The sequence below is a fragment of the Gambusia affinis genome, linkage group LG16 (assembly GCF_019740435.1).
Source record: "Gambusia affinis linkage group LG16, SWU_Gaff_1.0, whole genome shotgun sequence".
NCBI classification, from domain to species: domain Eukaryota; kingdom Metazoa; phylum Chordata; class Actinopteri; order Cyprinodontiformes; family Poeciliidae; genus Gambusia; species Gambusia affinis.
This window is the reverse complement of record NC_057883.1, coordinates 6424837-6543879: the sequence shown is the minus strand read 5'-3', so window position 1 is coordinate 6543879 and position 119043 is coordinate 6424837. Positions and strand designations below refer to the sequence as shown.

Genomic DNA, 119043 nt, shown 5'->3' with positions numbered 1-119043 from the left:
TTAGCTTAGACTCTGATAATTTTAAGTTGGTGAAATTTAGTAGCATAAATTTTGTTAGATCTTTTGCTGAAATTTTAGTGATTGTAGATTTTCTTCTAGTTATGCTAGTTATTCCCTCTATTTGCTCACCAACCATAAACAAAGGTCCTATACCCCTTTTAAATCAAATTTCTTCCTGTCGACCTCGTCTGCCATGCCTGGAGCAAGAATCACCTCTTCTCTCCTCCCTGCCTTTTTTTTTTTTTTGTTATAATTTATTACTCACACACACGGCGGAGGTCTCTGTTTTTATTTTTATTTTGTTCTTCCCTTTATTTTGAAATTCATCTTGCTCCGCCAGATAAGTTATTAGTCCGTCTATTTGTTCCCCGAGAGTCACCCAAGGGCCTGTGCCCCACTTTGAGTCGTAACCCTCATCCCTGGAGTCACTCTCCATTTTGCAAATTCAGAAATCACCTTATGTTTTGTTTAGTGGGCATGGCGGCACCTGCTCGTACGGCGACGAGACAACACCACAGACAAAGTCAAACCTCTTTAACTGTCCGCACGGCGGCGGGACGACACACACTTGATAACTTAAACACGGTTTGTTTTGTCGTGTTTAACCGTGTTTAAATTACAGTTCACCAGCACCAGAACACATGAGAGCAAAAACGTCTGCAGCTCTCACACACCCACAGTTGACACACACGCACAGCTCAAACAGACAGAGAACACCTAAAAGGATCCCCGCTTTGAGCCCTGGACGTTCTCTCTTCCCACAAAGAAAACGTCTTTATTTTCTTCCCACACAGAAGAAATCTCTTATTCTCTTTTCAGTTATACTTCGTCCCAGGCTCAGATCGCGATCAGCTTTGTCGCAATCAACTTTTCGTCCCAGGCACGGGTCGCGATCAACTTTATCGCAATCAACTTTTTTGTCCCAGGCACAGGTCGCGATCAACTTTATCGCAATCAACTTTTTTGTCCCAGGCCGTCCCAGGCACAGATCACGATCGATTCTATCGCAATCAATTTTTGTCCCAGGCCGTCCCAGGCACAGATCGCGATCAATTCTATCGCAATCAACTTTTGTCCCAGGCTGTCCTAGGCACAGATCACGATCAACTCTATCGTAATCAACTTTTGTCCCAGGCTGTCCTAGGCACAGATCACGATCAACTCTATCGTAATCAACTTTTGTCCCAGGCTGTCCTAGGCACAGATCACGATCAACTCTATCGTAATCAACTTTTGTCCCAGGCTGTCCTAGGCACAGATCACGATCAACTCTATCGTAATCAACTTTTTCTTTTACTCTGCGGTCAGCTCTCTTGAGCTGGCTCGGATTGGCTACGCGTTTATTTTTGGAGCTTAGTCACTTCTCCGGGATCTAAAAACCGACAAAAACCCAGCCAAAACCTTGGTCATCGACGACTCACACACCTGTGTGAGTGGCACAAGGGGGAGACGGCCACCTCTCACTAATAAGCCAATCCAGCAAACATCTCTTTTTATTTCTATTTCATCTCTTTTTATTTCTATTTCATCTCTTTTTATTTCTATTTCATTACTTTGCACGCACACATGAACGTACACACAGCTGACAATTCAAATCAGCTTGCTCTATTGACTCTTCCTAAACTATTACGGCTGATATTTTAACTTTTAGGCAGCCCCACAACAGACAGTGCAAATGCGTTCAAGGAAAAAACTTCCTTACTAGATTTTTTGGGCCCAACGCTGTTACACTGTCCGGTCAGGCCGCAGCAGCCCAAACGGCTGGCCAAATCTGCACAACTCTGCACGTGTGTCAACATGTAACCATCCTCTGCTACCAAGTTGCTGAACCAAATATACTATCGATGAATCGGAAGCATGTGATCACACGTGCAGAAAATCAGTCAAACACAAATAATCAGACTTTACTTATTTTATTCTTTTTAGCGCTAAAAAGAAAGAGACGCTTACCCTCACAGGCTAATTGGTTGTGACGTGAATACACCGGGACTAAACAGCATCTGATCATAAACGGACGATCCATTCTTTATATCTAAGACACGCCTTATTGGTAGTCTGATGAACTACGTCAGCTAAGGAATGCCATGATATCATGGTGTCAGCTTAAGTTTCACTTCTACTGAAAGCCTTTTGTTTGAAAGTGAAACATGCAAGGTCAAGTTCCATTCCTCCAAAAGCTCTCTGTGCATAAATGAAACATACTATGTGTGAAATACAGCTGTATGTGCATGAGTACACGTGCAACCCTGGATAAGCGTCTCAACAACATCTAGACACAGATATGTTTGTCGGTTTTCTCTGTAGAATTAGCTCAGACTCAAGTCAGGTTAGATGCAGAGAACACTAAAAGTCTTGTTGCCACTGATTCTCAACTGGATTCATATCCCTTTATCCACGGAGTGGGAGTTGTATGGAGCAAAATGGATAGATTGGTTCAAGAGGATGGAAAGGCAATGGTAGCTTCAATAACTCCTCATAATAACCGAGGTATGCAAAATATCATCTCCAAAAATTGTTCAACTTATGGAGAAAATTAAGATATATTTAACCAACTATGAGTGGGAGTTTTTAGGCTTTAGCTACAGAATTGTGCATACTCCAAAACCTCAAAATCTCAACCTAACATTCTGAGCTTTTCCCGTTGAAGAGAGGCGATAATGAAGTTCTCAATATCATCCAGATACTTCGATTTGTGCTCTGCAGTAAACCTCCTTGCCTGTTTTATTTCTGTCCCAGGTCTGCTCAGGACCTTTTGGCAGTGCCAGCAGTGGACCCTCGATGTTGGCAGCAAAACAAACTCAACAACACTTCATGAGTTTTCAGCACTGCCAAGAACCCAGAGAGCAGAAACAGCAAGCGGCGGGCTACATCCCAGAACAGACAGACCGAACGGACTCTTGGCAATGTGTGTCCTTAAAGATTTTGTCTGTTTTTGTTTCACTTAAATATTCCAAAATGATGACTTCATTTATAAGGGACCCTATTAAGGAACCCCATAATCTAATAAGCATTTGTGACACCTACATATTGCTGTCTTTTCCTTTACTTCGGAGGAACTGTGGTCTGTTATTCTTTAGAAAATGATTTTATTTGAACCACATTGGTTGGTTTTTGAACATGAACAACCTGTTTAAAGTTATTCTACAACATCCTACTCAGATTTAAGTCCAGACTCCAAAATCTCCATTAATCTCCAAAATGAGAATTCTCTTTTACACCACTTTTGGTTGGTCAATCACATAAAACCCAATAGGATCGGGTTTTATGACCCAATCCTATTATAACCACGATCAAGATTGTGGTTATAATGTAAAAAAAAAAAAAAAGACAGAAAAAGGTCATGAATTATTTTGTAAGGCACTGTACAAAGATTTTACTTTCATTTCATTGCTCATTTTCAGGCTACATCTTTCTTTGTATTTGTTTTTGCTTCTATACATTTTTACAGCATCACTATTTTTCTATGAAGACTTTCGTGTTGTCTTTCAAATCACATCCGATTATTTCTTACAAATAAAGATTTTTTCATACAAGAGTTTTGCTCTCTTGAGTTCTACCATTGTATTCTTTAGTTTATCTGTTAGTTGCATGTTTACAACTGAGACAATGACAGCGTCTGCATATTAATGAGCAAACCAAGAACAAGCCCTTGACAGTATTTTCAAATGAGAACAAAATGAATCCCTTTAACTTTTAAAACAACTGCATAATCACAACTTTAAAGAATAAAAAGAAAATACTTAGGATCATTAGCCAAATCGATCATTTCATTTTCTATCCAGACTGTTGGGGAAGTAGGTCAAATGATACAAAGCTTATTAATAATACAGGATTTCTGCAGATTTCACCAACTCACATTTAAGACTTTTAAAGACATTTTTAAAACCATTATGAATGGAATGTAAGACTTGATTCAAGACAGAAATGTACAAATTAAAAATACAAATAAATAAACAATATCGGTTAGGAACAGAAGTGAGTCAATGGCTAAGATGAACATCGTCCAGCACTTCCCCACGATGGATGTTAAAAACCTCGATAGCTTCACCCTTCCTCGCTAGCTAGGAACTGGTAGCTAACTAGCAATCCCTTGACAATGGGGATCCTGTACTGACACTACAGCTAGCTAGCTAGCAACATAGTAGCTAGCAAGAGTATATTAACAGCTAGACTGAGTCACAGAATGCAATGAAATGTCTACAAGACTCATCTTTACGCAACAATAAAGTGCAAGCAGAAAAAAAATAAACCCCACGGTATATATGAGATAAATTGTTCTGCCACCATAAAATTTCGACGTGCTAAACAGGTAAAATGTTTTGTTTTATGCTTAAAATCCTCCAATTTGTTTTTGTTCTGAGTACTGGCCAACTTTCTGATCCGTCTCCATCCACAACGACAAACACGACAGCAGCATCGGTTTGGTGTCAGCAACTTCACATCTTAGTTTGCAGGATGCATTCCTCTGAGCCGTCCTGGGGAAGCCCGGTGGTGTACAGGTACGACACGGTTCCCGCCTGGATCTGGAACGTCTGCCCCTGGATGTGGTGGCTGGAGATCTGCTCGCTGGTCTGGCTGATGGAGATCGGCTGGCTGACCTGGCTGCTGATGTGGATGGCCTGGCTGTGAACCTGCGAGCTCTCCTGCGCCACGGCCAGCTGCTGCGGCTGCTGCATCACCTGGAGAGGGCGCGCTATCTGCAGAGGATGCGGCGGGCCGTGGTGGGCCTGCAGCTGGTCCATGGCTTCTTTACTCAGGGTGATGACGTGCATCTGCTTCGGCTGGTGGGTCTCCAACACGCCAATGGAGTGAACCTGCGGGGCGTGGGCCGCCGCGTTTCCCTGAGCGACCAGCGCCAGGTCCTGGATCTGCCCCGCCGGCTGGGCGAGGAGGGTGACCTTGGAGTGGGCCGACTGCGCCGTTTCTCCGTCGGCGGCGACCAGGTTGATCTCCTGATTCTGACCTGGAATGAAGTTGATGTTGTTCACCCCGCCAGCCACCACCAGCTGGATCTCCTGCTCAGAGCTGAGCGCCGGCTGGTACGGCTGCAGATGGAGGACGTTGCGCGGCTCCTCTGGCGGCGGCAAGGCCTCGGTCGCCTCGGCGGCGGGTCTCTCCTTGTTGTGAGACTTTGTGTGCGTTTTCAGGTTGTCCGGCCGGGTAAAGGAAAGGCCACAGAAGGAGCAGGTGAAGGGTTTCTTCCCAGAGTGGGAGGCGATGTGGCGTCGCCTCGCGCTGGGGTCTGAGAAAGACTTCTCACAGATGCTGCATTTATATGGCTTCTCACCTCTCAACAGGAACGCAACAGAAAGGCTTTAATCAATTAACATGAAGCATTGATTGTTTATGCCAGCATTACAGCTGGTGTAATATTAGGGGTAGGTGATATGAACCGAAAGTTTTTCCACAATATTTTACAGTACTACTCTGATAACGATAAAAGTGACGATAAGAAACTATTAATTAGGTTTTTTGGCCACACTTTATTTGTAGGGCTGACATGACACCGTCATGAACATAAAGAAAACTTCATGAATGTTTAAGTGTCATTATTTACTGAATGACACTTCATGACTACAATCATAAACATGACGCCTCCTTCAGGTTTATGGCAGTTTCACATCAGTCTTATGCACACCACTTCAAATAAAGTGTTACTGATTTGTCTTTCTTAGTTTTTACCTCATCGCCATGGGAATGACTGAGACTTTATGATTTATTCTTTTATTTATCTATTTATAGCTGCAGGTACCACTGCAATTTTGTTATGTTCTAGAAACATAACGACAAATAAAAAGTCATGTCTTATATCAGATTTTTAACACTATCCTGATATAAAAACCCTTTTTACGTCATTTCCACACTAAACCACTGAGCTAGCAGATGAACAGAACAATGCAGCTGAACAGTCGGGGTAAACAGAGCCCAGTGGGTAAGTTGTCGCAGTCTGCGTTAATATAACTGGAGATGTAATTGTTGGATATCGGTGTATCTAAACCGTCAGTAAATCAGGAACAGCTTCTATCCCTCACCTGTGAATCCTGATGTGTGTCTGCAGCGTGCTCTTGGCTGTGAAACATTTGCCACAGATTTCACAAGTGAAAGGTTTCTCACCTGTGGAAAACAAAGTTTCCGCACGCTGTGAAAACATCACTTGGTTTCTGGACAGAAAGGTGAAGAAATTGTTTGGATATATATATATTTTTTTAACCTGTGTGAGTCCTAATGTGCTTCTTCAGCTGAGCTGCATCCATAAACTTGTGTTGACACAGATCACATTCTGGTAATGATTTGCCTTCAGAGCAAAAATAAAGGGGAAATACACGGTCATGTGAAAAGCAATAACACCAAGCGTGAGTGAGCTTAGCGGGGGTTTTCTGACCTGTGTGAACTCTATAGTGGCTTTTCAGTTGTTTCTTTTGAGTGAAGGTCTTTTCACATTTATCGCAGTCGTAGGATTTCTCCCCTGTGGAAACAAGAAGATTGTTTAAAATGGGGAACAAAATGCTAACACTTTAACTGAACACAGAGTGGAGAAAATAGTAAAACTAATAATCCCAGCAATATGGACACTTTTAAGGTTATATTTTAAACGTCATTAATTGGAATTCATTTTGATAAATCAAATTATAAAATTTATTATGATAAATGATAAACGATACGATAAATGCCCACCTCGAGATGCAGCTATTATAAAGTGGAAGTTGTTTTGTATTTTTAAAAACCTGACTTTCAGAGTATAGTTCACAGAAAACCATAAGGCTCGTAGTTTTTATGAAAACGTGAAACTCGGGTGAAGCCGGAGCAAAGCGATGTGGGTCTACCTTCGTGGAGGTTCATGTGCTCCTGCAGGGAGTGTTTGGTGGAGAGCGGTTTTGAGCAGACGCCGCAAACAAACGGCTTCTCCCCCGTGTGAACGCGCTGGTGAGCCAGCAAGGTGTGCTTCTGAGTGAAGCTCCTCCCACAGACCGAGCAGTGGAATGGTTTCTCTCCTGAATGGGGAGCGGGATGGGACAGAAACAGGAGAAAGTTCAGTGGCGACAAACGTCAGGACTGTTTGGTCACAGACTTGTTGAATGGAATCTGTAACGACCGGTGTGAGTTCTTTGGTGGATCTTTAAAAACAGATGGTGCTTGAAGACTTTCCCGCAGTCGTCGCATCGCGCCTCAGTGTTGGGGTACTTCCTCTTGTAGCCCCTCCTCCCCGGCTCTTTGCTTCCTGCTCCGTCGCCGCTGATCCTGTAGCCCTTGTATTTAACCGGCGTCCTTATCTTGCGTTTGCTTTGACGCCTCTGGCCAGATCCGGTGTCGTGGTCTTCGGCAGGGTCGCCCTCTGCGGCCTGGACATCATCTGAGCCGTCACGGAATCCACATGGGTTTTTCTTTGGCCGCCCTCGTTTTCGTTTCAACAGGTCCGCTGCCTCGGTTCTGTCTGACGTCTTCTCGTCCTTCGTGCCCGTGGAGTCCGCGAGCTCAGCGAGAACGTGGACGAGCTCGCTGACCTTTACCCTCTGAGCCGTGGCCAGGAGCTCCTCCGTGGAGCTCTCCTCCACACACACCTGGGCGCTGTAGATGAACTCCAGCACCGCGCCGAACGTCTTCGCCGCCATGCCGTCCAGCCTGTAGGTGGACGGCGGGACCGGCTGCTCCGCGGTGAACATGAGGGAGAAGTACTCGCTGCTGGCTGCCAGCAGAGCCTTGTGAGCCTTGAAGTGTACGTCCTCTACCACTAGAGTTATGTCGCAAAGCAGGCCTTTTTTTCGTAATTTGTCGAATTTGCTCAGAATACTCTGCTGATGTTCGTCAGAGCGCAGGGGGATGATGGAGGAAGACGGAGCCGTTTCTTTCAGAGACATCTTCTCTCTCAGAAGAAACTCTTTTAGCAAACGATCCTGTAAAAACAATAAAGATTATTAGGAACATAGATAATAGAGCACATCTTCCTTTGTTACACTTCTTTAACTTCCCAATATGCAGGCTGGTTAGCTACATGTACTCAATTATATTTGCTTAAGTAGCTTTTTGGGGGAAAAAAAAGTACTTTCAGGAGAACTTTTACTACATTGTACGTTTTACTTGAGTAATTTTACTAGGACGAATCGCAGCACTTATTGAGTAAAATTTCTAGAAACTTTTACCTACTGTGAGTAACTTTACTGAATGAAGAACAAGCTTCATTTAACCAAAAATTCAGCAGACAAACACTTGTAGTTTTTGTTAAAGTTTCATAAGTTTTATATTAAAAGAATTTGATTTGAAAAAAAAAAAGATATTTTGTGTGACTTATCTTTTCTTACTTTGTAGTTATGTTATTTAAATAAATTATTTTCATTTTTATCTTTAAATACCATAAAATAATGTTTTATGGTATTTAATATTGATGTTTTGCTCAGTTATTCAGTCCTTGAATAGCCTTTTTTTATTTTTACCAAATAATTGATTACTTTTCTTTTAGTAATAGCTACTTTATTACCTTTGCTTAAGTAAAATATGTTAAAGTAGTGCTATTCTTACTTAAGTATAATTTTAGGCTACTCTACCTACCTATGTAAAAAACATTTTTACTTGTTTTCTTTAACAGCAAAGAAATACGTCAGATATAAATATACAATTTTAGAATGTTCAAACATTTTAATAAGTCATCTTAAAAGCTTTCTTGCAATTCAACACGTTCAACAGTTTTCTACATGAAGCACTTTCCTTTAAATGTCATAAATCTTACTATCCACTGTTAAAGACTCACTTCATTTTAACATTTTTATTCTGTTCAGCTGTGTTGCCTTATTCTAGTCAAACGTGTTTTCAGGTTTGACCAAACTGCAGGCTTCTTGACAGGCAAAAAAAAAAAAAAGTACTGGAGTATCAGCACATTTATCAATTTATACACAGATAATCAACACAAGATGTTAACGACCTCAGATCTGTAAGGTTGTTGTAATATTCAAAAATAGGATTTAGCAAATGTCGAGAAAAATTGCTCTTAAGTCTCTTCTGCGCTCTGTTGCCATGGTGATTTAACTAGCTTAAAATTTTCTCCTTCAGGATAGAAAAAAAATAAATTATCCTTGTTTCAGACCAACTTCTCTCCGTAGTAGACTCCTCTGAGGTTGGTAGAACAAAGCCGAACTGGTACAACAAACAAGTCACTGCTTGGTTTCAATGCTTATTGTATTAGCAGTGTTCATACGTTTGGTGTAATAAATGTTTAAGAGATAAATTGAAGCCCTGACAGTTAGCAGTCAAGCTAGCCTTTTCAACCAATGAATCCCAGACTGACACGAATGAAGCTGCAACCGGCTAACAGGGCCACGGATACGGTTGTGTTAATGTTTTATAATGTATGGCTGCTAGTAACGCTTCATTCAGCAGGCGTCTGAGAGCCGCAACGTAACCAAAACTAGTGAGCTTTAAGGACCTTACCTTCGCTGAACTGAGAGCGTCAAAGCGACTCGTTTATCGCGAGATGTAACGCGTGATCTGCGGTGCCCTGATCTGCACATGCTCAGGATTGGCTTCGCACAAACGCTATGAATGGACAGCAAAACGATGTATGATTTGTAGATTCACGAGAAACATTTGTCCGTATTCTAAGGAGTTGAATAACTTGTGGTTAAGGCTGCATTTGTTTACTTTAAAAAGAACGTATAGAACAGGGATTTTTTTTTTCCAAATTACTTTCTTTGTATCTTTCAAATGTTGCATTTTAACCAATGTGTTCGCCGGGCATACCGCCTTTAGGACCTGCACGTTCGCGATTCCCGACCGAAGGACGGTCATCCCGGGTGGAAGATGGGAAAGTTTGGTGAAGTTAGCCTCGGATTCGCAGCATCCGAATGGGCACTTCACTGACTTTAATAAAAGTGTTCGTGATTTGTTCTATTTAAAAAAACAAACAAACAAACAAATAAATAATTTTTTTAAATGGGTGAATTATTTATTTGTTTATTTTAACAAAACAGAGATCAAACATTTTTACATTTGTTAATTGAGAATAAAATTTAATTTGACTTGTAAAGGCCAAGCTATTAGTTACCTTTGTGTATTGTATGTTAGATGCTTTTATTTTGGTGAATTTCTTTTGAAAGTAGCTATGGTAACAGTGTAAAGTGTATGTGAAAAGTTTTATAGCATTACAGAAAAAGTCTGAAAAGCCACTCAAGTTTAGCTTCAATCGATAAAGGAACAAAGTGAGAAACTGTGATTGAAGTATTTTTGAGTAACTAGAAATGTTTATGGAAAAATCTGTTTATGGGAATAATTTATGAAATGGGTTATGCATAAAAACGGATGGTGAAAATGATCGTAATTATTGTTACTTGTTCTTACTTAGCTCTTATACTGACTGATGAGTTTTATTAAATCATAATTTAGACATTTGGCCATTCTGACTGGATGCTCTGGATGTTAAATTAGGGACTGACAAGTTTATAAAAGTGCAAATAATAATTTTCATTGTTTGATCAATGTGATAGAATTTGAAGCTATGATTATAATCGGTTTTATGTTTGAGCTGTTTGTTCCCAAGTACATCTCTTCTTCTTCATCACAGTCTTACAATTGAACAAACTACTACTTTTCAATTCGTTCATAAATTGTGATTAAGGAAGTTTTCAAAGTTACAATTTTTCGCCTTATATTTGAAACTGTGCCATGAGCGTAGAATCATATTTAACTTTCATTTTTTTAGTTACAAATGCGGCAAAAAGAAAAAAAAAAGTGGAGAAGCCCGATGGGTGAGGGCGTTCAGTGAGTTGAATGAAGGTTTACAAAACCCAAACTGTGTTTTCTATAATCTTTTATTGTTAAATCATAATTCTGTCAAGGTTTGCTCTATTTAGATGTTGTATTTTTGAACCTCTTTTAGTGCCATATTGTACGGTTTTACAAATAGAATAAATTAAACATAACCTCCTCTGGTCCAGATTGAATGAAGCGGAATAGCCCTTTTCAAAAATCGGAAGCTACGAATCAGAGGCCAACTTCTATCTATCTTCTTCCGCTTATCCGGGGTCGGGTCGCGGGTGTAGCAGCTTCAGAAGGGAGGCCCAGACTTCCCTCTCCCCAGCCACTTCCACCAGCTCCTCCGGAAGAATCCCAAGGCGTTCCCAGGCCAGCCGAGAGACATAGTCCCTCCAGCGTGTCCTGGGTCTTCCCCGGGGCCTCCTCCCGATAAATATATCAAAGCAGAAAATCTGTGGATTGTTTTCGCTCCCTTCTGTATTAGGTATCTGTCTGAAACACACATTTCTCTTGTCGTGGAAGCATTTTTTTGTGCTTAACGTGTCAGCACAGTAGATGTATGCCGGCAGGTGACGTTTAATAAAATGACCCAAGCGACACTGCCTTTCATTGGCCGCGCTGTCGGTGATTCTTATCACGGAGAACTTTGCTTAACAGCAGGGGTGTCAAACTCCAGTCCTTGAGGGCCGCTGTCCTGATACTTTTATATGTGCCTCTGCTGCACCACACCTGAATAGAATAATTAGTTCATTAGCAAGGCTCTGGAGAACTGATCTACTCAAGAAGGAGGTAATTAAGACATTTCATTCCAGTGTTTCTGTGGTACATCTATAAACTGCAGGCCACCGGCCTTTAAAGACTGGAGTTTGACACCTGTGCTTTACAGTGACGTTTTGGTTGTTGGTTCTTGAATGGGATCTGTTACAACGCAACTCCTGGTTGAGAATTAACTTGGGCCGGTAAAAAAAAAAAAAAAAAAAAAAGAAGAAAGGGTCAAAGCAAAGGTCTGTGTTTCAGCAGTCCGGGACGCCTCTGCTGCCGTGAGAGATGACAGGAGACCGGGTGGTCGTGGTGGGGGCCGGGGTGGTCGGGCTCTCCACCGCCGTCTGCATCGCGGAGTCGCTGCCTCTCTGCTCAGTGACGCTGCTGGCGGAGAAGTTCAGCCCGGACACCACCAGTGACGGAGCTGCCGGCATCGCGTTTGCTGCTCCATTTCCTGGTGCGATTTGACGTCAACTTTTTCCACATTTTGTCACATTGCAAAATTTACTCTTTTTTGGGGGGGCGGAAAGCAAGATCATTAAATATATTTTATGTCAGTATGTCCCCCGTAACTCTGCTAGCCATAAAGAAACAATTTACAAAAAAATAATAACTTACTCTAGAGAGGAAAAACAAACCCCAAAAGACACAATGTTCCACAAAGCATCGACTCGGGGGCCGAATAAGATATTTTTCCTTCCGCCATCACTCCGTGAATTTTGATGTTGTGCCGTGTTAAAATGGGTAAACGTTGAAACTCAGGTGATTTTACTGATGGATTGTTTTCGCTCCCTTCTCTCTCTTTCTCTCAGATATTCCTCTGGGAAGACAACGGCGCTGGTTCAAGGACAGCTTTGACCACCTTCTGGCTATCGCACAATCTCAGCACTCTCCGGATGCTGGCGTAATACTCAGCTCTGGGTAACATTATAGCTATAGATCTGTCAGAACAGAAAAAAGAATAATCACCAGTCATTTTTCACTCATTCGTTTTGCTTATGTTTCTTTCACAGCTGGCAGATTTTTAAGGAGGTCCCAGCCACCAAGGAGCCATACTGGTCAGACTTAGTGATTGGCTTCAGAGCCATGACTGACCGTGAACTGAAACGTTTTCCGGACCACAAGTTCGGACAAGCGTTCACTACTGTAAAATGTGAATGCTCCAGCTACCTCCCTTGGCTTGAGGAAAGGTTTGTCCTCTTTATGTTTTTAACGGGCTTAAGGGGAATCTTTAAATCCACATTTTACACATTATTGTACATATATTTGGATTTCTACTGCTTCTAAAAAAAATAAATAAAAAAAAGCACAAACCCTCAAAAGAGCATAACTGTTGGTTTTTGGCAACAAGTTGAAGTTTTTTGGTGTCTGGAAAATGGGCCGCTTCAACAACCTTCCAAGTGTAACATCACAACTCAGCAGGCCTCACCAAGCAACCCCAGGCCATTGCCTAGCAACCTAAGCTGAGCTCCAGCACGTTTGGTCAGCTAGTTTTACTGCTGTATGCGCTGTACGATGGCTGCTGGAAAACACAAGTTTTGTTGTCGACTTGCCATCTAGGAACCACTTACTGCATTCTAGTCGGACATGCAGGAGGCGCCACTTTTGCTTTTCAAAGATGTACGGTTTGGAGCTCTGCCCATATCAATCCTGAGCACTTCCAATCCAGAACCTGAATCAGAGTGAATAACATTCCTCTTTCCCATCCCTGAATGTTTGCTTTATCTATGTTATATTGTTACCTGAAATATTACTACTACTACTGCTAATAATAATAATAATAATGATAATAATAATAAAAATGTAGGGTTGTTTAATTGCACATTTGTTGCAGCCTTTTTCATGTGCTGGATGTTGAGTTGGGGGGTGTGGCCAGCAGCAGATTATTTGGATTTAAAGTGACAGGAGGCCCTAAAACAGCTCAATCTGAAAGGAGATTTAAGCAGGCAGAACTGACCAGACTAAAATCTCATTATCTAAAAATTATTTTGTGCAAAAGGAACAAACATTTTCTGTACAGATCTAGGGTAAAGTGTTCAAGGAATAGGTCACTTTTAAAATCTTACAGACTTGCTATAACGTAAGCTTCATGAAATGTTTGTTTTTCCTAAAGGTTTAGAAAAGCTGGAGGCCGGGTGGAGCAGAGGAGAGTCAGCAGTCTCCAGGAGTTAGGCGACGGTTTTGACCTCATCGTCAACTGCTCCGGTCTCGGCTCCAGAGCGCTGGTGGGAGACGCAGGGGTGTACCCGGTCAGGGGCCAGGTCCTCAAGGTGGAGGCCCCCTGGTTGACGCACTTCATCAGGGACGGGGACGGGAAGACCTACATCTACCCCGGCGTCCACAGCGTCACCATAGGCGGGACGAGACAGGAGGGAGACTGGCGCCTCCATGTGGACGGAGGAGACACCGCCAGCATCCTGGAGCGCTGCGGCAGGCTGGAGCCGTCCCTGAAGAAAGCGAAGGTTCTGGCCGAGTGGGTCGGGTTGAGGCCAAGCAGGAGGAACCCCAGGGTGGAGAGGGAGAAGGTGCTCCTGCAGGGCCGCGGCGTGCCGGTCGTTCACAACTACGGCCACGGGGGCTGGGGGGTCACCATCGCCTGGGGTACGGCTTTGGACGCCCTGGGGCTGGTCAGACAGAGCCTGAAAGAAATGCCTCAGGCTAAGCTGTAGGCTAAACTAGTATGGCACTAAAACACGTCTTTACTAGAGACAGAACATCCTGGCATCATGTTTATCACCACATAATATCACCATCCATCCATCCATCCATCCATCTTCTTCCGCTTATCCGGGGTCGGGTCGCAGGGGTAGCAGCTTCAGAAGGGAGGCCCAGACTTCCCTCTCCCCAGCCACTTCCACCAGCTCCTCCGGAGGAATCCCAAGGCGTTCCCAGGCCAGCCGAGAGACATGGTCCCTCCAGCCTGTCCTGGGTCTTCCTCCTCCCGGTGGGACGTGCCCGGAACACCTCACCAGGGAGGCGTCCAGGAGGCATCCTGACCAGATGCCCGAGCCACCTCAACTGGCCCCTCTCGACGTGAAGGAGCAGCGGCTCTACTCTGAGTCCCTCCCGGATGACTGAGCTTCTCACCCTATCTCTAAGGGAGAGCCCAGCCACCCCACGAAGAAAACCCATTTCGGCCGCTTGTATCCGCGATCTCGTTCTTTCGGTCATGACCCAAAGCTCATGACCATAGATGAGGGTGGGAACGTAGATCGACCGGTAAATCGAGAGCTTCGCTTTTTGGCTCAGCTCTCTCTTCACCACGACGGACCGGTACAGCGCCCGCTTGACGGCAGGCGCTGCACCAATCCGCCTGTCGATCTCCCGCTCCCTTCTTCCCCCATTCGTGAACAAGATCCCGAGATACTTGAACTCCTCCACTTGGGGCAGGACACCCCCCCTGACCCGGAGAAGGCACTCTACCCTTTTCCGGCTCAAGACCATGGCCTCGGATTTGGAGGCACTGATCGCCATCCCAGCCGCTTCACACTCGGCTGCGAACCGCTCCAGCGAGAGCTGCAGATCACGTCCTGATGAAGCCAAAAGGACCACATCATCCGCAAAAAGCAGAGATGCAATCCTAAGGCCACCAAAACGGATCCCCTCAACACCCTGGCTGCGCCTAGAGATTCTGTCCATAAAAGTAATGAACAGAATCGGTGACAAAGGGCAGCCCTGGCGGAGTCCAACTCTCACCGGAAACGAGCCCGACTTACTGCCGGCAATGCGGACCAGACTCTGACACCGGTCATACAGGGACCTGACAGCCCGTATCAAAGAGCCCGGTACCCCATACTCCCGGAGAACCCCCCACAGGGCTCCCCGAGGGACACGGTCGAACGCCTTCTCCAAGTCCACAAAACACATGTAGACTGGTTGGGCGAACTCCCATGCACCCTCCAGGACCCTGCTGAGGGTGTAGAGCTGGTCCAGTGTTCCACGACCAGGACGAAAACCACACTGCTCTTCCTGAATCCGAGGTTCGACAATCCGACGGACCCTCCTCTCCAGAACCCCCGAATAGACCTTGCCAGGGAGGCTTAAGAGTGTGACCCCCCTATAATTGGAGCACACCCTCCGGTCCCCCTTTTTGAACAGGGGGAGCACCACCCCGGTCTGCCAATCCAGGGGAACTGCCCCCGATGTCCATGCGATATTGCAGAGTCGTGTTAGCCAACACAACCCTACAACATCCAGAGCCTTGAGGAACTCCGGGCGGATCTCATCCACCCCCGGGGCCCTGCCACCGAGGAGCTTTTTAACCACCTCGGCGACCTCGACCCCAGAGATTGGAGAGCCCAACCCAGAGTCCCCAGGCTCAGCTTCCAAAATAGAAGGCATGTCGGTGGGATTGAGGAGGTCTTCGAAGTATTCTGCCCACCGGCCCACAACATCCCGAGTTGAGGTCAGCAGCACACCATCCCCACTGTAGACAGTGTTGGTGCTGCACTGTTTCCCCCTCCTGAGACGCCGGATGGTGGACCAGAATCGCCTCGAAGCCGTACGGAAGTCTTTCTCCATGGCCTCTCCAAACTCCTCCCACACCCGAGTTTTTGCCTCAGCAACCACCCAAGCCGCATGCCGCTTCGCCCGCCGGTACCCATCAGCTGCTTCCGGAGTCCCACAGGCCAAAAAGGCCCGATAGGACTCCTTCTTCAGCCTGTCGGCTTCCCTCACCGAAGGTGTCCACCAACGGGTCCGAGGGTTGCCGCCGCGACAGGCACCGACAACGTTGTGGCCACAGCTCAGATGAGCCGCCTCGACAATGGAGGCATGGAACACGGTCCACTCGGACTCCATGTCCCCCACCTCCCCTGGGACGTGTTCGAAGTTCTGCCGGAGGTGGGAGTTAAAGCTCCGTTTCACAGGGGATTCCGCCAGACGTTCCCAGCAGACCCTCACAACACGTTTGGGCCTGCCAGGTCTGACCGGCATCCTCCCCCACCAGCGGAGCCAACTCACTACCAGGTAGTGGTCAGTGGACAGCGCCGCACCTCTCTTCACCCGAGTGTCCAAGACATACGGCCGCAAGTCTGATGAAACGATGACAAAGTCGATCATCGAACTGCGGCCTAGGGTGTCCTGGTGCCAAGTGCACATATGGACATCCTTATGCCTGAACCTGGTGTTTGTTATGGACAATCCATGACGAGCACAGAAGTCCAACAACAGAACACCACTCGAGTTCAGATCGGGGGTGCCGTTCCTCCCAACCACGCCCCTCCAGGCCTCACTGTCATTGCCCACGTGAGCGTTGAAGTCCCCCAGAACAAGGGAGTCCCCAGGTGGAGCACTCTCCAGTACCCCCTCTAGGGACTCCAAAAAGGGTGGGTAACCTGAACTGTCATTCGGCCCGTAAGCACAAACGACAGACAGGACCCGTCCCCCCACCTGTAGGCGGAGGGAGACTACCCTCTCGTTCACCGGGGTAAACCCCAACATACAGACGCCGAGATGGGGAGCAACAAGTATGCCCACTCCTGCCCGACGCCTCTCACCTTGGGCAACTCCAGAGTGGAAGTATGTCCAGCCCCTCTCAAGGAGACTGGTTCCAGAACCAGAGCCATGCGTCGAGGTGAGACCGACTATTTCTAGCCGGAACCTCTCAGCCTCACACACTAGCTCCGGCTCCTTCCCCACCAGAGAGGTGACATTCCACGTCCCAAGAGCTAGCTTCCGCAACCGAGGATCGGACCGCCAGGGCCCCCTCCCTTGGCTGCCACCCATAACACAATGCACCCGACCCCGTTGGCCCCTCTCACAGGTGGTGGGCCCATGGGAGGGGGGACCCATGTTTCCTCTTCGGGCTGTGCCCGGCCGGGCTCCATGGGTGAAAGCCCGGCCACCAGACGCTCGCCGTCGTGCCCCCCCTCCAGGCCTGGCTCCAGAGTGGGGCCCCGGTGACCCGCGTCCGGGCGAGGGAATGTATCACCATACATTAAAAAAATAAAATAAAATTCAGAAATTTAGCAGCACCACCCGTCTCTTGTTAAGGTAGCTGACTAACCAGCTTTTAAAAAAATATAAAGCGAAGGACAGCGAAGGGGTGTAACAGTGTGCAATAAAACAACCGAGAAATACTTTTTCCTTCCACTAAACCATCACCGACCTTTCGCCAAACTGTCAACTCACCTTAATTATGTGGGCCTTTGTGTCGCATTATTATTGTATTAAAACGTCTTTAAAAAAAAAAAAAAAAAGATTTTATGCAAGATTCCAATTTAAACAAAATATATAAAAATGAGGCAAAATTAATGCTTGAAACATCTGGAATGAATATATGCCATTTATCAGTTCAACTTTTTTGATAATGTACTAATTTACTGGGAAATCAAAACAATAATTACTTGGATAACTTTGTTAAACTGTTGCACAATGAATAGTTCTTGCCTCTCTGTTTCCAATAAAAGCATTTAGATTCTGTCATGTGTTTTTGTTCCAATCTTGCATATTAATACCATAATGGAGCAGAATTACACTTTTTTTTCCATGACTATTCTATGAAATTCTCACACCGGCTTATTTAGCTGTAAACAGAACATCGTTGTAGCAATAAAGTACGGAAAGAATATTTTAAATTGTTTTCTAGAGATTTTACAGAATGTCAAACACTTAGCAGCGTGCTTGTGCTTTTATATAGCACATATTTAATAAAGCAAACTTTATTAATTAAATTAATGACGTTAATTTCGCCATGAAGTTAATCAGGCCATTTACAATAAAACACTAATTGTGGCAAACAGACAGGAAATGAGTCATGTGATGCTACAGCGAACATCTGAAATCTGTGAGGATCATTAATTTCTTATAAAACATTCATGCACAAGGACACACTGTAAACATTTCATTCATCTCATCTGGGAAGATACATTTACATGAATACAACAAGCGTTCTCTAAGTTTGAAGCTTGTGTCAGACAGGATGGATTTAGGTGCAATGATACCGAAGGTTTTGCTCAGATGAAATGCTGCTGAGCTGCAGCTGGACTCTGATTCCATTTTCCTAAACGATCAAAGAAAAGCCACGTCCAGACGCAGCTGCAGTAAAGCCAAAAAAATAAAACTAAAAATAAAAGTTTTCTTATTGCACATCTGAAATCTCAGCATTAGCACAAACTGGTTCCAGTTTTAGGAAAACTCTTTGGAACTGGAATATTTTTTTTCTCCCACTTTAAGCTCCTAATTTACTGAATGCGTGGAAATCTTTGCATTTCTTTTCATTTTCAGGCGTCGAGCTTCCGAAGCGGCAGAAACGGAGATCTGATCGGTGCATCCGCGCCTGCAGGCGGTTTCTGTTGGGAGGAAGTCTCTGAATGATTCTGGCTGACTGAACTTCTCTGGAGCTTGGTGAAACTGAATGCTGCTCCCCGTTTTTTCTTCCTGTTTAGGGGCCGACTCATGACGTTCGTCCGAGTTAGACTCTCTGCACGCAGGCAGAGGGTCTGCGGTGCGCTGTGGGGGCCGGGCGGGGTTGGCGGCCGTCAGATCCCAGTCTTCAGGGTTGGGGGGTTTCCTCTCTAGATCTTTCTGGAGAGCTCTTAGGGAGACGCAGCGTCGCAACTGAACGGGTGCCGAGTTTCTTCTAAGCTCTGTGCAGCTGTGACTTCTAGAGTTCAGGAGGCCGAAGCAGTTCGTCTGGCGTCTGACAGGCGGTCGAACGGAGGGCAGCAAAGCTTTGGTTTGGAGAGGAGACAGGGAAGGGGAGACTAGGATGGAATCGGGGGGCGAGATGTGACTGGTGTCAAATCCAGACGGCGACCTGTTGATGGATGCGGCAGACTTTCTGAGCCGTCCTGGAATAACAAGGGAAGTGTGTGTGGATCATGTAGGTGCAACCCGGTTCTTTTACACATTGCACCAACAGTGTCTTGCAACTTTTCCAACCATTTCCCAACATTTTGTCATGTTGAAGCCACAACTTTTACATGTTTTACTTTGACTTTGTGCAACCGACCAACACAGGGTAGGTGGATGAAAACAAACATTTGTTTGCAAATAAAAATCTGAAAAACATGACTTGGATTTGTAGTCAGCCACCTTTAATTTGATAACCCTAAAATAAAATAAATAAATAAATAAATAATAAAAGAGCAAGCATGTCTACACCTCACTCAGTAACATAGTGGCGGCAGCATCATGCTGTGGAGACAGGAAAACCGGTTAAAAATAGAAAGATGGATGGGGCTTTTCCCCCCTCGGCATTCTGACTTTAATTCTCCAAGATCAAAAGTCAGAATTCTGAAAAAACAGTTAATTTAGTAAAAAAAATAGAAAATCAGAATTCAGAGAAAAAAAAGAACCCAAATTCTGAGGGGGAGAAAAAAATTCGAATTCTAAGAAAAAGTCAAAATCTTGAGAAAAACTACTAAATTCTGAATAAAGTCAAAATTTTAAGAACAAATAAAAACTGAATTTAGAGAAAGAAAAAGTCTGGATTCTTTTTTTTTCCTCAGTGGCCGTACTCCTCTATCAGACCATCCAACCTCAGAGTTTGACCTGGAACCTGGAGGTGATTCTACAAAGTCCGAGTACTGCTGCATGTCGCACTATTAGATAGCCAAAAAAATTCACTTTGTGTTGGTCCATCACATACAACACATAGAAACACGTGGCCGTAACACGACAAAATGTGAAGAACTTCAAGAAGCGAATGTTTTTGCGAGACAAAGCAGAAGAACGCCACAGCTGGAACACGGAGAAGCTGCGAAAGGACGGCCAAGCGGTGAGAGCCGGAATGAACCATGCGTGAAAGAAAAGGCGAGAAGTCCGGTGTGGTGAAGAATGGAGCCGTTTATTCCTCACGCTCAACCATGACAGAAGCCCACTTCAGAACCAGAGCTGCTTCTGGAAGAACCGTCCAACTTTCACCCAAAACGTCACATCAGCTCTGCGTTCTAGTGCATTTTACAGTTAGTTATACAAAAATGCCACATTTCGACAGGTAGGCTATGAAGTAAAATACTTTAATTTCACTGCACCCAGCAGCTTTCAGGCACATGATAAAATATTGTGCAAGGTGACATTTCACCAAACTAGAAAAAAAATACACACACACACACACACAAAAAAAAAGAGCAGAACCTCAACAGAACGCGGCTGAGGCCGAGCCGACACGCTGACATTCAGAGCGTTTCATCTTTTCCTTTTTTACAATAAATAGAAGCGTTTGTGTTTTAACAGTTAGCAAACTCCACAGTAAGCATGATGTACAGTTCAGAGGTTTACACACAGTCACGGCACAAGAAACTCAGTCATTTGAGGCTCTTAATTCTACATCAAAATGACATCTGAATGACTGTACAACTTTAATTAACGTTGCTAATATGAATTGACGGCGGTTCTGATGTTATTGTGAGTTTTTTCCTGATCTGCAAGTTCAATCTCACAATAAAATTTTTATTTTCTTATAAAAAAATGCATTTATTTTGTCATCTTAATATTTTAATGTTTATCCATAAAAAACGGTTTACGTGGAAAATCTTAAACGTCTCAAACTATTTTTATCCGATTAATCGTCAGAATAATAACGAAAATAATCCGTTTGCTCCAGCCCTACGTCTCTCGTTTTAAAAAATCGTGAACATGTAGTTGTTATGTTTGAGTTAGTAAATAATTTCCACCTGAAATTATTAAAAAGGAGCAGTCCAACTACTTAAAGTCCGAAACAACAAGATTCATGTCAGCGACGACTGTATGTAAACTTCTGACCTGCCCCGTAGCTTCAAATAGGCCAAGCACTCACGGTAAGTATGTACTGCAATTACGAGAAGAGTTAAAAGAAAGTACAACAAAACAAGAACAAAAGCTGGATTATTAAACACTCTCCTCACACGGCGGTTGAAATGTCTCTGCAGCGAAAGCAGAAAAAAAAGAGCTCAGAACCCGCAAGCTGCTCCACGTTTAGACCGCTTGCGGGTTTTCAAGGTTGAGGTTGAACGTCTCATGAAAACAGAAACCCGTCATCGCCGTGGAGTCTTTAGTTTAGCTCTGCGCGATAAAGTGGCGCAGTGGCAGGAAACCGGGGTGTTAGGGTGTGGGAAGAAGAGCATCAGCGGTAAATGATGATAAAGTCTTTCAGGAAGAGCGTGAAAGCTGAAGCTGGTGGGTCGGAGTGCCGGAGCGTCGAGGAGGAAGAGAAGCCTCTGGAGTGTTTCTAGACCGAGGAAGAGGAGGGCTGAAGGAGAGAGGACAGGGCTCAGAGACGGGTCAGGCTGTCGTTACCGTTCTCCAGGTTCTCGTTGCTCTCGTAGCAGCCAGAGTCCCGCGGCGAGTCACCCAGGGCGCCGCGCCGGTCCAGGAGCAGCTTCTCCTGGGATGGTCCGGACTGGGCGCTCCGCTCGGGGTCGCTGCTTCCTGCAGCCACCAGCAGGGGGCAGACAGTCACATTAGTGTCACATTTATATCTGAGCGTCTGCTATACATACACAATTTCCACACTTTTTCACGAGGAAATTTTCCAAATTCAGTTATTTGCTTCGATAACTTTTTCTTAAAGAAACAGAGCTTTACTATAATTACCACATGAAGGAAAGAATGAAACTTAAGACATAAAGGAAGTATAGAAAGATATCAAAGGCATGAAGGATGGAAGGAAGGAAGGATACCAAAGGAAGGGAGGAAGGAAAGAAAGAAGGAATGATACAGGAGACATGAAGAAAGGAAGCAAGGAAATATTCCAGAAAGGAAAGAAGGAAGGAATGAATGACAAAATGAAGGAAGAAATGAAGGACATGAAAGAAGGAAGCAAGGAAGGATATCAAAGACATGAAGGAAGAAAGGAGGAAATGTGAAAGGAATGAAGGAAGGAAAGAGAAAAGGAAGAAAAAAGAAATGTAGGACTGAAGGAAGGAAGGAAGAAAAAAGTAAGGAAGGTAGGAAGGATACCAAAGACATTTGGTGAGAGCTGGAAAATGACTCAAGCGTGGGTTGAGTATTTTTTCTACCGTTTTGTTTTTCCAGATTTATTCAGAGTTGGACATCACTGTTTTTTCTCCCGTCTTTGCAGGGCTCCTGTCTGCGCCGTTTCAGACCCACCTTCGTACTCCTGCAGCAGCTCCACGGCAGTGAGCAGCACCGCTCTGTGTTGGGGGTCTGTGATGTTCAGCTCGTCCAGGTCCTCCTCCTCCAGCAGCTGGAACGTGTCCAGATCCTCGTAGCCGTTAAACAGGAAGGTGGGGAGATGCTCCTGTGGAGACGAGAGAGGAGAGGACGAGATGTTTTTATAAACTTTGACAAGTCAGACATGAAACTAAATTAATCCAGATTTCAAAGAGCTCCAAATACAGTTTGGAAGATTTCTCATGCATTTGATTGTGTTATCTGGATTTATTATACTCATTTCTGAGCAAGAAGTATAACAAACACAGGAAATGAGAGAAGTAGAAAAGTTTTTCTTGACAATTTGAAGGCAGAAAGGTAAACACTGTGAGCCGAATGAGCCTAAACTCAAAATAACGATCTTTTTCGATCAATAAACACACCATCCGGAGGCGCTACCAGATCGCATTGGGGTGTGTTGGTATTTAGCTGCATTCATTCTCACGCTCGGATAAAATCCAATGAAACAGCAACACTCTTTGGTGAGGAAGTTGTTATTGGAGGAAACAAAATCTTAAAGTTATTTCCAGATTCAGTTAGCCGCTTAAAAATGAAGTTAGTTGAAGAGCAAAAGCTTCAACCTCCAGTCTCCAAAAAAGTTCTTTAAGCCTTGCGTAAACTCATCGGCTGCACGTTCTTCCTGTGTGTAGTCACGTTCTTCCTGTGTGTAGTCATGTTCTTCCTGTGTGTAGTCATGTTCTTCCTGTGTGTAGTCATGTTCTTCCTGTGTGTAGTCACGTTCTTCCTGTGTGTAGTCACGTTCTTCCTGTGTGTAGTCACGTTCTTCCTGTGTGTAGTCATGTTCTTCCTGTGTGTAGTCACGTTCTTCCTGTGTGTAGTCATGTTCTTCCTGTGTGTAGTCATGTTCTTCCTGTGTGTAGTCACGTTCTTCCTGTGTGTAGTCGCGTTCTTCCTGTGTTTCCCATTTTGAATTGTGGTTACAATGTGGTTGGTTTTGTGGTTCCTTCCTCTTGAGATCTTTACTTCAGTACCAAAAACTCCTGCATGTTTCTGTTTGTGTGGCTGATTGTCGTCATGTTTACCTTCAGATTAATGCGCTCCAGCAGCTCCTCCACGGATGTGGGTTTGGGATGCCGGGCCTTTCTCCTCCTGCGCGTCTTCTTGGGCTTCACCTCCTTGTTCAGAACATCCACGTAGATGAACTTGAAGGTGCCGACTTTCCCGTTGAGCATTCCCATCCAGGTGCCCATCGGAGGCTTACTGATGATGTCGATCACGTCTCCACACTGCAAAAAGAGCTTTGGAGTGAGTTTCTTTCTATATATAAGGTGTTCTCCATGTATTGTGTGATTTAGGGTGTTTTCACACCTTTTGTTACATTTTCATGCTGATGCGGTTCACTTTCGTACAGCACTGTGTCAAAAATCCAAACTAATTGAAAACCTGTCCCCACAACCATGGCCTGTGGTGGCGCTGCAACAAGAACTACTGAAGAAAATGTCACACAAACCTCAGAAGAAGACACTGAATGAAACATTTAGTAGATGAAACTGGAGTGGTTTAAGATTTGAGGCTGCAGGATTTCTCTTTTGTTGCTGGTAAAAGACCACAAGGCATTTATCCCATTAGCACTAGATTCTTGAGTTTGTTTTGGTTGTATTTACCCAGAATACCCTGCATTATAGTCCACTTCCTGCTTTTGTTGCGGTCTCTGTTCTGCTTGGCATTCACTTAAACCGCACCAGAGTTCACTTCAACTGAACTGAGACCGTGGTTCTTAAACAGACTAGAGTTCAATCCTTTGGTCTGCATCAGAGTACGATTGCACCTTCACACCTCCCCAAACGAACCGGAGTATGATTGAAGTGGACCAAACAGGGCTGGTATGAATGTGACCTTATTGCAGCGCACCTTCAGTTTCAGGGAGTCCGTGTCGTAGGGACTCGGGATGAAGTCGGTGTGAACCAGCGCACGTCCGCAGAAAGGTCCACGGTAAGGCAGCTCGTCTTCTTCTCCTTCCTCCGACTTCACACTTTCTCTGTTGCTGTTGGACGAGTCGGTGGTGCCGACCGTCTGGCCGCCTACGCAAATCACAAAACAAAGAAAATACATACATCGATTTCACGAGCCCCAATGGGTCAATCAGCAATTTTTCATCTGCTTTCTAACAGATGAAAAATGCTTGGACGATAAACACAACACATCTGGTCAAAGACAAACGTACCCAACCCCACAACAGCGAACCAGCCGACTTACTCATGGAGCTCTGGCCGCTGAGGGAGCTCCTCAGGCTCTCCACGGAGCCTCCTGGCTTCAGTTTGGGTTTCTCCAAAGAGTCCGAGTCGGTCTGAGGCGAGTGGGGGCAGCTGGCTACTCGGTCCGGACTCGACTGTGGCAAAGTAGGGCAAAAATAAAGAGGTTTTTACCAGAGTTGTTAATAGGTTTGATGACCAACAGGTTTGATGACCAAGCCTCAACACACTGTACCTGCTCAGAGAGAGAACAATGGTATCTCTTGGATATGTGTTTTCTCATGGTTTCCCTCACTGACTTGACTTTTTTACCCAGAGAAATCCGTGACAGTGAAGGAGACTTGACTTCGCCTCTCAAGCCACTCTCTCCATCTTTTGTCTAATTTAAAAATGAAAATAAGGAGAAAGGTTCAATGCCTTGGAAAAGTACTCGCACATCACTCTGCTGCATTCCAACCACATACTCTAATATATTACAATGGGATGTTTTAACCACATATTCAACCTCGTTTACCTCTTAACAAACTCAAGTGCAGTATAAATCACTAACTATTGTAACAGAAAATGCTAAGGAAAAGTTTTGAAATATTTAGAAGGCATTAGAGGTTAACAGTTGGTTAGCATAGTGTTGAAGTTAGCCCATTTTAAATTTCAGTAACATACAGTGCTGTCGACGTCAGAAGTGACCGTTTGAACGGAGCGACTGGTCAGGTCAAATCCTCCAAAGCTGCAAGCTCTCTGCGAGAAACCACAGAACAAAACAGCGAAAGTTAAGAATTCGGAAATAAATACGAGAACCGATGGTCTGCACTGTATTTGTTCACTGTGCAGCATTTTACCATACAAGCAGAAACTAATAGACTACACAAGACAACCAAGTCCCATGTCACATAACTGGTCTGGACTGAAACAGGAAGGAAGTAAAAAAAAAAAAAAAAACTGGTGAACAACCAGACACAAGCTCAAAAGTACAATATTTTTAAGACCAGTGAACGTCCGTAAGTCCTATCAAGTGGTGTGAATCTGATACCCCTTGAATCACAGAAACACTATTCGGTCTAGAAGCTGTTACTGAGGAAAGGAAACAAGGTGAGCGCACATCCTTAAGAAGTCTTAATGTATCTAAATGAAGGCCTTAAAATATCTTAAATTCATACATCTAAAATTGAAACAGTTGAAGCTACCGCTAACTAGCTGCTAACATATTTTTGCCAGCTAGTCAGCTAGCTTTACCGTGTCTATCATGGGTAAGTGCAAATTTATCACCACTTGGCTGGACGAAGTTACATTTCTATGGAGATATAGGTTTAAAATTTCTTTAACAGTGGTCTTAAAAAGTCTTAAATTCGAGTTGTTTCATACTGATGTCTACAGTTAGCGATGCTAACTGTGCTGCTTGAAATATTACAACCCAGTTTTACATCTGCATTGTTTTGCATTGGTCACTCTCACACAGTGTGACATAGCCTCTCTTTTTAATATAAATCAGCACCTTTCACTCATGGCTGGAAGCATCGCTAGCAACGTTTAGTTTCCAAAATTGATGCCGGCACATCAGAACATTACAATTACCGTATATTAGAAATCAATCAGAACATTCTAACCAACATGATGCAGTTCTCCAGTACCACCAGTACTCACTCCATGATGGCCAAGCGAGCCCAGAGTCCGATGACGGAGCTCTCCGTCGGTCACCGATCGCGCCATTTTGGGCTCCTCTTCGCTGCACCCCTCCGTTTCAGAGAAGGAGGAGCCCTCGCCGGCCTCCCTCACGTCCTCCGCCACACCGGCCTCCTGGTGAGCGGGGCTCCCGCTGCACTTCCCATAGCTCTGCGCTACCTTCTGGCTGCTGCACGTGTCCAGGCTGCTGGAGGACGGGGACGTGGTCAGGCTGTCGGAGTCAAGCTGCTTCTGCAGAGCCGAAGCCAAGGAGTCCAGGGGACAAACCAAGGGCTTCCTCTGCACACCTGAATGCTGGGAGACGCTGCCATCGCCACAGGGCAGACCATCTACGCTCAGGCTCTCTGGGAGGGTAAAGAAACACGTAAATCCCATGACAACCAGTCAGATTCTTAGTAGAACAGGACTTTATGTAGAGATTGCACAATTACAAACGACTACAGTCTGTTAGCTCAACTGCACAGATGCTAAACTACAAAGAAACGACGCTCATCTAATCTGACCAGAGGTTTAACCAGAGGAGCAACCAAGAGGTCTAGTGGTAACTGAGGAGGAGCTGCAGAGATCTTCAGCTCAGGTGGGGGATGATCTTAACAGGACAGCCATTAGCTTTCACTCCACAAATCTGGATTTTTTTTTTTGAGACGAAAGCCATTGTTGAAAGAAAGCTAGGAGAGCCATGAGAGCAGCATCCTGCTTTGGGGATGCATTTCATCACCGGGACAGAGAAACTGGACCTGAGAAGTTGTTTGTGTGGCAAAAATGTCTGTTTGTGCCGCTGTCATTTTAATAAATGTTTCCAGAGGTCATCAAAAGGTCAACCAGCCAGTCCAAATTTACAAAATCGAATGAAACATGGCGTCAATTTCACAGCAAAAATGTGTTATTTGCACTGCTGTAATTTTTAACAGAAAAAATACAGTTTCCAGAGGTCACCTCTGCCCTCGCATTAACAAAATCAAAAATTTTTACAAATGTATTTTGCTATGTTTGTGCAACTAAAATTTTAGAACTAAATTTTATAAATGTGGCGGGGAGCTGGTTGACCTTTGACGACCTCTGGAAACATGTCCTAATATCCTTAAACAAACTTTTTGCTGCACACATGTTTCGTTTGATTTGAAGAAGGCAACTTCACTCAGATGGAAGCTGGTCCAAAAGTGACGGGAAGATGGATGATGTGAAATACAAAGAAACGCTGGGAAAAAACAGAGAACCGAAACCAGAGAATTGATGCAGAGGTTCATCTTCCAATGAACTGGTTTAGAGCAAACCATATTTATTTATCTATAAGAATCCCCTACTCAGATTTCAAAACTAAATTCAATTCAGAGTTGAAAGTTGTCGACAGACATCTGTACTGATGGATAAACAACAAAGTTCAGACTGTAGCTGAGGCAAACCCCAACAGAAATGCAGCTGTATGTGTGGTTTTCACACTGAGGACGGAGAGAGGGCAAGGTGAACACTTTCACATCACATTTTCAGTTGTGGGGGGAAAAAAAAAACGTTCCATGGTTAGTAATACTTTCATGTGTGTGTAAAGAGACAGAGGCTTCAGTACCGTCCGCTGCGGGCCTTTTGGACTCATCTATTCTGATCAGCTTCTTCTTCACTTTTCGAGTGGAGTTGACCAGTTTGTGGAGCCTTTTGAACGCCGGAGATTCCTCTTCGTTGTCCGACTGCTCAACAGGCTACAAAAAAAGAAAAAGTTTATTGTAACACTGCTGGATATTTCCATCTTAATTTAATTGAACATTTTCTATTTTCACAAACAGTAACACAGCCTGCCTCCGCTTCTCGTTACAGAACATGGTTGCGAGTAAATACGTTGCAGGAAACCACAGAAGTATTACTGTGCATCAGGCAGATGGCAAACCATTAAGCTACGTGTGAAAGCAAGACTAAAATACGGTGTGTGAAAAGGCACGGCTGTGTGCTCGGAAATAACGCGAGCCACCGTCTGAACTGGAAAACCAGCGGTGCATCTAAGTTCTGACCAGAACGAAGGCGGAGCATGTAACCCATCTGGAGACAAAAACGACAGCTGGTTATAAACAGAAAGTTCAGTATGAGGGGAAATTAGAGAGAAAACAACAAATAAAGTTCATCAGAAGCAGAATGGACGTTCCGATGAATCTGAAAAATGTGCACTAATCGCCCCGCTGGTGCATAAAAGAGCTGCGGCGTGCATAACAGTGGCCCAGTGCTGAATCCAGCCGCCCGCTGCAGCACAATGGGGGGTTAGCGCTTTGACAGCAATGAATAGGAGTCCAGCCGGAGCCCTGCGGTTGGGAAAGGGCCCCGAGCTGCAGAGCTTTAGAGGGGCCTCGGTTCATCGCCGGGACACGGGGAGAGCCAAAGAGGGGAAGTGCTGTCAACAGCTCAGCGGCCTTGGCAACAGCAAACCAGAGGCGCCGCTGCGTGAGTTAGCGATTCAGAGGTAAACAACGACCGAGGGGCCTGGAGAGCGGAGAGACTCACGGTGCAGCTGAACGAGTCGTTTGTGCCGGGCCCCGAGGGGTCCGGGGACTCGCACTGGCTCGTCTGTCTGCTCTGGGTCTCAAACTCCTTCAGCTGCAAAGAGAAACAGAAGCTTTTCGGTTGGTTCAGTGAGACAAGGGAAGGTTGTTGTAATAAGCATTTAATTAATTAGGCTCAATAATTTCCAATTGCTTGATTTAGCATTTTTCTCTATCAAAAATTTTACTGTAAAGGTCTGGTGCTTTTATCTAAACTAGCTCCTGTTTTTGAAGGAGAATTTTGTTTACAGAAACTTCATAATCCCTTTTATTTGTCATTTCTATTGTTTTGTTTATTTACTTTGGATGTTTAAAATGTCTTCCAGCTCCAGTGTTAAAGGTTCGTTAGAATTTAAAGTTTATTGATCTGTGAGAATATGCAAGAGCATATTCTCACAGATCAATAAACTTTACTTCAACATGGCCACAAAACAAGAATATTATTGTTTATCGCAATAACTTCAAGGGCAATTTATCACTCAGAGAGTCATGCAGGTAAATATGGTTTACAGTTCAACAGTGGTACATATTTCATTTGTCTTTTTTAGGTTAAATAAAACACGGCTCGACTATTCAGATGCATCTCAATCAATTAGATCTTCAGTAAATTCAACATGGGAAACATTTTTCACACAGACATATTCAAAACATTTATTTTTCTTAATTTTGATGATTATTATAACATCATGAAATGTGAATATAAATTAACTTAAAAAGGATTTTTTTCCCCCCCAGATACCCAAAGTTATGGCTATGCTAACACTACTGAGCTAACGGTTGTCAGTCCTACAGTAAAAAGTTTAAGTCAAAATGGGCTGGAAAAGCTGGTTGTTTACAGAATACTGTATTAACCTTTTTGTATAGAAAAGTTGTGTGGAAGGAAAAAATGTGGTAGCATATGTTTACAAATGACTCCAAGAAAAGTATCCAGAAAATGTGCGATTGTTAAAGTAGGATGAGCTTCCCTAACACCTGAGCAAGTTGATAATCTTGACAGAATGCTGCATGGATGCAGTAATTAATGCAAAAACAACCCAGATCTGGAGCTAACACACTGCTTTTTATTGATATTATGGAACATTAAACTTATTTGAGAAACAGAATCTGGAGTTTTGCTCTGCTGCATTCGTCTAAATTTATATAAAGACATGAAATAAATCCCCCCGTCTTTATTGAAGCTACATAACGAGTTTCAGTTCTGTGTTTGAATTCAACGTTAGGTATTTATCTCCACCTGTTTGCTCATTAAAATGTTTTTTTAAAATAAACTTTTTCTAACAGGTCTTGGTTGATTGTACTAGCTTGGCTCAATTCACTGTGAATTCTCTGTTTTGATAAATAAAATATTTAGAACTCCATACCCGTGCGAGGGCTTCCTCTATCGAGATCATATTCTCCTTCACCATCATCATCAGCTGAATACGTTCTTCGTCGCTCATCGTGATCTCGCTGGCAACGAACCCAACATCATCGCCTGAAACAAACAAGCACACCAGTTTAAACAACAATAAGAACTGAGCCAAAAGTTTGGACACAGAGCTGTGTCCAAACTTTTGGTCTGTACTGTATATTGTTCAATAATTTGTATTAATCACGTTATTATTCTGTTTTTACCTTTTGAAGTCTGGCGCATCACTCCCTTCTGTGACTTGCGGAAACTCTGCCATAAAGACTTGCTCTTTTTCCTCGCATCCCATTTTCCTGAAGAGAAACACGCAAGGAGCTTTTCTAGTTTGACATTAACAATGAAAACCTGATTATGGTATTTAAAGGAAGAGTCGGGGAATATGAGAACTCAGGTAAAAAGTTCTTCGTACCTCCTGATCCATCGTCCGAGCTGGATTTGTGGACAGGAAACCTGAAAACATTAAATCTACATTTAACTTTTGAATCGTTTGGATGTAAAGTCAAACCCCTGACCAGAGCCAGTACCTTCCATCCAAAACTGTTCTCTTCATCCTCAATCCCTTTTCACCATTTTCCACCCCCTTATCAAGAAGTCTTGCCTAACTTCTCCACGTGCGCCACAGTCACAAAGAACAAGCTCATGAAAACCCAAAAGGGATCACAAAAGCGCACTGTGCCTCATGACAACAGCAGGGCAAATTAAAGCGGTGGAAGCAGACGAAGCAGACTCTGTGCTGCTCCGCGTTGATGAACAGAGGTCAGCGCTCTGCGGCCATCGCTGGAACAATGGAGGCTTTTTCTCGTCTGGTTGAGGTTTTGTGGCAGCAGCAGCAGTGTGGCCTCTGAATTCCCCACACACTTTCACACTCCCTCTCTCTGTCTCTCTGTCTTTGTTGTGCATGACTGTCAGTCCCTCCCTCCGCTGACTCCTGTTGTTGTTTCTGTGCATTTGTCTTCAAACACACCAGACCTGCTTCGTGGTGAATCGAGCATTCAGATCAACCATTCTCTTCACAGGATGCATGCAGGTAGAGCAACTACCAGGTACAGCAATAAAGAATTGACTTATTGTATTACTATTTTATAGAAGCCAAATACAATTTAAGCCCTTCTTATAGTTGCCGAGCAGCTGGTTGCATGTTGGACCATCACCCTAATCTTTAACTCCACATGCAGGTAATAAGCTGGGCGGCTCCGAAACGACATTATCAAAATATTATTTTAGGCCCAAATCGTTTGGATTAACTTTACATTCGAGTCTTGTTGCCACAGCAACAGTTTCCACATTAAAGAGGACTGATATCAGTGCATCAATGCCTGGCTGTGTTGTGTTCACTGACCCAAACTGGATTGGATTTCTGAGTTTTTGACAGGCCAGATAATTTGGTACATTTCTAATTCATCATAGTCAACTTGGTTTTGCATTTGAGATTTTTAATGTTATTTTAATTAATCTAGGCTTTTGTTCTCATAACCTTTTAGCTTTCAGATCTTTTAGTTTGAAAGCTAAAAGATTTCCTTTAAAACAGGCAGTTTAGATTATATAAAAGCTACACTACAGCATTCCTCATCGCTACTCCTAAAAAAGTGATTTTACGTTCTGCTGTGCATGATTACATTATAAAAGTGGACTAACTATTATTTTAGCCTCAAATAAATTCAGCAGGCAGTGGAGACCGACAACAGATGTAATTCTACTGTTTCACACTTCCTGAGGTAAATCCCGCCAAAGAACTTAGGAATAAAAATAGATTTTTAATTGTAACTCTGGGATTCTAAGAAGAAAATGTGAGGAATAAGAATATTTTTGATTTGATACACATTTTTCAGGCCTGTGAGGTTATTTGCAACAATATGCTTTCAGCCCACTAGGGGGCAGTATGCGCGTCTTCTGAGTGGATGTGAAAGTTGAGCAACACAAATCCATTCTTTTGTTTCCTACAGCTGCATCCAGATTTATGATAATACTGGCAGTTCGAAAAAAAATGTCTGAACTTTCAGACTCGCTTCCTCTCTCAAACAATCCTAATCGATTAATCACGACTCTTTGGCATTAGTCATCAACTATGTCCGTTTTTATAAACCTGATTCAGCTTTTCGATGACAAAAACCGTGAATAATCCTTATAAACCTTCGGAAGAGACAATGCAGGGAAGGAAGGAAGTGCGGAGGTTACGCAGAAACGCTTCATAAGTGTGACTGCGGGGTCAGCAGGAATGGGAGGAAACGCACGTGGCCTCAGGCCTGACGGAGATAATGCAGGAGGCCTAATCAGGCCGCAGCCCACAGACGTAGATCCAGACTGCAGGTCCTAGATCTGACCCTCCCTTTACTGAGAGAACCGGTCGTTATCGGTTTTCTTTGTACCTTTTCTCAGTCTCTGGAGTCGATGTGCTGCTGCTGAGTCCAAGAGATTCCTGAAAAGATGAGAATCAATCGATGAGCGTTGACAGAGTTTCAAATCTGGATCACTGAAGATCACAAAGCTATTGCTTCACATCTTGTGCTAATGCGAACCAGCAGCAAATAAACTCCCCATGTTCCGCCTCGTGTTTACATCTGTAACAACGCGAAAGCCGCGGCTTCAAGGACAAGCTTGTCCGCCTCCCCAGCGAGTCAGATGCTACTTTTTGGCTTCTCACGTTGCTTTACCCGGAGATTATCATGACCTGGCGACCCCTCCCGGCCGGCTACCCAGCAGTCTGGTCTTGCTGACGCACGGAACAGGAAGCGGCAGCGTCCTCCTGGGGTCTGACACTCACCTGGATCTGAGAGCGGAGGTGTGGCGATGCGGCCGCTGAGTCAACCTTTCCCTGAAACGCAGAGGAGTAAATCACAGTGTCATCGTAATGAAACACTTGGCTTGAGGTTCGTCTGGTTTATATGGTCAGTAAACATTTTCAAAGTGTTACTTTAACGGTTGTTTAGCCACGTCTGAGCCCAAACAGGGCAGCACACCAACACCTACAGGAAGTTAGTTTAGAAAGTGCAGTTTTTTTTCCCCCTCGACGCTTAAATTATAGTGGATGTAAAAATATCCACTATTTTTACATCTGACTCTGATAAAATGTCAGATTTTTGTCCTTTTTTCCACCTTTGGTAACACAAGCAATAACAGCAAGGTCTGTCATAATAAGCAATAAATCAATTTACCGCAATTAAATTGAAAAGATTTTAAATTTATTGTTTTTCTCTTCTCCTTCCCAAAGCTGACTAAATCTTCAGTCTGGTCTTTTGGTCTCAAATAGCTCTTATTTTGAAGGACGGTTTTGTTTTACAGAGACTATTTGTTGTTTCTGTTTATTTAATTTTAATATTTTAAATGTCTTCCATTTCCTGTGTTAAATGTTCATTACAATTCAAACTTTATTGATCTGTGAGGATGTGCTCTTGCATTATTTTGCCATTATATTACTTAAAAATGGTCTCAAAACAACAATGCTGTCATTTATCACAATAACTTCTGGGACAATTTATCATCCAGCAAATCTGTTATCGCGACAAGCCTAAATCCGCATTCAGACTCACTGAAAAAGAGAATATAAAATACATATAAACACAGAATAAAGGATATAAATGTTGTACAGTAAGGGCAACATCACTGAAAAAATAAAACAATACATTTAAATCTTTTAAGGGGGAAAATGTATAAAAGGAAAAAAAATCCTCTGCAATAACAACAACAACAACCCTGAAACATGGTGGGGGCAGCATCATGCTGTGGGGCCACAGAGTCAAAATTGTTCAAATCTTCCACCTTATTCAAAATAATGGGATGAAAACTAACATTTTGGAATGGCCTAGTCAAAGTTCTGAACTAAATGCAAAAGAAAATCTGTGGGGCTACATGGAGAGATTAATAGATGAATATTATTTTAATCTAATAGATTTGGCAGATACAGTAAAGCTGAGGCATTAGGAATGATTCCTACTGACAGACTGAAATAATTAAAAGATGCTTTAAAAAAGTATTATTTTGTTCATTTACTTAAATATGTATGTATTAATGTATCTTAATGAAAATGTCAGCAGTCAGCATCAGTGCAATGTTGGAGTTTTATTTCATTTCAAATATAAGATGTTGTATAAAATAGGCAAATTAGTATTAAATCAATGTTTCAAAGAGTTTTTAAAGCTGGAAAAGGTGCCACAGAAAAGTTAAGAGTATCAGTTAATTAAGTTAACATTAGTTTAAAATGGTCAAAATATTGCAACTTTTTTATTTATTTTTTTTACGCGTGCCTCTCTGAAAGATTTGGCTTAAAATGTGCAAATTAAATGTCACTTTAAAGATAGAAAATTGATGTAAACTGTTTTATTGTGATTTAATTCGACCTAAAAAACCCCACAAAAACTGACAGGAGCGCAAACACATCTGTGTGAGAGGAAAATAAATAACCGTCTTTTGTAGCTTGTAGGAGAAAATAGCACCCTGGAAAGACAAATCCCGTTATTGAGGCTTCTGGTGTTTACAACGAGCTGCACACCTCCACTGCAGGCTGCATATTTATCCCGAGGAAGACATTTATTCTTCTCTGCTACTTGAACCAAGCAGATTTTTCCAGTGACGTCAAACTCGGGGAAAAAAAAGAAAAGAAAAGAAAACAAAACAAAACAAGTAAAAGATTCCTCACCATCTCCATCTCTTGCACTAATTTGCGTTTCCGAAGCTCCTCCATCCGTTCGCACACGTCGCTGAGGGAAGTGCCGTAGTACTGCGAGTACTCCTGGGCCAGGTCATCAAGGTTCCCCACAGAGCCATCCTGCCACACACACACACAGGTGTCACCAAACAGAGGAACAAAACGAATCCCTCTCAGCAGCAGCCACCGTCGAGATAAGCCATTGTTTGAAACTTTTGCCGTCGTCGGTGGCAACACAGACAAGCAGGAAGTGGGAGAGATAAAGCACCAGGAGGGCAGAAGCTGTGATAAAGCCAGTATCTTCACCAGAGCCGTCATGTTCCTGCTCAGATGTGACCCCTGCGGGGGAAGGAGAGGCTCCGTCTGACGCAACTCCCACACTCACCGTCCTCGAAGCCATGGAGACTCGACCCAAGAGGCCGCGGATCAGCCTACCGTGAACCACAAGGAGTCGGTCACTTAACTCCGCTTCAGGCTCCTCCAAATGTGAAACTCAGAGGTTTTGGAGGTTTTTGACTGTGTGATAGGTTCATTTTTCAGAACACACTCTTTCCGGTTAATGTGTAAAAAAATAAAAATAAGTATCTAGTTTTAAAAAAAAAGAAAAAAAAAAAAGAAGAAAATGTCTCGCTGGTTGACACCGATTACCAGTTTCCTCTGATATCTGATCTGTTTCACAGTTCAGGTGTTCTTCCTGTGTGATTGGGTTCTGTTCAACTTCATCACGAGTTTATCCTGGTACTTTATGGAACTATTGCAATGATGATAAAAAAAAAACAACCTACTTACCGTCTTCTTTAGGGTAACTGTGTGGCTGTGAATGCATACGGCACAAAAACAACTTCACCCATGTTTACAAATCTACTGACATTTACCGATGCTCTTGTGGAACAAACTGGACAAAATGATGAACAGAACATTTTTAATAATGTCAGTTTGCTTTTTAACATCTTCAAGGGAAATTGAAATTTTCAAGATAAACGATACAATATGGAAGGAAATTACTAAAGAGGAATGAGGAAGAAAGGAAGGAAGGAAACAAGGAAAAAAAGAACAAAATAGAGACAGGAAGGAGAAAAAGAGGACAAGAGAGACAGAAGAAACAAGAACACAATTGAGGAAGCAAAAAGATAGAAAGGAAGAAGATTGGAATGAGGACGGGGTCATAAGAAAGAAAGGAGACAAGGAGGAAAGAAAAGGTTTGATGGAAGGAGGGAGGAGGAAGATAAATGGGGGCAATAAAGTGAAGCAGAAAGGAGACAGAAGGAAAGAAGGAACTAAAGGTGAAGGAAGAATGAAGAGCATAAATGGGAAGACTGGAAGGATGCAAGGAAAGGAAGAACAGAGAAGGAAGGAAGAAAGGATATTTGGATCAAAAAATAACCAAAAAAATCAGGAATAAAGGGTGGAAGAAGGAAACTTTTAGGGTCAAGTAAAACATTTTGGATCCTTATTCACACCTGGAAAATGTTTAAATCAAATCCACACTTTACATTTTTAAATGAAATTCAAACAAGGTGCATCAAAGTGTGTGGAGTTAGTCGATGAGCTTATAGTCTGAAAAATAAACAAACAAACAAACAAAAAACAAAGCAGCTCCTTTGATCCATATAATGAACAAGACAAAAATCTGACTTTCTTGATAAGAAGTCTTTTGACCTCTTATCCGTCTTCAGAAACCAAAACATTAAAAAAATTTTTTGGTTTCCAGGAAAACCAAACCAAACGGCAGACTATAAGCTCCAAAAACCTGGGAGGCTTCAGGACTGAGCTCACAAGCACACGCTGCGTCTGTAATAAGCAGGTACTACGCTCATAAACCGCCGCACAGATCATCATCATCATCATCATCATGCCTCACCCTGACCTTATGCAAATGCTCCGACTGCAGTGGAAAGCGATACTCTGGACTCCGTCGCCTTGTGTCAAGACAATCCGTGACTGGTCCGACTGTCCAGAAAAGAGAGGCCCATTCATGGCGACCCCGGTTCCGAACGGCGTTGAGAAATCCTGCCTGCTGTTCATACGCTCAGTAAATAAGAGGAAGAGCGGGTCTGAGGAGCTGCGCGCTGTGCCTGGCAGCAGCCACTCTTCTGCCTCCAAATGCCACCGCTTCACATAAGCAGCTCTTTGTACCGGCAGCCACATGATATCGCAGCAGCCTCAGCGTTTAAATCAGCTCTTATATTGTGCTTAAAAGCTACTTTTACTATGGTTATTTCAAGTGTACCAAGATATCTGCTCTAGTACGAATTAGTTGTTGGTTTTTTTGCAGTGTTTTCACAGCCGTCCGCAAATGCTCGGTGTTCAGGCCGAAGCTGCAGGGTGACACTTCAGCCACAGAGGTTTTAAAAAGAAGAGTGCGGTGTCACGTTTCTCAGCATCACACAGCGAAACAAAAGATCTGCATTGCCCTGGGGGTCCAGGGTGTGAGTGTTTGTACAGCTCATCTGACTTGTCTTCAGGAAACCAGGCCAGTCGTGTACTTCAGGATGTTAGGAGACTTTGTTCCTGGGTTTGCTTTCAAAAGAACTTTTCACAATAAATGATTGACTGAACGTGAATGAAAAGGTGGACTAAAACTAGAGATTTGTCTGAAAAAGAAATATAAGGAAGGCCACATCTGGATAGATGCAGGACCGGCTTTATGGATTTTGCTTCAAGGATGTTTGAAAGTTACAGAGTTACAGTTTTGTGTGTGTGTGTGTGTGTGTGTGTGTGAGGGGGGTATGTTTTAAAGGTTCCCCGAGTCGTCAAAGTGAAATAATGACCTAAAACAGAATCAAATCCACACGTCAAACGGTCAAAAAGCACGCACAACGTCTCACTCTGTAGCAAGAAAACTGATTTCTTCAATGAATCTCTAGAGGAAGAACCACATTTACAGGATCACATTCCAGCGCAAAACATAAAAAAAAACATATAAAAACCCCCCAAAAAAACAAAAAAAACACTCACCACAAACAGGCATCTGGCTGCCAACAACAGCTATCCAGCAGAAGCGGCAGCGTTTAGTCCTCCCACAGCTCTGTTTAGCGAAACACTCGGTTCAGAAACTTAACTCAGTTTAGAGAGCGGAGGACAATACATCCTGCAGCGAGAGGAGGAGTGGAGAGGGGAGCCCAATGCGCATAAATTAGACAGTCTGGCTGCGGGGAGGTTGGGGAATTTGCAACCACATATGACGCTGGTTGCAGCTGGGTGGAGCCGTCGACTCGCTCCAGCTGCGGCCCACAGAGAGAACTGGCTGACTCATGGATCTGCTCCTCAAATAAACCACCACCTCGAAGTGCTGCTCTGCAACTGCAGGGAGCGCTCCTCTGTTCGCCTCAACGCACGACTCGGCACACAATGATGAGGCGAATTATATGTCAAAAGGCAGGTTTTGACTTCTGGTGTTTTACATACTAATATAGGTAAAAGTAATCATTTTATTTAAAAAGAAGGTTAAATTTAAAGAGCGGCGATTCAAAACAAACGAGATAAAACCTATAAATCATCAAACTGAGTCAGGACTAAATCACAATCAGATTTCCCACAGTCTCTCTGAGGAGGCAAGTCATTTCAAAACAATTTTGGATACAGAATGAGTCTTTGGATCCTTGCCTCGCTAAAACCGATGGCACTACCAAATACGGATGAATCCAACCAACAAGATTCTTTAAATATTTTCCCCCAGTTTATAAAAAAATTTGGTACTTTGGTTCAATGTTAGAAAGATCCCAGGATGAAAGGGACAAGGAAACGTTCCACTTAACGCCACAGAGTTAAGTGGACTCTGTGGCCCAGAGGCAAACTGTGGAGGCAGATATGGCTGTTGTTTGTGAGCATAAAGTTTTCCAACTATGGTTCTTCCTTTTCATGTTCTGATGCCGTCTGTGATTCGCATTAATACAAAAACACAATCAAAACCACTTTCTTCAAACATTATTCCCAATGACGACCATATTTTGTTATCCATAACATGTTTATCCATCCATCCATTTTCTGTTCACCCTTTGTCCCTAATGGGGTCGGGAGGGTTGCTGGTTCCTCTCCAGCTACGTTCCGGGTGAGAGGCGGGTTCACCCTGGACAGGTTGCCAGTCTGTCGCAGGGCAACACAGAGACATACAAGACAAACAACCATTCACACACACACTCACACCTAGGGAGAATTTAGAGAGCCCAATTAACCTGACAGTCATGTTTTTGGACTGTGGGAGGAAGCCGGAGAACCCGGAGAGAACCCACCATGCACAGGGAGAACATGCAAACTACATGCAGAAAGACCCCGGGCCGGGAATCGAACCCAGGACCTTCTTGCTACCAACTGCACCACCGTGCAGCCACCATTACATGTTTATCATTAGATTCAATTTTATTTTTAAGGTTAAATTGCATATTATTGTAAGAAAACTGTAGATGGACTTAGAGTTTGTGTGGCATGACAGACTGTGACAACAAAATTATGCATTGGCAGCTACATTTCTGTGGTGAATTGAAATTGTTGCAAAGTGAGACTTTTGGCTACTTCCATTCACTACTGTTACATTTCATACAACCATGGTTCACCAATTTACAGTAGTTTGGTGACATAGTTGCTAAAAGAAAATGCACCTGCAGGTTACAATGCAGGTTTGAAGTGGTGAATTACAAACAGATTGGACTCACAATGCAATTTTAAACCTGCGTGGTTTGCCGGTCTGCTAGGTCTCTCAGACATTTCTACTGCCTTCCTCGTCCTCACTGGGCAAATCATCTTCATTTTATGAACTCAAACTGAAGCCAGAGATTATAGTAAGAGTCTTGAATGACCATTGTGTCATGCATTAACGTCCAAATTTAGAGTTTCAAATGTAACATTAAAATGCTTCAGCAACATTTGGCCACAACCACAGCTGGCTGAAACGGCCTTTTTCACACCTTTTCCTAACTCAAGACATAAAAGTGAATGTGACTATCAACAGCAAGAAGCCAGTACTGCAAAAAAAAAAAAACCAACAAAATATTACCAAGTATCTGTGGTCTAACTTCTAGCTTAAACATCTTACTGCAGGGGTGTCAAACTCTTTTTTGTTTTGGGCCAAATCAAGATCCCCAACGCTCTTAAAGGGCCGGTTGTGCCAGAATGTATCGATGAAACCCGTTCACCAACATTTACAATATCAATGAATCCTTAAAATTAAATATTATTGAACATCTCTTTAGTCCCTCCAGAATTTTGTGATTCTATTTGCAATAAAAATCAGTGCTTGTGGTGCTAACTTGAAAATATTTGTGATATCTGCGCTTGTTTATCACGGTAAAAGCAACTGTTTATTATTCGCTGTGTAGATCATGGACTATAATCTGACATCAATTAAGGCTGAGGCAGCTGTTTAATTCAACAGTTTTTGACAATTTTTGCGAAATATCTGCACTAAACTCCCAATTATGTATTAGCGTTAAAAAGTGCAGGGGATTTGTTGATTTTGTGTGAATCTTGACAATATTTCTCAAGAAACTGAAGGGACTAATTGATATAATTTGGCAGGCCACAGATAAAAACTACATTGATTTGATTTCTAACATAATATTTAAGACTAAGTTAATGTTTAGTCAAGAATGCAGAGGGCCACATAAAACGTTATGGCGGGCCACATGTGGCCCACGGGCCTTGAGTTTGACACATGTGTCTTACTGCATTTGAATCAAGACAAAACTAACTTTTTTCACAAGAAACAGGAGCTTGTTTTAGTGGGGAAAGTGTCTTGTTATAATTGAAATAATCTGCCAGTGAAACTAGTATTTTTTTTCTTAATATTATTAAGGAATTCCTTACTTAAACAAGCTCCTATTATTTGCTGAAAAGTTGCTTTCAGGGTTAGTTTCTCCTACATCAAGTTTAATAAGATGTTTGCGCTTGAAACTAGACCAAAAACGCTTGGTAATATTTTGTGTTTTTGCAGTGAGTAGACAACTGAAAAGAGACAATTTATAAAAATAACGATATATTTGTTCTTCCGATGTGCATGACTTTACTGTTCTATTGTAGTTTTAAATGTCTTCCACCATCCATGTAGTTTTAAAGTTTCTAGCAAAGCCTTAAACTGTGAACTCTGTACCAAGACAAAAACCTAGATTCTGTTGTAGATTTTTTTTCTGTACTTGCCACCAATGTTCAGCTGGCAGACAGGCGGCCTCACATTTTACCCAAGAAAATCTCAGCATAAAGAGGAGCTTGTGGTCAACTGGCTGACTGAAGGCTTCCCAGTTACAAGTGCTTTTAAAGCAGTCCAAAGAACAACCATTCCCCACCATCGCTCTCAATTATAAAACATGATCACAAGCCATTCGTTTTTGTTGTTTTTTTTGTTTTTTTCCAAATGTGTGTCTCATCTGTCTAACAGATGTTCCTCAAAGTTGGTTTCAGATTAAGCTGCCTACATCTCATTAGGGAGAAACGGCTCGCTAACTTAACTGTCTAAAATGTTTAGCCTTGTTGTAATTTAGTCAGTTTTCTCATTCAAAACTGAACTAGCATCTGAGACTTCTGTTTCTATGTTCAGGATGAGCGACACCACATTGCGTTGACATGACCACACTTAGAAAAACTGTCAGCTCTATTGTACTGCAAAAACACAAAATATTACCAAACATTTCTGTCTAGTTTATAGTGCAAATTCCCCAATAAACTTGAAATAACACCAAAGTAACTTTGCAGCAAGATACAGGAGCTTGTATTAAGTCAATAATACTTGAATATGGATAAAAAGTACTGGTTCAATTGGCAGATTCTTATTTTCTACACTTAACTTGTTTTGAGAGGGGTATTCTTTTTTGCAGTGTGATCACTTTTAGCATAGCATGATACACTCTAAAAACCTAAAGATTTCTTTACGCTTAAATGACGGGCAGCAACGATGGCTTCATCATCAGAGGTCTTTCCCGCTTGATGTTGTGGAAACAGGAACACAGGAAAACAGCCACCAGCTTATCAATTATGACATGATTTATGTGCTCTTTTAAAGAATAAGAAACCTTATGTTTTCAGTTTAAGGTTATTCATTTAATTTTAAAATGAATTAAACGATTGATAGTGGTAGTAGTAGTATCTGTATTACTACTAGGTGATAAATAAAATGTTATAAAGTATATAATTTGTACTTTCTATAATATCCTGATTCCATAAAACACATTTAACACATCTCTGGAGAGAGATGTGAAAAATAATTACTGTTATTACTGCTATTGTCAACACAAGACGTGTGCAACAGCTACCAAGCAACCCCCACCTCAGAGGAAACGAGCATAAATAAAAGACACAGTTTCAAAGAAACAGGCCAGCAGTATGTAATCCGCATTAATGTGTGGATGCTGAGCACAGACCCGTATACATTTGTGTTCACGCAACACACCAGTAGGGGGCAGCAAATGGTTACTTACGTGCCCCTTTCCCAGGTCACAAGAGTGCAGAGGCATGAGGGCAGGAGGTGACGACTGTGAGGTGAAAATAAAGCAGACACTTTGGATTGAGGTGAAAGTGAATGATTCATGAGAGCACAGCCGTAGGATTTTCTCCCTCTGTTAAAAGCTGTCGAGAGAGTTCAAATGAAAAAAAAAAAGAGAGAGGCGCCTTTACAGATCCTTAAAGCATACATTATACATTTGCTTGCGGTATTACTCAGTGATGTAACCGGGGTCAGCGTCTTATGTTAAATTGTTCCGCTTTAGCGCGCGGACCCTCGACTCCAGAGGGAGGAGCAGGAGGCCGGAAGCAGGAGTCCGACCTCCCGCTGCAGATTAGGTTGAGCTGCAGATGGATGGAGGAGACGGTGAAGGGCCCGGTTCAGCGCGCGGTGCCAAAGGGCCGAGGGAGCGCGTGCCAGAAAGGTCAGTTTTCCGCCTGGCTACACAGCAGCGGGGCGGCTCGCCACCTCCACGCGCGCAGCGGAGGTTGGAGACGGACGCCATTCCTCCGTGTCAGCCAGCCAGCTCCGCTTTCTGTCACAGCCGGGTCTCCTGACTCTGTGTGCGCCAACCTGAGCGCTCATCCGGGCTTTGATCGCAGAGGGCGCCGCTCTGCACTCGAGGGACGAGGAGGAAGTCGACCGGCACTCAGTCCCTGAATAGTTATAGAGCCTGACCCGCAGTAACACTGCTGGAGATGTGACTTCATGTTACAAAGAGCTGGTATTAAGTTTTTATTAAGTAAGTGGAATTTAAAATTGCTCAAATTATGTTTAAGGCATCAAGTAAACGGCTGGCTGACCTCTTATGTTTTATGAAAGAGAAGGAAGATTTTACTTAAACTCAAACTTAAGGATTCATAGTTTATGAACAACAAGAAAGAGCTTTTGTATTTCGATTCATGATGTAAAATTAAGTTAAATGAGGAGTTAAAATACAATTTAAAAGGAAATGTAAGGATTTTTTTAACAAGTTATAGAAATATTGGTGAGAAATATTGATAATATTAGTATTAGCCATACTAATTCTAAGCTATTAGTATGGCTTCACTTTCCATAGTGAAGCTATTAGTATGTGTGGGTATGGATGCATTTAGACATATGTAAACCCAGATAAAAAGGAAAATGAAGTAATCTATGTCTTTTTTACTTTTTTTATTTAATAATGAGGTTTCTTCTGAAAACATGGTGTGAGATTATGGGGTGGGAGTTCATAAGTTTCTTACTTTTCCTACTCCTTTTTGATAATGTTAAGATTATTGTAGTACAAAAATAAGAGTCCGTTGCACTCCTTGTTCATGTGAGTTCATACTTCCATCATGTTCAAATAAAACAAATAAAAAAATAGGTTCTGTAAATATGCAACATATTTTCCTCTGGGGAAGAAGTTAGAGTCGCCCTCTGCAATCTGGCACCAACAACAGTTTACAGACGACTGGTCAGCGGTCTGCAACCTGCGGCTCTGGATACAACTTGGTGAAAAATTTGGACGTCACTGACAGGCCGTGCAGGCAGGAAGAGTCTGGAGAGATCCAGAACTCAGAATCTGGAGATGTTATGACAAGAAAAACACCATCCATCATGCAAATCCACAAGTGTGGCTTTTATGGTAAAGTAGCACAAGAATTCCCCATTTGCTGTTTGCCAGAGACCAGGAGCACACAAGCTGGAAGAAAGAGACACCACTGCATGTGTTGGCCTGCGTGCAGAAAGAAAAACAGCAGCGTGATTTCTGCGTGTGGAAGAAATCACAATGAACCCACTGACTCCATGGTGAAACATAGTGGTGGCAATATCATGCTGTGGGGGTAGCTTTTTCTTTCAGGAAAGCTGGTCAAAATTGATGAGAACATGGATGGAGGTAATAGCAGAGCAATCCTGGAAGAAAACGTCCAAAAGGCTTCAAAAACGGTTGGTAAAAACTCTGCAGAAACTACTGCATATCATTCACTTCTTTTAGGAAGGAGCAGCTCCTCCAACTGCTCCTTCCTAAAGAATCACTTCACCTTCAAGTGAAAAGTGACTCTTGAAAGAGTCAACTGAAATGCAGAATGCTACAAATGCACGCCACACTTTTCAGAAGTGAAAACCTTTTATTCCTTTCCTTGCACTTCGCAATTACACATAACTTTGGGTGGTGCCACAAAGAACCCCATAAAACACGCTAACGTGACTCATAGGGCTGCACAAACATGATTAACCCTAGCAGTCAAGCTTTAAAAAAAAAAAGAAAAGTAAAAGTCTACACATAAATGCAGTCATTATGCAATCAATCGGCAGCTTTACATGGACACGGTAAGATTTTACTTCCATACCGAAGCACCGAGAGCCGAGAGCGACAGGATCCCCTGGAGGGGAAGAAAGAGGATCAGTGGAGGAGCTTAACCATTCATGTCTGAGTGGTTAAGTGGATTCTGACAAGCCCCAAATGCAGGTTTGATGAGAGAGGTCGCGCTGTAACATAAAAGATGCAGAGATGGCACAGAGAGCAACCGGTCTTGTTTGAACTGCATTAGCGAGGTCCGTATCAATCACTCGTGATCCCGTTGTCGCCGAAAATTTCTCTCATCCAGAAAAAAATAAAAATAATAATAAAAAATAAAAAATTACAGGACTCAAGCTATAGAAATGAAGAAAAAAACATATCGGAAGAAATGAAATAAAATTATCTTTTTTAGCTAAAAGATACACAAAACTAATGTTCAAACGATTAATCTCGATTAACTGATTATTGAAATAATCAATTTCAAAACTCGGCTTTAGCTTCACCTGGTTCAAAATCACTAAATGAAAGCTATGTGATTGCAGTTAAGCAATGAAATGTTTATTTTCTTATTTTACAAAATAATGTCTTTCTAATATTGTATAAAAAATGCTAAACTGGTTAAATGACAAATCTGTAGATTGTGCCCGATTAATCAATTAATCGTCAGAATAATCGATTTCTAAAATAATCGGTAGTAGCAGTCCTACACATAACAAATCAGTACCCAAAAAAACCCGAATAGTCTCATTGTTTTCTGGCATGCAGCAAAAATATAAAGATCATACCACCAGCAGAGACCAGCCTGGGAGCAGATTAACAACAGACGGGAGTGAAACTCCAAAGAAGATTAAAAGGGCAGACAGGAGGCAGATTAAAAACAAAAAAAGCCTTTTGTCTCTAAAATGTAATCATTGGGCTTGTTGGAGATTTTACACATTAGCTGGAAATGAAGCTCTCTCTTGTTAATAAGAACTTTTCAGCTGAGAAGTGTAACACACCCCTGTTAAAATGCTGTAAATAAAAACATGGAGATAAACGATTTCAGACTTTTCACCCCTATAATGTATCGTATACAATTCAATTGAAATCTAAACAAACATCTGAGGAGAAAAATATTTTTAAAAACCTGGTTGAATTAATGCTTTGACATCGTTTTGATTTCAGCATTCGGTTCTCTCCGTCAGCATTTTAACTTGGTGATATTTGCCATATAAAGTTGATTTAGTCCTGAACTCTGAACAGTTTCTTGTTGAGTTTGAGACCAACTTGTATTGACTGCCATACTGATAAAATAAAAACCACTGTGGACGCTGGCTCAACACTGACTGGCCATCGGGAACTGTTCAGAACTTTATTAACTCAGTTCAATATAAGCCCAGAGAATGACTCTGCCACCACCATGTTTTAGTGTAAATATGTTGGGGGAGTTTGTGTTGCACCAGGTTGTTTGTGCCAATTATGACTTTTGGGATCAAGTTAATCAGACTTACTATTAGTATGTAGCACCAGGGCCAAAACATGTCTTTTGAAATACCATTTGTCCTGTATTTTGGCTAAATTGTGCGTATTTTGTCTCATATTTATGAGTTGCATTGAATGTCACTTGGTCATCCCTCCAAACAAGAGAATGAGCGCTAAAACTGAATTAAATTATTCATTTAAAGGTGACAAAGCGTTATTTAAACTTTTGTCCTCTGTAAATTTTTCATCCTGAAAGATATTTGCTCGGTTGTCCAGGATAAACGCTGCATTGAAAGAAAGGCAGAAACGTTTTTTAAATGAATTACGATGTACCGCTGCTGTATAAAAATCAAGAAGCTCTCGGCTTTAAAGTGCATCGCGATCCGTAGCTGAATAATTTGTGTGAGCCCGTCGCTTCTGAAATGGGCCCGCGATTGTTTTCGGAGTAGCTTTGAAATTTCTCCAAAGCCTTGGAGCGTGCTTAATTCAAAGATCAAATGGTAAATTTTATTCAAATGGCAGCGACTGAAATCCTGTGTAAGCTAAATCCCCTCTGGATGGCGACGTGTTTGCAGTCTGGGTGGCATGCAGATTGTTCTGATTCTTCGGAGCATGTTTAATGTAGCAGGGCTGAAAACAAACACAGGACCCCCCCCGGCCCCCCACAGCTCCCAAACTTTCCCCTTCCCTTCAAAATTCAACACAATTCACACCTGGAAACTGCACAGGGCCTTCACTTCACTAAAAAGGCTCTATGAACAGCGCGGGGCTTGATGCGGAGCAGCCTGTGGATTGTTCACAGTCCGTGGACCGTGTTTAATTCGGAGGTGCTGAAATCGCTCCATGTGCCCCTCACCCTAGTGCTCGGGTAATTACCCTTGTGTGACTGTGCCGCGATCCCCCCCGAGACACGGCTGCCGGCGCGCTGCCTTCCCGGCTGCATCGGAGTGGCAGCCAAGGCCGCAGCATCTAGAGATCCTCGGCCGAGTCGAGGGGGAGCTGCCAATCATGATATGAAAGGTGGGGGCAGTGGGGAAAGGGTCATTCTGGGAAGTGGGGAAAAAAAAACAAAAAAAAACACGTGAAGCGGCCCAATCAGGAGGAGAAGCGCAAACTGAATGAGTGGCAAGAAGCGAAGTCACTAAACCATAAAGGAGGATGCTTTAAAGTAGAAATAAACAACATCAAACTAGGGGTGGACTGATTTATCCTCAACTTTGGGAAATCGGTGAATGACCGATACTTTGATGTGAAGCCGATCTTATCCAGCTCAGTAAAGGTCTAAAAATCAACCGCTGTCCTCTTCTGCTCTCCCCTGAGAGGTTTGACTGCTGGACCGGCCCACCAGCTCATGTCCGAGCGTTTACAGTTTACAACAGACAGCCCACTACTAATAAACCAGCCACTTCCTTGCTTCTATATTTATCAACAAAGAAATTATGTCAGCAGTAGAGATGCTCCGATATGACAATTTGAACCGACATCAATATGAGTTGATAATATTGCAGCTATGGCAAATAACTGATATTTACCAGTACATGTATACAATTCACCATCCTTTCCACACTTTGACAAAAATGACCACAGCGCTAACTTCTTCAGTTAGTGTCGACAGGAGCTTGGATATCCAAATCAGGGTTTTGTGTTTACATGAATCCAAGGGAGGCGGTTGCCATGGCATCCAACAGTTGCTCGGGATATGCGAGGACACTCTTTGCAACAAAGTGCAGACTAACATCAGACTGCTGCAACATCTGTGGGCCATAAACGGCTACAACAGAACATTGATTTCTTAAAAACGTGGCCACACCTTCACTGTGAGGCGTCGACTGCATGCGACCCAGACAGTGAGGTTGGTGGAAACCACAAAGAGCTGGTTGCTCTTTCACCCAGCAGCGACCCCTTTACTTTTACTCAAAGATCCATTTCTCACCTTCACACGGCGGTGACGAACTCTGAACGTCCACAGACGTCCCAAAAGAGCTGCCGACATGACTTCCTGTCCGATTCAATTTCCTCCCCTCTATGAACCTTCATTTCATCTCCTGTAATGTCACTTTTAGGGCGATCGCCTTACAGCCACTGCGTTTTCTGATGGAGTCCATCTGCAGCGCCACTTTAGGGATTTTTATCCATAAAAAACATTTGTTAACTTCTTCTTGACAATTCTGCACAACGTTTGCATTGGTTCATCGTAAAATAACCCCAATAAAATACATGAAACTTTATATCATTACGGTTACAACACAATCATTTTTGAATCACTTTTTGCCTAAACATTTAATTAATTTTTTTTTTACTTTGAACCGGGTAAAAGATGATTGAGAAAACGTCTTATGGTCCAAGTCATGGATCTATAGTTTAAGTCTTACATTGTTAATCTGCAGTTCATTTTCCAATCCTCACTGATAAATAATAATAGTGAATGTCTGAGAGAAAATAAATTATGATTAAATATTGAGCGATTTCTGAGGATTTTGCGTTTCTTTTCTGGTTCAGTTGCAGGAAGTTTGTTCAGGAAAACAACATGGCAGCAAAGGGGAAGCAAAGAAACGAAAAATACACATCATGTAGCAATTTAAGAGTTTTCTCTGCTTACAATGCGCAAAACAGGAGGGATGTGTTTATCAGTGACTTTCTGAGTGTTTTTCCATCTTTATGCCTCTGCCACAGCTGAATTTGAGGTAATCCAATCAAGAGCTCCTAGCGTACAAAATCCACTTAAAGCATTTATGATTACCTCCGGAGACTTCAATCGCGCTTCTTCCAAAAGCTCCACAGAGAAAAATGTTTGCATACAGAGCAACTGCAAACGTTTCGTTAAACAGTTATAAAATATTAACTTAAATAAATTAAGGAAAACACTGGAAATGATCAGGCAAAAATAATTCAAAGAAATAAGATGACAGTGTGTTTTGAAACCTTAGATTGAATTTCACGAGTTATGATTTATCCAACTGGACTGGTTTGCTGAATTATTTAATGTTTGTGACATACTGAAAAAAACAGGATATAATTCAACTTAAGTGATAGTATTCAAGTTTATCACTTATCAATTGGTAAAATAATCCAGTATAACATATTCACGAGTGGCTGAATTTTGTGAATCCAACCAACGATACAGGATTTAACGTTGAGCTAAAGAATAGCACACAACTCTGACTAAACCTTTTAAAAACAGTTTGTCAAATTTTAAGTGCTCAAAGAAAGAAATTACAGTTTTATGACCTGATTCATATGTTCTGACTTTCTGAAATCAGTCAGAACCAGATGTCACAAAGCATATTGATTGTTGCGCGGTGTAATGAGAGTAAAAATCTCATTTTGTAATTCTTTGAAGTTAATGGTCCAAACACTGCGACGTGCTTAACTGGAATCAAAGCATCAGGCAGCAGAACTGGGATTCAACAACTTTACATTTCCTAATGAAAACCTCTCAGAGGTTGTTCAGTTTCTCTCCATATTCATCCACAAAAGCAGTTAGATTACTTAAAGATTATTTAAAGCCAACATGTTGGACAGACTCACAAGTATCACTTCAGAAAACATGTTTATATAATATACATATAAATGCTTTTTCTAGTTCAGTTGGAACACGTTTTTGTTTAAAAAGGCAGCTGTGGGAATATATATTAGCTTAAAATGAAAACAACATGTTTTTATCTTGATTATGTACATACCAACTCGCTACTGAACCTGTTCAGTTGCAGCCTCACCTGCAAAACAGCTGAAACACTGAGTGGCTAAAAACCCACCAGTTTACAACTGGTTTTGAACCAAAATAAATTTAACATTGACCAACTTATTTGTCGTGTAACGATGATTTTGGTGACGACACTCACCAAAACGAAATGCTTGTTACTAGTTTTCTCAATTGTTGATGGTGTTATTAGGAGTTTGTAATTTTGAGTTTTTAAGATGTAAAGCAATTGAAACTGCCTTGTTGCTGAAATGTGCTACACAAACAAACTTTATTGATGGATTGCAAAAAGTGCAAGCAACAATGGACAGACGGTAAATGCTTTAAAAAGGGCATCTTTAATTCACATATTCTGGAAACGGATCGATATATAAATTATAAATCCTTCCCAGATAAAACGCTGCAGGAAGGTCATAGTTGTTCTGTACTTTGTCATTTCTCACAGAAACGCAGCGCCTGGATTTCTCTGGAGTTTCCCCATCACAGCTATCAGAGCACCTACACCCTCTTTCTCATGTTTGCCATGTTCCAACAGCAGAGTTAACATAAAACAGCAGCAGCATGTGTCCCACAGCGCACATGCTGCTCGTCACGCACAAAAGGCATCGCCGTTATTTCTAGTGGGAAATCCTTTTTCTTTTAGGTTTAAAATAGAACTGCACTGGTTTGGTTTTGTTACGCGGAGCCGAGAGGCTTTCAAACAACAGTTAGTCAGAGTTGTGTCAACGTGTTACTCTCAGAAAGTGTTTGTTTTATTCAAACAGAGAAAGAAAATGTTTTTCAGTTTACGTGTCAGAACGGAGAAATATGGGGTTTGTCAATACAGGGGGGGGGGGGGGGTGTCAATATTTGCCGTGAAAATAGCTAATAAAGCCTCCAAGTAGTTGTGAAGGGTTTTTGCGCTTACGTCACTATGACGTCACCGCGACTAGTCGACATCGACTCGACTATTATCATGATGTAGTCGACCTTAAAAAATATGTAGTCGTTCAACCCCTATTTAACGCTAATACATAATTGGGAGTTTAGTGCAGATACTTCTCAAAAACTGTTGAATTAAACAGCTGCCTCAGCCTTAATTGATGTCAGATTATAGTCCATGATCTACACAGCGAGTAATAAATAGTTGCTTTTACCGTGATAAACAAGCGCAGATATCGCAAATATTTCCAAGTTAGCACCACAAGCACTGATTTTTATTGCAAATAGAATCACAAAATTCTGGAGGGACTAAAGAGATGTTCAATAATATTTAATTTTAAGGATTCATTGATATTGTAAATGGTGGTGAACGGGTTTCATCGATACATTCTGGCACAACCGGCCCTTTAAGAGCGTTGGGGATCTTGATTTGGCCCAAAACAAAAAAGAGTTCGACACCCCTGTCATACTATTTTAATTTGCACAGCTTGCAAATCTGTATGGAAGCCCATGCACATAATTTCACGGCTAAAACTAAAATTACTATCAAAACTGCAAAAGGAAAGCAGCTGGGAAATCTCATTTGACCATGTCTGAATTATTTCTGGAAAAATATTAGGAAAAAAATTACACGTAGGAGAAATTTTCATGTTTTTTCTTGAAAATGTTATAAATTATTCTCAAAATTTGTGGGGTTTTTTTTTTTGAAAATGTACTTCTTTTTTTTTTTCTCTATAGTTGAAGCATCGTAACAATCAGCCTTCCTGTTATCTGGTAAGAGTCTCTCTAACAGACTGAATTAATTGCAGACATGTCTTCACACAGTTTCCTTTTCATCAGCCTCCTCTAAACAAAAAAACAATTTTTACAACAAAACTAGCCAAAAGTCTTCAGTCAGTGTTTGCAAACACTAAGATTTGTGCAAGAAACGACTGAAGAAGTTGATTAGATTAAATACATCAATAAGGAAACATTTAGGGGAAAAACATGCACTTTGTCAAATATTAAAAAGATTACCAATCAGATATATACATAGATACAATTTCTGTATCTGCTGTGCTTTAACTTGTAGTCAGAATAAACAGCTCTGACGTCCTTCTTTGCCATCATTAGTAACTCAATATATGAAATGTTAAAGTGTGCGACGAATAATGGCAGATGAAAAAAATTTGGCAGTGAATCTGAGCGTGCAACACGCTTTGTCCACTGGGGCTTCATTAGCTCATAGACTACAGGAGATTAGCGCAGATGTTGTTCAGATGTTTACCTCAAAGCTGCGCTGCCTGTGGCTGATTATATCAGTTGAACAGTCAGCGACTGTCGCACTGGGAGCACAGATTTAGTCACTGCACATAAAAGGGGGCTTAGACCTCAAGTATTTTTCTTGCCGACTGTGGATTTTGAAGAGAACAAACAATTGAGAATAAACAGAGAGTTATCAGGAGGTGGCGTTCTTCTGGACACGACAATGTGAAAGTCTACGATCAATATCTGCAAACACGCCGTTTATTCAAATAAATAAAAGCTTTAAAGCTGGGCTTGCAGTGCATGTATTCTACCAGTTGTTTTTTGTAGTTAAGACACCAGATTTTTCGTTTTAGTGCATTTTCAGCAGCTTTGGAGAGCCTGACCTCTGACGCTGAAAGCCGGCTACTCTCAAAGAGCTCCAGTTTATTTACATCGGCTTAAACTCTTTTCCTCCAGACAGTAAAAGAAGAAAGCATGATGGACGTGAGGTAGATTTTTTTTTTTTTTTTACAAAGCAAAACAAACAGGGTTCTTCCCTGGAAGTTAAATGTCAGCACAGATCTACTGCGCTCCGTCAGGTGCGATCACACGGAAAAGAGTACAAGTGAAGAGGCACCTTCTGCTTTCAAAAGGGCAAAAAGGGAGACGGGAGAAGTCATGCTTAAGATCAGCTCTGTGCGCAGCGGCAACCACTCTGTCTGTCGGAGATCTTTTATCCTCGTCACACTGAACAGAAACATACAAACCAGACCCGATCCTCTGCTGCTCGGCTGAATGCAGACTTGATTTGTACCAGATTTCCTCCCTACAGATGTGGAATGACAGACATGAAAGGACCTAAAAAAAACAACAAAAAAAACCCACTGGTCTGAAGTGCTGACCCTACGATAAACAGCAGAAAAATCAGCAGTCTGTGATTTATATGGAACATGTTTAATAAAAAAAAAAAATTCAAATTAAAGCCATTCGACCTGTTAAAGCTGTTAAAAGATGCTGATAATCAGGAAGAAAGCAATTTCTACACATTTTAATGCCTCTTCCATGTTAATATCCAATATAAGAGAATGAATAATAAATGTGTAGTTTTATAGAGCTCCCGTGAGGGTTTGTGCTGTTAAGTTTTCTCATGATAAAATCTTTATTCACCATCAAGGAGTCCATTATGAGATTAATAACCAACAGTGATCAGAGATGACTTCATCACACCTGGCTGCATCCTTGACTAGGACGAAGCAGACGCTGCAGCTTCTGCAGCCTGAAGCGCATATGATGGAAATTAAATATCTTTACAAGACACTTTGATTTTAATTGCAGGAGCATCATCAGAAACATTTACTCTAATTTCCACTCAAGGATTGTTTTTAAGCATAAAACCACCATTTGCATAATCACTCCCACGTTTACCATCAACAACCGCATTTTGACAGCAAGGACTAAAAATTTCTCTTTGTACCATTTCTCTGAAACATTTGGGCCGAATCAGGTTTATGACTCTTTTTGTGATTTTTTTTTTTTTTTTTTGCAATAAAAATCAAAGTGTTTGTGGTACTCATTTGGAAATATTTGCACTTATTTAAAGTAAATGTGACTTTTTATTACTCGCTGTAAGGATCATGGACTATAATCTGTTACTAATGAAGGCAGCTGTTTAGTACAAGTAAGAAAGTTTCTGACAATTTTTGAGAAAAATCCACAAACTCCCAATTATGTATGGGCACAAAAACGTTTGGTGGTTTTGTGTGAATTTCCACAATAATTCTCAAGAAACTAGAGGGACTGGTGGATGTAGTTTGGCAGTAAACGGATCAAAACTGCACTGATTTTATTGATAACATAATATCTAAGCACACTTAGTGTGTCGGTCTTGTGCACAACCCTTCAAATAAAGTGTTGTCGAAAACATTTTTTTTTTTTAAAGTAAAAAAGGGTTCTTTAAAAGCTGGGTGAGACCAGTACACTGCAAAAAAAAAAAAAAAAATCAAAATCCTACCAAGTTTTTTGGTCTAATTTCTAGTGCAAATATCTTTACACACTTGAAATAAGACTAACTTAAAAAAGAAACTTTTCAGAAAGACATAGCAACTTGTTTTAAGGAAATAATTCCTTAATATTGGCAGAGAAACATGGGAAAAATGTCTTGTTAAAGTTAAATAATCTGCCAATAGGACAAATCCTTTCGCATCAAAATTAAGGAGTTATTTACTTAAAACAAGCTCCTATATTTTGCTGAAAAGTTAATTGTGAGTTAGTTTTGTCTTATTTCAAGTTTACCAAGACATTTGCATTAGAAACCAAACTTGGTAGGATTTTGTGTTTGTGGTAATACTCAAGATAGACAGTGAAATTCAAACACCGGTCTGCCTTCAGCTACACCTAAAGAGGTCACAAAGGTCCAACCTGGCAACGTTCTCTTCCATCTATAGAACAAGTCCTTCTGTGTTAAAATCAACTACAAGAAGATGAAATAATAAAGTCCTCCCAAAATCCAAGAAGCTTTCCCCTCACTTCATTATTTACGTCCATGGTTGAACCTGTCCGGCTCTGGCTGTGTGCAAAATGTCTTGCACTTTCAATCAATGTTTCTGCAAGGATGGCTCCAGGAAGGAACTTTGAAGAGCTGCAAGTTAAATGTCAGCAGCGATGAGCAATCTCCCGGTTCGTCTACTGCAAAAGGCTTTTCATGAACTGAACCCAGCTGCAAGAAAAACGCAAAGAAAACTCGGTTTTAACTGGAACAACAAACTGAGTGATGCGCTCGCAGACACGTCGGCGCATTAAAACGAAAGGAGAGAGCGTGATAAATACTCAGCGCCGTGGATTTTGAGCCACGAGGCGACGTCGCTTCCCTCTGGGCAAGCAGTCGCACAAACAAGACTTTTCTTAGGGATCACTGCTGGGTCAGGTCATGCGAGAGATTTGATGAGTCGCGCACGGCGTAGCGAGGGGGGCAGCTCGAAGGCATCGGACTGAACACCGAGCTTAAACGCGTGCTGTCAAAACCGACGATTCAAACTGCAACGCCAGACGTGTTTTAGTCCAGCGTCTCCTGGGGGTTTCGAATCAAAACTGAGATGAACGGGAGGAAAAACTTATAAATGTCAGGCAAATTAAGTGTGTAGTAAAACACAGGCAGGTCCATTCTCACCCTCAATCCAAAGTACTTCCGTTTTGTACCTCTAATCAAAATATTCAAAGTATTTTTGATGAATAAGTCTTGCAAAGAATCTGATTATGTGTTATTGGATGAAGACCGCTGACCCGGATCTGACCCCCATTCGGGCCAGGTGACCCTTAATGAAATACGACAGATTATGACCTCTGACTGAAACAAAATAGCAGAGCATCCTCCTGCTGCTAGATGATATTTCATTAATGATCCATGAGCAGGTCAAAGAAAATTCCTTCAACTCACTGCTTGCCAAAGCAGGTATGAAACTGAAACGTCCCCCCAGGTGAGTGGAAACCATTTCCCCAAAAACGTCCAGCAAGTGTTACAGCTGTTGTAATGTCATTAAAATATTAAAACCTGCTTAATTAAGCAGTAGTTTTCCATTACGTTTACTAGCTGTGTGGAATATTACACCTTTTTTCTGCCTTTCAATGCAGCAGCGAAGTGATGAGTTAATTTAAACTTTAGTTTTTAAAAGCGGTTCATGTGTTCAGAGACATTTCCACACGTCTCCAATTATTTGTCTTGTAAGATTGTTGGAGTCAAGGAGCCATAAAATTATTTGAATTTCTATGTCGTTTTTAATAACCGGATTTGTTTTGACTGAAGTTAGTCAAAAACATTTTAAATGCATTTTATTGCCACTTTTATCACCATCAAAATGAGGGTTTGTTGCAAAGTTAATGACAATGTAAGCAACAGTATCCTATTGTTGCAGGCTTTACATTTAAAAACATTTAAACCAGTTGGTGTAACAAACCAATCCTGACTGCATCATGACGACTGTCCAGTTGGAATGAATGTAATAGATACTAAATCTCTGGATATGAACTGCATCTGTTCGTCTAGAGCCATTAGTCGTCAGCGCTACATAAACATCCATCCATCCATCCATTATTTTTTTTTTTTTTACACCCTTCTTCCCTTAGTGGGGTCGGGAGGGTTGCTGCGTCCCGGGCGAGAGGCGGGGTTCACCCTGGACAGGTCACCAGTCTGTCGCAGGGCAACACAGAGACATACAAGACAAACAACCATTCACACACACTCACACACACCTAGGGAGAATTTAGAGAAACCAATTAACCTGACAGTCATGTTTTTGGACTGTGGGAGGAAGCCAGAGAGAACCCGGAGTTCACCCCCCATGCACAGGGAGAACATGCAAACTCCATGCAGAAAGACCCCGGACCGGGAATCGAACCCAGGACCTTCTTGGTGCAAGGCAACAGCTCTACCAACTGCGCCACTGTGCAGCCCGCTATATAAACAATTGAACTGAATTATTCCTGGAATCTTTAACTAAAGAAACTAAAGTCACTTCTGAAAATGATTAATTACAAATGAAACTTATTGGGTTAAGAGCATGAACATAATTCAACTATCGCTCTTAATCTTCTCTGGTGGTGTCGACGTGGAGGCGACTGAAACCAAAGTGACATTTTACCGGCTTGCAGAGGACAGTTTGTTTACCTCCAGACCATGCCACCATCCACACCCCCTGACTGAACTTAAAGTCTAAATGCCAACAAATCTTGATGGCATGAATCATTAGAGTGACGTAATATTTATGTGACATTTAGAAAACTTTCATTCCCCCCCTCCCCCCAACATGTAAACTGTCGACTTGGATAAAAATCAACAAGTGGTACAAAAAGAAAAGACCTCGACGTGTCTCCAATTCTGAATCCATCCTTTTAATATTCATTAGATTCATGGCTGGCGGGACCACCGCTCTTATTTGTGATCCCCCCCCTACAAGAATACGCGAGACATCGGGGCCAGAGGTCCAGGTTCGTTGAGCTGGCCTCATTGTGCCATATGGAATCGCAGTGAGAGCCAAACACACACCAACAGACACGCCATCCACAGTGACCTGCCGCGGCAAAGGTGAACCACGGGGCCTCGGCGTCTCACACAGCTGTCACATCCGGGGGCATGATGGAGAGAGCCCCTGGCAGAGTCGACATCAAGTCAGGCTGAGGTCAGTCGGGGACGCATTAGTTAATGACGTGCTGGCAGTCGGAAAGACCCGACTTCGCGCGGCGTGGCCCCTACACTCACAGCCTCCCACCGGCTTACGGAGCCGATCGACTGCAGCAATAGAAGTGAAAGGAAAACGGAAGTATCAACCAGAGACTGTATATGTTGTTAATGTTGGTGTGATGTTTATTTATAACCTCTCTGACCCAAATGGCTGCATGATCCCAATTATACCCCTCAACGCTTTTTAAAATCCCTCAGGGGCTTTTTATTATTAGTAAGAGGTCAGGCGGAGGCCAGAGTGGATTTAACCTACTTCGACAGAATCGATTTTGGTATAACACTCATGACATTTCCAGTTTCTAATAGCAGATGAAAATGGTCAAAACACAGCTTTAATTACAAGGTTTTGGTTTATCTGATGCAGGCTTTGGTTAATCTAGATGCAGCACATGCTGAGCGTAAAGCTGTGTTTGTGCTATAAGGTGCTGCAGGCCCCGAGTGATGCACCTCATGACCCAGTCATTGGAGCATAAACCAAACACACAGAGTGTACATGAATGGAAGCACTTCTCAACCATTGGATCCCACCATGGCGTTAGCAGAACAAACGTCTCATTGCGATGCACACTCTCACCACTTCCCCACCTCCCCGCCGCCGCCGTGATGCAGCCACACCCACTTCCTGATGACCCGAAGATCGACCGAACTCTGATGTTCTCCTCTAGAACGAGCCAAGTTCTTCCTAGCATTAAGATATTACATACTCAACCTAACAGAACCAGCTTATTTTTACATTTTTTATGTCCTATGATTTGCAAAGTGGAGCATCCAAGGGAGGGTTTAATTCCCACCATCTCTGCTCCACATGCCAACGTGCCCTCAGGCAGGGTGCTGAACCTTTGACCCCGATGCGCTCATCAGTGTGAGTGTATATGACACAGAAATCTGCTTGGTTTGGTTTATTATACACCGATTATATAAATGGATGGATGGATGAGCGGAGTTTGATATTTATGAAAGCTGTTTTTGGAAAACATCTAAAAAAAAAAATAAAATAATTTTTGTCGTCTTTTCCCCACAAATGTTGCAAAACCTTTGTCTCCTCTTGTTCTCATGAACTCTGCATCTCATCTTGGGAGCAAAATCAGCATAATTTTTCCATGCATTATTAAGACGTAGTAAAGAACAGCTACGTATCATGAAAAAACTAATTTTTAATGACAAAAGGAAGCTTGTGAGAGAAAGACACGTAAGCAAATAGGCCTAAAGACAAAGGGAAATGGCACGTTTACTATGTACTACACTATCGATAGCTAAAGTGGCTAATGATTATGTTAAAATGTACGTCAATAAAAAAAGGGGGAGGAAGTCATTGTGGAAAAAGCACATGCACAGATGTCACTACATTTGTCGATTTGTTTTGCATTTCATTAGATTAGTTCCTCCTCTAAATGAAAAGCAGTAAAAAACGCGCACAGAAATAAGTGTAACATCCAGAAGTACTTAATTGGTTTCACATAACTTCACTTATTAATCACTTGTAAGGATTGAATCCATTCAGGTAAATCCACCTTTAGCGCCAAAACAAAGCTCCGAAATCAAAAACATTTCTGGATCTTCTACAAAATGCCTACAAAATGTAAATAAACCCCAAATTATGCTTCCTTCATCAGGTTTCTCCATTTAGAGAAAAGAACGTCCTCTGTATGCAGAGATCAGCTGTATTATATCACCCTGTTGGCAGTGGAGAATGGGGTTTTATCCAAGCTGCCATGTTTGGCCTACTTGAGTGCCAAGCAGAATGGGTCTATTCCACCATAATATATCTCATTTAACGTTTCACTAAACCACTTGGCAGAAACACCAGAGGATGTTTATGACACAGCCAGTCTGACTCTTTGGGTTTATTAAAAACACAAGTCCAGCACATGGCCTGTGAGGCAGCTGGAATCGAGATGCAGATTAACAACGAGTTCAGACCAGATAAGGCAAACTTTAAGCTTGTTAAAAAGTGGAATAACGTGCACATGCAGACAAATTTAGGGAAGAACACCAAAGGCAAATTTACTATTAGATGTGCTACAGTTGGATGTCCGTTTACATAACTGCATCTATGTGGAATCATGAGTCAATTATAGCTGCGTTTCATATAGAAATACACGCAAAACTTTGTTCAATAATGAAAAAAAAAAAAAAAAAAAAGAGGATTTCACAATTGCGGCGTATCAATTAAAGAAGAAAAGCAATGAAAATCGCACCTAAATAAGCCTGTTATTTTGATAAATCGCTAAAAAAAATAAAAAATAAATAAAAAAAAGTCATTCCATTGTCTTCCTACCACTTCCTGTTGTCTTCTTCGTTTTTCCGGCAGTAGTAACATCTGGCTGTTTATCACATGACTCATGATGCGAAAAAAGTGTTTCCATTGCAGCTTGTGCAAAATACACCTGGGGCGTGCTCCGGTGGCGTAGAGGGCAGCGCGCCCCACGTTTGGAGGCCCTCAGTCCTCGACGCGGCCGTCGCGGGTTCGATAATAAAGCCTCCAAGTAGTTGTGAAGGGTTTTTGCGCTTACGTCACCGCGACTAGTCGACATCGACCTTAAAAAATATGTAGTCGTTCAACCCCTATAATGGAGGAATGTTTTTTTTTTCCCAAATGCCTCACTGTCATGTCAACAATTTCTACAAAAAGAGTTGAAATCAAAAAACTGAGAAGTTGCAGAGCTGCATTTTTCGTGGTAGCTTCACCAAGACGAATATAAAAATTGCCAACTAGTACAAAGATACCACAACAATTACAAAAAACAAACAAACAAACAAACAAAAAAAACAGAGGTCAGATGGTTCATAGCTCTGGAGAGATACTGCAACTGAAATAGTTAAGTACATCAATAATGCCTACATGTGAATGTAAATAAAGGGGCATAAAGAGGATTAGATGGCAGCCAGGACTTAAGGGGTCGTTACTGTAGCCAGTGTTGACATGTTACCTGATCGTTGCCTAGTATTTATTTCTAACAGGAACATTCTGACAGACAGCTGCAGAAACGGGTCACCTTAAATAAAGCAACAGAACCTCGACTTCTGCTCCGAGTGCACGAGTCAAACATGGCGACCGTCAACCTAATGAATCACTTCACCACTTTCACCTCCAGGAACTTAAGATCCAATCATCTGGTTTGTGATAATAGTAATTACATTCTCAACCTTGTAAGCATGCTGCCTACTTCTTCTTAAATGGACGGATGCCACTCCGGCCACAGTCTCAAACTGGATAAAAGACATGCTACTAAACTTAAAACTAAAGAAAATCAGGCATGCAATGAGAGGCTCTGAAAATAGATTTTATAAAACCTGGAAATCTTTTATGATTTTTTTCAATAAACCCTCAACAGAGGAATAGCAGACCCTTGACATTTTGGCTGAGCAGCGGTTCCATAAATCGTGACTTTGGTTTTTGTATGGTCTTCATTTTTAATCTTTCTTTTTGCTACACACCTTGTTGTAGGTGACAGTACTTACAGGAATGTTGGCTGTTTATTGTCTCTATTCTTCCTTGTTGGAATTGTGATATTTTTGACATTTGTTTTGCATACAACGTGAAATCTGTAATAAATATATTAACCACAGAAGTACATGAAAGTAGCAAATGAAGCAGTTCTTTGAGGCCATTTTGGTACTAATGCCATCTATATAAATTTCATAGCTTTAGCCAAAAGATACAATTTATTAAACATTTGTTAACATTTCACAACAGGTACAGGCTATGGTTTGTGTTTTCTTATCAAGAGTGACAATTCTTCTTCTTCTTCTCATCTTTCAGCATTTATGAAACTTATATTAACACAGCAGACCTATTTTCAGCTTGGGGATTGTAATCCTTTCTCCAGCACAGACAGTTGGTAAACCCACTGACACACACACACACACACACGCACACACCAGGATTAAACACTAACCCCATAAACAGAAACACTCCTTTCACCAACACAGGACTCTGCAATAATATGATTCTAATAGACAATGCAATGTTAGACTGAAGGTCTCAGAAAGGCTGCTTTTAAAAAGCAGCCTTTCTGAAAATTAAGTAATTTTTCAGACCAGATGCATCTCTGCAGTCCTGTGTTCTCTCTCTGTTGATTTCATTTCTGCTTCTTTTTCAGATGGTGCTTTTCTGTCAAACATGTGGCTGCTATTGCTCTTACAAAAAAAAAAAACAACAACAAAAAAAAAAAAGCTCGTCAATTTCCTTGAATCTTTTAAATGATGTAGTACACACAAAACCCTACATGACAACTCCACGTCTTCTGGGTTTGTCTCTGCAAGTCTACAGACGAAAACTTCTTTGCCGAATAGCTCAAGCTCAGTAACAACATGATACTGTGGCTCAGTTTAGGGCTGAGATGGTTCAATGGATTAATTGTGATGAATCGAATATCAAAATAATTGTCAGTCAATTTAGAAATCAATTAATCATTAACCGGAGCATTCAGACTCAAAAAAGGCAATTTGATGAAACAACAACCTCAGAAATAAAGCCAAAACTGTATGATATAAATTTACATTTAAGATCATAAAAATAAACACACACACACACATATATATATAGATATGTCTATATATACACATCTGGCTCAAATTCTGAAAAAAAAAAATTAAATGTCTTAAATTTGAAGATCTGGTGGAATTTAAAGAAGCTCAAATGATGTTTAAGGCATCAAATAAACGGCTCTCTGAGCTCAAACAGAGCATGAAAGAGAAGGAAGATGTAACTGAAACTCAATTTGTAGTTTACACACAACAAGAAAGAGCTTTTGCATTTCAGTTCATGGTGCAAAATTAAGTTAAATGATGAGTTAAAACAAAGTCAGAATTTAATACAATTTGAAAGGAAATATAAGGAGGTAATTTTCACAAGATATAGAAATATGGACGAGCGTTAGCACTAATGTGTGTATGTAAATTGAGGCTAACGCATACGAGTGTGTGTGTGGATATGGATGTATGCAGACATACACTGCCTGGCCAAAATAAAAGTCGCCACCTGGATTTAACTAAGCAAATAGGTCCACGCCTCCTATTGGATAAGTACTGCATAGGCGATTATCTTTCAGCTGGCAACAAGTTATTTAACCCCAGCTGATGCAATGAGTAACTCCTCATTTCTTTAACAACCATGGCAAAAGACACATCCTGTGGTCGTGGAAAAGACGTTAGTCTGTTTAAGAAGGGTCAAATTATTGGCATGCATCAAGCAGAGAAAACATCTAAGGAGATTGCAGAAAGTACTAGAATTGGGTTAAAACCTGTCCAACGCATCATTAAAAACTGGAAGGATGGTGGGGAACCATCGTCTTCCAGGAGGAAACGTGGTCGGAAAAAAATCTTGAATGATTGTGATCGGCGATTAGTTAAACATTTGGTCAAATCAAATCAAAGAAAAACAACAGTAGAACTCATGAGTATGTTTAATTGTGAAGGCAAAAGCATTTCTACATGCACAATGCGAAGGGAACTCAAGGGGTTGGGATTGAACAGCTGTGTAGCCGTAAGAAAACCTCTAATCAGTAAGGCTAACCAGAAAAAAATGCTTCAGTTTGCTAGGGAGCATAAAGATTGACCAGTTTATTCCATCAATGGATTTTGTCTTCCCAAATGGAACGGGCATATTCCAAGATGACAATGCCAGGATTCATCGGGCTCAAATTGTGACAGAGTGGTTCAGGGAGCATGAGACAGCTTTTTCACACATGGACTGGCCACCACAGAGTCCAGACCTTAACCCCATTGAGAATCTTTGGGATGTGCTGGAGAAGGCTTTGCGCAGAGGTCAGACTCTCCCATCATCAATACAAGATCTTGGTGAAAAATTTATGCAACACTGGATGGAAATCAATCTTGTGACACTGCAGAAGCTTATTGAAACAATGCCACAGCGAATGTGGGCTGTAATCAAAGCTAAAGGCGGTCCAACAAAATATTAGAAAGTGTGACCATTTTTTGGTGGCGACTTTTTTTTGGCCAGGCAGTGTATGTAAACATAGTTAATTAACAAAAACCAATTGAGCTATGTCTTCTCTTATGTTTTTATTTAATAATGAGGATCCATCTGAAAATATTGCATGAGTTTATGGGGTGGGAGTTCATTAGTCTCTTACTTCTTCCTACTCCTTTTCAAACATGTTAAGATTATTGTGGTACAGAAATCTGTCTTTTGCATTCCTTTTTCATGCGAGTGATTTTATTCTTTTATCATGTTCAAAATAAATAAGTCTAAAAAAATAGTCAACAGATTAACTTTACCTAGTATTGATGCCAAGCCAAGCAGGAAGGCCTGAACATTTCACGTGTTGATGTCAGAGGTACGTTTTTATCCGTAGGTGCATCCTTTACTACAAAGGGTCAAAATATTTTCTTACTTAAAGAAACCTGATTTTTTGGTTATTTTATTGCATTTCTAATATTGCATAAAAATTAAGTCCTGATTTGTCTTTAAAAAAAATAAATAAAAATCTTAGATGAGTTGTAGCAAACTGGGTTCAGCAGGAGGTCAAGTCTGAAAACACCAAAAACTGACAGTACCATGTCAGTGACTTAAGTAGTTAAATAAAAAAATAAAAGAATCTGGAGAATATTCCATTTTTTATCCAATTAACTGCCAGAATAAATCAGTAGGATAATAAATTACTAAAATAATCATTAGTTGCATTAGTTCGGTTTTCTTTTCAGTTATAGAACGACTCGCTCAGTTAGGCGTTTCCGAGAGAAAGGCGACCCAAAATGGGTAAAATCACGACCTCGTCAATCAAATAGTCTGAAAGATGATTACATGAAAGTCAGGCTTCCTATGAGCAAAAGCTGGAAGGTACAAACAGCCTCAAGAACTTCAAAGAAAAGTGAACGTAGCTTCCACAACCGATCTCCATCACAGATCTGTACCTTATAAGAAGTGAGAATCAATATTTCACAACAGCCATTACTTTTCACGTGGGTATGCACAGCTGCACAGAGTGCACCTATTTGGTTTGCCCCAATTCTTTCAGCTGATAACACAACACCCACTCTAATGGTTTCCGAAACGTACTTTTCCACAGCTATCGCTTTCTCTCGGCTTCCCAGGAAGAACCTGGGGGAACGTCAAACTCATTCGGTGAACATGATTCATGTCATCGACCGTCCCAGGGAACCCCGCCTGCTTCGTCAAAACTTCTTTAAAGAGGAACGGGTCTCCACACAGTCACTGAAGTAGGACAAACATTCAAAGAGCTGTCAGAAACACCCAGGTAAGATTTTAAAAAGGCACAGTGCATGTGCGCCTTTTTGTGAGACGAGGATGAAGAAGGTGGCTTCAAAACCTGAACTTAGGTCTAATTAAAGGAAAGAAGTAACTTCAGTCTGAATGAATTCAGTACTTTGGCAACTTCCTGGAAGTATTGACAGCCTTCCACACATCAGATTTACCGTAACGTATATTAAAACAAAATAAAGTGAGCGTAAAGCTTAGACACCTTTGGAAAAATAAGTATGTGTAACGTACATTTTACTTTGATGAACAAATAAAGTTACCAGTGTAGCTCAGGACGACTGGTTTCACCCGCTTCACAAAAAGCTCAGTTTACAACACACTGTTACTTGGTCCAGTTCTTTTCCTTTCGACCTATTTTGAAGCCCAAAGAAATAAATTTTTTATGAGGGGAAGCAGAGGTGAAATAGAATGCATTGGCACTTCACAGCACTTTTCTATTTAGACCATTCGAGCACTTACCTTAAAAAATGTTTCCCAGGCTTCATTGAGTTTCCAGTAATTTAGAAATGTTCTATAAAAAAAAAACAGCAAAAAACAACAAAGTCTTTGCGCAGGCAAATTTTCTTGCAATGATTTAGAGTTGCGTTCCACAGAAAAATGTGCAAATAGGTGAATCTGTGAATACTGAGCCACAAAAAGGCGAGGCTCTACTATAATGCTTATACTGATGAATTTAACAAAACTCTCCCAATACTGATCTCCGTCATGATAAAAAATGTATTAGGGCTGGACAATATGAAAAACATATCACACTATAAAGGTTCAATATCAGTCGATGGATAATTATTGATTAGTTTTTGTTTTAAATATCTGAAATACCGGCGTAACTTTTCCTGTTTTATCCTCTGTTTCCCGTCACCATTCAGCAAGTTACTCAACAGGCTGTTGCTAGGTAACCAGAAAATGAGTGAGGATTTTTTATTTTACTTTATTTCAACCAAACATTAACATACATAGAGGCTGTTGGTGTTAAAGTCTTGCAACCTTCAAAGTAGAATGAATAGAGCAAACAACAAAAGTTGAATAATAAAGCAAAGTGTATTTTTTTATTTATACAATTTTTTTTTGAATAAAAAGTGTCAAAAATATATTCGAATACATAAAGAGTCTAATACAGCAAAAGAAAAGTAAAATATATATAACAGAGGGATCTGCTTATGAGATAAAGTTATATTTCTTTAGAATAATTAATGTTTTAACAAGTTTTCTATTATTAAAGTGAAGTTTTTCAACAGCATGCGTTTTTAAATCAGGTCCTTTAAAATTATTAAAAGAGTGGATTTTTTCCACTCCATTTCATCTTGTGGACATAATATTTTGCTAGGATTATAACGATATTTGCTACATATATTTGATCTAAAGAAAAAGGTTGAAAGAATAAGTGAGTAACTTGATGCTGCTAGCTTAGCTTAGCTTAGCTTAGCGCGCCGTGAGAAGTTGAGCAGCTAAAGACTTTTCCTCTGCCTACATCCCCCAAAATGCTGTGCGGTTCTGGGTCGGAGTTTAGTGAAATTAGTGAATATTCTACCGGACGCATTTATTGTGATATATATAGTTATTGATTTACTGTCCAGCCCTACTTTACATCCATTTAGCTGATCTGAGGAACTTTGACATGAGTCAGGTTTTTCCAATCGCTGAGAGGAAAAGTTGAGAGGATCTTCAGCTTACTGACTGATTTACAGCTAAACAAATCTGAAACCTGAAGGAAGTGGATCAAATTTCCTCTAAGAGGTTCGTCTAAGATCATAACGTCCCATGCTTTCACTCAGACTACTACATAAGCAGTAATGCACACAGTTTGATGGGATATCGCTTACATCCAACCTTTACCTTCTTACCTTCTTCCAGTAATCAAACCTTGACCTAAATATACAGGGTTTCTCTATCAAAGACATTATTTGGCAGATCATTTTTCTTAGATTGTCAACATTTGAAAATTCTTGCTTGTATTGTTTTTACGCGTTTCTTTTTACTCTCTGTAAAAAAGCACCACCGTTTTCACATTCATCGAGCTACCTTTGTACATTTCTCATCCCAGAATAAGCAATGACTTAAGCTTGTACATTTCCCCTAAAAGTGAAAAAGAGCTTAATGGGTGAACCCGAGGCAATACTGAGAGTAAAGGGCAGCTGCATCCATTTTTCAAGAATTTCTATAAGTGGATGCATTACGTATGCTGGCAGTGGGGTACTTGGTACATTAAATAGGCTGGGAAAACTAAATGCATGGTAATGTGGATATATGTAGGAACCGCTGTCATCCCAATTTAGCACGACACCGATCACTAGACTTGAGAAAATTGGATGTAAATGGATCAGAGGGAAAGTAGCTCAGCTTACGGTTTGTTACGGTTGGATCTATGGCAATGCGTCGCATTGATTGTCATTTGAATTTCATAAGGGGAGGAAGGTCTTAGACGCTGCAGAAAATGGGTCACAATCAGAACGGATAGCATTCACTGTTGGACAGAAGTGTGTCCCCCTGGCTTGTTTCTGCTTCGAACAGCCAAAGCTTCCCTAAAAGGTCAAGTACAATGTTGCCTGTGTGGTCTGAAGGCTCACTTGCACAGACAGGCCGTAGATGCAGGGCAGGTCGTGAACTCTTCAACTGCAGAGTGGCTGTACACGAAGGGCCACGTTAAGGATCCGAGGGGAAAGTTTCACCGCTCTGCGTTCAGTGGACAGACATGCAAACTAGACCTTGAACGGCCTGAGGGATTATCCAACGAGCCTCTGTGCAGCAGGGCTGACCCCACGAAAAGGTCTCAAACAGAGCGACTGATTTAGGACGTTATCTGTGATTTTCCCGACTGCTCTTATTGGCCGGACCCACGTAAACAGCATAAGAAAAGCAGTAAAACTTAAAGCAAATATGTAAACATTAAAAATCTGTTTTAAATCTACGAATCCGACGCAAAAATAGGCATTTAAAGACAAAGACAAGCCTTTAGACTTTAGCTCTGCTTTTACCAATAGAGTATTAACGCCAGTATACAATCAGATGCACATACATTTATATCTTTAAAGTAGATGAATTATTAATATCAGTGTGCACTAGGCAGCAATAAGTGTAATTCTTTAGCTTTGGAGGGCAAAGATGAGCCAAAACAAACCAGAGAGGTCAAAACCGGGACTTAATTTTGATTCATTAATCCCATAGATTTTAACACGTTAAAAGCTTTAACATATTTAAATCTGCAGTCTGTAACTTTTACTAAAAGGAGTTGTTTTTTACATATTTGTTAAAAACTGATTGACAGCGCCAAGACCCTCCCCCTGGCTCTGATTGGTTGCTTCTGACTGAGAGCTGCATTGCTGCACTGGGATAAGTTAGACGAGCTTGATTTCTTTTTTCCTCGGATCATTTCTTTTGCTATATTGTCACAACGTAGTAAGAGTTATAACAAACATGTAAAGAAAACTTTTTTTTATTTTTTATAAAAGTTATAGGCTGCACCTTAAATCACTTTATTTTCCAAAGTATTTTTTCAAAGATGTTCCTGAAACACTTGAAAGCTGAATGACTATAACAACAATCTGATGGCAGAATAACGTAAACAGCAGATTAAAACAATAAATATCTTTGTTGTTGAGCTCACATATCTATTTATTCGATAATTTAGCAGCAAAACGGGGTTTTGAATTGAAAATACTGCTTGTTTTGTCTGTACATGGGTTTCAGTGAAATTCTGATTGACTACAATAAATGAATTATAAAACCCTACAATTAACTTGATTAAAAATTTTAACTACTAGTGAAAACGTCAGACAATATCTGCAGGATCCTTTCAGAAAGAAGAGGCTTTGAAAACGTGTATTTACATTTCAGGAAACCAACCGAGAGTTGGGCCTCAACATAATTTATGACTTCACAAATATCAAAGCACGATTGTTTTTCTAACCAATACCGAATTAGCAGCTATTTATAATCCTGAATGCATTAAATCAATCAATTGTGGTGAATTTATTTATTGATAAACCATTTGAGCTCCAGTCAGTTCTATGTCGAGTCCTTAATCTGCAGCGTTGTTGCCACTGACATTTTTGAAGTCATCACAGGTCGGATTGCACAGTTGAGCGTTTAACTAGATCCACTTCATCTGAATGCTTTGTTAGTATTTCCCTCATTCCTGTACACTCCCCCTCCCCCTTTCATCCCTCTTTCCAGGTGAATTATGGAACACAACGAGGTCAAGCTGAAGCCAAATGAGTCAGAGAGTAAAGCACACTCTGACCTTTCATTGACCCCAGAACAAAAGGCAGATATTAAAACTAAAACTGAACAGACAGTAGAAAGGTGTGAAAAAAAATGCCAGATTGGATTCAATTTCTGCAGCTAAATCTAAGACAAAAAAACAGGAAAAGTCTCTTCTGGTTGTTAGTCTGCTGGTTGTTTCTGCTGTAAACCAGAGAAGTGGGATTAATAAGAAATGACATGAACAAAATGGATGTTCCTTTTTAAAATGGTCTTGGTGTGAACTGTAAAATGGAACAAGTGATTTACATTTCAACAGCACTAAAATAATAAAAGGGAAGCATTATTCTGAATGTGAATAAAGCTGTTAAAGAGCTGGACCTTTAACAGCTTAAATCAATTAATCTCATATTCAGTCGTTTCTCTGTGTGACAAAAATCAAGAGACACTCATTACTAATATATGACATGTTGAATTACTATTAATGTGCAAAGCGCCTGAGCATGTAAACAAACCGTAAGCTTCAACATATGACCTATATTTTAAAATCCAACAGGCTATAAAATCTCTGGCTGTTTATGGAAAAAGCCACATTTCTCCCTCTGGTGTCCAGATTATGATCAAATCATCTCACTGTCGGTCTCATTAAGCTTAATAAGTGCTTTGCTCAGAAATAATAAAAAAAACAAAAAAAAAAACATTTTACATAATTTTTTCACGAATTAAAACTCCAAATTGAAGCATGACTTCATATTCTTGTAAATGAGAATTCAATAAAAACGCTGATTTACTGAATACAGTCATGAGAAACAAACATGATGCATAACAATAAAAGTTTGTTAAAATATAGCTGCACTTCTAAAATAGAAAAGTAACTATAACCTTCTTTTCCACTCAATGTTGGCAGGACTTATACAGTTGGCATAAAAAGAAAGTCGAGGCTTTTGATGCATAACTGATCCGGCCTTTACCAGGTTATAAGATTGCTGAAATCGAACGTGTGTAAAAAGATATTATGTCTCAAGTGACATACTTTGAAATGCCTTGCTGCTGAAATGTGCTATACAAATAAAGTTTGATTGATTGATACGTCTCATAAAGAGAATCTCATTTTGAAGTAAAGAAACAGTTCTTGAGTTGCCTTTTATTCCTCTAAAACCAGAAAGTATATTTTCACAAACCAAGTCAAAAATACAAACCAGTACAATAAACTTGCTGCTCTCCCGTTTTATGCCACGTTTCTGCCGAGGAGACATGAAATGCTGTGATAATACAGTTAATAACGCCGACCATGCGAGTCGTTTCTCATCCTGAATTAACATCTGTGACTTCTGGTGAAACAACCAGCTTAACTTGGCCAATATTTGTCAGGAATGTGAATTTTGACCTCTACTGAAGACAGACGGCATATAATCACTAAATCTGTGGTAACGTTTGGAGCCGACGTAGAGCCTCATTAGGTTTCAGACAAATCCGGATTGCACCACCTGTCAAAGGCCTCGGCGCCGCAGACTGATGTTGCATCCAGCTCTTGTACATCCATTGACCTTGGAAGAGGAAAGTAAAGAATCCCAAAAGCATGAGCCTCGTTTGGAAGGCGGCAAGATGAGATGCAGCTTTCTGGCTAACTGGTTAATAGCTCACGTTAGCTAACTAAAATTTTAAGTACATGAAAGAAAAGAGTTGGATTTTTATTCTCTCGGTCTGGAGTTGTAAACATGCCAGAGTCATGGCTTGTTTTGGCCAAAGTTCTCATCCTCAAGTCATGTTACAGAAATTATTCCGGGGTTAGAAGATAATCCAAGTCGAAGGGTAAGAGAAAGAACTCGTCATCGAGGCTTCAACATCTTCAACGTCTAGGGCTGTAACGATTCCTCGAATGATTCCACCACCTAGATTATTAAAATCACTCAAGCAAAATTTAGCTTCATTAAACTATGTTTTGTTATTTAACGTATCATGTTCCGTCGGATCATTACTTGTGTTGGGCAGCGCTCTCACTTCCGCCTACGAGTTGTTGCTAAGTGCTGGCTAGCAGCACAACATGGAATTGTCTGAGTTTTATCATTTTTTGAGAGAGAGACAGAGAGAGACAGAGAGAAAGAGAGAAAGAGAGAAGGAAAGAGAGAGAGACAGAAAAAGAGAGAGAAAGAGAGGCAGAGAGAAAGAGAAAGAGAGAGAGAGACAGAGAGAAAGAGAGAGAGAGACAGAGAGAAAGAGAGACAGAGAGAGAGAGACAGAGAGAAAGAGAGAGAGAGACAGAGAGAAAGAGAGACAAAGAGAAAGAGAGAGAAAGAGAGAGAGATCCCACTGAGTACCTGATTAATCCCAACAATAATCGATAGAGTGCTCAATAACTAAAATATTCCTCATGCCCTAATGGAATCCATTTCTTTTTCCTACAAATCCAGTCAGTGGTTTCATTTAATTCATCATTGTTGTAATTTCTCATTTTTACTTGGCTTTTATTTTTGACGGTTTTACTTGCATATAATTTTCTTGTTATTTTAAGTCAAACTTTGTGTTATCATCTAGGTATTTATTGTTAAGCAAATTAGTTAAATTAATTCATTTTAAAATTGCTCAAATAAAGTGGATTTACTTTGATCCCAAACATACGGCTAAGAACTGTTTCAAGAACGCCAGTATTGATGGTTATGTCTCCTTCAACATGCTGCGATTTCAGTTTGTAAAGGCGAAGACAACAGAAAAACAAAAGTCAAAACATCACAGGTAAAAAGAAGGAGGCTGTTCAGAGAAATCCAAGAACAGTGGAGTCCACCACTTCTTGAACTACATCATGAATCCTAGCCAGGCTTGATAAATAGTGTTGCTAGTCAGACTAAGTATGTAATGAACTTCGCACGGTTTGCTATATGCTCCTCTGAATAATTTCCACTTGAAGGAAAAGACATCAGATCCTTTTACAAGGAAAATTAGCTGGAAAGATGCACAGAAGAAGCGACTCTGGACATTTCTAATCTTAAATTCACAAATATAGGTCAGCAATTGAGCCTCGCTTTACACAGTGGTGTACATTATGCATCAGACTGCGTGAAAAACACATGCTGTCCTAAAAGAGCTGGGCAGGATTGCTCCAAGTAGCAGAGATCCATATACAGACGTGCGCGATTTGTTTTAAAAGGGAGAGCATTCGGACACGAGTTTTCCTGAAACCCAAAGCATTTATGACAAGCAGGTTCGTAGCTAGTTAAGCTTTTAAGTGCTGCCCCCCCTCAGCACCATCAGAGCAATAATCCAGCCACATTCCTGCAATTGTCTACCGGTTTGACCTAATCCACCCTGACATAACATCAATAAAGTCCATAAGTAGGCCCACCCTACACTGCACTGCCAGGCAGAGATAACAGATACAGAGCATGCATACAGAGGGTTAAAGCATGACCAGGTTTGCTTATTTATGAAATTACAGCGTACTGCACTGTATGTGACAAGTCAGTCTTTAAAAAAAAATCACTGATTCTGGGTGATACAAAGCCAAATCAAAGAAATCAGCAAAACTTTATGTATAATTGGCAATTTTTTTAAGTGATCTAAAACGTTTGAGGTTACATTTTAAATTTTTCCTTTTGGTATGACTTGGATCGAGCAATTTTAGGAGTCATCTGCCATCAATATCAAAAATATCTTTCTCTGAACAGGAAACAGATAGTACATGCTACCGGGTCATGGTGAAACAACGTTCTGCATTATGAATGCAGAGGAAATCTCCATTATTTGTAAGATGTTTAAAATACAGTTTGTACAAGGTTTCCCCCAGAAAACCTGCTAAGCCGAGTGGTTGGGCACTAAGGCAGTCATTCGTCCAGCGGTCCGCCGTGTGTCTGAGCTAAGAAATGTTCAAAGTTGACAGGAAATTTGAAAATATCAGTTGATATTATGTGCAATTGACAACTGGAAGATTAACACCTGATCACCAACGATAAAGTCTTAAAAATACAAATATTTTAAAAAGACCAACACAAAATAAAAAAAGCAATGCCAAGCCTGGTAGGGGAAGCAAAGCCTGGTGGCCCACCAGGCTGATAATACACTGAGGGAAACCCTGTTATGTTTGAAACCAACTCTCCTGGTTTATCACTGTAAATGATTCTCGTCAAACCGGTTTTGACCTGGATGAATCGTCACCCTCCTGATTTTATGTTTAAACAGCACAAATAACAGACGTTTTGAAAACTCTTAGCGGTTTTCACTGGGTCATGTTTTTTGTTTTTCCCCTCCAGGGTGTCTTTTTGTGGCCTCTAGTGTCCCTTATATGACAGGAGGCTGACAGGAAGGGGGAGGGACAGGGGGAAAGACATGCGGCAAACGTCGGCCGGGTCCGGGAATCGAACCTGCGACCGCCGCGTCGAGGACTGAAGGCCTCCAAATGTGGGTCATGCTATCCCCTACGCCCCACCGTGTCATGTTTGTGTCCACGTTGGCATCGTGTAATTCATGAAAACCAAGTTCATTCCTCAGCTGTTTAAAGTCTAAGTTTTACCGTTTACCCTGCAGGGTATTAATGCGCTACAAAAGACTTTGTAAGTAGTTTCAAAGGCCTTTCCTTTCATTCATTTACATTTTTCCTGTTTCTTTTGTGTCACACAACATACATGTTCACGGTTGGTATTTTAAAACGTTCAACAAGCGCCGCCTCCCTCAGGCTCCGGTTGACAAAGGCGGCTGCTGGCTGCAGACCCTGTGTTTTGTCAGGTCCTATTCAGATCCTCGTTTCTTGTATCAATAGGGGCCTGCTGCTCCTTCTTGTCCTCTGATGCTTTGGCAAAGCGAAAAACACAAAAGACCCTCCAAACAACGAAGATGTAGTCACCATTCTGGGGAATTTGTTTAGGCAAAGCAATGGACAGAGGCCTCTGAGGTTTTGAGGCTTATTGAGGTACTGATAGAACATGTTACAAACAAAACAATTGAATTTTATTGAAGTTGATCACCAGATTACCAACTACAGAGGAAAGAATCCCATTCTGGATGTTCCCAAAGGAACTGAAGAATCACGAATTAGCAACAAGAATCTGCTGCCTGTTTTTAAAGTACATGTGTTCACATTTGACTGCATAGGAAATCTAACGTTCAGCAATTAGTTAACAGCAGACAACAGCTGAGGACAAGACAGCCTGGCAAATGTAAGACGGGTTTTGTCACGATGGAAAATCTTTGAATTCAATATATTAAAAAAAAAAAAAGTACATTTTGTGAATATTCAAATTTAGTTTTTCACCCTTTACGCTGATCCTCCAGGTGAAAAAACAGAAAGAGAGAATGTATTGCCTGCTGCAGCTTCCTGTTTCTGTGTGATGTGAACTGCTCAATAACTAGAGATCATGGTCAAAATCGCATTAGAAATAAATGGCAGAGCCACATGTTTAGTGCAACTTAATCCTGTTACATTTTTCTATTTAATGGAATTTATGACGCTTTGAATATTAACCATAAAATTCAATTCATTTTAGGTTAAAATTGTGCTTACTTTGTAAATAGAAAAGCAGAAAAAAAGTATTTTGAAGAAAAGCTAAATGGGTTTAGAAGGACGTTATATTAGGAAGATTTTATTCACTGGTGTCATATGTACTATTATATGAGCTTTGTTTTTCTTCAGCTTTATAAAAAAATAACTTATGAAGAAAGATTACACTTTACATAATTGCTGTTTAATTTTTTAAATAAAAAAAAAATGGAGTTTGGCTCAACAGTCTTCCACCAAGTTTACAGCAAGTCTTGCATCTTATTGATTATATTTAAATTGATTTCAAACCTTTTCAGACATTTTATTTGGCCAAAATGTTAATTTTTCTTTAAATAAAAACAGGAAAATTGTCAGAAAACTTCTAAGTATATATTATTATCCAAACATTACATAATTAGTACAATGGCATAATAATTATAATAATCATGTCATGAATTATTTTAGGAGTAGTAGGTAAAAAAAATGCCTGCTTCTCTGTTTTATACAAAAACCATCATGTTGTTTATTTTCTTTTTCTTGAGTTTAAAAACACCTTGGTGTATTTTTCCCTCAAGGTGATCAGACAGTGAAAACCTCGTAAAATTCAAAGTAAAAATATTATCCCAGCACAGCCTGAAGCTACTGTACTTATACTGGGAGGGGGGAAAGAAAATAGCAGTGGTGGCCTACATACCTGCAGTCGTTTTAATGGACTCAATCTGGTGAACCTGAAAGGCCAAACTGCTTCAAAACGCTGTTCACGTGCAGCCAACCAATCCCAGCTGATGGCTTCAAATCCCTCTTCGCTGACGACTGACTCCAGAGTCCAACGGCGACACTCAGTCACAATGAAAACGAATGAAACGTTTTCATCTCGTCGTCTCGGCGGACGCGCTAAAGGGGGTCAATTTAGTGTGTCGAAAAGGTTGGCCCGCGTCCCACTGAAAGGAAGCACGAGTGACGACCTGACACTCTAAACGCCAAGAGCGGAGGTGAAGGCAAGAGTACCAAAGCTGCACATCAATAATTTGTTAGTGATGATCACTCAGTGGAAAAAAATCTCAGAAAATTAGAAGAGAAGCGCTTAAATCTAACAATGCATTTACTCGCTGCAGCCGCTCCAAAAAGGTCAAAAGTCAACTAGAAAGTTCCTCTGCTCTTAGTCGTCAGTAACCCCTGAATCTTTCATCAGCTGCACGCACCCGTTACTGAGAAATTGGCCACAGCTATTCGGCGATGGGAGAAAACAGAAAACGCTTTAAAGCCTCACGCGCAGCAGATTGAAATTAAATTTTTATTATCAAAATAAGGCCAATACGCCAAAGTGGGTAATCTTTACCAAAGGCAAACAAGAGCATTTGGCAGATGACTAAGGATTGTTTTTGCAGGCATTCAAAATACTCTTTATTATTAGCAGACATACGACACACCACTTCAGTCAGACAGGAACCAACATCTGGCCCGACTGGTCTGAAATGCACAAACAACTGAAACCTGATATTTTTCTTGTCTCAGTGACATTAAGCAGACTAAACATTCCCAGTTTAAGGTCGCAGGATTACCAAAGTTACTTCTATTTGGTACATACCAGAATAACGACATCATCTTTTTACTTTTACCCTCTTCAAACTGAGCGGTTTCCATACATTTGTTTAGTTTATGGTAGAATTAACTCTTAAGCTTCACGATGCAGTTAAACGTTATGTTTGTCCTCCCACATGCGTCACGACTGTATGCTGTCAGTTTGGTCCATTTGGTCCATTCCTCCGGACAGAACTGGTGAAACCGAGTCGGGTTTGCAGACCGCGTTGCTCACACACATCTTTCATGCAAACTAATCTTACCTCTGTTGAAATGGCTTCTTCCATGCTGAGCAGCTTTTCAAACATGTTAGATTTTGACTCAACACTCACTTATCAGCTGCACAACGACTTCTGCTTTTGTAGGGGTTCAGATGTTTAACTTTTAGTATTTTTAGATTTCATTGTACTTTTTTTTTTTTTTAATTGGGTCTTTTTAATGGAGCACTGATTTATTGTATTTATTTGTTGTATCTTGTAAAACACTTTGGGTCAATGCAAGGCATTGTTGCAAGATGCTACATAAATAAAGTGTGTTATCATTTTGATCTGGGGCCGATATGAACACTTTTCATCAAAACATGTCTTGATTTCTTCTGTCGTCACACAAGAAAAGAGTGAGTTCAGGTTGTAACCTCGAAATAGGCTCACTGGTTTGCATCCATTTAGCTCAAATGTTGCCGACTAGGCTATTCGTAGCGTACAAAGCATTATCGCCAAGTGGGTTTTCCTAAATATTTAAATTCATATTGTCTTTTTGTTTTTGCACTCTTAAAAAAAAAAAAAAAAAAAAAAATCTGACAAATTTTTAATTTTGGTAAGACTGACCTAAAACAGGAAACGTTTCGCATGATTTAATGTCAAACAGCAGGAGCAAAACGGGTTATGCGTTTTATTCTGGTAAAAACTGCGCTAAGGCATTACAGTCTGATTGCAAACAAAACCTGTTTTGTGTTCAGCCCAGTCGTAAAGTCTGAAAATGTAGAGAGATTCTTCAGTCACAGTTGACGGGGCTAGTTGGTAAAGATTCATTCTGACAGTCAGGTACGGCACGGCCAAAACATACACACTTTGGACAGACTACAACGATCGTCATCCACTTTCTCCGATGAAACATCCAGAGTTTAATCGGTGCTTCCTTCCTCAGAGTCCCAGACACTCTGCTGAAAACGAGCCAGAGCTGTCGCTCCTCTTTTCACCTGGATGACCACAGACTGTCCTCTGAGTATATCACAACCTGAGTGCAATAAACTATCCTCTGCATCTACACAAACCCACCGGTCCTGCAGGGAGTGGATCATGACACAAGAAACACTTTCAGTAGATGGTCCACATAAAGCAAACATCTGGCATTTTCAACAAAATTGTAAATTGCTGCTGGTTATGCTTTAAGTATAGTGTAAAGCCTTCAGTGGATTATAGTATTTTTCCTCACACTAAGCTGTCTATGCATTTTTCTATACCAGATGCAACCTGTTTGAGGTCACAGGGGATAAAACCTATGGCAGCTGTCAAGAGGGGGAAGCAGGCCGTGAACAGGTCAACAGTTCATCAGAGGCCCAAACACAGAAAAAAAAAAAAAAAAAAAAAACGCACTCTGACACTTTCACAGTGCCTGGGTTTAGCTCTGCAGGGGATGGTTGATGGAAGAACGATCAACAGCACACATACAGGCCTGGACTACAAACCTCCTGGTCCTGCTGACCCATCTGCAATGGCTACTGAACAACAGTAGATGCGTTTCCATGACAAATGTGCGCAAAAAAACTTTGTTGGTGCCCCGCTAATGTCCAGAAAAACAATTTCAAAATTGCGGTACTTCCACTAAATTTGAGACGCAAATTAAAAAAATAAATAAATAAAATCACTCAAGAGTGGAAAGAAGGAAACTTTAAGTATAGTATATTTAGAGTGTTGACTAAAAACTTGCCCGTAATCAACCACACCACATCGGCTTATGTTCAACAACACCATCAATGTTCTGCATGCGCACAGAATGCAACAAGTCAAACCTTTTCAAGATTTTAATAGTTACTAAACCGCTTCTTGCACAAAATGAGGCACAAATAAAACCCCCAAGAGGGTTGTCATTGTAGGAAGTGGGTTTACTACCATCAAAAAAAATTTGCAGCAAAGATCAGAAGGAAGAGGAAATTTGCAAATAAATCAAGTCAGTAAAGCCTAATTTAAAAAGACTGAGTACATTAGAGTGCGGCGAATCCCTGCAGAGCTCTGCCTAAGACAGCAACACATCCCCAAGAGCCCTAAAGAGGAATCAATGGACGTCAGCAGCATCAGAGGAATTTGTCACACTCCTCATCACACACACAGCAAAGTGAGCATATTAAACTCAAAGAGACAGCTTCAGACGAGCCAGCATCCAGTCTGAACAAAGAGCGAAACACACGGGGTGACAGTTCCCTACCTTGTGGGTGTAAGGTGCTTGTCCCAGGTTGATTCCATCTTTTGCCAGCTTGTCTCTTATCAGCACCTTCAGCTTCAGCTTGGGGTAAGTCACAAAGTCGTTGCAGTCTGTGAATCTCGGGTTGTGGTTTCCGGGACAGGAGGCCTGGTGTACGGCTGTGGGCTGCACGTGTGACCCCAGTGACCCTGGGTCACGCACTCTTTGGGAGTGGTGACAAGCAGAAGCCTCCAGAGGCTCCAAGGTGAAATAGTAGCCAGGTGCTCTCCTTCTGTCCTCCTCTACGAGTTCCTGCACGGCTGTGAGGAGTCGGTGCCTGTGGTACTGGACTTGGACGCCGATCGCGTCCAGATCCGGCTCTCCGATCTGCTTGCAGACTTCTAGGTCGTCGTAGCCGTTGTCAAGGAAAGACTCGACGTACTGGGCCAGGTGGAGCTTCGAGAGCCACTGGAGGACGAGGTTTGCCCCCTGGCTCATCTTAGGACGGAATTAACAAGGGCTAATTTAATTCATACTCCTCATCATCATCTCCACCTTGGCAGTGCAGCTGAGTGGTCCATGCAACAAAACAGAACCAGGTTCAGCTCTCCAAATTAGGAACATCTGCTGGTAAGTTTCAGAAAGCACGGGTAATTCATGTTTGAAGCATTCAGAGAATAAAAAAAAAAAAAAAAGGCGCTACCTCAAATTATCCGGTAGCCAGCTGAAGGTTCAGGCTTTAATGACCTCCACCTGTGACGTCACGTAAAAGTGTACAAATGAGGTAAATTCACTGTAAGAACAAGCGCGAGACCGCATCTTGGGCAACACAGCGAAGTTCTTTTACTTTCAGACTTTTTCCAATTACAACTATTGAGTTACCTCAAAGTTGATACTTTCTCTCAATCCGGGAACAACCCGCGTTAACGTTTCCCCAGGACTGCGTCCATCCTCTTTGTTTCATTCACCGCACCGGGGAAAGACACGGAGCTCCATCAAACATTTATCCGGGGCAGAGTGCGAAGACAGCAGCCGAAACAAGTCGCTACCGTCACAAACGGAGCGTTAAAGAACAAAGAAGAGAAGAAAAACCTCCAGACGAGCAGAGCGCACTTAGCTCAGTCTGTTCTCCACATACGCCGCGTTTTAAGTTTCCTGTCCCTCCGCTTGTGCGGACAGTTCAGAGTGAAGATGCTGCTGCTGCTGCCCCGGCTACCGACAGATGAGGCTCCCTGCCCGCCGGCCGGATGACGAGAGCACGGCGAGCGCTGCTGCCACCTGCAGGGCTGTTTGAGAAGCGCATCCAATAAAATAAAATAAAATGCTAAAATTAAATCAAAGGGTCGAAAATTAAAATGATTTAAAAATAAATTTAGCACTTAGTTTCAAGAAGTGGTTAAATATTCAGCCAGAACTTGACTAGAAAGTTGCCAATGACAGCACAAAGTGTGGTTTCTCTCCAATTAATGAGGGGAATTATTTTGAGCCCAAATTAGTCCCAGGCAGATAGGAAAAGAAGCAGAAAATCCAATGATTAGAGTTCTTAAAAATGGATGAAGCTGTTTGATGAGTTGTGGATAAAAGAAGGTTTGAAATAATTTAATAGGAGCCCAAACGTCTAACTGGACCAGATACATATCAAACCTGACAGTTCTTAAAAGGTGACATGAAGTCTTAAAACTATCAGTGGGCGTGAATGTTTAATATCTAACCACAGAAGAAGTGAGGCAAATAAACGTAATTTCTTTGAAATTGAGAAGTTTTGTAGTATTTGATTTATTTAGGACAAAACAGCCCACAACTGGAACTGTGACCCGAAGAGTGTCAAAAACGTCTCAATCAATAAAATGACTGGCTACATAAGAACAGAAACCACAGGACAAATGTTACGTTGGGTTTTACATTTATTTATTTTTTTTTACATCGCACAATAATATCTATATATACTGTATCTACAGTCTAAATTGTTTGTGGCAGCAGATTAAGTCAGACATCCATGTGAAATTGATTTTAATAAAACTGTACAAAATTGTATTTTTTATTTTTGCCAAACAAAATACTGCAACTCCACAGATGTTCATCATCCCAGAAGACGGATGGTTGGATGGAAGTATGGCGAGGGCTCTCCGGCACGATACTCGACTGCGGGACGCGTTTCTACAGCGCAAAGGGGCGAAAGCGAGAGGTTCTCTGAAGCAAACAGTGACCTTAACAGATATGCCCCTCCCTCCACTCCTCGTACGTCTACGACTGGCATGACCGGATGAGGGAGACGAAACTGGAAACGTTTGTTCAACGTGGTGCTAAATACAAATGCCAGAACAGATGATCTCTAAGAGGGATAATACATGGTCGTTTCAAGTTTGTAAACACGTAATATCATGCATCCTTCAATGTGCAATAAGAGACCATTTGGGACGTACAAGTTGCAAACTGAAGCACTTTTAAAGTCGAGGCCACACTTTTTGTAGAAAGGACCCAGCAGCCCAGCAGCAGGAGGTGAACCAGCTGCAGTAGTACAGGAAAATGGTTTCTGAATGACGACGAGTTATGAAGAGCCATTGGTTGGACATAAACGTCACTTCCTCCATCTCAAAATTACATAAAGGTACTTGTCTTAATAGATTGTTGAAATAAAAGTATATATTCATTTAGATATATATATATAGATATGTGTTTTTTGTTTTAAAATATAAATATTTTATAGTTTATTTAATTGGACATGAACAAAATCTGAGAATGAAAAAAAATCATTATCAGCGAATGTTTACGATGTTATGGTTCTTCCAAAAAAAGAAAAAAAAAAGGAAAATGGGGCATATTAAAAATCATAGCAAAATTTTACAGAGTACAAAAAATAGTGCAAAACCCACATATTTTGCCCTTCCACATGGGTTTATCTCAGTAGTATAAAGCGAAGTAGATTAAAATCAGCTGTCTGACAAGTGAAGGGTTTCTTTGAAAACTGCTGCGTAATCCACCGCAGGTTTGAGACTTTTCAGTCTTTTCCAGCCGACGGTTCGGGATTTTTCTCTCCGGTGGATCAATCAGTTTGAAAAGAAACTCTTCCAGCTACTGGTGCTCACCTTTCTGAACAATAAAATAAAATAAAATAAAATAAATAAAAGCAGGTCGAGACGGTGAGAAAAGTGTCGTGCTTATACGAAAAAAACAAAACAAAAAAAAAAAAAAAAAAAAAAACAATTTAAAAAAAAAAGTCAGTCTGCTCTCCTTCATGTACACAATAGACTTCGACGAGTGTCAAAATATGCTCTTAGTATTCCGGAGGGGAAAAATACATAAATAAAGACAACTCTGTGAAATAAAGGTAACTCTTTGGTGTCGGAAAACAACATGGCCGCAAGCGTAAAGTGTTGCCGAAGCTCGCGCGCTCAGATTCGCGTCAAACCGTCGCGCTATTTACAACATTTGGCAGCAATTTGGCCTGACGAAGTCTTGCTTTTCCTATGTTAGCGTACAACAGCAGCAGATCCTTGCAGCGTGTGAAAGGAAAGATTGAATCTTTTTCGACAAAACACTCCAGCAAAAATGAATTAAACATGTAGAGATCTGATGTAATGCACTGCATCAATATAGCGGCCATACTACACATATTCCTTCGTACACGCATTTTCACAAACACAAACCTGTACAACGCTTAGCAAAAGTATTCATACCCCTTGGAACTTTTTTTAATACTTCACTGTCACAAACTTCATTGTCCTTAATTAAAATCTACAACAATTGTAGCATTTATTGTCTGTTCAGCCTCCCTTTTATACGATACCACCAAATAAAAAGTGCAACCAAAGTCACCTAATTAGCAAATGGAGTGGAACTGTGTGTTAAAAATCACACACCAAAAAAAATCATAATAAAGACAGGGCTGAAAACCAAACCATACCACAATTTACAGATTTGAATTTGTGAACACAAAAACCATCCAGAATACTCCTAAACCTCCACGACTACGCACTTCTTTGACGAGGAAAAGCTCACGAGGGACGAATACTTTTGCAAGTCACAGTAGCGTACACATAGCTAGAGGTTAGCGTTTACTCTTCATGAGGCAAAGGCAAACAAAAAAAAAAAAAAAAAGAGAGAGACAGTGTTTAAAAGAGCAGCTCATAGAGAGACGAGCTGTGGCACTGTGAGCACGTCACTGTGCTCGGTCATATCTACCAACACAAACAGCATCACCACTTCCATTGTGCTGTGAGAGAAACACTTTTTCTTCCATATGCATAAAAAAAAAAAAAAAAAAAAGACAAAAATCATCTTCAGCCACACGAGGATGGAAAAAAAAAGGTTGATTTTTATCCCAGAAAACCTCTAAAAAAACTCCCACAAACATTTATCCTTGTTAAACTACCGACAATCTTTGTTTAGCCCGTCACAATTTCTGACTTCAGCACTCCGGGGTTTTCCAGTGTCTCAACTCATTTATTAGAGAACGATGTAAACTCTTCATTGGGGGTAAACATTTTTAGCACTTTTTTTTTTTTTTTTTTTTTGCTCACTTAACTTTTAATGCCCAACACACAATCTTCAATGCCAAAATATTTTTCTAACTTAAATGAAAACCAAAGTGACTCAGAAAACATTCTCGCCCAAACAGCGACTCGGTAGATGTGAAAAGGTCGATGGCAAACTACTGAACTACCAGCCCTTGTTCAGTTAAGAGGCAACAGATCCAGCATCTGTTTGTCCAATTTATCTACTCTACTACTCTAAGTGCTTCAAGGCTCTTTCAAGATGGAGAAAACAGAGAAAAAGGATGACTCAGGACAGAAAAACTCCTTCCCAGTCACTCCTGTGGAACCTCACGTGTTCACTCGATTCGTTTCGAAGGATCAGACTTTTCTCCTCGTTTTAGTTCGCTGTGTTTGGCAGACACAATAAAGGGCTTAGAAAGAAAAAAAAAAGGGGGGCTGGGAAAGTGCAGCCAGGCCACCCAGAGTACATTATATTTGCAGAATTGTCCCTCCTCCCTTTCCTGTCTTCGCTCGACAAGCAGCAGGTGTGGATATACGTCGATCTTCTAGCGCTGTCGGGTGAAACGGAGGAAGAGAAGCCAAGGAGTTCGCTTCTCGTCTCTGTCGACTGGAGTAATGGAGAGTGAAGATTATTGTGCTGAGAGAGAGAGCATGATTCTGTTGAGCAGAGCACCCCCAGCCCAACCGCCCGACCGCTCGCCTGCGCGGACAAAAAAACAGGAAAAAAAACAACAAAAAAAAGAGAAGAGGAGGAGCCCCAGCTCCCCAGAGATACTGGTGTGCATGATAACAGAGTCTAGCGCTCCGCTCGCTGTCATCAGAGCTGGTACCACTTTTTATCTTTGTACTTCACCATCATCTGGGGAGAGAAACAATAAGAACCACAGATTGATTTCAGAGGGGGAGCAACAAGAAAACAAACCGGGTGAAACAGAGGTCGTTCCGTACGTTGTGGGCGTGTTTCGAGAAGGACTCCGCGCTGGCCATCATGGCTGCCGTCCTCTCCTCCAGCTCTCCCAGTTTCTGCCCTCTCTCGTCCAGCGCCACCCGGGCCCGGGCGAGGTCGCCCACCACCCCAGACGCCGCGCCCTTCATGCCCTCCATGCTGCCCGGGCCCGGGATGTGCTGGGCCAGGCTACGCGAGGCCTTGCCGGCCGCCGTTTCGCCGACTAGCAAACAACGACAAAAAAATGGCTTACGATTATTTGATTAATCAGATATGTAAAAAAAAAAAAAAAAAAAAAAAAAAAAAAAAAAAAAAAAATTGGCACATTCTGCAGATTGTTCATTCACCCACTTAAGACTTTTTACATGCAATATTAGAAATACACTAAAAGATGAAAATGAGCAAATAATGAAATGTCTTTTTTAATTAAAAAAGACATTTCATTGCCTAAAATGCAATAGCATAGCACTCCTTTAGTGAGTTTGGACCATTTTCACTGTCAGGTGTTCTCATCTAAAATGTATTTGGTACAGATTTGGTACCGAGGTGTGAATATATTGGGGTTTTTTTTCAGCAGATCGTCTTCTTTTTAAGTCTTTATGCTCCAGTTAACGACTAATCGATTACTAGATTAATGGACGATTATTTCAGTAATCAATTCATCGCGATTAATTTGATTAATCGTTTCAGTCCCAGTTCAAACCATAAAAATAAATAAAAAGAGTTGATCCTAGCTTATAGGTCATGGGCGAGTTTTAATTTTTGAAAACAAATATACACTGAGAATAAAACCCTCTAAGATTACAAATAGGCATACTCAAAAAAATATATATAGTTAAATAAATAAAAAAAACTGAACTGCCTTAAGTGATGTTACCAGATGCATCCAAACATGGAAGCTTATTTCTGAGAGGGTTGGTTTTATCTTCATTAAATAAAAAAGCAAAGTGTATAAAAAAACAGAATGATATGTTCTCTAGACAAACTTTAGTAAAGTGACTTTGATTGCGCTTAAGGTAACGTCTTGGTAGCAGCTTTAAGCAACGAGCCAACTCTCACTGGTCTATTGAGAAATCAAAGGGCAGCGAAAGCATCACTGATGGGAAAACTGCTGAGACCGGAGTGGAGGTATTATGTAAATGTGATGTAAAAGGTCAGAGCGGCCTTATGTAACGCCGAAGGACGCTGCGCACTCACAGAGGTCTTCCCTGTCCAAAGACTGAGCTCCTCCGCCAAAAAGGCCTTTGAAGAAGCCTCTGTTCGGAGCCTCCGGCGTCTCCACGGGGGTAAATAACTCGCTGAGCATTTCCTGAGGACGACAAAAGCATCAGCATGTCCGTTTCAATATACTCTCCCCTAGGACGTTCAGTCCGAGCAATAAACGTCAGCTTTAAAAACAAAAAACCCAAAAAAAACAAACAACCCAGGATCTGAAATAATGCAATTTCCTACCAAAACGTCAATAACTCCCTTCAACAGTTAACAATTTAACTTTACAGAAGCGATTTTCACTGAGATTTTACGAGACAGACAAACACAAAGTGCGAAATGGAAGAAAAAACAAAACAAAAAAGAGAGTATTTATTCTTAGCCGTCGGAACAAAAAATAAAATCCAGTGCAATTATTGGCCATCAGAATTCATTGCAGGTTTCCTACGCTCTTTTGAAGCATCCCCACAGCATGATACTACCACCACTGTGCTTCACAGAGGCGCTGAAGTGGACTCAGGTACAGAGTAGCAGATGAAAACATTAATCATTTGATATTTTAAAATTACATCTGACAGACCAAAATATAGATATGTGGAAATTTTGGTATTCTGAAAACCAAAATGAAAATAATTCATCCAAATAACAAAGCAAAAAAAAAAATAAAAATAAAAAATCTAAATCAAATTCTTTCAGCATAAAACTTCTGAAGCTTTAACAAAAAGTTACTCAGTTGACAGAGTATCAACTTTATACTTTATGATGAAATTACTCAAGTAAAAGTAAAATGTAAACATACTGTTAAAAATACGTCTAAAAGTAAATTCTTTCCCAGAAGTTACTTGAATAAATGGAACTAGTTACTATCCAAACCTGCACATACAAAGCAGGTGACCTCTGATTGCTCTGGAATTTATTTTAGGTGTTAAAATAAAGGGAGTTGAATGCAAAAATGACCCACTTTTATTTAGAAAACTAAGCATCATTTTTCACTAATTATGCCACGTTAAACGGCATGAATACGATTTTGAAGGAACAGATCTTTCTGATCTCGCTCTTCATAAAAATTGCCTACACAAATCAATCAGTTGTTTGCCAAAAATTGCAATCCTATGAACCGATTCCCTTGCTGCCTGACCTGAAGGTTGTCGCACGTCTCCTGGCTGTAGGTGATCCTCTGGATCTCGGTGGGTGAGGTCATGTACAGAGCCTGGCCCAAGTTAGAGAAGCAAAACGTTCTGGCTATCCGCATATCTGTCAGCGGCAAGTAGTTGAAGTCCAGCAGAGGCCGCAGACTGGGCAAGCTATAGCCAGCAAACGGAAAGATGTCAGAGGGATGTGGTGCTTTACTGCACTTTTGGCAGGAGATTCAAAGAGAGGTGAGGCGTTTTGATCAGAGGTATCAAAACTGCAAAGCACCAGCGCATACCTCAGGGTCATAATGTGGCCGTTGGCACAGAAACAGGCGATGCAGTAAGCCCCGGTCATCTGCACCACGTCGGCGCGCAGCACAAACGAGGTCTCGGTGATGTTGTGTTTGTAGATGCTGGTTTGGGACGGCATGGCCACCACCTTGGCCTGCTTGTCCGAACACAGCACGGCAAACTGGGAGTCCTGGCCTTCCTGTGAGGATGGAGGCGTGGCCGGCCTGCGCCTCCGGGTCTTCTCTTTCTCTTTCTCCTCGTCTGAGGCGTTGGGGTCGTACCACGCTTCGCAGGAAGGGGGCAGCAGAGTTCCAGCAGCATCCAGCAGGGCCATGGTCAGGATGCCTCCTTTGAGTTGGACCAAGGTTCCTGGAAATGCGAGTTTGGATTATAAAACAACAAAACACGGCACAGAGAGGAATTGAGAGGGTTTCTGCAGGTTTCAACAGCTCAGATTTGAGATGTTTTATGGCCTTTAAGAGTAACATTTAAGACTTGTAATGCAAAATGTACAAAGGTAAATTACAAATTTTATACACATATAGTTTCTATAAATTATAGATCTTATCCTATTCTCACTTTAGTTGAAGACAATTTGTTATCATAGGTGCACCTGTGGCTCATTCTCAATTTTATTTTCCTCCAAATGTATTTTCCTCCACACCGGCAACTTTGTTGAAATCAAATTCTTCAATAGGTAAGACTGATCGTTCTGTTCGACCACCGTGTTTAAAATCCCCCACATCTCCGACTTCAGAGTTTGTGTCGCACCAAATGCCGCTCTGAGATCAGTGCTAGTAGCCGCAGCGCAGATCGTTCTCTGGGGAGCTTTAGCCATGCCAGGGGATCAAAACGGTGACATTTCTAGGGTCTGTTTGTGGCACTGGGGAGCGGCGTTGTGCTTCTCACAGTACATATGGCTCTCTGCGGTCCGAACCCTCATAGTGCCAGGATTTTTTGCACTGAATTTATGTGGCATCCTACGGGTTGGCCAAAAAAAAGTGAGCCAGTGGCAAAGATGAACCTCTAGCTAGCCAGGCGAATATAAAATAACATAGTATATATATAAATATAAAACTATTGAGGAACAAATAATACACCCAGGCTAGCTCTCTAGGGTATATTACTATTAAATTAATATACCGTAGCTATTAATGTGCCCTAGCAAGCTACCTAACTGGTATGGCTGGACGATGTTTGTCCTCTAACTAGCTGCTAACATACCCAGCTAGGTATGTTAGCAGCTAGTTAGATGTAGTCACAGGATGCAAAAAGAAGTCTGCCTCAAATTCTTGCCTGACCAAAAAGTCACAAAAATACAAACTGCATGAATATATAAGATTAAACGGTCCTGCCACGTCAAAATGTAAGACCTGTAATTAATGTATTTAAGGCCAAATCTGATTTTTTTTTTGTTTTTTTATTAATTCCAGACATTTTAAAGCCTTAATTTTAGACACATGAATTTAAGACTTTTTCTGTTATTTATTTGTAGAAATGTTTGGGAATGATGACGTCTTTACACTTCACAAATGCACACCAACTTTACCTTACCCAGATCTAATCGCTTCAAATCCCATTTGAACAAGGGCTGGAACTAACAATTATATTGGTTATTGATTAATCTGTTAACTAATCTGATAATTAATCAATTAGTCACAAGGAAAAATTTTCACATTCTGTAAATTTTTCATTTAGGCTTTATTTTTATAACACGGACATTTATTTAAAGATGCAAATGAACCAATAAATCAATTCCTTTTTTAAACATTTTATTGCCTATAATGCAATGACACAGTGTGCAAACAAACATCTGATCATTTGTAGCACAGGATGCATCTGCAGCTAAAAAAATACTTCAACCTCTACATGTCAGATAGCAAAAGGTGCTTAACAGGAGATTTATTTTACACTAATTTTGACTGGGTGAAGCTTAAAACTATGACATTTAAAAAGTTTTGGTAGACCATATTTGCAGACACAGGGGTTTCATTTTATGTTAAATGAAAAATGCATATATTTTCTATATAACTTTGGTTCAGTTACTGCTCTGAATATATTGTTCCTTCAGCAAATGGCTTTTGGTTAAGTCTATACACTCCAGTTAACGATTAATCGATTGCTAATTTAGTTGACAATAATTTTAAGAATTGATTAATCACTAGTAACCCGATTAATTGTTTCAGGCCTAATTGAAACATATTAAAATATGAGGCTTTTTCCTGATAAAAATAAAGCTCAGGAGGTATGAATACTTTTGAATGGCACCCCATGTCGGGCTTCTCACCGCAGGAGGCAAAGCTGAGCGGCTGCTGCAGCTTCTGGTCGCCGCCCGGCTGCAGGCTGAGGGCCACCACCGTCACGGAGCCCTGCGTGGTCCCCACCAGCAGGCAGGGGCTGGCCAGGCTGCCTGACTTCCTGGGGAAACTCTCGCAGAAGTAAAAGGAGGAGATGGCCTCTCGGGATTCTCTGTCTATGCTGGTCACGCTTGAGCTACGCGAGCGGGTGAATGCGTTATCCTTCCCATCTAGACGGCAGGTTTGCGGATGGACAAAAAAAGAAAAACCAAACAGGGATAAAGAAAATCAGGAAATGATTTCAGTTGGAGGCCAAGAGAAAGCTGGGTCACATGTTACCAAGCAAAAACAGGAAACCAGGTTAGATGTTCTGTAAAAACACACCTCTCGACTCTTTTGTAAATTACCAGCCAGACAACACGAAGGAAACCCTTTGTTAAGGACAGACCAGAGGGCTTTTGGACATTGAGATGCGTTTCTTTTGTCCCAATTTGCTTTTGTTCGTTTAAAATCTGACAATCTCAATGTGAAAAGCTCCAGCCGAAGCACATGTTTGATCATCTTCTTAACAAAAAAATAAATAAATAAAAAAATCACTGAAAGGGATCTCCACAGAAACACTAAGTGAGGGGGGAAAGCTAATACGTCGCCCTTCACCCGAGTTCTTCTCGAGGGAGAAACTGGAAACAGGAAAAGCAAGATTCCGGACGCCACGTGCGCTCAAGCAATACGAACTTCCTCCAAAAGAAACAGGACAGGATCACCGTGAGAGGATTAGTGTCACGTGTTATCCATTTTCACAATGAAAAGAGCCTCGTTTGTGGGGATTAGTACGAGTTATCCCACTCCGGCCGAAGTCCAGCCGTGACCGGTCCACTCACATCGGTGCGGGTCTGACTTAGTTCTATGAACATTCAACTTCTGGGTCATCCTGGCCGCCAGCTTGCCATTTTTCATACTACCAGCGGGCCATTTACACAACCAAGGGGACCCCCGGCGGGAGCGGTCCTCTGCGTCCGGAGCAGACACAGACAGGGTTCATCTCAAGTTACGGTGCAAAACACAGCATCACTTTTAAATTCACACAAACACTCTGCAATGCTCTCATATAAAAAACAATAATTCCTGTTAAGATAAGGGGGGAGAAGAAGTTAAAACATCAAAATTGATCAATTCATTTGTTAGCTTACCCAGATCTGGCTTTTGCTCACCAGACGAGCTAATTTTCCGCGACATCTTGGCTGGAAAAAAGGAGAAACAAATAGCCCTAATTTTTAAAAGGAGAGACGTTTTGTGCACCTGCTTAGATAAATCACAGCGATCAGGAATTAGAGGCACTTGTCCAACAGTTGCAGCATCAAACATTCGGGAAAAACTGCAGGACAACTGTTGAGGCTCGGTTCTCCGAGAGGCACTCGTGGACCCTTCAGCTTTTTCACATTTCAAACTGGGATCATATGAAACCAACATATAACGGTGCGTAGTTGCAGGAAGAAATAAAGGAGCTGGATGCGTGGATCTAAAAATCTGAAAAGTGCGGCAACAATAGGTCAACCTTTTGCAGATTTACGATGAGCACAACTAGGTGCTGTCTAGGTGACAGATGGATCTCTGCAGCTCCCCCAGAGTCACCACGCTGAGGCGGGTTTTCAGGAGAGGAGCTGAACCGTGCACTGAGAAATGTTCACGCAATTAGGCCTGTCAAACTAACTAATTTTGTTAGGAGATAAATCCTCCAAGAGGTTATTGCGATAAACGACAACATTATTGATTTGAGATCATTTTCAAGTAATTTAATAGTCAGGGCATAATAATGCAAGACCACTTTCTAAAAGATCAATAAACTTTAAGTCCTACTGAAGATTTAACACAGGAACTGGAAGACATTTTAGATATCCAAAATAAATGAGAAATTAAGGCAACACTTTATTTCAAGACTGACATGACACTGTAATAAACATAACACCTGTTATGAACATGAAGGAGTCTTTATGAATGTTTACGACTGTCGTCATTCGGTAAATATGCTTTTAATGCAAAGCTGAAGCTTTTAATTAACTTTTCGTGCAAGTTTTAAAGGAATTTTGCATTAAAAGTGGCATTATTTACTGAATATTGCAAAGTTTACACTCTTAAAGAACTTTTAATGCAACTTTGAATCAAAAGTGTCATTATTTGCCGAATGACACTTCATGACAGCAGTCATAAACATTCATAAAGACTCCTTCATATCCGATCTTATGTCATGCTTATGACAGTCTTCTTCAAATAGAGTGTTACCAAAATTAATTTATAAAGTCTCTAAAACAAAATAGTTCTTCAAAAAAAAAGAAAAAAGGCTGGTTTACACCAAAGCATCAACTCCACCGAGTTTATGGTAGAAAGAGATGGAGAAAAGAGAAAAAACAATAAATCATGCAAATGGGAATTATTGAGTGTGTTTGAATTTATTGTGCCATTGATTGATTTATCTCTTATTGTGACAGGCCTAGATGCAATCTTGTTTTACAATCTCCTACTTCTTCGCATGTGGACTCAATTTCAATCAAGACGACATCTGAAGGCGCATGGCTGCAAAAAGATGCCACACTGTTTAGATTTTTTTTGGAAAATAGCATTTGTAAAGCCATTTTTTTTAACTTCCTAAATCACAATCATGCACCGCACCAGGTTGGTTTTTCATGAAGCCCAAATAAGTTTTTATACTAAATCTTATCCTAAACTGTGCATACAGCTTATGCCAAATTGTCTTGATTGTAACAAGACTCTGAATACAAACCAAAAATGTGTTTATATTCCAAATAAAAAAAGCACAAAAAAAAAAGCAACTAATTTTTTATTTTTTTCTGCTCCCAGGAGTGTTGCCATTCCCAAACACGGATCCCCCAAAAGTTGCCTTAGGAGTCCACAACCACCCTCAGAACCGCCATCAGAATACAGATGAAGCAGAAAAGCATCGCAGAGGAGCCGGCACTGTCAAAACAAAGCAAGAAGCAGTTGAGAAATAAGATAATTATAATTCAGTGAACACTGTTATGCACAGAGAGTAGGTGGAAAGCGGATAGCCAAAAGATCACACTGAATCGAAACCCTGGAATGGGAAATGCAGCGAGCATCGACGATCGAAGAGAACTCAAAATCCAAGTGGTTAGTGACACAAATATTGAGGCAGATTTTCGACAGCTTTCCTTCGGCGACGGGAAGTAAAAAGCATCAGCTGTTACATCCCCAAGCAATAATCCGTAGAGTGTGAAGAGAATTTGATTAGGAAATCTGAAAGAAAGGCTGCAATCTGAAAGGCACCCTGTCATGCAAACAATAAAAGCAACAGGATTATTTTTTTGTGATCAGTAAAAAAGCAAAAAAAAAAAAAAAAAAAGCCACGTCTCCACTGAAAAATCTGTCTTTCATTGGCACGCTACGCACAGACCGGCAGAGGGTCAAGGCAGAGTTTGGTTAGAGCGCCGTCATTCATGGAGAGAGAAACAGTGAGCGAAGGAAGAACGCACGTGAAAGATACAGTACCAAAGTCATTGGCAACCGTCTTGGAAAAGCGTCTGCTTTTTAACTTCACTGGAAATGAGGGTTTGGGGGGGGAGGGAAGAGGACAAATCAGACGTCTTCAGCCATTTATGATTTCCTGGAGTTAAGAGGGCACATGCACTGAAAGATACGGTACCCTTCTCTATGAAGTTCTGTTTTCGTTCGTCGTCTGAATTGCAGGGTGAGGTAGATCCTGGGTGATAGATGGAAGCATTTGGGCAAAAATGCTTCTTAAAAAAAAACAAAACAAAAAAAAAACACTTTTCGAGATGGTTTTAGGTAAGTGGCTTACCTGACGTGGGAGATTTGCATCGGTCCTCTGAGTTGTTAGACCCGTCGTTGGAGTCGCAAAATCCTGCAGAAATTATTGATTGGAAAGAAAAAAATTAGCCCAATTTACTCCTTAGAAATCCCCAAACAATCCTTTGTCTGATGCAACTGATAGGAGGGGTCAACTATTAGAAAAGCTGCAGGGATGGCAACTATTACAATGCACCAAATATGGACCAAATGCTAATAATTCAACCAGGTTGGTATTGTTTGCCTGCTAATACTGAAAGCTAGGTTTAAAGATACACGACCTGATTTTGGTTAAATGACCTCCAAGCCTAAGAAAACTCCTCCTCCCCAACACCTTGTTTCAATGCCGAGGACTCAAATCATGAGGTTTGGAGATCCGAAGCAAATCAAATCAAAACCAGGGAGTGTATCTTAATGAGGGAGAGGGAAAGCTTCCAAGAGCAAAACAATCGTGTGGAAAGGGGATAAAAAAAAAAAAAGAATTACAAAAACGATCTGACACAACGGGACTTACGGAAGTGAGAGGAGCGCAGTTTTTTCACAGACTGAGAATACAAGCTAGAAAGTCTGGACATGTGAGACGAAGCAGTTGGAATGTCTTTCTCAAAAATCACACAAAGAGATCAACAAAAACAGTGAAAATCATTGAGACAGAACAAAAAAAATGAGTGAAAATTAGAAGTGTAAATAATAATTTAAAAAAAATAGCACAGATTCTCTGAGGCCTGCTGCTGAATTCATCTCTGAATATAATAAAAGGGATGCACTGGTATCAGATCGAACTACCACAGTAGTAAGTAGCTTTGTTCACTAGACTCTAAATCTCTGTTTTCCCCAAATACACACACAAACATAAGTACAGTTTTTTTCAAAATCTTCGCTTTGGTCAGAGTTTCTCCAAATAATCGTTTTTAGTTATGTAAAACAGAGTTTTGGTGTGGATAAAAGGTAAAAAAGAACAAAAATGTCTTTGTTTTCCAAGAAAACAAGGCTGCAATAACAAAAACCCTCTTTGGTGTGGAAGTTTTAACAGAGCAAAAACTAATGTTCAATTCAGAGAAGGTACAGGAATGTGAGGAGCTATTTAAAAGGAAACTGTATCTTGAATGTCATGTTGCGCCATGCGTGAGAGTTTGATTTTCACCAGACAACATGAAGGCTGAACGGAGTGCAGTCGCTCTGTTTGGCAACAGGCTGGAACTGCAAATGTTAAGACTCTTGAAAATCTTAGAAATCTACATTCTTAACGAAACACGCACTCAAACTTCTACTTTAGTAATGCTAATTATAGTGCTAGCTGGGTAACTGCCGATATTAGCTTGAACACAAATGCATGAATCATCAGCAGAACTTGATGAATGGAGCAGAAACGCATATAAAACCTGATAAGTCTATACCTGCTTCTCTATACTGCTGCGTTTGGAATTAGGTTTGCGTTTTATTACGAAAAAAATGATATACAATCTGGAATGTAGACAGACATCAAGATATTTAACAGGGACGTAAGTAAAGTTTGTGTAATATTTCTATCGCATAAAGGAATCCAAAGGTAATTTCGGTTACGATGCAGCGTTACCGACATGCACTCGCTCTGCTGTTTTAGCACTGTCCTACTCAACAGATGGAGAACCTGTGAGTGATGCCCCCTGTTGAGGGAGAGAAGCTACTGCAGGGGGCCGTGCTCATGGTGTGAAGTCAGGGCAGCTGCCAAGTGTCAGCTCCGCCCATCCAACTCCACCTCTGGCCGCCTGATCAAGTTCAGCTTTACAGAGAGACACCAGGGCCGCTGCTCTGGGAGCGGTTGAGCTGTGGTACTTAGCGAGGCGCACAGAGCGGGAGACAAACAAGACAAAGGTGTTAACTGGTGGGAGCGCTCACGCACCTCCAGAAGGCTGGCGTGGTTTCCGCGGGGAGCGGAGTTGCCTCTGGCAGGGGTCCGACGGGCTGTACAGCTCCCAGGTGCCCAGGTTGAGCAGCAGGGTCTTCTGGACGTAGTCCACCACTGCCAGACCGTTGCTGTTCCCGAACACCACGCTGAGAGGCGGAGAGAGGCAGAGGGGTCAGGCGAGCCTCCAGCCTTCTCCCAGTTTGTCATCTCATCAACTTCAGTGGATTTTAAGGCGTAGGTTTATTTATAACACATCTCAGCAACAAGGCAAATTCTGTGTTTTATATCTGAAAATCGTCAGCAATTATAAAACAAGCAATAAACATTTTGTCAAACCCCCATAATCAAAATCGTTGGGCAAATACGCATCAAACATGTGGTTTAATGCTCCACTTACTCTACAAATCCAACTCTAAACTAAGACATTTTCTTAGTTTCAGATGGATTGATGCCATCCTACATTTCATAAGACAGAAACTTTTCACACTACTTTGAATAATTGACTGAACTTACTGTACCGTTTGATAACTGGGATCAATTTGAATGTCTGTGATTGAATTGACACCATCTTTTTTGCAAAGTGCCTCAAGATGACTTGTGTGCAGCGCTACACAAATAAACAAAAACAAATTGAAGTGCGCACGGCAGCTTAATTTCAACAAAGAAAAAGAAAAGACGACCTCAGTGGTTTTGGTGCGCAGGAGGAAAATGAAGATAGCAATCAATGACTTTTTTTTCAAGCAGCCATGTTAAAGGGACTGTCCGGAAAAATTTGGATATTACTGGTACATATTTCATTAAAAGTTAAAAAAATATCCATATATATCTTTCTGTGAATATGTATTATGTTACAACATGGATACCTGCGGCTTACAGATAACTATGACCTACATATGTGTGCACTTTTTTTAAATCTTATTTTACACTTGTGAGAGAGGAGACTTTAAAATACTGCAGTTAGTTTATAAATGACTGAACCGGCTTAGTGCTACAACACATTAAAGATGTGCTGCTGTTGGATCAACCTTCCAGACCTCTCAGGTCTTCTGGTTGTGCTCTGCTCTGCATTTTAATTCAGAATACATTCCATACTTGAGCAGGACGCACACGGGAACTGTGTGCAGAGGCGTGACGTGATGCGTCAACACTTACAGGCCGAAGGAGGAGTTGACTGCCAGGCTGGTGATCTGCTGAGGCGGCTCCCCGCTCACCCACACCAGCTGGACCACCAGCTCCACCTGGTAGCCCGGAGACTGCTTCAGCGGGGAGCTCCGCACCCTGCATCAAACACACAGCGGGATGAGACAGCAGGCTGCACTTTACACCACCATGAATTATCCTTCCTCTTCCACACTCGCGACTAAATCTCCTCGTTCCCCCTTCCTTCCGCCTTTTACTGTCGAGACGTCTTTGCTATTTCTAACATTTCTTTATAGACGGGATCATTTCACCGCTGACCTCCAGAGGGAGTGATCTGATGACTGCATCGCCTTTTATGAGTTTTTTGACGCCATTTTTTTTTTTTTTAAGGAGCAAAGACATCAATCATGTAAAAAAACCATGTAAAAAAAACAAAAACAAAACAAACTGTGCGTACTGAAGGCATGGTATATTGTCTCTGGATCCTTCGGAGGAGTTGACGCCTGCAGTGAGCTGGTTCGGGGGCTCGGCCTCCTGAGGGCTGGAGGAAGCTGCGGAGGTCGGCAGGGTGGGGGTCTGCTCTCCCCCCGGATCGGGGGAGTCGACCTCGCTGAACTCGCACTGCATCCGAACCTCCAGCAGCTGTGAACGCGAGACAGAAGAGGAGAGCTTGTGTCAAAAGCATCCTTTCTTACTTGCAGGATTTACAAAGTATGACTTTAACAGTATATTCAATATTAACAGTAACTTCATCCAATAAGTTATGCAGCATGCAAGTCATCGATTGACTAAAGGCCATTTTCTTGACAACCCAAATTTTCTCCTGTATGAATTTAGTGTTGTCTTTCTACAGTACTAAATTTTTCATGCTGAATTTAAAAGAAAAAATGTTTAAGATTTTAACACTATTTTGTGTCGGCTCTCTTAAGTAGTGACTGAATAAACAGAAAATGTCTTTGTTAAACCTAGACATAGTCATAATACATAATAAAAAAGGAACCTCTAGGGTTGCTAAGTAGAAAAATAAAATATGAAAAGATTAAAATATGAGAAACACTTAATCCCCCACGAACAGAGAGATGTTCATACAGACGTACCGTCTGCGGTTTCTCCTGAAGGAATATTAAAACTTCGCTCCATGTAGTTCATGACAGAACCTCAAAAATCAACCATCCTTATTGGCATCATGTTTTTCCATCATGTTGAAATTTTTCTCCGTTATGCTCTCCACCTTTTCATCACATCCTCGCCTTCGTAGATGATAAACTAATTGTTCATATTTCAAACCAGAACCACATAAAGTCCATTTTGTATCCCACACCGGTCTCTATTTGGACTGTTTCTTTTTCTGGTATGGCCCCGCCATCTTTGTTTCAGTATCAACTGGCTCCGCTTAAGGATGACCAGCAGCTCCCTCTGCTGGATGGCGGCCAAACCGGCGGAAATCATTAGTTAATCGATGGGAACTAATTTTGACCTAATAAACAAATCAACAGTTAATCATAAGTTGATTAATTATTTGCATCCCAAGTATCCATAAAATTTGAGCATCCCCCATACAGGAGCCACTGCAAGCCAGAAACGGAAAGTAGTGATAAAGGATTGGTTCTCATGCATCTACCTGAACAACTTCAGTGGTGGCTTCCTGTTTGCTGAACCTGTAGATGATGACGTGAGCAGAAACTCCAGCCACGCACAGCATCCTGCTCTCCGGACACCAGAACAAGGTCTGGATGGCAAACGGGTCTTCGTCGACGATGTCGGTGCTCGGCTTCTCCTCCTTACCCCGGGCCCTCTCGAACACCTTGGCAGTCTTCAGCTTGTACAGCACTTGAAGCATTACTATGAAAACAGAGAACGAGTGAGGAACACTGCTAACCACCAGTAGTTTCAGAAAAAGAAACATGAGGTTAATGATGCACTTGAGAAGAACTAGATAAAAAATGAGTTTTGTTGTTGCCTCAATCTTACCATTTCTGGTGGCTTTATTTTTTTGTTACTAAATACATTTGAAAAGCAAAAACTGGCTTTTTCATTAAATCTAACATGCTTGTTCTACTCAGATTCTGAAATATTTAAGTGTGAAGTTGGGAACCTACTTTCCCACAACGTCTCCAGTTTCAAACCCCGATTCAAATGGATCCTGAAAGATCTTGTTTCCTCTTTTGTTATGTTGCAGTTAAATTTTGAAGGTGTGCCGTTTACAAAAGAAGGTTTGTGTGGGGGTGACAAACCTCCAAGGCATTATTTTTCACTGCAATGGTTGACAGTGAGTGAAGCCACAGCACTTAGGTTGGACCCCCCCCCTCACTCGTCTATCCACCGCAGAGTCTACTTTTTCCATTTCAGCTTTTGCAAAGTCAAAACACGGTTTGTGTGCCAGACTTAAAGCTGGGTCTTTATAACCCGTTGGAACGGTGGAAAAGCTTTTACCGGTGATTTCTTAAAAGAGTGTGTGAATATTTTCACATCCTGCATTTCTGGTTAAAAATAAAAACTAAAATAAAGCAAAGCAAAAAGAGCATTACTTTGACAACAGACAAACAATACCTTTGATTTAACTAGCCATTTGTTCCAGCTATATTTGTGAATTGAAATCTAGTAACAGTTGTTCAGTTTTCTTTGTTTTTTTGTTTTTGGACTTTGTGTGTATGACCAACCAGAAAAGAAACACTTACACGCAGAAGCATCCCAAAATTTGATTGACCCATCGGCATGCCTGTTTTTGAAGAGAACCAGAAAAAAACGGAACGCTACATAAGTTACAACTCCAGAAAAGAAAGGCAATCACTACCAGATTGTTTAATTTGATCAATAATTACAGACCCTGTGATGATAATCTCTGGGTAAGTCTGCGTGCCTTGGCCCCAGTTTCCACCACTAATGGGCCATTCCTGTAAAAAGGAGAAAACTGATTAAATTATGATCGTTACCCGTCTGACTCAGGCCAAATTATTTACTGCATCTGCCGCAAGATTTCTCTCTCTTGCTGCCTTCCCGTTAGACACCGTGTCTCCGAACCCAAACGCTAGAACGGGAGAGACGATTTCAGGTCCGTTTAACATAGAGGAGTAAATCACCTTCTTGCTGTAGCCTTGTCGCTTTTGCCGGCTGCCGACGGAGTAAAGTGCAGGAATGAGTTCAGAGGGGCAGTCGGCAAAATACTCGCAACACGTCACCGGTGACTCGTGGATGGAGAGAGGGTAGGGGCTCTCAAATATCGGATACCTGTCACGATAAACAAAAAGAGTTGACGGGTGAAAATAACTTAAGGAAAATATTATATGTGTCAAGGTAGTTTAGGAGTTTGCGTGGCATGATCTAATGCTGCTTGGGTTTGTTGGTAATTGAACTTAGTCAAAGATGCCAATAAGGTCATGATTTCTATATTTGATCCCTGCTCTTTTCATTTTAACACAACTGTAACTTAAAAGTGTCTTTAAATGAGAACAGATGAAAGAAAGTTAGAGATGCACCGATCAAAGTTTTCTGACAGATGTTGAAATTCGCTTAATCCTATTTTAAATGTGAAATCTTCTATTTCTGATCTCTCTCAAAACCTCGACAACTTGTGTCGCTGTAAAACAGCAGCTTAGGAATATTTTAAAACAAAAGGAAAATGACTGAGCACCTTCTAAACTGGTTTAGCGTCTTAGCAATTAGCAGGGTTACAAAGAGAATTATTCAATTGTTTAATTGCAGGTAAGATGCACAAAGAGCTGCCAACATTACCAAATCTGTAATTTTCAATGATAGGCAGAGGTTAAAAGTTAAAAACCTCAGAACAAATTTGCTGTTAGCTACTCAAAGCCTTGCTCTCTCTCACTCTTTTGCAGCCTTAACGTGTTATAGAAAAGAAATTTAACTTTGAAGACGTACTTCTTCTGACGCAATTAAGACCTTACTGATTTTAAAAAGAGCTACGTTAATTTCAAGTTTTCTGCAACCAGTGACAGCTTCCACACAGAAGGTTATTGTTGCCATGGCAGCCAAACCTTAACAAAAACCCAGCCTTGTTGGAAAAAGACTAGATTTTTGATTTCCCACCTGATCACTGGTAAAGGATTAGCGAGCTAGAAATCATCCAATTCCCATTGTCACCTGTGCAGCTGATAAATGATAAATGATGATAAATGACAAATCTTTATTGTCACTGTCACCAGAACAACGAAATTTAAAAAGTGCCATCAGTCAGTGCATGTGCTTAAAAATAACTGGCTCACAATTTACACACAATGTAAGAAATATATAACAAATAACTGATAAAAAACTAATAAATAAGAATAGCCACATTCTCACACACATCATCCATGGTGATTAATGGTTGTTTTTGATTGCATTTAGTTTTGTTATTGCTGTAGGGTAAAAACTGTCTCTGAGACGGTTGGTTCAGTCATTACCGGCGTGTTTCCACAGCAGAAAGCTTTTCGTCATTTTTACACTCAGGCATTATTACATGATTGGGTTTCCGTTAATGTTACCCACTAAAAACAGATTACTAGGGTAGAAATGTATCACAGTACAATGTCTCTGTAGTGATGTAGTTATTTTCCTTTTGGCAAAAACTTTTGGACATAGTCTTGTTACGGCAAAGACTTTTTGTTGAACTTATTCAACAGTACACATAAGTCATTAGTTAAAGTCAAAAGTATCATAATGGATCCTCGAAACATGTCCTTTGTGTTCTTATATCAAACACAGAGGCAAATTATACACATTCTTGGAATACAACAATTTCTTTTTTTTCTTTTACATTTAAAGACAGTAAATTATTACCCAATTTGTCCAAGATCTATTACAACTAAATCCTTCTCGAGGAGGACCACCACAGCGTAAGGCTCCTGAAAGTCTGGCAAGAATGAGAGCAAAATATGAACATAAATGCTTGAAGTTCTGTGACTTTTAATGGAAATGAAGCAAGTCTGCTGCGGACAGCCTTCACGACTCACCGTTTGGATATGGAGTTTCGCAGAGCGTTATGAAATCTACAATGGGATAGTCCATCTCCAGGACGGCAGTGCTCTTCCCGTGCATCACGGTCAAACAGGCTCTCCTCCCCACTGTGTCGTACGACAGCCCTCCGGACAGAACCATGAACGGGTCCCTGGTAACGGCGAAAGCACAAAGAACTTTACGGCTCGCTCAGTCAGAGTAGGACTATTGTAAATATTAAAAGGACCAGGTCGTGTCAGTGGTAACTGGGTGAGGAGGGACAAAATTTACTGTTGCACCTTCTCCTGAGAGTGTCTGGCCCCCTTTTTCAGAAAAATCCTACTTTTTAATCATAACAACTAATTAATCCCTGTTCTCAAATACCTGAGGAAAAAAGTGAGATAACTAGATCACTTTCTGTGAGGATGTTCATGTTTTCTTTTTTACTTTTTGACCTTGACATAGCAAAGTGTCCATTTCCTCTTTAAAGGGTTTTTACATGCTTGACCAACTTAAGCTTAAGACTTTTAAAGACCTTTTTAAAACCATTATGAACGAAATTTAAGACCTGATAGATAGATAGAAAACAAAGGAAAATCACAAATAAATAAATTGCATGGATTGGGAACAGAAGTGAGCCAGTGGCTAAGATGAACATCATCCAGCCAACTGGAGATAGGTTCGCACATACACATGATGGATGTAAAAAAAAAAAAAAAGCTAACTGACTAGCTAGAAAGCAAAGGTATATTACCAGCTAGTTACCGGTAGCCACAACAACATTGAGTCACAAAACACTGTGAAGATGTCTGTGCACAACTCAAAGTTTAGCAGTTCCCTTGAGAAAAAAGAAAACTACATAGTATATACAAGATTAAAACGTTAAATAGTTACATTTAAGACCTGTGATCAATGTATTTAAGACCAACAAAAAAAAAAGAAGGAATTTAAGACATTTTAAGACATTTCATTTTAAATGTCTTAAAATGAAATGTCATTTTAAGACATTTCAAGGCCTCAATTTCAGCTGGATGAATTTAAGACTTTTTAAGAATTCCTTGACTTTCTGCTTTACTAAACCACTTCTCCAATAAAAGTGATCACAACACGGCTACCATAAAGCATGTGACAGCTAATCATAAGGAAACATCATTCATTACATAATCAAAACACAACCTCTGAGAGCACAAACGCTGATGATAGGCACCTTTCCAGCTTTCCATCTACAGTAAGTACGCCGTCCTCCAAACTGATGTGTTTGGTTTGTGCAGAACAACAGGAAAGGCGCCTCTGAACACAGGATATGGATCCAGGCGCGAGCAGACAAAGGAAGGGTGGGAGATTTCTGCCATCACACTTACCCAGCTCTTGTAGTTTTGTACTCCACTTTTAGGATAGGCTTGCACGGCTCTGGCTTTTTTCCATCCTTAGGCTGCTTTCCTGTTAGAAGCCAGGAGGAGCCGTTTCAGAACTTCATAGAATCGACGCTCTCAACACATAAAATGCCTCGCTGCATGTCATGTGAGTGTATGCGTGTGTGTGTGTGTGTGTGTGCGACAGCTCCTACCATGTGGCGTGATGATCTGTGCAGGCTTGGCTGGGGCGCGTATATTCCACGTGGTCAGAGTGCCATCGGAGTGGCTGCAGACAAACTGTTTCCCCTCGTGGTGCCAAGCAACTGAGTGGATCGCCTGAGAGACACAGAGACACATCGATAGGATGTGTAACATTGTGCACCACCAAATGGAAAGTCAGAATTAGGTTCTCTATAGGCGCTTACTGCATTTTTATAAGTGGTGGTGGACATCTTCTTGCATACAGTTCGTTGCAAAAGTAACCAGACTCCCACATTTCTTACATTTGATAACACTACATCCACAAAAAAGTGGCTTTAGAGGAACACAAAAATGGATAATTTTTTTTTTTAGACAAATAAAATCAGAAAACGGATATTAAAAACTATGTATCTCAGTGATAAAACTTAGAAAATAACGTCTTCAAGATGATTTTCACTAATGTTCTCCAATATCTGGATTTAGACTGAAATTAAATTACTTAAGAGGTTAACTCTTAGCTAATCAGGAAATTGGTTGAACTATATTTTCACGTAGGGGCGTCAGAGTAAAGGGGGCTAAATACAAACTCACAGCACACTGGAAAAAACATCAACACTACCAAAAACCTGAAAGTCAAGTATGGTTGCCCTTGTACGCCACATTTAAAGACTTCTTTGTGCTGGTTTATTACACAAAATACATAAGAATACGTCGAGGTTTGTCGGAGTTATGAAACAAAACATTGAAACACACACCTTGATGTGTGTTTACATCAACACACCATGATGTGTGTTGATGTAGAAGCCTGTTGGTCATTACAAAGGGAGGTAATTAGCTCTTATGCCGTTTGCTCAAGGATTTCCAATCTTGTTTTATTTTCCATTAGCCTTTCCACTGACAAGCAGCTCTTTCAGGTTTTGTGACTCAAACTATTTGGGAGCTGTTGTTCGGACGGAAACGAAACAAGTCCAAACACGCTTTGGGAGGCAGAACCCCCGGACCGAACCGGTTCGCTCACAAGAACTGAGTGAAAGTGAAAGGAAATGCCTTACCTCATCATAATTGTAGCGGTAGTCAGCTTTCTTGGACTTCAAATCCCACAACACCACGACCCCACACTCAAATCCAATCAGAAGCTGGAAGGAGAAGAGAAAAAGCAAAATTAAACTCGATTTCATCCCTGGAGTTCCACAAATGCACCATTAGAGTTGAGGACATGAAAAGTAATAAAGTATGCTATTATTTGACTTGGGGGGTCAGGGGGTAAGAACAGTTTTAGGAAAAATTTCCCAAAAAACATTTAAAGTGTTTTAATAAAAATGTTATGATTTACAACTAATTGTTAGGAGCGCTACAGCATTTATTGCACGCTAAAAACTGTCAATGTCAGATTATTTACAAAACATACTTAAGACCCAAGTGCTGCACAACAGTAAAACAAGTCAAAAATATGTATCCCGAAATACAAAACAAAACAAAAAAAAATCTATACAATTCCTTCTTATATCCAGAAAGCTGGTTTTATGCAATTCAATTACCAAGAAATGAATGAAAATGATGGAAAAACTACACATAATTATAAATATACAGAATACACACAGATATTAAGATAAAATAGACTTGGACACACTTTTAAATTGATGGGTGGTTTAATTTATACATTACCTTGCCCTCGTCCATGGGGTTATCACTAATGTGCACAACAGGCCCTGGGTGTGTCTTGGTGGATCTGCAACAGAACGGCGGCGTGCATTTTAAAGCAATCTTCGAACATTTTGAAGCATGGTCAGACATGATGTGCATCTTACATTTTAGAGCCAGACACTGACAGAGAAACTGTGGCAGCTTTCATAAGCCTAGTTCAGATAATGAGGCAATTAGGTGAAGGAAAAAAATAAAAAATAACGAGCAACACTGACTGGCTCGCACAAAGGTAAAACAAAATATACTGGTAAGAAAAAAAAAAAAAAAAAAGCACCAGTGGACTACAGAAAGAGACATGACACAAGAGAGGGAAACAGACCGAATATGGGGGGTCTGTGGGAGATTATGCTGCGTGGAGACAGGATCACCGAGGCAACGGAGTGAGGGGCACGGAGGAAAGCGAAGATTTGGCCTAAAGAACGCGTTGCTGCCTCTGAGTGTGGTCTGGCTCCGATGGCTAATGATCTCATTGCTGCTGATGAGTCAACACAGACAGAGATGTCGCAGTGAGTAAAAACAAGAGAAAGACCAGAAGATGAACTCCAGCCGCCGCCTAATGAGGATTCGGCATAAACAGGCAGCTGACACGATGAAAGCACGCAGGCGGCACACGCTACCTGGAAAAAAGTGTCTGCACGCTGTCGTAAATGAGTCCGAACCGCATTCGAAACACGACTGATTCTTAGCTTCTGACTAAAAAAAAATAAAAGAATAAAAAGTGTGATTTTTCAGACTTTACATGAGAATCCGTTATTAAGCAGAGGCTTTGGTGTTTATGGATAATAAGGTTCCTTAATGAAATGCTTGAAGGGCTGCAGCCTGTTTGTGGCTTGTTGTGCCTTCAGTTCTCTGTAAGTGAAAAGCAATCTCCGCTGCGGATTCATTAAGATAGCTGCTGATTGAAGGCTCCGGCGATTATACGCCCACCTCTGGTTTTCAGGATTTGGACGGCTGCACACAAAAGTTCTGTCTTTGCACAAGTAGCAATTCTGCCGTCACTTATTGGAGCTGCAAGAGATTGGGAAAAAAAAAAAAAAAAAGATATTGCAATTTTTTATTTATATTTCTTCTGAGATAAACATTACATATGCTGGATGTTTTGCCAGTTTAGGAAATTGTTTTGGAAAGTTGAAATAAATGTTCTGACTAAGAAAGTGGGGTTCATGCGCTAAAATAAGGCCTAAAATTAAATAGTGCTTGATTTAATTGATAAACTTCAGAGGCTAGATGGCATTCTTCTTATGAGAAATGTGCATCAAATGCAAAATGAATGAGAAATGAATGCAATAAATATCAGTCTTTTAATGAGCCAAGGCAAATAATGGACATTATGCATAAAACAAATCTTAAACTGTGCATACATGTGCAATTGCATAGGTTCACAAAACTCTTTTTTTAAATTAAAATATTATGTATTCTCCTGCTACATAGTGCCATTTTTACAACTGTTGTTATAAAAATGCTAAATTTATCAAATGTGACTTAAAAGAAAATTGACTGACGCTCTGTGAGGAAACTGCGGGTCCAAGGAGGAGCTTCGCTGTCGAAGGCGGAGCTAAGTCCACCCTGTCGTTTTACACAGCTGAATGGTCGCCACGGGAGATTAAAGGAGTGTGCATCTTTAACGGGATGCTGACACCTTCGACAAATCTTAACATGTCAAATCACAATCTTAAAAAACAACGGACATAATTACTCACATAGCTTAAGGAATATTTCAATTGACCCCGTTTATTTAAACTCGCAGCTCCACTCTTTAAATATAAGTCAACAGTGGTAATCCAAGTCAAATGCAATGGTGCAAAGAGGCAAAACTGCAAGTTTATGTCAGAACTATCAACTTTCCCAAACATGAAGAGACGTTAGAACTTTGTAATTATCTTACTAGCAGGGCTCCTTCACTTAATAAGTAGCAGCATAAGAAAAGAGAGGCGAGCCACGGAGCTAAAAAGCCCAGAAAGAGACATTTCTGTCAGAGATCTGACAAGCCTTTTACAAAGAAATGACTGTGAATTATCTTTCACATTTCACACTACATCTTCTCTTTTCCATTTTCACAAGCGGCGAGGCAAAAATCATTTCCCATCTTCAGTGGCTGTTTCCTTCACGGATGGCACACTTTGCTCTGACACTTTCAACTCCGAGATCTAAAGCAGCAATTTATCGGATTTCACCTGCAGCCTCGCACTCAAACACACACCTCGGTGTCTGCTACTCATTTCGGCTGCCAGTCACAGTCTAAAAATCAATTTTTTTTTTAGCTCGCTTGTGGGCAGGCTGGGGGTGGAGGGGAATTACTTGAAAAGAACTTCTACAGGCCCAAGTTTTCATTTTTCTGGAGCTTTTCCGATTGTGAATTTACCAGGACCGAGATCAAATTTGACCAGAACGCTGCAGGGTTCTGGTAAAATTCATTTGTAAAATTAACATACTTGAATTTAATCTCAAAAATAACACCATCTCCGTGTAATCGATGGCGGCAGAAGAAATAAAAGTTGTCACACGAACCGTTAAAATTCACTTTAGTTTGAAACACCAACAAAATCGGCTCCTGCATGTCTGTCTGCGATGCGAAGCAAAACCAGAGATGACAGTCCGAAGTAGAGGGAGAGAAAAGGCGGAAGAAAGATAGCTAAGGAAGGTTAAGTTGAATATAAAAATCATTTTTCAGTTCAAGGCTGTGAAATTGATCCTAATCTATTTAATATAGTTTTACCTTCGTCAGTAAATGTTTCAGATGCAATTTGAAAGCTTCCTGATTTTGGTATTTAATCAGCAGCGTCGTGTCACAAAAATCCTACAGGAAACTTTGGGTTGTCAAAAGTCACTTTAAAAAAAAAAAAAAAAAGAGTAAAGGATAGGATGTAAACCTGTGATCAACACAATGAGTGTTTGGGTCACAGAATTAGGTCACTGGGGTTATCAAGAGGGCACTTCCTGTCATGATCTGTCAAATCAGGCAGCAAACACCTCCAGGAGTCTCCACATCAAGTCCTGGCACAGCATAATCACCACCCCTATGCCGCAGCCACACTTGATCAGCGCTACGGCATTATCAGCTCTACAGGACACAATATCAGCGACTGCACAGCCAGCCACATTCCTCTGCATCATGGAGTTTCCTGGTTGAGTGTCGGCTGCACCGGTGCGACAGCGAGATATGCAAATAGGACAAAAGGGTGAGGAGGAGAGAAGGACGTGGCGGAGTACAGACTCACAATTCGATGGCTTTGTTCCACATGATGACATAGCCTGAGAGGGTGAAGGACTCCACGTTGACGATGTGGATGTTTCCTCGCTCTGTGCCGATGTACAGCCATTTGCTCTGGAAGGGCAGGTGGCAGTATGTGATTCTGCAAGAGATCAGGATGCATCAGCAGCAGGCTTTTCATTATCCCATGAGTCAGAGCCATCAAAAGGCCCCCGCTTGTCCCTAATCACGCTGGTCCAACTGGAAGGAGCGTTGAATGACTAGAATTTAATTACAAAGGCCTTGCACTGTGTCACACTAATGAACCCGTACTATTTATAACTCAGCGGGGAGGAGTAGCAGAATAAATACTGCTGTCTTTTCTTGACCGGGGCAGAGGATGCACCGGGCCGCACATCACTTTTACAGTATAGGATGTACTTATTGTGCAGATGCTGCGTTTTTAAACGCAGCATCCCCTCTGCCGTCTCCGTTTACGTCTCACGGGGCTTTCAATGACCATGGGAATTTTAAAAGATGCAGCAAAACAACGAGAAATAGTGTTTGAGGTGGATGGTTGCCAACCTGGGAAGCTGTGGTAGAAACACAGCAAGATGTTACTTTTTAAATATTAGAAACAACTTCCATATAACATTTGGAAAATAAGCTTCAGGTTCACAATGAAAAGCATAAAAATAAGCTAAACATATAAATACAAAGTGCTAGAGATAAAAGACTCAACCATACGTCAGTCCCACCAGGATGTTAAGATGTTTTCTTGTGATTGTTGCAGCCTAACATTGCTTATTTCTTTCAAAAGGTTGCGGCCAAAGTTGCAATGTTTTAAGCTACCGTTTTGACATAACATGATCTTACAGTACAAAAAAGTTTCAATTGATGCACGTAACTTTACCAAAAAGAAAAAAACTGAATTTTAACAGTTATCACCGAATTTTTCTGGTGTACAAGTCACCAGCCAAAGCGAAATTATGAAAAAAAAATCCAGAAAATACAGTAGTTGAAGTGAAAATAATATTTTCAAGGACCTTAATAAACATAAAGTTATGTCCTGAGACATAATTTCACTTAAATATTGGTCATTTAAGTGAAAATTAACTGTACAGACAGTGTTACCAAATCCTACAAAACATCTCAAAATGGTTTCTGCAAAAACATAAACAAAAAAATGTTTAAAAGATGACAAATGTTGCGGTTTACATCCTGCAGCTTGCAGGCTCGTCTTTCAAGCGACGTCGTGAAACAGGAAGTTAAATTAGAAGAGGCCTAAGCCTATTGGTCAAAATTCAGCAGCCTTGCCGTTATTGGCCAGAAAAGAAGTAAACACAGAAAGCAAGGTGACTGGTCAGATCTTGCGAAAAAGGTGCGATGACTGCAAAATTTTCAACTGATTTCATCAATAGTTGCAATCGCAATGTCACAACATTCTGGAGGGACTGGTGTGTGACTCAACACGTAGCAGAAAATATCAAAGTCGCTGCATGTTGAAGTTTTCAAACAAGGAACTTGAAATAAGGCATAAAATTACTGCCAGGGTATCACAAAGCTTTATGAACGAAGAAGGCCGTGATTGCTGCAGCTAAGTTTTGTTTACATTGCGCGGAGGAAAACGTTTCTGTACCTCTCCCGGTTAAACTTGAGAGAATGCAGGATAGCTGGAATTTTTTGCCTCAGGTTCCACAGATGGATGCTGTCATCAGCTAAGGCACTCACCAGCGCCCCCTGTGGAGACATTGACAAACAGAGGGATGTTTAGCATTCAGCTCACATGGCTTGGCTTCCCTCACTGTTTTATGTTTACAAAACATAACAGGAGAGGTTGTATCAGCAGCCGTCCTGCTTAATCGAGGTTTAAAAGCACTATTTACAGGGGCTACTGTAAAAAGAAAATGGAAAAGAGATAAAGAGACAAGAGATGGATTGACTGAGAGAAGAAGTAACAAAAAAAAAAAAAGAGCATTGAGTGCAATGCAGCGGCGATGACAACGCACCTCATTGATGAGGAACTGGAGCTGGATGACAGCAGCCCCGCTCTCATGCTGACAGTAGCACTCCACACCCGCACGGCCGAACCTAAAAGTTGGCTCAGTCAAAGAAAAGTAAGGAAGAGTTGCCAACAAAGGTGATGCAGGGATGGGAGTGGGATGGATCCTGAATACACAAAAAGGCTCTGTTTAAAATGTAACTTCTTCTGAAAAGAGCCTGAGAAGAACAATAAACCAGGGAAACCACAAATGTACCAATAAAACCAGGGAGAGAGAGAACTGCTAGCTGTGACGTCAGAGAGACTTGCTTAACACGTCTCTGTTTTAATGTGCTGTTTCTGTTTCAATCTGTGTTTGGTAAAACTGGTCTGTGAAAGCTTTCACAACAGTACGGGGGGAAACGGTGTGAGATCCAATCATACAGAGCAGCTCTGGACTGATATGGTTGTGAAAACAAAGTATTTTGTTGGTGTGATATACAAGAAAATCATTTTTGGTCAGGATTTGTGCTCAAAAAGATCCAAGGAATCCAATAAACACTTCATAAATGAAAATACATTTTAAAAATTCATTTGTAAAAGCAAATATACACAGATGTATGTCTAGTTATTTACATTTAAATTTTGAATTCATTACATATTAGAATATGTAATGATGAGTAAATGTTTGTGTTTCATTTTTCTCTGCTAGATTATTGTTTTGGATTGATATTTTATTGAACAAAGTAATTTAGAATTGGTAACAAAATGCTTAAGGTATCATTATAAATTTTCTAAATTAATCAATAATATAAAAAATATTCATTGAAATGTACATGTGATATGTGTTTTAATTTTTCTGTCTGCGCTACTAATCAAAGTGAATGGATGAAGTTAGCGATGCTACAACCAAGGCCGCCATTGGTTGATCTACCAGATAGCAAATAAAATATTCGTCTCTATGAAAATGTGAAAGGTTTAGCTATTTCATGGTGGACTCTAACACAGAATATTTGAATTAAATAACAAAAAACACTTAAATGATGATCAACTACATCCTATGATCCAAGAATAAGCAAATATAGACAACAGATGGACATTAGAAGGTGTGTGTGTGCGCATTTGTTTCCACCAGAAAACAAATATGATAGGAAGAACATACAAAACATATCGAAACTTTTGACGAGTTCAGACAAAGAAAAACATTCAAAATGTTGTGTGGTTGCATTTCTATAATTGACTTAAGAGCTGGATGTTAAATACAGGAAATTATGTCACCGTGTAGAAAGCTCTCTAGAGAGCTTTCTAGGAATTTTAAGTGTTTACTTATTTAGTTAATGACTTTTTTTTTACAGCTTTATTGGAACAACATGTATTTACATAAAAACTTAATCAGTTTGTTCCTGGACCGTGGCACCTTCAGCCCTTCGTGGTGTTTAAGCAGCGACGGCTAGAACCGTGCGGGCCGATCTAACTGAGCTGCGATCAAACAAGCCCTCGGCTCCTTAAACAAACTAAGGTGGGGTGGCAGGAGACGGTTACAGAACACACTACTCAGCGTTAGGCATCCCTTCTGCACAAGCAGAGAGGCAAACACAGACTTCTAGACTTTTAAGCTGGCGCCAGTTCAGAGCTGCTGCCAGCAGATCTCGTCTTGACCCTTGACCTCTCCCGTTTGGTTTTAGCTCCCGGTTAGCTGTCAGGATTATTAATGGGAATCCTGCCGTACTCAGTCCGGAGCGGAGGAGGAGGAGTTTTATATCCTCAGGGAAAATTTAAATAAGAGCAGAGGAGTAGTTTAAATAACGAGGATGTTTGTGGCAACGTGAGAGGTTGCTTCATAGGCCACAGGGCTTACATTGCAGCTTAGCGCCGGCCGTCCTTCTGCGCGCTGAAAAGCATGTAACGTACTAGTTTAACCTGTTTCTGTTTTAATGTAGGTTAATAGTGCTGCAGAGCAAAGCCACTTTCTAGAAGAGCAGGAAATTACTAAGACAAAACCTCAAAACTAGATTTTATCACGCTGGTGAGCAAAGGCAGCACTCTTTTCAAACTTCCTTCCTATCATCGTTTAAAGCCAAAGTACAAACTACGGAGTGTATTTGTACTTTTTAGGATTTTAAAAACACAGGCGCATATAAGAAAACAACCCCTGGTCTCACTATTAACCTTGTAATTTCCCATTTAAACATAATATCTTGGTGGGAGGAAAGCAAAACATTCTAAAAATTCCTCCTCACTAAGCGGTGCATGGGTTGCACTGCTGGATTAATAAGACATGTTTAAAAATGTTCTGTTTTTCTCAAATGGCAAAGACAAAGTAAACCCCCAATAAGTTGCAAAAGTAAAGAGTCCATCTTCCATCTGCTGCGAGACGTACATCAACCCCCAGTGGTTTGAATTGTATTTTTATTTTGGTAAACTCGGGAGGATTTAATCCCTGAACAGAAATCATAGTTTCAAAGTCAGTTTCTCAGCTTGTTGAGTTAATGACAATACTGTGGCAGTAACACATCACTCTAATATCTACTGTTGTTTTTTTTTTTCACTGGGTAAAAACGTGTTGAGCACCAAAGCTCTTGCATGAGTTTCGTATCATTTCCATTCTTAGCAAAGGACTAATCTGCAAGATTCTGTTTAATCATGTTGCGATATGAAACAGTCTATAGTTTTAGACCAATAATTTCTCTAAGCCATTGATTTGAGGATGCAACATACTACAATGTAATGATGCAGGTTAGGCTTTGATATATCCATAAACCAAAAATGACTACAATGCTGCAGCTGAAATAATATCACTATATATAATAATGTCGCTGACAGGGCTGCACAATATCAGGAAAGCATGCGGTAATGTTGGTGCATGTTGTGATATTAAGATAGGACTTGTAGGAAGTAAACAGATACTTCGCTAAACAGAGTAGATGTCTTTTTGCTCTGGGTTTTTGTAAACAGAACCCAGATAAGCTGTTCAGAGAAAAACATAAAATGTATTCAGATTTTTCCCCTTCAACATGATCTTTTATTATTATTATTATTGTTATTATTATTATTATTATTATTATTATTATTATTATTATTATTATTGAGTAAGTTGTTCTGTCTACGTCTGCCATTTTTGGTAATGAAATAACTTAGCTGCAGTTTCTTAATTAAGTAACCAAAACATCTTAAGTAACATTTCGTGCTACGTTAAGCAACAAGAGTCACCAAATACTGAATATTCTGGAACAGACTTTGTGATGCTAATATTGTGGGGAATGATAAGCAAAAAAATAAATAAAAATGAAGTAAGAATGAACGGATGTACACAGTGGCAAAAGACTAGAGCAAAACATGAAATAAACATCTGTTGTATTTGTTAGAAGCACTAAGTAAGGATGCTTGTTGCCATTCTTCCCTTTGATAAATTCCGTTAATGAATCAACACTGAAAGCTAATATCTGGCTAGTTAGCAAGGGTCTGTTAGCTAGCCTCTACTCTGGTTAACGCACATACTGCTCTTGACTTTTAGCATAAACATTTTTACTTTCTGAACAGCATGGCCTCAATAACAGTAAAAAGTGTCTTGCTTTAGTTTACAGTTTTCGAAGAAGCTAGTCATAATCTCTGGTGGCCGTGGATTGAGAGTAACCGAGACGTTAGCTCGCTAAAACCAAGACAAGACGGACGTCTGCGCTAAACTCTGCTGCCTCCGGAAAGTTCTCTGCTATTTTACTGAAAGAATTCAAAACTGTAGGAGCAGCATGACGGAGAAAAATGCATGGTTTTCAAAACCACATATGTTTTTTGGGGTGTTTTTTTTCCTAGTAGCCAGCCCCCACTAAATACATTTATCCTGTCAAATGGTCCTTAAAAGAGACTTTTTGACCACATGAGGCATCCATCAACAAGCTCCTGTCTGGATAGGGTCCAACTATTTCAAAAACAATAAATTATTTTCAATTGGCTGTCTTAATGGACCGGGCATGGCTTTTTAACACGGTCCAAGCTAGAGTTGAGGACAGAAATGTAAATCTGCTTAATCCACTCTAAAACCAGCTTTAATGTGCCTGGTATCTTTGCTCTGTATCTACCATCTAGCTGTTGATATGATAAATTGAATGATTTTATAGTAGTGCTACTTTTAGATTATTCCATTGAAATTTAGATGCTATTCAATCCATTCCCTGGGACTTCTACATTGTTCTAAGGTCTGGTCAAATCAGTATTTTTTATGCTGGTATAGAGGAACCACAAGCCTCAAAATTAATAGGCGTTGGCCTTGTCAAGTACAAAGGCATTCTGAAAATGTCATCACGTCTTCATAAATGATGTAAAAGTCAATGTATGTATATATCTGAAACTGAATGTGCACATAAGTCCTGGTAAAAACAAAAACTAAATTAGAGCTACTGTGTGTTGCATATCTAATTCCAGAAAATTAGTTCAAATAAATTATTAAACATCAAAACATGGAAATTATTCCCATTATGAGGAGTTGTCGTCTCCTGCCGGCAGCTTTAGATCAATATTTTCCCAACATATGAATGAAGAATGACAATCTACAGCCCTATGTTGTACATATGATAATTCAATCATGGATTCAAACAAATATGAAAAACCTACAGTGCGGAAATGAATTGGAAACAATGAACTCTGTCAAACCGAAACAGAATTTACAGTCTCTCCTCACTGTCCCTGTGGAGTTTACACACTTCAGTCATCCCTCCTTAACATGAAGACTTCCCCATTCAGTAAGCCACAGATATCACCATCAGCTGCTTTTCTCAGGAAGTTAAATCATTTATCATCTGAGTGGGAAGTTTTCTTTATTTTGCAACTCAACATGTGGAAGAGAAGAACTGTTTTCCACAGCCACTTCAAAAGCACGCAGGGTCCAAATGCGAACAAAGTAACAAAGAAGTTGGCTGACGCTGTGACACATTTCTGCTTCGAAAGCGGACTTGAGTTCTAGCGTGACCAGCCACCTGACCCAACACAAACTTGCAGAATACAGGCTTTTCTGCACTGCCTTCCGACCATGGTGAGAATTTCACATTATGATAATCAATTACAAAACTGGGAATCTTTGAGATAAACGGATTCCTTTTCCATTATTTTGATGACACATAGAATTAAGCAGAACAATGGAATAATCACACTAAATTTGTCTTCGTTGTGCAGAATGTTACCTTTCTGTTCCTCATAGAGTAGGTGACATTAGCTAGGTAAATTAGTCATGCAACGGTCTTAGCACGAAGAGTTAAGAAGAGTGCAGCAAATGTCACGGTCAGACAGGGTTGTCCTGTCAGACCATCAGATCCAGAAACCACCACACACACACAAAAAAATAGTCAGGGTCAGTGGACCCTGTTGGATCGTGCAAACTTATAAAGCCTGTCTGAAGTTTGGAAAACACCAAAGTAATTACTGACCAAGTACCTGAACTTTGTCTGAGTTGGTAACTTAAGCATCTTTTAGGAGCAGATTTCGGGGGCAGGTTTGCGGAGGAGTTTCCTTCTAAAGTGCCTTTTTGCTTCCCTACATCAAGCACAGAAGAGCACTGGTCAGACTTCCCTCAGCCAAAACATTTGCCTGGTTCTCTTTGAGGTCATTTCAGATTTGGACCAATTGCACCTTTTTCTTCCATTTAGGCATTTGACACATTCAAAAGGAAATTTAAAAAAAAGATGTGGTACGTAGTAGGCAGGAAGACCCCGATCTGCTCATCTCTAAAAATATCTGCGGTTTTCAAACCACAACTGCTTTATGCCTTTAAACCGTACCTCGATAATGACAATCAGTCTGTGCCTGCTGTCTACAAACATATGGAAGAGTTCTAGATATCCAACGCCACCTCCGACCACAAACGAGCTCTGTAAAGCGCAGGAAACCGTCTACAGTAACCCACTGATTAAAACACTGTAGCGGAGACAGGTCTTGTAAAAGCAGACATTTATTGCTTGTAGATGCCTCGTCGGGCTCATGTCTTCTGAGCCGTGCGAGCGTTTCCAAACTCCAGCGCCGACGAGGCGGATCGATAAAGCGCGTCTTTTTGATAAATGGACCAATTGCCTGAGTGACAGTAATCCCATCAGCTTCACCTTCCACCAAGAGGTGCAACATAGTAGCTGCGCGCGTGTGTGTGTTGCCACGCGGAAACAAAACACTCTCTTAATCTGATGAGTGGATAAAGACCAGGACGGAGTCAGGTCTAATGAAAATCTAAGCTAAGCAGAGGGGCCTCCCTGATTAGGGCATCATCACGAAGGGAAGACCAAAGTTAGCGTGCTAACGCCTCGACCCAGTGGACAAGCAGTAGGTGTAGAAAGTCAGTGAGAATCAGTAATTAGTCAACAAAAAACCCCCCAAAAAAACAGAATTCCTCGGCAACAACCCGAAAGCACAAATGATTGCGTGTGTTGGTTTGTGGTGCAAGTCCGGTTCTGTTTACAGCACATATGAAGTGGCATCCTGGCACAGACTGGGCAGCACAGCCGTTGAGGTTGGCTCCATAACATATGGTGGAGGAGGGGGTTATTGGGTGGGAGAGGGTGAGAGAGAGTGGGGGGGGGGGTTGGTTCATGCAACTGCACAGTTACCGCTAATTAGGCCCGGCTGCTCCAAGAGCACTACCAGCTGTGGAGCAATGCGACCCAAGCATGTGTGTGATCTTTTTTTTTCATTCCGTCAGCCACGACGGTGAATCCCCACCTTATTCCGTGGAATGTCGAAGGCTGGATTCCTTGTGTCAGGAACTTGAGATGCCACTGTACTGTTTAACAGTTGCTTTCCTTATTTAGCACTTTTCAATTCCTCTCGTGAAACAAAAACAAAGAAACAAAAAGAAGGATACAGCCTCAAAGCTCCGGTCTGAGTCCCGACGGCCAGGATTTTCTGCACGGGGTCATAAGCCATCGAGGACGGTTGATATGGAAAGCCATGACGCACGGTCTGCAGGAGAAAGCATAATTTATATCAGACATCTGGTCGGCATAATCTATCATCTCCCACACAGTCCAGAAATGGCTTGTGGAGGGGAAAAATATATATTATGACGATCCCCAAAGCTACATAATCCATCAATGTGAACCGTTTGCCCCATTTGTCTAACAGATTACACTAAATTTAAACAGCAGAGCTAAAACAGGGGGCGTAGCGGAGACTAAAATCAGTTGCGCAGGGGTAATTTTTCGGCACGCTTGTATTGTTCGAACTGCGGTTTATTCCCAGGACCTTTTCAGCAGCCCAGCCGCTCAAATATGATCATCACTGGGGATCTATGACGCAATTACTTCAAGTTGAGGACCTTGCCCGGCCGCCCGGCTTTGTGCAGCTTGCAGCGGGATTACGCAACAGGTGACGCCGCGGCCTCGTAACCTGGGGAACTGACCTGCTCTTCTCCCAGCTGCGGAAGGAGCTGGTGGGCCGGCACGCCCGTCTCTCAGCCCGCTTCCCTCAATTTAATCCCAACACTAAACAGTAGGTTTTACAAATTGAATGAGGAAATCCTAAAACGGCAAGCAAAAAGTTATTTCTTTTTTTTTTTTTCTTCTCCTGTGAAACAATACCAATGTTTACAGTGCTTTGTAGTTTAAAAAAAAAAAAAAAAAGCATCCCTTGAACTTTCTGCTATTTTATGCAAATCCGTGTGTTTTGCTGGGTGCGATGTGAAATATGAAAGTTAGATACAGAGCAGTTTAGGGAGAAACACTGTCAGAGGCCACAGAAGACCTGGTGGTGGGTTGCAGGTTCAAGACAACAAACCTAAACAGAGAGACGTTGTTAAAAAACAAAAATGGCTGAGATAAACTCAGGGTTTCCCCCAGTGCACTATGAGCCTGGTGGACCTGGTGGACCTGGTGGCTTTTCTTGTGCCCCCTCCAGGCTTAGCATTGTTAATTTATTAGTTTTCTTTAGTGATTGACTTTTTTTTAAGACTTTTTTGTTGATGTTTAGGTGTTAATCTTCCAGTCTTCCAAAAATGCACAACTATCAAATTCTATTTTCAAATTTCCTCTCACCTTTAAACATTTTTTAACTCAAAAACATGGCGGGCGGCTGAATGACCGGCGTAGCGCCCTCAGCACCGGGGAAACCCTGCAAAATATTTGCAAGTCCATATTCAAATCCAATTAAGAAACTGATGTTTAACGTCACTTTCCATCTAATCTGAGTGAGTTATTTTTTCAAACAAGGATGGGCAAACATTTTGGTTTTTAATTTCTGCAAAGGTAGTAGAAAATAAACCACTTTTCCAGCTGCAACTGCAGCAAAAGGAGGATGAAAAGTAGAAAAAAAGTAACATTTTCACAGCCGTGGAACGTTCTGTGTCGGTCTAAAATAAATAAAATGAGTTCAATGTGACAAAATGTGAAACATATTTAAAAAAAATGCAAAGGCAGTGTGTGAAAGTCTTATGGGGTTGGCTTAAAGGAGATCCCCCTGGTGATGCACTGAAAATGCAAACAAAGGTCGCCGCTGTTTCTTTGCTGAAATGCAGCAGACATTCATATGAACGTGGGATTAGCAAATAAAGAGATGCATTCACTACAGTGGGAGTTTTACTTTCTTGAGAAAACAAGATACCAGTTTATACCAAGTGCAGCTGAAAATAAAATAAAATAAAAAATACATTCATCACAACACAAAAGACTGTTGAAATATTATGCTGTGAGGGGATTTAACAATCCACAAGCAGCCAGTGTGAACAGTGCACCCTAAAGTAGAGCAGTAGAACACTGGGGAGCTAATTTATAATGATTAAACAGAGGAGGGAAAGTGATTTAAGGTTAGGTGTGCTGGATACAACTCAGTCAATGAATAAAATTGATTCCCCCATTAATGCGACCATAGCTCACAGTAAACCTGGCGATTTTGATGCTGTTTGTACACTTTGTTTTCCACCCACTGAGCCGTGCTGATACAGATGAAAACAACGTTCACGTTTGGTCGCGCCGCCGTCATCTGACACATACAGTCCCGTCATTGCCAGCTCTCACTAACGGGAGACATACCTTGCACAGCTGAAAATGTTCCGACTGGAGAGTCTCCTGGACAACATCGTTTTCCCTGGGAGTACCAGGCTGAGCAGTTGCGGAGGAGGAAGAAGAAGACGCCGCTGTCAAGCCGTCCAGCACCTTCCTTATGTTAAACTTCTTCATTTTTTCCCCCCCGTTACAGACGCGACGCTTGAAGAAAACAGACCGAGCGAGCTACCATTAATTGGATTGAGACGGGGGTAGCTGCTAGCTAGTTAGCCGAAATAACGCACAGTTAATATCTTTCTCTGCACATCTCACATGTTATGGGGGGTGTTGCCAACGCACTCCCTAAAAGCGCCCGAGTCACAAGCATTGATTTAGAGTGCCCCTTCCGGTAGCCGTGTTAATCCGCCATTCAGGAGGCAAGCTTTAACGTTATTTGAAGGGTATCAATCGCTTCGGAGAGCTGCCTCACCAGCCAGCGCTCAGCGGGTAGCGAGCTGGCTACGGAAACGCAGTGAACTGCAGCGAGGACTGCGCCTGCGCGTTCGAGTGCGTTTCAGACAGGGGGCTTTTTTTCTCGGTACAACACCGGTGTTACAGTGGATTCGGCGACCTTGTGAAACGGTGTTCCTTTCTAGTTGGCACATCCGTAAGGAGACATTTGTTAAAGTATCAACATAAAGGCCACATTTTAAAACTGCACCTCAAAAGAAATTGGACTTTTTCAGATTTTTGTGTTTTATACTGAAAATAAAACAAAAACATTTTTATGAGAAACATTGCCATTTTTTGTTGAATTATGAGCTAAAATTTTCTCATGGGTAAAAATATTCGAAATTCAAAGTTGTAAAAATCACAGAACTTCAAAATCCAACATGGCTACCACACATTTAATTTTTGTTAACAGCAAAAATCTGAATATTGACTTTGCTCTCTGCAATTATGTTGCCTTGTATTAGACTCATCTTGGTGCAAAAAGTAGCATCACACCCAAATTAAATACACATACTGTGCCATTTTTGCTGGCACTGTCCAAACAACCCCTTTGCTGCTGACATCAGAATACTGACCAGGAGCTCGAGCATGAAATGGTTATTGTTTATTTTTTCCACTTGAAACTTTAAATAAATAAGAATGTCTTATTACCTTTTGTGACAAAGTACAATAGCTATGATAATATTTCTTCATAGTACAGGATAGATAGATAGATAGATAGATAGATAGATAGATAGATAGATAGATAGATAGATAGATAGATAGATAGATAGATAGATAG

At 41.1% G+C, this 119043-nt stretch overlaps 4 protein-coding genes across 18 annotated transcripts; 1 reads left to right on the top strand and 3 right to left on the bottom strand.

Annotated features, from left to right (window-relative positions):
- Window positions 1-3407: 3407 nt before the first annotated feature.
- On the bottom strand, window positions 3408-9672 carry zbtb24 (zinc finger and BTB domain containing 24). 3 transcript variants are annotated; one of them, XM_044143809.1, is made up of 7 exons: window positions 9421-9672; window positions 7094-7892; window positions 6825-6992; window positions 6383-6466; window positions 6212-6295; window positions 6033-6114; window positions 3408-5313 (listed from the first exon to the last, which is right to left on the bottom strand). In XM_044143809.1, the coding sequence occupies exons 2-7, from the start codon at window positions 7854-7856 to the stop codon at window positions 4437-4439; spliced, it is 2058 nt and encodes a 685-aa protein (XP_043999744.1). In that variant the 5' UTR covers window positions 7857-7892; window positions 9421-9672; the 3' UTR covers window positions 3408-4436. The 3 variants fall into 3 exon arrangements, with proteins under 3 accessions (XP_043999744.1, XP_043999746.1, XP_043999745.1); XM_044143811.1 differs by having other exon boundaries at window positions 3408-5289; window positions 9421-9670; XM_044143810.1 differs by lacking the exon at window positions 9421-9672 and adding an exon at window positions 8744-8818.
- Window positions 9673-11077: 1405 nt separating this feature from the next.
- On the top strand, window positions 11078-14259 carry ddo (D-aspartate oxidase). Of its 3 annotated transcripts, none has more exons than XM_044143806.1 (5): window positions 11078-11224; window positions 11761-11959; window positions 12315-12423; window positions 12516-12692; window positions 13616-14259. In XM_044143806.1, the coding sequence occupies exons 2-5, from the start codon at window positions 11788-11790 to the stop codon at window positions 14169-14171; spliced, it is 1014 nt and encodes a 337-aa protein (XP_043999741.1). In that variant the 5' UTR covers window positions 11078-11224; window positions 11761-11787; the 3' UTR covers window positions 14172-14259. The 3 variants fall into 3 exon arrangements, with proteins under 3 accessions (XP_043999741.1, XP_043999742.1, XP_043999743.1); XM_044143807.1 differs by having other exon boundaries at window positions 11758-11959; XM_044143808.1 differs by lacking the exon at window positions 11761-11959.
- On the bottom strand, window positions 13489-79449 carry LOC122846699 (SAM and SH3 domain-containing protein 1-like). Of its 3 annotated transcripts, XM_044143802.1 has the most exons (20): window positions 79075-79449; window positions 78896-78945; window positions 78217-78760; window positions 35056-35184; window positions 33184-33234; window positions 32789-32838; window positions 30832-30872; window positions 30629-30715; window positions 30376-30488; window positions 28977-29069; window positions 28057-28186; window positions 26454-26836; window positions 25476-25550; window positions 25048-25191; window positions 24817-24949; window positions 24472-24641; window positions 23643-23846; window positions 22537-22687; window positions 21724-21855; window positions 18122-19295 (listed from the first exon to the last, which is right to left on the bottom strand). In XM_044143802.1, the coding sequence occupies exons 3-20, from the start codon at window positions 78688-78690 to the stop codon at window positions 18682-18684; spliced, it is 3174 nt and encodes a 1057-aa protein (XP_043999737.1). In that variant the 5' UTR covers window positions 78691-78760; window positions 78896-78945; window positions 79075-79449; the 3' UTR covers window positions 18122-18681. The 3 variants fall into 3 exon arrangements, with proteins under 3 accessions (XP_043999739.1, XP_043999737.1, XP_043999738.1); XM_044143804.1 differs by lacking the exon at window positions 18122-19295 and adding an exon at window positions 13489-14141 and having other exon boundaries at window positions 78217-79441; XM_044143803.1 differs by lacking the exons at window positions 78217-78760; window positions 78896-78945; window positions 79075-79449 and adding an exon at window positions 38023-38165 and having other exon boundaries at window positions 18125-19295.
- Window positions 79450-81350: 1901 nt separating this feature from the next.
- On the bottom strand, window positions 81351-118309 carry stxbp5b (syntaxin binding protein 5b (tomosyn)). Of its 9 annotated transcripts, XM_044143795.1 has the most exons (30): window positions 117798-118309; window positions 115637-115734; window positions 108827-108908; window positions 108457-108557; window positions 106846-106980; window positions 103589-103652; window positions 102976-103059; window positions 101935-102058; window positions 101729-101807; window positions 100385-100539; window positions 100212-100284; window positions 98516-98663; window positions 98262-98329; window positions 98114-98154; window positions 97057-97277; window positions 95893-96077; window positions 95448-95573; window positions 94290-94441; window positions 92400-92462; window positions 92244-92300; window positions 92090-92137; window positions 89755-89805; window positions 89446-89574; window positions 88555-88794; window positions 86273-86636; window positions 85982-86147; window positions 84832-84943; window positions 83821-83857; window positions 83637-83742; window positions 81351-83547 (listed from the first exon to the last, which is right to left on the bottom strand). In XM_044143795.1, the coding sequence occupies exons 1-30, from the start codon at window positions 117942-117944 to the stop codon at window positions 83506-83508; spliced, it is 3498 nt and encodes a 1165-aa protein (XP_043999730.1). In that variant the 5' UTR covers window positions 117945-118309; the 3' UTR covers window positions 81351-83505. The 9 variants fall into 9 exon arrangements, with proteins under 9 accessions (XP_043999730.1, XP_043999728.1, XP_043999729.1 ...); XM_044143793.1 differs by having other exon boundaries at window positions 83637-83857; window positions 117798-118306; XM_044143794.1 differs by lacking the exon at window positions 92090-92137 and having other exon boundaries at window positions 83637-83857; window positions 117798-118306.
- Between the last annotated feature and the right edge of the window lie 734 nt (window positions 118310-119043).

Bases quoted from the DNA above. Each gene is read 5' to 3' on its own strand.
- LOC122846699 (XM_044143802.1), bottom strand. From the start codon at position 78,690: ATGAGCCAGGGGGCAAACCTCGTCCTCCAGTGGCTCTCGAAGCTCCAC. The intron at 32,839-33,183 runs GTGAGTGTCAGA...TCATCTTTTCAG, and splicing joins ACCTCCGCTCTCAGATCCAG to GAATCTCTTGGACTCAGCAG. The intron at 24,642-24,816 runs GTAAGTCGGCTG...TGATTTGCGTAG, and splicing joins CAGCGGCCAGAGCTCCATGA to GCGGCCAGACGGTCGGCACC.
- ddo (XM_044143806.1), top strand. From the start codon at position 11,788: ATGACAGGAGACCGGGTGGTCGTGGTGGGGGCCGGGGTGGTCGGGCTC. The intron at 12,424-12,515 runs GTAACATTATAG...TTTCTTTCACAG, and splicing joins GGCGTAATACTCAGCTCTGG to CTGGCAGATTTTTAAGGAGG. The intron at 12,693-13,615 runs GTTTGTCCTCTT...TTTTTCCTAAAG, and splicing joins CTCCCTTGGCTTGAGGAAAG to GTTTAGAAAAGCTGGAGGCC.
- stxbp5b (XM_044143793.1), bottom strand. From the start codon at position 117,944: ATGAAGAAGTTTAACATAAGGAAGGTGCTGGACGGCTTGACAGCGGCG. The intron at 98,330-98,515 runs GTGATTTACTCC...TCCTTTTTACAG, and splicing joins GACAAGGCTACAGCAAGAAG to GAATGGCCCATTAGTGGTGG. The intron at 83,858-84,831 runs GTGAGTGCGCAG...GTTGTTTGCTAG, and splicing joins TTTGGACAGGGAAGACCTCT to TCGGCGAAACGGCGGCCGGC.
- zbtb24 (XM_044143809.1), bottom strand. From the start codon at position 7,856: ATGTCTCTGAAAGAAACGGCTCCGTCTTCCTCCATCATCCCCCTGCGC. The intron at 6,467-6,824 runs GTAGACCCACAT...TTGTTTCCACAG, and splicing joins GCACATGAACCTCCACGAAG to GGGAGAAATCCTACGACTGC. The intron at 6,296-6,382 runs GTCAGAAAACCC...TTTGCTCTGAAG, and splicing joins CCACTATAGAGTTCACACAG to GCAAATCATTACCAGAATGT.